Source organism: Pecten maximus, chromosome 3, assembly GCF_902652985.1.
Source record: "Pecten maximus chromosome 3, xPecMax1.1, whole genome shotgun sequence".
In the NCBI taxonomy this organism is placed as follows: Eukaryota; Metazoa; Mollusca; class Bivalvia; order Pectinida; family Pectinidae; genus Pecten; species Pecten maximus.
In genome coordinates this window covers 47,898,989-48,020,791 of record NC_047017.1, presented here as the reverse complement: position 1 = coordinate 48,020,791, position 121,803 = coordinate 47,898,989, and the positions used below count along the sequence as shown (strand labels likewise).

General features: G+C 36.3%; 1 protein-coding gene across 1 annotated transcript; it reads right to left on the bottom strand.

Annotated features, from left to right (window-relative positions):
• Positions 1-1,938: 1,938 nt before the first annotated feature.
• LOC117324395 (protein trachealess-like) lies at positions 1,939-121,230 on the bottom strand. Its single transcript, XM_033880240.1, has 13 exons — positions 120,933-121,230; positions 114,758-114,799; positions 61,025-61,260; positions 57,499-57,575; positions 48,698-48,787; positions 24,999-25,089; positions 16,261-16,359; positions 15,789-15,895; positions 13,650-13,843; positions 13,246-13,352; positions 12,025-12,172; positions 10,846-10,958; positions 1,939-4,414 (listed from the first exon to the last, which is right to left on the bottom strand). The coding sequence occupies exons 1-13, from the start codon at positions 120,968-120,970 to the stop codon at positions 3,003-3,005; spliced, it is 2,754 nt and encodes a 917-aa protein (XP_033736131.1). The 5' UTR covers positions 120,971-121,230; the 3' UTR covers positions 1,939-3,002.
• Positions 121,231-121,803: the final 573 nt, after the last annotated feature.

The following is a 121,803-nucleotide window of genomic DNA, read 5'->3' as shown; positions in this document are numbered from 1 at the left end:
CATGGCAGTCATATCAAAACAACAACAAACAGAAACTTGTCAATAACAATAATATTTTTGGCAGTTTGAAGTAGATTTTTTTTTCTTTTTTACTCAAAAAGCACTATAAAGCAATGATAATTGTTTTGCATTGTTTGTTTGAAACATAAACACTGGTATGTCAGTATGGTGGAAGAGCTGAAGATGAAATGAACTTACATATGGCACGTTGCTCTACATTGTGTATTTCTGGTCCTAATAATGTAAAATGTAGAAGTGGTACGAGAACCAGACCAGTAATGACAGACAAAATGAAGTCTATACAGCATCTTATGAATTTGTGTAAGGAGACGGTGCCAAAACATTCAAAGGCACCAGAATATTTTTGGGTTCGTTTTCAAAGTTCGGAGTCATTATGATTCTGTCATCACCAATTAAGGAAATACATAATGAATTGATAAATTATAAAGTATGAGTAAGTGTACAACTGTATTAGTATTTATGTGTAGTGGAAACACAACAACAGTAAGTCAGTACAAAACATCAACAACTGATCTTGTTACCATTGTAAGATAACGATACTATCTTGTTACCATTGTAAGATAGCGATACTATCTTGTTACCATTGTAAGATAACGATACTATCTTGTTACCAATGTAAGATAGCGATACTATCTTGTTACCATTGTAAGATAACGATACTATCTTGTAACCATTGTAAGATAACGATACTATCTTGTTACCATTGTAAGATAACGATAATATCTTGTTACCATTGTAAGATAACGATACTATCTTGTTACCATTGTAAGATAACGATACTATCTTGTTACCATTGTAAGATAACGATACTATCTTGTTACCATTGTAAGATAACGATACTATCTTGTTACCATTGTAAGATAACGATACTATCTTGTTACCATTGTAAGATAACGATAATATCTTGTTACCATTGTAAGATAGCGATACTATCTTGTTACCATTGTAAGATAGCGATACTATCTTGTTACCATTGTAAGATAACGATACTATCTTGTTACCAATGTAAGATAACGATACTATCTTGTTACCATTGTAAATGTTTGTATTGTAACAATCAAAGATGTAGATCATCAAGAGTTAATATCGTTGACTGTCAGCCAGGTAAATAGCCTTATTGGAATTCAAATCCCCATAAAGGTAAAACATGATTAGAGTCCAATAACCAAGTATCTTTTGGCACACATGTTCACAAGAACATTTTTAAAGTAAAAATTAAAACCTGAACACTTTCTTTGGCAATGTAATTTTGTATGATCAATAAATGATTTTTCAGCAGTAAACCAAGCGAATTCCCTCCGTTTTATTATGTCACAGTAAAATCAACTCGTGAACTGTAGTATCATTAATGGCAGTGTTTGTGTAAAGAAAATTTAGAAAATCAACAAAGACGATCTCTAGTCAAGTAATGACACTGAAGGTTTTTTTCTGTATATCTGGAAACTTTTGCCATTTTCACCAACTAATGACACACAAATTTATTTAAAAGGTCATTCAATATGTACGTCATATATCAATCAATTAGGATGCATTCTTGGAATTTATACAATAAAACTTAGTACAGCTGTATTGTCAATTCTAGGACTTGTAGTTATTGTAATTCATCATGAGCTACCAGAAAATATTTGGTAAGTAATTTGCAGTAAATAAACCAGTTGTTGAAATCCTGTTAAAACATTGTCTGAATAAGTTGTTTTTTTCGTAACAGTACAGGAAGTACAACATTTACTATCATCAAGTGAACATAATCTTTATGTCAGAGCTATTCCTGTACAATATCTACCCAATGGGATGACTCCCGGGTACAATATCTACCCAATGGGATGACTCCAGGGTACAATATCTACCCAATGGGAGGACTCCAGGGTACAATATCTACCCAATGGGAGGACTCCAGTGTACAATATCTACCAATGGGAGGAGTCCCGGGTACAATATCTACCCAATGGGATGACTCCCGGGTACAATATCTACCCAATGGGAGGACTCCAGTGTACAATATCTACCCAATGGGAGGACTCCGGGGTACAATATCTACCCAATGGGAGGATTCCAGGGTACAATGTCTACCCAATGGGAGGACTCCAGGGTACAATATCTACCCAATGGGAGGACTCCCGGGTACAATATCTACCCAATGGGATGACTCCGGGGTACAATATCTACCCAATGGGAGGATTCCAGGATACAATATCTACCCAATGGGAGGACTCCAGGGTACAATATCTACCCAATGGGAGGACTCCAGTGTACAATATCTACCCAATGGGAGGACTCCAGTGTACAATATCTACCCAATGGGATGACTCTGGGGTACAATATCTACCCAATGGGAGGATTCCAGGGTACAATATCTACCCAATGGGAGGACTCCAGTGTACAATATCTACCCAATGGGATGACTCTGGGGTACAATATCTACCCAATGGGAGGATTCCAGGGTACAATATCTACCTAATGGGAGGACTCCGGGGTACAATATCTACCCAATGGGAGGACTCCAGGGTACAATATCTACCCAATGGGAGGACTCCCGGGTACAATATCTACCCAATGGGAGGACTCCAGTGTACAATATCTACCCAATGGGAGGACTCCAGGGTACAATATCTACCCAATGGGAGGACTCCCGGGTACAATATCTACCCAATGGGAGGACTCCGGGGTACAATATCTACCCAATGGGAGGACTCGAGGATACAAAATCTACCCAATGAGATGACTTCCAGGGTACAATATCTACCCAATGGGAGGACTCCAGGTTCGTCAGACAGGGACCATGCAATTCAAACAGTACTATAATAAAAAGCCTCATTTGCTCCAGTACTCACCATGTGTAGAATTCCTTTATTACTGGAGTCCTCTCATAGCATATTTATTTTACTGGAATAGCCCTCATTAATAATCATCACAAAATTTTAATATTCTTAAAATTATAATAGTCGGTAAAACATATTGATTAGGATGGCCTGGACATTCGGTTAGGATGTGTAGGAGACAGGGTACCAGCCCTCTGGTCGTGTGTCATACAGAGAGTTTGGGGCTCCGTTGTGTAGGTACTGTTGGTACTCTGCGATCTGATACGGACTCATATTGCCATACCCACCAACCTTACTACAAGTATTGTAGTCCGTATGTGCTGGCATCACCTGTGACTGGGGGGACAGGGCCATGGACTTCACCGGGTTTGTTGCCGTAGGACCCGTCACCATGTGACACGACACTGGACTGGGGTCAAAGTTTGTCTCCATGAAAGAGGTTGTGACCTTGTCCTCGGGTGACACAGAGGATGGCGGTGTCATTGAGAAGCTGTCTGGGAGGGTGCTGTGAACCGTGACAGACAACGGATTTGTGTAACCCCCCTGGACACATTTACTACTGCTCACAGTGATCTGAGGGATATTTAGGGTTAATTGCTCCTTGAGATTCCCCTCATTACTGGGAGGGGTGAGCATATCAACCGAGTCAACCGCCTGTGTACTATCGCCACTAAAACACTGGGGGCGGGCACTGCTGCGGATAACAGACTCCCTATTAGCATACAGTGTTCGTAACAATGTGGAAGCTGGCAGGGTATCCGTTTCAGTGTTAGCCCGCCACTGGATGGTTGAGTGCTGTTTCTGTAGGGAGTTGGACATATGTCTACTTGATGTGAGATCATTAGGAGAAGTCCTTACTACTGCTTCAATGTGATTGGTCAGATTTGGCAAATGTTTATTCATGACATCCTCCAGGTCCTGAACAGAACTGGATGGATTCTCTTGCATGTCTCGTTCTTTTTTGCGTTCTTTGGTGCCTTTCTGCCAGCAATTGACAGAAATGTTATTTTGAGATTCGCAGCCTGGAGTACTGACCACAGCAGCTTGCCTCATGGTGAAGTTGTGGAGAGAAAGATCTTCAGGTACACTACAGCTTGACCGCTCCGTGCTGTCCACAGAGCCCATGATAGCATGGTTAGTACAGACCGAGGTCACTTCACAACACCTGTCCTGCTCCATTGGACTGTGTTTGGACACAGATGACTGGAAATCCTCCACTTCTGAACTCAGACAATCATAGTCTCGTCTCCGACGCTTTGGTCGGTCAGCTTTTCTACGTGAATTTTTGTAGTCATTTTTTAACAGATGTACTTTTTCCTGTACGGCATTGCCCACTGTGGATTCACAATTCTTGGAATGGAAAGTGTTATTGGTCTGAGAGCTATTCACAATACCATTAAATGTTTTGTTATCGTGACTGCTGCTGTCAATCTCTTGAGAGTCGGACCTATTTGACCGCTGTAGAGACGTGGAACTGGACACTGGCGATGTGACCCTGAGGCACGGAGGGTCCTTACTGTCATTTCCAGGACTCTCCCTGGGGCGATGAAGGGCGTCATGGTTACTTCTCCCTCCTGTTATAAATATAACATCAATTAGAATAGGGCAAGTAAACCTTTTAAAGTGTTGAGAATTATTCTACCTTTTGTAAAACTACTTCTTTATCTTGCTTGACTAACTTTTTTTTTTGACTGTAACAATAGTTTTTTTATTTTTGACTCTAACAATAATTTGATATGATTTTTAAATCTTTCAAATTTCAGTGAAATGGTTTTTATTTTCAATTTATTCCAATTGATTAGTTTAATGTAACTAATTTCACAAATAACGGGAAACCTGTAAAAACCTCATTGTTTTCAGACTATACATCAATATCAATAAACATCAGAGAATTGAAAGGACATCCTTACACCATTTGTATCAAGCTCTATTCAAAGTTAAATTTCTGCATTCTTTTAAAAAGAAAAGGCTCAAGGGCCTTAACAGCCAAGAGAGGGAATCTCACAATACAGACTGAAGTAACAAGATAAAGAACACTTATAGGTTAACCCCTTGGAGGTGAGCCCGAAGTAAATATTCTGTCTCTCACCATTACAGATTAACCCCTTGGAGGCGAGTCTGAAGTAAATATCCTGTCCCTCACCATTATATGTTAACCTCTTGGAGGCGAGCCCGAAGTAAATATTCTGTCCCTCACCATTATAGGTTAACCCCTTGGAGGTGAGCCCGAAGTAAATATTCTGTCCCTCACCATTATAGGTTAACCCCTTGGAGGCGAGCCCGAAGTAAATATTCTGTCCCTCACCATTATAGGTTAACCCCTTGGAGGCGAGTCTGAAGTAAATATTCTGTCCCTCACCATTATAGGTTAACCCCTTGGAGGCGAGCCCGAAGTAAATATTCTGTCCCTCACCAATTTAGGTTAACCCCTTGGAGGCGAGTCTGAAGTAAATATCCTGTCCCTCACCATTATATGTTAACCTCTTGGAGGCGAGCCCGAAGTAAATATTCTGTCCCTCACCATTATAGGTTAACCCCTTGGAGGTGAGCCCGAAGTAAATATTCTGTCCCTCACCATTTTAGGTTAACCCCTTGGAGGCGAGCCTGAAGTAAATATTCTGTCCCTCACCATTATAGGTTAACCCCTTGGAGGCGAGCCGAAGTAAATATTCTGTCCCTCACCATTATAGGTTAACCTATTGGAGGCGAGTCTGAAGTAAATATTCTGTCCCTCACCATTATAGGTTAACCCCTTGGAGGCGAGCCCGAAGTAAATATTCTGTCCCTCACCATTATAGGTTAACCTATTGGAGGCGAGTCTGAAGTAAATATTCTGTCCCTCACCATTATAGGTTAACCTATTGGAGGCGAGTCTGAAGTAAATATTCTGTCCCTCACCATTATAGGTTAACCCCTTGGAGGTGAGCCTGAAGTAAATATTCTGTCCCTTACTATTATTGGTTAACCCCTTGGAGGCGAGCCCGAAGTAAATATTCTGTCCCTCACCATTATAGGTTAACCCCTTGGAGGCGAGTCTGAAGTAAATATTCTGTCCCTCACCATTATAGGTTAACCCCTTGGAGGTGAGCCCGAAGTAAATATTCTGTCCCTCACCATTATAGGTTAACCCCTTGGAGGTGAGCCCGAAGTAAATTTTCTGTCCCTCACCATTATAGGTTAACCCCTTGGAGGTGAGCCCGAAGTAAATATTCTGTCCCTCACCATTATAGGTTAACCCCTTGGAGGTGAGCCCGAAGTAAATATTCTGTCCCTCACCATTATAGGTTAACCCCTTGGAGGCGAGCCCGAAGTAAATATTCTGTCCCCCACCATTATAGGTTAACCCCTTGGAGGCGAGCCTGAAGTAAATATTCTGTCCCTCACCATTATAGGTTAACCCCTTGGAGGCGAGCCCAAAGTAAATATTCTGTCCCTCACCATTATAGGTTAACCCCTTGGAGGCGAGTCCTAAGTAAATATTCTGTCCCTCACCATTATAGGTTAACCCCTTGGAGGTGAGCCCGAAGTAAATATTCTGTCCCTCACCATTATAGGTTAACCCCTTGGAGGCGAGCCTGAAGTAAATATTCTGTCCCTTACTATTATTGGTTAACCCCTTGGAGGCGAGTCTGAAGTAAATATTCTGTCCCTTACTATTATTGGTTAACCCCTTGGAGGTGAGCCCGAAGTAAATATTCTGTCCCTCACCATTATAGGTTAACCCCTTGGAGGTGAGCCCGAAGTAAATATTCTGTCCCTCACCATTATAGGTTAACCCCTTGGAGGTGAGCCCGAAGTAAATATTCTGTCCCTCACCATTATAGGTTAACCCCTTGGAGGTGAGCCCGAAGTAAATCTTCTGTCCCTCACCATTATAGGTTAACCCCTTGGAGGTGAGCCCGAAGTAAATATTCTGTCCCTCACCATTATAGGTTAACCCCTTGGAGGTGAGCCCGAAGTAAATATTCTGTCCCTCACCATTATAGGTTAACCCCTTGGAGGTGAGCCCGAAGTAAATATTCTGTCCCTCACCATTATAGGTTAACCCCTTGGAGGTGAGCCCGAAGTAAATCTTCTGTCCCTCACCATTATAGGTTAACCCCTTGGAGGTGAGCCCGAAGTAAATATTCTGTCCCTTACTATTATTGGTTAACCCCTTGGAGGCGAGTCTGAAGTAAATATTCTGTCCCTTACTATTATTGGTTAACCCCTTGGAGGTGAGCCCGAAGTAAATATTCTGTCCCTCACCATTATAGGTTAACCCCTTGGAGGTGAGCCCGAAGTAAATATTCTGTCCCTCACCATTATAGGTTAACCCCTTGGAGGTGAGCCCGAAGTAAATATTCTGTCCCTCACCATTATAGGTTAACCCCTTGGAGGTGAGCCCGAAGTAAATCTTCTGTCCCTCACCATTATAGGTTAACCTCTTGGAGGTGAGCCCGAAGTAAATATTCTGTCCCTCACCATTATAGGTTAACCCCTTGGAGGCGAGCCTGAAGTAAATATTCTGTCCCTCACCATTATAGGTTAACCCCTTGGAGGCGAGCCTGAAGTAAATATTCTGTCCCTCACCATTATAGGTTAACCCCTTGGAGGCGAGCCCGAAGTAAATATTCTGTCCCTCACCATTATAGGTTAACCTCTTGGAGGCGAGTCCTAAGTAAATATTCTGTCCCTCACCATTATAGGTTAACCCCTTGGAGGTGAGCCCGAAGTAAATATTCTGTCCCTCACCATTATAGGTTAACCTATTGGAGGCGAGTCTGAAGTAAATATTCTGTCCCTCACCATTATAGGTTAACCCCTTGGAGGCGAGCCTGAAGTAAATATTCTGTCCCTTACTATTATTGGTTAACCCCTTGGAGGCGAGCCTGAAGTAAATATTCTGTCCCTCACCATTATAGGTTAACCTCTTGGAGGCGAGTCCTAAGTAAATATTCTGTCCCTCACCATTATAGGTTAACCCCTTGGAGGTGAGCCCGAAGTAAATATTCTGTCCCTCACCATTATAGGTTAACCCCTTGGAGGCGAGCCTGAAGTAAATATTCTGTCCCTTACTATTATTGGTTAACCCCTTGGAGGCGAGTCTGAAGTAAATATTCTGTCCCTCACCATTATAGGTTAACCCCTTGGAGGCGAGCCTGAAGTAAATATTCTGTCCCTTACTATTATTGGTTAACCCCTTGGAGGCGAGTCTGAAGTAAATATTCTGTCCCTCACCATTATAGGTTAACCCCTTGGAGGCGAGCCTGAAGTAAATATTCTGTCCCTTACTATTATTGGTTAACCCCTTGGAGGCGAGCCTGAAGTAAATATTCTGTCCCTCACCATTATAGGTTAACCTCTTGGAGGCGAGTCCTAAGTAAATATTCTGTCCCTCACCATTATAGGTTAACCCCTTGGAGGTGAGCCCGAAGTAAATATTCTGTCCCTCACCATTATAGGTTAACCCCTTGGAGGCGAGCCTGAAGTAAATATTCTGTCCCTTACTATTATTGGTTAACCCCTTGGAGGCGAGCCCAAAGTAAATATTCTGTCCCTCACCATTATAGGTTAACCCCTTGGAGGTGAGCCCGAAGTAAATATTCTGTCCCTCACCATTATAGGTTAACCCCTTGGAGGTGAGCCCGAAGTAAATATTCTGTCCCTCACCATTATAGGTTAACCCCTTGGAGGTGAGCCCGAAGTAAATCTTCTGTCCCTCACCATTATAGGTTAACCTCTTGGAGGTGAGCCCGAAGTAAATATTCTGTCCCTCACCATTATAGGTTAACCCCTTGGAGGTGAGCCCGAAGTAAATCTTCTGTCCCTCACCATTATAGGTTAACCCCTTGGAGGTGAGCCCGAAGTAAATCTTCTGTCCCTCACCATTATAGGTTAACCTCTTGGAGGTGAGCCCGAAGTAAATATTCTGTCCCTCACCATTATAGGTTAACCCCTTGGAGGCGAGCCTGAAGTAAATATTCTGTCCCTCACCATTATAGGTTAACCCCTTGGAGGCGAGCCTGAAGTAAATATTCTGTCCCTCACCATTATAGGTTAACCCCTTGGAGGCGAGCCCGAAGTAAATATTCTGTCCCTCACCATTATAGGTTAACCTCTTGGAGGCGAGTCCTAAGTAAATATTCTGTCCCTCACCATTATAGGTTAACCCCTTGGAGGTGAGCCCGAAGTAAATATTCTGTCCCTCACCATTATAGGTTAACCTATTGGAGGCGAGTCTGAAGTAAATATTCTGTCCCTCACCATTATAGGTTAACCCCTTGGAGGCGAGCCTGAAGTAAATATTCTGTCCCTTACTATTATTGGTTAACCCCTTGGAGGCGAGCCTGAAGTAAATATTCTGTCCCTCACCATTATAGGTTAACCTCTTGGAGGCGAGTCCTAAGTAAATATTCTGTCCCTCACCATTATAGGTTAACCCCTTGGAGGCGAGCCTGAAGTAAATATTCTGTCCCTTACTATTATTGGTTAACCCCTTGGAGGCGAGTCTGAAGTAAATATTCTGTCCCTTACTATTATTGGTTAACCCCTTGGAGGTGAGCCTGAAGTAAATATTCTGTCCCTTACTATTATTGGTTAACCCCTTGGAGGCGAGTCCTAAGTAAATATTCTGTCCCTCACCATTATATGTTAACCCCTTGGAGGTGAGCCCGAAGTAAATATTCTGTCCCTCACCATTATAGGTTAACCCCTTGGAGGTGAGCCCGAAGTAAATATTCTGTCCCTCACCATTATAGGTTAACCCCTTGGAGGTGAGCCCGAAGTAAATATTCTGTCCCTCACCATTATAGGTTAACCCCTTGGAGGTGAGCCCGAAGTAAATCTTCTGTCCCTCACCATTATAGGTTAACCTCTTGGAGGTGAGCCCGAAGTAAATATTCTGTCCCTCACCATTATAGGTTAACCCCTTGGAGGCGAGCCTGAAGTAAATATTCTGTCCCTCACCATTATAGGTTAACCCCTTGGAGGCGAGCCTGAAGTAAATATTCTGTCCCTCACCATTATAGGTTAACCCCTTGGAGGCGAGCCCGAAGTAAATATTCTGTCCCTCACCATTATAGGTTAACCTCTTGGAGGCGAGTCCTAAGTAAATATTCTGTCCCTCACCATTATAGGTTAACCCCTTGGAGGTGAGCCCGAAGTAAATATTCTGTCCCTCACCATTATAGGTTAACCTATTGGAGGCGAGTCTGAAGTAAATATTCTGTCCCTCACCATTATAGGTTAACCCCTTGGAGGCGAGCCTGAAGTAAATATTCTGTCCCTCACCATTATAGGTTAACCCCTTGGAGGCGAGTCTGAAGTAAATATTCTGTCCCTTACTATTATTGGTTAACCCCTTGGAGGTGAGCCCGAAGTAAATATTCTGTCCCTCACCATTATAGGTTAACCTCTTGGAGGTGAGCCCGAAGTAAATATTCTGTCCCTCACCATTATAGGTTAACCCCTTGGAGGTGAGCCCGAAGTAAATATTCTGTCCCTCACCATTATAGGTTAACCCCTTGGAGGCGAGCCTGAAGTAAATATTCTGTCCCTTACTATTATTGGTTAACCCCTTGGAGGCGAGTCTGAAGTAAATATTCTGTCCCTTACTATTATTGGTTAACCCCTTGGAGGTGAGCCCGAAGTAAATATTCTGTCCCTCACCATTATAGGTTAACCTATAGGAAATCATATTGATAGTTGCAGTATACTTACAAATAACTATTTCGAAATAGCAACTTTAACCTAAGCTTCAGACACTTGACATCTCTCATTGCACAACTATAACTGAGATATTTTAGGCCCCTGCATGAGCTCTGAACTGGACAGACAGATGGACAGATAGAGAGATGGACAAATACCATTAGGATTCGGTCATCATAAATATATATATTCATGTATATTAATTACAAAAAAGTATATATATTATGTTTGTGTTTTAAATTATAATAATGAATTTCAATAATTATCAAAATGAGAAAACGAAATACAATTAAACAGTGACTTGTTACTTCATTACCATGGTCTGAGCCCTGCTCACTATGGTCAGTATTGTCTGAATGGTCAGTCTCTGTTGGTCCTGTGGTCAGTAGCTGACTTGTGTCCATCACACAGCCCCCATACTCCACACCACTGTCACATAAACATGTAAAATATAGTTAAAATCTTGCAGAAAAATGATCTGATTCAGATGAATTAAGATGCATAATTTGCCAACTTGAAATGTGATGTTTTAATATATCATTGTCAAAAGGGGATCTACAAATAAACCTTCCCTGTAGCTTCATCATAAAACTTCAAGTTGTCTGCATGACTAAACCATCACCATATTTCATAGGACAATAAAAACTAACCTATATTCATCAATCTGCTTAGCAGACATCAGATCTATGATTACAATTTATAAGATAGGTGATGTCATGAACAATGAGTTATCAGGTTGGGATGATATCAATTTACCATAATTAAATGTCCTCTTTTCTGTGATAAGCACAAATTTGACACCATGATACTGAACAACAGTATACAGTATACACTAACATATATTATACAACATACACTAGGATATTATACAAAGTCAGTCTACAAGACTGTACATGACGAGTATCGTGTGGTCATCTGAAGTCTTGGAGCTGTACAGAGTTGTACCACACACCTGTATAACCTTACCTGAGTACATAGATGATGACGAGTATCGTGTGGTCATCTGAAGTCTTAAGAGCTGTACAGGGTCATACCACACACCTGTATAACCTTACCCGAGTACATAGATGATGACGAGTATCGTGTGGTCATCTGAAGTCTTGGAGCTGTACAGAGTCGTACCACACACCTGTATAACCTTACCCGAGTACATAGATGATGACGAGTATCGTGTGGTCATCTGAAGTCTTGGAGCTGTACAGAGTCATACCACACACCTGTATAACCTTACCCGAGTACATAGATGATGACGAGTATCATGTGGTCATCTGAAGTCTTGGAGCTGTACAGAGTTGTACCACACACCTGTATAACCTTACCTGAGTACATAGATGATGACGAGTATCATGTGGTCATCTGAAGTCTTGGAGCTGTACAGAGTTGTACCACACACCTGTATAACCTTACCTGAGTACATAGATGATAACGAGTATCGTGTGGTCATCTGAAGTCTTGGAGCTGTACAGAGTTGTACCACACACCTGTATAACCTTACCTGAGTACATAGATGATGACGAGTATCGTGTGGTCATCTGAAGTCTTGGAGCTGTACAGAGTTGTACCACACACCTGGATCCACACATACCCTCCACACTTGTTCATCATTCGCATGTAATCTGATAACACCTGACCCTTTGTGTTAACTAGAATGAAAAAAAAAAGTTTACTGCATATTGCTGAAGCAATCCTGGTGTCTCCTACCAACAACTTCATTAATATTTCACCACTGGCGTCTACTACCAACAACTTCATTAATATTTCACCACTGGTGTCTACTACCAACAACTTCATTAATATTTCACCACTGGTGTCTACTACCAACAACTTCATTAATATTTCACCACTGGTGTCTACTACCAACAACTTCATTAATATTTCACCACTGGTGTCTACTACCAACAACTTCATTAATATTTCACCATTGGTGTCTACTACCAACAGCTTCATTAATATCTCACCATTGGTGTCTACTACCAACAACTTCATTAATATTTCACCACTGGTGTCTACTACCAACAGCTTCATTAATATTTCACCATTAGTGTCTACTACCATCAACTTCATTAATATTTCACCACTGGTGTCTACTACCAACAACTTCATTAATATTTCACCACCGGTGTCTCCTACCAACAACTTCATTAATATTTCACCACTGGTGTCTCCTACCAACAACTTCATTAATATTTCACCACTGGTGTCTACTACCAACAACTTCATTAATATTTCATCACTGGCGTCTCCTACCAACAACTTCATTAATATTTCACCACTGGTGTCTACTACCAACAACTTCATTAATATTTCACCACTGGTGTCTACTACCAACAACTTCATTAATATTTCATCATTTATGCTTTACAGGAGTTCTTAAGCTTTGTCTGATCTTATTTGTATATTTGTCAATACTTCATGTCCAAAGGGCCGTAACTTTTTCAAAATTACAGTAAATTATAATCTGAAACTTGAACCAAACATATGCCAATTTAAGTCAATTTCCCAAAAAACCTGTCCATCACATTCAAAGTTGTTTCAATAAATGATCTTTAACATGTTGCTAGCCACAAACCAAATTTCAGCTCAATATATTAATATACAACATTGAGGTGGGACCAATGGGTGAACAGAAAGTTTTACCAGAAGTAGACTAAAATTAGCTGGCTCTAGATGTTATAAAGGTGTTTCTGGAGAAAATATTTACACTGTACATACTTACTGTCTAAATGAGATCTGCGTAGTTTATTAAGGTCGCCTGGGTGACAGAAGTCGTACAATACTTTATTATTGATATCTTCACTTGACCAATCTGTCAGCTCAGAAATCCTACAGTGAAAATCAAGAATGTTATTATTGTCCAATATCATTTACACCCTCTAGTGCTTAATTCAAAAAACTAGTTGGATTCACTCTTCATGAAATAAAATAGAATAAAAGTCATTATTTTTTTCAACAAATCTGACACCAGTTCTATAGTAGTGAAGGGAGAAATCTGTACTAGTGGTCATACTGTGGGAGACCTGGCAAAAACACGATTACAGTAGTGAAGGGAGAAATCTGTACTAGTGGTCATACTGTGGGAGACCTGGCAACAACACAGTAATGAAGGGAGTCTGTACTCACGCTGTATCACAGTAAATAACACTGAAGTCAGGATTAAGCCTCATGATAAAGGTATCACTCTCTATACGGAGCTCCGTGATGGTCGGGGGAGGCAGGGCAATGGCCAAGCCAACCATGCCCATGATCTGTGGAGGATGTTTCCTGTTCAGGGAAAAACAGATCTGGGGGCGCTGTTTAAGGACAATATACACAACCTGTAAACAACAAACGAATATAAGTCAGACAAATGTACTGAATACGAATTATAATAATAATATAACAATATACACAACCTGTAAACAACAAACGAATATAAGTCAGACAAATGTACTGAATTCGAACTATATACCTGTAATGTTGTCATCTAAAGTACAATATACCTGTAATGTTGTCATCTAAAGTACAATATACCTGTAATATTGTCATTTAAAGTACAATATACCTGTAATGTTGTCATTTAAAGTACAATATACCTGTAATGTTGTCATTTTAAAGTACAATATACCTGTAATGTTGTCATTTAAAATACAATATACCTGTAATGTTGTCATTTAAAGTACAATATACCTGTAATGTTGTCATTTAAAATACAATATACCTGTAATGTTGTCATTTAAAGTACAATATACCTGTAATGTTGTCATTTAAAGTACTAACTACATATCTTTTCATCCTGTAAAAAGCCAAAGATATAAACATAAACTCCGATCAACTTCAGGTTGTACTTATATAATTATGGATAAAGAAATCAAAATAGCGTTGGTTTTGATTATCAATTGCATGAACTCTAACAATATCTATAACAATGAATACTACACAACTGTTATCTATTATACAATATTTACAATATCACAACTGTTATCTATTATACAATATTTATAATATCACAACTGTTATCTATTATACAATATTTACAATATCACAACTGTTATCTATTATACAATATTTACAATATCACAACTGTTATCTATTATACAATATTTACAATATCACAACTGTTATCTATTATACAATATTTACAATATCACAACTGTTATCTATTATACAATATTTACAATATCACAACTGTTATCTATTATACAATATTTACAATATTACAACTGTTATCTATTATACAATATTTACAATATTACAACTGTTATCTATTATACATATTACATATCACACTATTATTATTACAATATCACAACTAGTTATCTATTATACAATATTTACAATATCACAACTGTTATCTATTATACAATATTTACAATATCACAACTGTTATCTATTATACAATATTTACAATATTACAACTGTTATCTATTATACAATATTTACAATATTACAACTGTTATCTATTATACAATATTTACAATATCACAACTGTTTATTTATAAACCAATTGATGTGTTACTGATATAATTGTAATTTGAACTTTTCATTCATAGTGTTCATTCAAATGTTCTATAACAAATTACAACTCACCAAAGGACAGTATATCAATGTTTAATATAAACTTGACTAATACAAGTTAATGATCACAAGTTATTAACTATAAATCGACCAACAGTAAAGATACAGTAACATATACAACGTTCGTAACAATACAAGTATGATCAGTAACTATAACTCGACCAAGGCAGTATGATCACAGTAACTATAACTCGACCAAAGGCAGTATGATCACAGTAACTATAACTCGACCAAAGGCAGTATGATCACAGTAACTATAACTCGACCAAAGGCAGTATGATCACAGTAACTATAACTCGACCAAAGGCAGTATGATCACAGTAACTATGACTCGACCAAAGGCAGTATGATCACAGTAACTGTGTATAACTCGACCAAAGACAGTATGATCACAGTAACTATAACTCGACCAAAGGCAGTATGATCACAGTAACTATAACTCGACCAAAGGCAGTATGATCACAGTAACTATAACTCGACCAAAGGCAGTATGATCACAGTAACTATAACTCGACCAAAGGCAGTATGATCACAGTAACTGGTGTATAACTCGACCAAAGGCAGTATGATCACAGTAACTATAACTTGACCAAAGGCAGTATGATCACAGTAACTATAACTTGACCAAAGGCAGTATGATCACAGTAAATAGTTTACACATATTTTAATAAGATGACTGCTGACCAGTTCCACTGTAGGACTTACTCTGTACCCAGATGTCCTGACATGTACTCCTCGCTTTGTTAGTGTAGATTTCATCCTCAGACATAATGACCGCTCGATCCCCTTCTCAGTCGGTGACATCAGGCAGGCTGTTGGTGAAATGTTCAAAGCATGTAGGAGTTATTTCCCTTTACGTACAACAAAATTCAAGAAATTATAATACGTATTTCATTTCAAGAAAGAAAATAGTGTATAAGTTATTTTTTCTTAAATTGCTTTTCAGAAGAAACTAGAAAAGGTCTGTAAGACATAAATACCCCAGCTGCCATTTGACAGCCAGAACACAGTTTGGTGAGGATCACATCAACATTTCCTGAGATGAGCTAGTTACATCACATTAGGAGAGGACAGGACAGACATAGGTAATACTACATGTATATGATAAAATAACTTTAGCTGTTCAGGGGGGCAATATACACCCAGAAAACAAACAAACTTAGACAGACACACTCACCTCTCTCTGGGGGTGGGGAGGACAGGACACTGGGTGTTGTAGGGGCTGACCCCTCGTCAGACTGAGATCCGGGGGACGGAGTACCACTACTGCTGGAGGCTACAAGAATACAGAAAGTATACATAAATATACAATATGTCACCTGATGAACATTTAAAACCAGTTCTGTACAGTTTTATCACTTCTGTAAAACCAGTTCTGTACAGTTTTATTACATCCAATAATGTTTTTCAAACAAAGTTATTTAAACAATGCTTTTCTCAATGGTTCAACTTTTTGTGATTTCACCAAAAGTTTTAAGCAAAATGGAAGTAATATTGAATGGAGATGTCAATTGACTATAATTCTCTCCATGATTTTTACTATCAAGTTAGCTATTTTTTGTAATTTTATTCCATCCCAAAAAATTCTGAAAATGAAGTATTAAAAAAGATAGAAACCAACCCTTACAGCATACCAAGGACATCTGATGGTTCCTTACTTATATTGTATGACAGATGTTATTTAATATTTTGTATATAAGTACCATTCTATAGGATTATAGGTACGTCACAGGTAATCTTCTGGGCTAGTGATGGAGTACAGTAAATGATATCTTAATTAAATGTTCTGTCTAGAACTTCAAACTGAAGTAAAGCAACCATATAACAAACAGTGTAAGTACTTGAGAACATAAAAATCCCACTACAATCACTACATTTCAGGGCACAGCCTGTAAAACTTCTAAAACTATAACATCACAACTTCGGAACATCACTAAACAACGCGTATAACATCACAGAACAACGCGTAACACACTAAAAACTTCTGGAAAACTATAAAAACGTCGAACATCCTAGAAACTTCAAATAACACAAAAAAACGTGTCGAGAACAAAGCACAACACACAGGCAACACAAAGCACGAAAACACGAAAAAACCACAACGAGCAAAAAAACTTCTATAACATCACTATAACAACTTCTATAACATCACTATAACAACTTCTATAACATCACTATAACAACTTCTATAACATCACTATAACAACTTCTATAACATCACTATAACAACTTCTATAACATCACTATAAAAACTTCTATAACATCACTATAAAAACTTCTATAACATCACTATAACAACTTCTATAACATCACTATAAAAACTTCTATAACATCACTATAACAACTTCTATAACATCACTATAACAACTTCTATAACATCACTATAACAACTTCTGTAACATCACTATAACAACTTCTGTAACATCACTATAAAAACTTCTATAACATCACTATAAAAACTTCTATAACATCACTATAACAACTTCTATAACATCACTATAACAACTTCTATAACATCACTATAACAACTTCTATAACATCACTATAACAACTTCTATAACATCACTATAAAAACTTCTATAACATCACTATAACAACTTCTATAACATCACTATAACAACTTCTATAACATCACTATAACAACTTCTATAACATCACTATAAAAACTTCTATAACATCACTATAAAAACTTCTATAACATCACTATAACAACTTCTATAACATCACTATAACAACTTCTATAACATCACTATAACAACTTCTATAACATCACTATAACAACTTCTATAACATCACTATAAAAACTTCTATAACATCACTATAAAAACTTCTAGTAACATCACTATAAAAACTTCTATAACATCACTATAACAACTTCTATAACATCACTCAAAGACAATGCCAAAACATCCATTTCATCTTTCTGATTGGATGGTGATTAACGGAATTCTTATTTTGTCTTTTCAATGGTGAAACTCTTGGGGGGAAAAAAAACAAAAACAAAAATGAGAAATACTTCTGTTATGTATTTCCCTTTAGTGGAAATGGGAATGTTTCTCAAATACTTTTTCCAAAATTACACATTCATATCCATAACCTTAAATAAAAAAACAACAAAAAAATAAGAAGACATTGTTAATTTTTCTGATAAGCCACCAGTAAGGTATACTTTAAACTTTGAATTTTTAAAATTTACTAATTCATGACTGGTATTATACATTACAACCAATTTTACTGAACTAAAAATAAGAATATTCTTTTGCCAAATCAAGACTAACAAATATGTTCCACTGTGACACAGTGCCAAAAACAATTCTTCCAGTAAAATCTAATTATACAAATAGCTACCATTCTCACAGTGGAGACAGCCATCCTTCCTTCAAGGGAGAAATTCCTACACAGGTCAAGTTAAAACTGAAACATCCACTATTTCAAAATGATTACCACTGAACATTCTCACAACTAAACATATGAGCAAAATTTAACTTTTGAATATTTTTATGTAAATACTAAAATAGATATTCCCCCCTCCCCATAAAAAAAACAACACACACTTAAAATACAATGGTCCATTGTTTTTGTACTAAGGCGTCTTTTTGTTTTAAAATATTTATATTTGATTCACTGTGTCATTAGCTAATGGATCTTTAATTGATACAAATTGATCATGGCAGACCTATATCTGATACATTTGTCTGAAGGAATTCCAACATGGTGTAAGTACTGGTTGTCCCTGTTACAGAACAGTATAACAGACACACTTGAATTCTAGTTTAAACTATCTCCTGTTTGATATTCCATGGAGGCACTGACCTCCCCAATGTACCGTCACTTTACCAAGATCTCCAGACATCTCTATTGGGCACAAGTACCTGTTCACATCTTTATACCAATCAAGGATATATTCTCAATGGCCGAGTCAAACTCTCCTCAAAATACCAGCAAATTTCCTTTATACTGCTATGGTATAAATAAACCTTTTTTTATTGTTTTTTGTTAAGATGTCTCTTTTAACAAAAATCAAATTTTTAAAATCCTCTATAACTGACCTTGACCTTTTGACAAATTACACCAATATTTGAACTTGTGCAAGGTAAATCTTGTACCAGTGTAACAAAACATATATATAATATAAGGCAGTGGCAAATGATTTCAAAGAAAATAAATAAATGACTGAACGGATTCAAAAGCTAGCTGCACATTGTGATTTCTAGAATTTGATAAAATGGCAGTCTCCATTCCTCATTGTGACATGTAAATGAGTGTTGATTAGAACATTAATAGCCCGTCCAATGGTCTCAGACGGAAGTCTCAGATCCATGGTGCCAATACTGTCTTAATACAGAATGATTCATCATGGTCAAACACCTCATCCTGCCTAATAAAGGCAAGACATCGTAACTCGGGCCAAATAAAAACAACCAACATATCCTAACCAGGCGAAATAAAAACAACACATCCTAACACAACCAAATAAAAACAACACATCCTAACCCCGCAAAATAAAAACACATCCTAACACAGTCAAAGAAAAACTACATTCTTACACCGCAAAATAAAAACTACACATTCTAACCCCACATAATAAACAACACATCCTAACCCCGCAAAATAAAAACAACACATCCTAACCGTACAAAATAAAAACACATCCTAACACAGCCGAATAAAAACTACATCCTTACCCTGCAAAATAAACAACATATTCTAACCCCGCAAAATAAAAACACATCCTAACTCAGCCGAATAAAAACTACATCCTTACCCTGCAAAATAAACAACATATTCTAACCCCGCAAAATAAAAACACATCCTAACACAGTCAAATAAAAAACAATCAGCATAACCAAATCACAGTTTACCACAAGAACCAGTTGTGAACACAAACAGACATCTAACACAGAAAGCATGGCTTAAATTTTTTCATTGATTCACAGTTAATTATCAGATTAAGAGGCCTAACAGACCTGTATCATACAGTGTTCATTATCAGAACAAGAGACCCAGCAGACTTGTATCCTACAGTGTTCATTATCAGAACAAGAGGCCTAATAGACCTGTATCATACAGTGTTCATTATCAGAACAAGAGGCCTAATAGACCTGTACCATAAAGTGTTCATTATCAGAACAAGAGGCCTAACAGACCTGTACCATACAGTGTTCATTATCAGAACAAGAGACCTAATAGACCTGTACCATAAAGTGTTCATTATCAGAACAAGAGGCCTAAAAGACCTGTACCATAGTGTTCATTATCAGAACAAGAGACCCAGCAGACCTGTATCATACAGTGTTCATTATCAGAACAAGAGGCCTAACAGACCTGTATCATACAGTGTTCATTATCAGAAAAAGAGGCCTAAAAGACCTGTACCATACAGTGTTCATTATCAGAACAAGAGGCCTATCAGACCTGTATCATACAGTGTTCATTATCAGAACAAGAGGCCTAACAGACCTGTATCATAGTGTTCATTATCAGAATAAGAGGCCTAATAGACCTGTATCATACAGTGTTCATTATTTTCTTTATCAAACAAGAAGCCCAGCAGATCTGTATTTACCTATTATTGTCAAAACAAGAGGTCCAGCAGACCTGTATCATTTTATTATCATCAAAAGATCATTGAGGTCCAGTTTAACATTCCATGCTAACCTGAGATTATGGCAAATGAATCTCAAGTCTCTTATAGCCAATGTACCAGAATTTTTCTGAGAATTGCCCGTAAGCTATACAATTTAAAACATGAAAAAATGCCCTCTGTGGGCTAACTGGAAAAATGTTTTCCAAGTTAAGTGACTGTGTTACCAACATTGCTGTTCACATTCGAAATATGAATGATGAATTTACCTTAGTATGGACAGATCAAATAAAAATAATTCACAAGTATATCTAGAAATACATTTATGTACACTGTTCACTTTTAAAGGCAATACAGGTCAAACATGAGAGTAAAACAAACTTAATACAGCAGGTTTCATAGTGAACTTGTACTCCATTACAAAGCAGACAACCCACGGGCAAAGATGTACCAGAGACGACTAACCTCAAGACTTTATGTTATAAACCATCATTTCAGTTTGTGTGGCTAATCTAAGGGGGAAATTAAGGTATCGAAATGACAGAAACATTTATATTTTTAACATACTGATCTGGTGTATTTGAGGATCAGTAAAACATTATCAAATGATCAAAAGCCAACTTGATTATACTAATAGCCATTTTTGATCCAACTCCAGAGAATAACAGTAATCCCCTCTCTGGATATGTTCGACACCCTTCAGTTGCATACTGTTTTAATTTCTTGGCTGAAATATTGTGACTGCATTCTCATAAATTATTCAGGAGTTACAAGGTTTCTCTTAGAATCGTGGACAAATGGATTGTCTGATGAACCAGGTGAGTTACTTCAGGTTAAGTGTACTTTTAACCTAAGTCCTGTGATGTATTGCTTATCATGTCCACTATAAGTTATGAATGGAAATGATATTTACATATTCTGTCCCACCCACTTACAGGATCAGTGTACGTAGGTCAATGAGTATGACACAGATAGGTTTGAAGCCATGATACATCAAGTATAAAGTAAAAATGTTTAACGGAAATATGGCTAGGACAAAAATGATGAAGCCAAGACAGGGCCACCGCAGTTTTCCCCATAGCTAACCCCAGGTAGGCCATGACAGGACCACCAGTCTCCCCCATAGCTAACCCCAGGTAGGCCATGACAGGACCACCAGTCTCCCCCATAGCTAATCCCAGGTAGGCCATGACAGGACCACCAGTCTCCCCCATAGCTAACCCCAGGTAGGCCATGACAGGACCATCAGTCTCCCCAATAGCTAACCCCAGGTAGGCCATGACAGGACCACCAGTCTCCCCCATAGCTAACCCCAGGTACACCATGACAGGACCACCAGTCTCCCCCATAGCTAACCCCAGGCAGGCCATGACAGGACCACCAGTATCCCCCATAGCTAACCCCAGGTACGCCATGACAGGACCACCAGTCTCCCCCATAGCTAACCCCAGGTAGGCCAAGACATGACCACCAGTCTCCCCCATAGCCAACCCCAGGTAGGCCATGACAGGACCACCAGTCTCCCCCATAGCTAACCCCAGGTAGGCCATGACATGACCACCAGTCTCCCCCATAGCTAACCCCAGGTAGGCCATGACAGGACCACCAGTCTCTCCCATAGCTAGCCTCAGGTACGCCATGACATGACCACCAGTCTCTCCCATAGCTAACCCCAGGTACGCCATGACAGGACCACCAGTCTCCCCCATAGCTAACCCCAGGTAGGCCATGACAGGACCACCAGTCTCCCCCATAGCTAACCCCAGGTAGGCCATGACAGGACCACCAGTCTCCCCCATAGCTAACCCCAGGTAGGCCATGACAGGACCACCAGTCTCCCCCATAGCTAACCCCAGGTAGGCCATGACATGACCACCAGTCTCCTCCAAAGCTAGCCCCAGGTAGGCCAAGAGAAGACCATCATTCTCCCCCACAGCGAGCGCCTGAGGTAGGCTAAGACAGGGACACCTTAGTCTCCCCAGAGTTAACTCCAGGTAAGCCAAGAGAACATTAGTCTCCTCCAAAGCTTGCCCCAGGTAAGCCAAGAGAAGACCATCAGTTCACCTTTGATGTGGAAACAAACCCCACCAACCATGACTACCAACATCACCTAGTGTCACCCTGCCAAAGGAAGTCCTGGCATTCATGTATTTCCACATTAACGACCTCGTTCAATGCCTAATTAATGGCAACCTGAGGTCACGCTCAAACATACATTACCTAGCTAGATACCTCCCTATAAAACAGGCCAGTCAGATTTATAGCTTCAACACAAGTAATGATTTAATGAAGATTAGGGTTAAACATTTTGGTATTTGTTACTTAGTCTGGCTATGGACCTGTCTACAACAATTAACTGATGTTTTCTTGTATCCTATGGCTTGTTGGAAGTGGGAGCTGGTGGGTGTATCAAAACAATTGGTGACGCAACAAGTTGTTGCTACCTGTATTTCACACGCTACAAGGAAGTGGCGAAGGAGACAACATGAGAGGCCCCCCGGCTACAACTGATGCTGATGTTCAGCCTGTGATTTCACAAGCCACTTCAAACAACATCCTCTGTTAAACATATTGATTTATAATCACCTGTTCTATTTGGTCATTGGAGAGTTTCTAAGGACCTAATCAGTGGTAGTCTTACCTAATGTAAAAGGCATCACACGCCCAGTACATAAAGCAGATAACGATACACAAGTCTTTAACAAACAAAAATAAAAATTGGCATATATCTCACAATAATTTGACTTTGAAAGGATTGCAATGAAAACTAATGTTTTGAAATTGCGTCAACAATAATTCTCTCCAATCTAAGTAAGCTTCTCCGGGCACCTCATGCATACTAATATACAGATTACGATAAGCAAATGAAAATTTACAGAAATATTTTAGAATTCAAATTCTATCTTATAAATTCAAAATACAATGTAAACATGTCAAAAATTCCAATTGATTGTGACATCTAATTTTCATTCCAGAACATAATCCAGAGTCACTATTGCATAATACACTTTGACAAAATTTATCTAATATATTCTAGAACACACAGAACACAATAGCATCGGGAAATTGGTTCTCTAGATGTTATGCCTTATGTTAATAGTGATTACCATGGTATATACAATGTTGTAGCTGCATCTAACTCACTGCATTCGGATTTGTTCGATATTTGTGCATGATGGAATTAAGTTAGGGAATTAAGTTCGGAATAATCCCCTTCTAATTTACATAAGTTTAAATCTATGACGTCTATTGACGAAAACGCAAGGCATATCTGTGAGAGTATTGAATTATTTTGATATGATGTACACTGTTGTGTAAATATGCGATGTGATTATGTCACAAATAAATACCCCTGTCCTCATCTTTGTTGACTTTTGAATGCATTTTAATATCATCATGCTTATTTATACCGAGCTTGCTTAACATCTATGCAGATTTTAACCCAATTTTCCTTTCAGCTTGTATAAGTAAATATTTGCTTCTATCCAGGCAATCCAATAAGTACTATTTTATGTACTTTTGAAAACATAAGCAAATCAGCATTGATTCCCTAAATTCAATTAAGTAAAAACTAGATTTGTGGGGCTCACCACTCAACCTCCTCGCCAAGAATGGAGCATTGCTTCAATACCTAGCTTTACGAGGCTTATCAGTGTCTCGCATTGCCAATACAGAGCGCTGTCACTTGTACTAGACAGAATGCTCTAAAGCTATTGGGGATTCACTACAGAATGACACCGTCACTCATACTAGACAGTACACTCTAAAGTCGTCGGGGATTTACTACAGAATAACACCATCACTCATACTAGACAGTACACCCTATGACCTTGAATGAAAGTCAAGGTCATTTATTTGAACAAGCTTGGTAGCGCTCCTTCACCCCAGCATGCTACAGGCCCAATATCAAGTCCCTGGGCCTCTTGGTTATTGAGAAGAAGTTGTTTAAATGTAAAAGTTGATGCCGAACAACCCGACGACGGACGCCATACCATTGCCTAAGCTCACTTGCCCTTCTGGCAGGTGAGCTAAAAATGAACCCCTCCCTCATTGTATGACAGCATATTTTCTTTTCTGAGATAATCATGCCATATCTATTCACAACAATGTCAGTACATGTTTGTATAATACCATATTGATGACATGGCAATCAAAACATGGAAACATCAAACATGCCAATGAATTAAGGTATCATTATTAACATATTCTGTTACCTCAGTCAATAAAAAGACTAATGTTAATTGTTACTTCATTGAATTTCTGAAATACACCTATATGTAATGATTTTCTAAGATCTATACCATTTTTATTTGTTTTGGATTTGTACATACCATGTGGAAATCCCAGTCCCAAGTGTTCAGCTAGTTCTTGATGATCTTGGACATGGACGTAATCAAATATACTGCTGCCAGTGACCTCTACCTGTCAACAGAATCACACATCTTCAAGTATGGAATTAGGTCAAGGACCAAGTAACAACAGAATCACACGTCTTCAAGTATGGAATTAGGTCAAGGACCAAGTAACAACAGAATCACACAGCTTCAAGTATGGAATTAGGTCAAGGACCAAGTAACAACAGAATCACACGTCTTCAAGTATGGAATTAGGTCAAGGACCAAGTAACACCAGTGTTGTAATAGATCAACATTGAAACAAGTAACACAAGTGTTAATATAGATCAACATTTAAACAAGTAACACAGGTGTTAATATAGATCAACATTTAAACAAGTAACACAGGTGTTGTTATTGATCAACATTTAAACAAGTAACACAAGTGTTGATGTAGATCAACATGTAAACAAGTAACACAAGTGTTGTTATAGATCAACATTTAAACAAGTAACACAGGTGTTAATATAGATCAACATTTAAACAAGTAACACAGGTGTTGTTATTGATCAACATTTAAACAAGTAACACAAGTGTTGTTATAGATCAACATTTAAACAAGTAACACAAGTGTTGATGTAGATCAACATTTAAACAAGTAACACAAGTGTTGTTATAGATCAACATTTAAACAAGTAACACAAGTGTTGTTATAGATCAACATTTAAACAAGTAACACAAGTGTTGATGTAGATCAACATTTAAACAAGTAACACAAGTGTTGATGTAGATCAACATTTAAACAAGTAACACAAGTGTTGTTATAGATCAACATTTAAACAAGTAACACAAGTGTTGTTATAGATCAACATTTAAACAAGTAACACAAGTGTTGTTATAGATCAACATTTAAACAAGTAACACAAGTGTTGTTATAGATCAACATTTAAACAAGTAACACAAGTGTTGATATAGATCAACATTTAAACAAGTAACACAAGTGTTGATGTAGATCAACATTTAAACAAGTAACACAAGTGTTGTTATAGATCAACATTTAAACAAGTAACACAAGTGTTGTTATAGATCAACATTTAAACAAGTAACACAAGTGTTGTTATAGATCAACATTTAAACAAGTAACACAAGTGTTGATGTAGATCAACATTTAAACAAGTAACACAAGTGTTGTTATAGATCAACATTTAAACAAGTAACACAAGTGTTGTTATAGATCAACATTTAAACAAGTAACACAAGTGTTGTTATAGATCAACATTTAAACAAGTAACACAAGTGTTGATGTAGATCAACATTTAAACAAGTAACACAAGTGTTGTTATAGATCAACATTTAAACAAGTAACACAAGTGTTGTTATAGATCAACATTCAAACAAGTAACACAAGTGTTGATGTAGATCAACATTTAAACAAGTAACACAAGTGTTAATGTAGATCAACATGTAAACAAGTAACACAAGTGTTGATATAGATCAACATTTAAACAAGTAACACAAGTGTTGATGTAGATCAAGATTTAAACAAGTAACACAAGTGTTGTTATAGATCAACATTTAAACAAGTAACACAAGTGTTGTTATAGATCAACATTCAAACAAGTAACACAAGTGTTGTTATAGATCAACATTCAAACAAGTAACACAAGTGTTGTTATAGATCAACATTCAAACAAGTAACACAAGTGTTGTTATAGATCAACATTCAAACAAGTAACACAAGTGTTGTTATAGATCAACATTTAAACAAGTAACACAAGTGTTGATGTAGATCAAGATTTAAACAAGTAACACAAGTGTTAATGTAGATCAACATTTAAACAAGTAACACAAGTGTTGTTATAGATCAACATTTAAACAGGTAACACAAGTGTTGATGTAGATCAACATTTAAACAAGTAACACAAGTGTTAATGTAGATCAACATTTAAACAAGTAACACAAGTGTTGTTATAGATCAACATTTAAACAAGTAACACAAGTGTTGATGTAGATCAACATTCAAACAAGTAACACAAGTGTTAATGTAGATCAACATTTAAACAAGTAACACAAGTGTTGATGTAGATCAACATGTAAACAAGTAACACAAGTGTTAATGTAGATCAACATTTAAACAAGTAACACAAGTGTTGATGTAGATCAACATTTAAACAAGTAACACAAGTGTTGTTATAGATCAACATTTAAACAAGTAACACAAGTGTTGTTATAGATCAACATTTAAACAAGTAACACAAGTGTTAATGTAGATCAAGATTTAAACAAGTAACACAAGTGTTGTTATAGATCAACATTTAAACAAGTAACACAAGTGTTGTTATAGATCAACATTTAAACAAGTAACACAAGTGTTAATGTAGATCAACATTTAAACAAGTAACACAAGTGTTAATGTAGATCAACATTTAAACAAGTAACACAAGTGTTGTTATAGATCAACATCTAAACAAGTAAAACAAGTGTTAATATAGATCAACATTTAAACAAGTAACACAAGTGTTGTTATAGATCAACATCTAAACAAGTAAAACAAGTGTTAATGTAGATCAACATTTAAACAAGTAACACAAGTGTTGATGTAGATCAAGATTTAAACAAGTAACACAAGTGTTGATGTAGATCAACATTTAAACAAGTAACACAAGTGTTGTTATAGATCAACATTTAAACAAGTAACACAGGTGTTAATATAGATCAACATTTAAACAAGTAACACAAGTGTTGATGTAGATCAACATTTAAACAAGTAACACAAGTGTTAATGTAGATCAACATTTAAACAAGTAACACAAGTGTTGTTATAGATCAACATTCAAACAAGTAACACAAGTGTTGTTATAGATCAACATCTAAACAAGTAAAACAAGTGTTAATGTAGATCAACATTTAAACAAGTAACACAAGTGTTAATGTAAATCAACATTTAAACAAGTAACACAAGTGTTGTTATAGATCAACATTTAAACAAGTAACACAAGTGTTGATGTAGATCAACATTTAAACAAGTAACACAAGTGTTAATGTAGATCAACATTTAAACAAGTAACACAAGTGTTGTTATAGATCAACATTTAAACAAGTAACACAAGTGTTAATGTAGATCAACATTTAAACAAGTAACACAAGTGTTGTTATAGATCAACATTTAAACAAGTAACACAAGTGTTGTTATAGATCAACATTTAAACAAGTAACACAAGTGTTAATGTAGATCAACATTTAAACAAGTAACACAAGTGTTGTTATAGATCAACATTTAAACAAGTAACACAAGTGTTAATGTAGATCAACATGTAAACAAGTAACACAAGTGTTGTTATAGATCAACATTTAAACAAGTAACACAAGTGTTAATGTAGATCAACATTTAAACAAGTAACACAAGTGTTGTTATAGATCAACATTTAAACAAGTAACACAGGTGTTAATATAGATCAACATTTAAACAAGTAACACAAGTGTTGATGTAGATCAACATGTAAACAAGTAACACAAGTGTTGTTATAGATCAACATTTAAACAAGTAACACAAGTGTTGTTATAGATCAACATTTAAACAAGTAACACAAGTGTTGATGTAGATCAAGATTTAAACAAGTAACACAAGTGTTGTTATAGATCAACATTTAAACAAGTAACACAAGTGTTGTTATAGATCAACATTTAAACAAGTAACACAAGTGTTGATGTAGATCAAGATTTAAACAAGTAACACAAGTGTTAATGTAGATCAACATTTAAACAAGTAACACAAGTGTTGTTATAGATCAACATTTAAACAAGTAACACAAGTGTTGTTATAGATCAACATTCAAACAAGTAACACAAGTGTTGTTATAGATCAACATTTAAACAAGTAACACAAGTGTTGATGTAGATCAAGATTTAAACAAGTAACACAAGTGTTAATGTAGATCAACATTTAAACAAGTAACACAAGTGTTGTTATAGATCAACATTTAAACAAGTAACACAAGTGTTGTTATAGATCAACATTTAAACAAGTAACACAAGTGTTGATATAGATCAACATTTAAACAAGTAACACAAGTTAATGTAGATCAACATTCAAACAAGTAACACAAGTGTTATGTAGATCAACATTTAAACAACTAACACAGGTGTTGTTATTGATCAACATTTAAACAAGTAACACAAGTGTTGTTATAGATCAACATTTAAACAAGTAACACAAGTGTTAATATAGATCAACATTTAAACAAGTTACACAAGTGTAAATGTAAATCAACATTTAAACAAGTAACACAAGTGTTATGTAGATCAACATTTAAACAAGTAACACAAGTGTTAATATAGATCAACATTCAAACAAGTAACACAACTGTTATGTAGATCAAGATTTAAACAAGTAACACAACTGTTATGTAGATCAAGATTTAAACAACTAACACTGTGTTAATGTAATTGAAAAGTGTTAATGTAGATCAACATTTTATTGGTATGCAACAAGAATATGTATGTTCTATTGTATGGTGTCTAATCATTATGTATATATTGGTGCTTGTGTGCAATGATCTCTTTGCATGCCTGGCGTATTGCTATGCTGTATATATGGGTGATAATCACTACATAATTGGAGTGTGTGTAACATTATCACTACACAGAATTGTTTATGTATGTGTGTGTGTAGATGTGTGATGTTGTGAAGATGATACAAAGTGCTCTGTTTTTAATGTATCATGCTCATTGTATTGAATAAAAAAGATAAGTTAAAAAAAAAAAAATTTAAACTAGTAACAAAATTGTTAATGTAGATTACCATTTAAATGAGTACCGCAGGTGTTAATTTTCTCAAAACTGCGGTTTCAATATGAATATCTTAAAATACCATATTTATCCTACAGACCTCCAGGGGCTGAATCACCATGACTCCCATGAGTACTGCATGATTGCTATACATGTACAACATGTTTATCATTGGGATATTACTACTAGCATGTATCATTATCCTCAAAGTCTATACCAACAGAAACATGGAATATCTAAATACCCTCAAAGTCTATACCAACAGAAACATGGAATATCTAAATACCCTCAAAGTCTATACCAACAGAGACATGGAATATCTAAATACCCTCAAAGTCTATACCAACAGAAACATGGAATATCTAAATACCCTCAAAGTCTATACCAACAGAAACATGGAATATCTAAATACCCTCAAAGTCTATACCAACAGAAACATGGAACCAACAGAAACATGGAATATCTAAATACCAAACTCATCTACAGAAATAAAACACTGATTACTACATTATGTATTTGAATGTTTAAATTAATTCTATACACATGTATTTTCAAACTTCAGAAATTTCTACAAAAAATTCTTGACAGAAATTTGTAGATTAGAATTTACCATAAATTTGAGACATCTGTAGTCATTAAATACGACATGTTACTGTCAAGATTCCATGTAAAACTGTCATATATGCAAAGTGCTTTGTTCTTAAGCATGATGGCCACAGCATTTTTTGTCACAATGAACAGGTGTTTCTTAATTCTTTCAAAATAATTTAGGACATTGTCTTGCAAAATATATGCCGAATGTAAAATTTAGGGGCGTAGTTGATCCCCCCTTTTATAATTCAATATTCATTTGTGCTCATTTGATTTTTCTATGGAACATTACTATAGAACTTTCACATTTTCAAAATCTAGCATTATACTCAGATGAAGGATGAAACTGCTGTGCGATGCAGTTTTATAGTAATTATTGTGCATTTACTGTTTCTATAGCTAAATCTAAACAAATTTTAATCTTATCACTTGTGTGACCATCAAGTCAATTAACATGTACATTGTATACATATTTATAGAATTACTGGTTACTAATTAATTTTTCAATTTATATTCATACAGAATATGTTAGAGGTATATTTAGGGGGACCTTTTAACTTACAAGAGACTACATAGGGTATAACTTGTGGAGGGACCAAACAGAGGGTGTGTGAGGTTTATAGGGTATAACTTGTGGAGGGACCAAACAGAGGATATGTGAGGTTGATAGGGTATAACTTGTGGAGGGACCAAACAGAGGATATGTGAGGTTGATAGGGTATAACTTGTGGAGGGACCAAACAGAGGATATGTGAGGTTGATAGGGTATAACTTGTGGAGGGACCAAACAGAGGATATGTGAGGTTGATAGGGTATAACTTGTGGAGGGACCAAACAGAGGATATGTGAGGTTGATAGGGTATAACTTGTGGAGGGACCAAACAGAGGATATGTGAGGTTGATAGGGTATAACTTGTGGAGGGACCAAACAGAGGATATGTGAGGTTGATAGGGTATAACTTGTGGAGGGACTAAACAGAGGGTGTGTGAGGTAGATAGGGTATAACTTGTGGAGGGACCAAACAGAGGATGTGTGAGGTTGATAGGGTATAACTTGTGGAGGGACCAAACAGAGGATATGTGAGGTTGATAGGGTATAACTTGTGGAGGGACCAAACAGAGGGTGTGTGAGGTTGATAGGGTATAACTTGTGGAGGGACCAAACAGAGGGTGTGGGAGGTTGATAGAGTATAACTTGTGGAGGGACCAAACAGAGGGTGTGGGAGGTTGATAGGGTATAACTTGAGGAGGGACCAAACAGAGGATATGTGAGGTTGATAGGGTATAACTTGTGTAGGGACCAAACAGAGGATATGTGAGGTTGATAGGGTATAACTCGTGGAGGGACCAAACAGAGGATATGTGAGGTTGATAGAGTATAACTTGTGGAGGGACCAAACAGAGGATATGTGAGGTTGATAGGGTATAACTTGTGTAGGGACCAAACAGAGGATATGTGAGGTTGATAGGGTATAACTTGTGGAGGGACCAAACAGAGGATATGTGAGGTTGATAGAGTATAACTTGTGTAGGGACCAAACAGAGGATATGTGAGGTTGATAGGGTATAACTTGTGGAGGGACCAAACAGAGGATATGTGAGGTTGATAAGGTATAACTTGTGGAGGGACCAAACAGAGGGTGTGTGAGGTTGATAGGGTATAACTTGTGGAGGGACCAAACAGAGGGTGTGTGAGGTTGATAGGGTATAACTTGTGGAGGGACCAAACAGAGGGTGTGGGAGGTTGATAGGGTATAACTTGAGGAGGGACCAAACAGAGGATATGTGAGGTTGATAGGGTATAACTTGTGGAGGGACCAAACAGAGGATATGTGAGGTTGATAGGGTATAACTTGTGGAGGGACCAAACAGAGGGTGTGTGAGGTTGATAGGGTATAACTTGTGGAGGGACCAAACAGAGGGTGTGGGAGGTTGATAGGGTATAACTTGAGGAGGGACCAAACAGAGGATATGTGAGGTTGATAGGGTATAACTTGTGGAGGGACCAAACAGAGGATATGTGAGGTTGATAGGGTATAACTTGTGGAGGGACCAAACAGAGGATATGTGAGGTTGATAGAGTATAACTTGTGTAGGGACCAAACAGAGGATATGTGAGGTTGATAGGGTATAACTTGTGGAGGGACCAAACAGAGGATATGTGAGGTTGATAGGGTATAACTTGTGGAGGGACCAAACAGAGGGTGTGTGAGGTTGATAGGGTATAACTTGTGGAGGGACCAAACAGAGGGTGTGGGAGGTTGATAGGGTATAACTTGTGGAGGGACCAAACAGAGGATATGTGAGGTTGATAGGGTATAACTTGTGGAGGGACCAAACAGAGGATATGTGAGGTTGATAGGGTATAACTTGTGGAGGGACCAAACAGAGGATATGTGAGGTTGATAGGGTATAACTTGTGGAGGGACCAAACAGAGGGTGTGTGAGGTTGATAGGGTATAACTTGTGGAGGGACCAAACAGAGGATATATATGTGAGGTTGATAGAGTATAACTTGCGTAGGGACCAAACAGAGGATATGTGAGGTTGATAGGGTATAACTTGTGGAGGGACCAAACAGAGGATATGTGAGGTTGATAGGGTATAACTTGTGGAGGGACCAAACAGAGGGTGTGTGAGGTTGATAGGGTATAACTTGTGGAGGGACCAAACAGAGGATATATATGTGAGGTTGATAGAGTATAACTTGCGTAGGGACCAAACAGAGGATATGTGAGGTTGATAGGGTATAACTTGTAGAGGGACCAAACAGAGGATATGTGAGGTTGATAGGGTATAACTTTTGGAGGGACCAAACAGAGGATATGTGAGGTTGATAGAGTATAACTTGTGGAGGGACCAAACAGAGGATATGTGAGGTTGATAGGGTATAACTTGTGGAGGGACCAAACAGAGGATATGTGAGGTTGATAGGGTATAACTTGTGGAGGGACCAAACAGAGGATGTGTGAGGTTGATAGGGTATAACTTGTGGAGGGACCAAACAGAGGATATGTGAGGTTGATAGATAATAACAAACACACACCACCCAGGTGATAACCTCACCCATCACCCCAAAGATTCCTCCCCAAGATACTCATTTAATGAGCTGCTATTTCATTCAGATTAAGATTATACTACAATGGAATGCAAGCTGTAGCTCTCTACTGCTATGTGTTAATCTGATGAGGAAAATCTAAATTGATTTCACTAAACGACATAATTCATTAAAACAGCAATGAGTATGGTGAACATTTTGTGGTTGGTTGGTACTCAATACAAAAGTTTTAACAGATATTTAACTTTTTTATTTTAACACATATGAATAAGAATACAATAACATTTTTATAACAAAGAAAAGGAAGTTGATTTCAATTTGTGCTTGTTGATGTATAAAAAAGATACAATCTTAAAGGAGATGATCATCCACTGATAGAAGGAATTGTAATATTTTATTAAATGTTAGATAGCAGCTTGATCATTAAGGCGAGATGGTGAGTAAAAATTCATTATACAACTTTGAAACGACTAAACATCATAAAACATACATTTTCATACATTATAGCTTTAAAATCTACCCAATATTTTCATTGTTTTTGTCTGGGTTTTTGGTCTTTTAAAAAAATGATTTTGATGTGTAGATAATGCTTTATTTTCAATTCTATTATAGATATTATTTCATAAAACATTAAATAAAAATCTGTGGAAACCTGATGTCTTACGTACCTTTAATCTAGGAATGTTTTTAATCACAGTGAAGACCAATACAATTTTGGCTTTGTAATGTAAACAGAGATGAGATCAGTATCAGCATCGCCTGACAAATTACAACTAACACTAATGGCAGGTGAAAGGAAAGATGGTATTTAAATTATTCTGATGGCAAAGATACACATCTTATCAATCCTACAAATGCTTAAACTGTTAAAATATGTGTGAAATAACATGAATTTGCATCATAAACTTCTCTTTCAAAATCTAGTTTATGTCATTTTAATGCCGAATTATGCAAAAAATATTCATTTATTCAAATCAAAGTGTGTAATGTGTTTACTCTAGTGTGGTAATTCTAGAAAGCAATCATATGTTTGACGTATTATTTCACTTAATGACAACAAGAAGACCTGGATCTAAAATAACATACATATTTGAAATGCATTATATCCTGGAAGTTGTTAGGTATATTTTTTCATACATCAAGCTGGCTTATAATATCCTGATTGACCAGGTATTTCTATTAATATCTAACTCTCAGAAATGATGTAACAATTTCAAAGATAATTATGATAACCTTTATCTTAAATATGTATTGTTATCATTTACAATGTAAACAAATTAATGAAATATGTCATCAATATTTCACTTTATCCCATCGTAAATTTCATTCAAATTTCTGTACAGTATATATTGCTAAGGTTGGTAATTCTGTATATGATTAAAACGACATGCATTAAACAGCTGTGATGTTGCATCTCAACAGCTCATACACAGTTTCAAATTTCTTTATGCATTATTATCTAGATATATTCATTAAGATGACTAATTTGATGTTTTATATCCTAAATATTTCAAATGTTTTATAAGATACACATTCAGAATTTAATGCCAGATATTTTCTTCATAAATTCAAACAAAATACAAAGAAAAAGAAAAAAACATTTTAAATGGGGATGGAAGGGGGAGGTGGGGTTGCATGGTTCATAAAGATTTGTTTTCGTACCAAAATTTCAGCACTTTAATGCCAGGTACATTTGTTTTAATCCAAAATTGTAGGGAATTGGTGTAATTTTTTTGTGTTATCTTAACAAGACTAAATTGACAAAAGGACATTACATTTAACATCTTATATCTCAATGTCATTTCAAACTGTTAACTTGTGTCCTAGAATCGGACATGTTGAAGTTCATTTGTTTAGCTTTCATCGAAAGATATGTGACTACATTTCTTTTTTATAATTTTATTGGGATAGATATTTTATTTTGAAGGGATCTGAAAAGAATTTCATTTTAACAACAAGTATGAACTGCAATTCTTTGTACTTTCCAAGTACTTGTAAGTAAAGTCCAGTGCTATTTCAGCTTTGACCCTAAATTCCAGCACTTTTTCAATCATTGGTCCCAAATTCCAGCATTTTTCATCATCTGTAAAGCATGGGTTTGGTTGATACAATGTCTGGAAATAACCTAATTATGATATCATCAAAAATGTATGGATATGTAAAACAAGTGTATGTAAATTTAAAATAAATATCAATGCCATAATCAATTAACATTATGACTATGTCAACTTAGTATCAATGCTGATTCCTAAATCAAGCTAACATACTGACTCGACAGATTGAGGTCAGCATCTGAATATTGACTTTTTATCATTAAAACTATTTCAGATGACATCCTAACCTAAATTATAAAAATCAGCTCCCATCACCAAGTATTAAGTGTATTGCTTCCATCACATTTTCATAGCCTACACTTCCAAACCCAGTTTGAATTCTTTCCAATTGAAATGCATTAGACATGGGTGGGCTTATAATTACCCGCTAAATGCTATATTTAGAAACTGCAAGCATACAAGTATTAAATATGAATGACAAAGAAATCTGATTTCAGACATTTATCTGTGTTCTCAAACAAGTCCCAAAAGACATTTTTCAAATGGTTTTAAGCTAAAAAGAGTTATTAAAATCAAGTGTGATTGCTTTGGCAATATATAGCAATGAAAGTCATACGAGTTGTCTATGTAGGAAAAATGATTTATAACATTGATACATATTCATTGCATGAACAAGTAATTTGTACATTATAAATATTCACAAATTATATAACCATATTCTACTTTATGTAAATCCTGACAGATACCTTTATTAAAATCTATCATCATAAGGTAAGTGAGTTTGGTTGTAGACTTGTTAAAGTCAAAAGAAGTTTTATGTTACTCTAATAACCTACATACCCTACCTGTAATAAATTAAGAGTACATAATACACACATGTACAGCCTTATCTATACAAATATTTCATTAATTCATGCATCTTTAACTTAAACCAATATCTTTTTAATCCTGCTACTTTAGTAAATTTGATCTGTAAATTTTTGATTGCCCAAGTGTATAATTTTACATACAAGATATTTTAGGTTTTATCTTGTTTTGAAATCAAATTTTGTTTCTATTCATCATCTTACTTTTTTGTCTATGATCTCCAATGCTGAAATATCAGAAGAAATTAACCTGTATATAAATCACACATCGGATATAGACATTGATAAAGTAAAAGTTCAACATTAAAATACAATACTATGAAGGAAACAGTTGGATTTTTTCCTATTTTTAAATGCACTTTAAAAGTGTTTTTACTCCATTAATTTTTAAACTGTTTTGTATTTCACTAACTTTTAACCTTGATCCATTTAAATTTGAATTTGGTGGCACGTAGGCAGGCTCTAAGGATTGGCACTGTACAAGAGACTTTACTCTGTAGTGTTCCATTGTAAACTAGAACTGTCGTCCAGAGGGCCAACTCATATCCCCTGCCCCTCCGCCGCCCCTCTGGTGAAGATTTTCTAACAAAAACCTGTTTTTAGTGAACAGGTTACCACGGAAACCTAAATTTGTGGTGAAAAAACCCTCATTGCATATGTACACATTACGAGTCCATAACATTCCTGTGTATTTCAAATGAAATCGGTTGATAGCTATATAAGGGTTGTCAGAGTTGTCTTGACAAAGTTTTGCACAAGAATATGGGTATTGAAACCTAGTAACCATGGAAACCAAAACTTCTGTAGAGAAATATCATGCATGCACATTTACACATAGTCTCTATCACTCTTGTGTAGTTTGACTTGAAGCAGGTTTATGAGGAGTTGACTGGACAACATTCCCGCTCACCCAAAAAACGAAGTATAATGACCTGGTTACCATGGTGACCACAAAATTACAACATGATATAGATTACGCACATCTACAATGTATAAGGGTTATTTCAACAAGAGGCCCATGGGGCCTGTATCGCTCACCTGGTTGGATTTGACCAAATGTCAAAATAATGTTCATGTTCAATTCCTTTTGTTTGTTAACCTCAAACAATGCTATTTATGGTTATAGCGTGGGGATCCCAACTGCTTTAAAGAAATAATGAAGTCCAGACTCTCTGAGTTTACAACATGCATTTATAACTTTATGACTAGTAGCGATTTGAAGGAATTACCTCTATTTCCCCATTAGGCCCCGCCCCTTTGGCCCCTTGGGGGTCAGAGTCGCCATTTATGCAAAATCTATTCCCCATCCCCAAAGGATGTTTCTGACCAAATTGGGTTCAAATCCATTCATAACTTTATGACAAGTAGCGATTTAAAGGAATTACCTCAATTTCCCCTATTGGGCCCCGCCCCTCAGGCCCCTTGGGGGTCAGAGTCACCATTTATGCAAAATCTGTTCCCCTTCCCCAAAGGATGTTTCTGACCAAATTGGGTTCAAATCCATTCATAACTTTATGACAAGTAGCGATTTGAAGGAATTACCTCTATTTCCCCCATTAGGCCCCGCCCCTTTGGCCCCTTGGGGGTCAGAGTCACCATTTATGCAAAATCTGTTCCCCTTCCCCAAAGGATGCTTCTGACCAAATTGGGTTCAAATCCATTCATAACTTTAGGACAAGTAGCGATTTGAAGGAATTACCTCTATTTCCCCTAATGGGCCCCGCCCTTTTGGCCCCTTGGGGGTCAGAGTAACCATTTATGCAAAATCTGTTCCCCTTCCCCAAAGGATGTTTCTGACCAAATTGGGTTCAAATCCATTCATAACTTTATGACAAGTAGCGATTTGAAGGAATTACCTCTATTTCCCCATTAGGCCCCGCCCCTTTGGCCCCTTGGGGGTCAGAGTCACCATTTATGCAAAATCTGTTCCCCTTCCCCAAAGGATGTTTCTGACCAAATTGGGTTCAAATCCATTCATAACTTTATGACTAGTAGCGATTTGAAGGAATTACCTCTATTTCCCCATTAGGCCCCGCCCCTTTGGCCCCTTGGGGGTCAGAGTCACCATTTATGCAAAATCTGTTCCCCTTCCCCAAAGGATGTTTCTGACCAAATTGGGTTCAAATCCATTCATAACTTTATGACTAGTAGCGATTTGAAGGAATTACCTCTATTTCCCCATTAGGCCCCGCCCCTTTGGCCCCTTGGGGGTCAGAGTCACCATTTATGCAAAATCTGTTCCCCTTCCCCAAAGGATGTTTCTGACCAAATTGGGTTCAAATCCATTCATAACTTTATGACTAGTAGCGATTTAAAGGAATTGCCTTAATTTCCCCTATTGGGCCCTGCCCCTCAGGCCCCTTGGGGGTCAGAGTCACCATTTATGCAAAATCTGTTCCCCTTCCCCAAAGGATGTTTCTGACCAAATTGGGTTCAAATCCATTCATAACTTTATGACAAGTAGCGATTTAAAGGAATTGCCTCAATTTCTCCTATTGGGCCCTGCCCCTCAGGCCCCTTGGGGGTCAGAGTCACCATTTATGCAAAAGCTGATCCCCTTCCCTAAAGGATGTTTCTGACCAAATTGGGTTCAAATCCATTCATAACTTTATGACTAGTAGCGATTTGAAGGAATTACCTCTATTTCCCCATTAGGCCCCGCCCCTTTGGCCCCTTGGGGGTCAGAGTCACCATTTATGCAAAATCTGTTCCCCTTCCCCAAAGGATGTTTCTGACCAAATTGGGTTCAAATCCATTCATAACTTTATGACTAGTAGCGATTTGAAGGAATTACCTCTATTTCCCCATTAGGCCCCGCCCCTTTGGCCCCTTGGGGGTCAGAGTAACCATTTATGCAAAATCTGTTCCCCTTCCCCAAAGAATGTTTCTGACCAAATCGGGTTCAAATCCATTCATAACTTTATGACTAGTAGCGATTTGAAGGAATTACCTCTATTTCCCCATTAGGCCCCGCCCCTTTGGCTCTTTGGGGGTCAGAGTCACCATTTATGCAAAATCTGTTCCCCTTCCCCAAAGGATGTTTCTGACCAAATTGGGTTCAAATCCATTCGTAACTTTATGACTAGTAGCGATTTAAAGGAATTGCCTCAATTTCCCCTATTGGGCCCCGCCCCTCAGGCCCCTTGGGGGTCAGAGTCACCATTTATGCAAAATCTGATCCCCTTCTGCCAAGGATGTTTCTGACCAAATTTGGTCAAAATCCAATAAGAACTTGATGACTAGTAGCGATTTGAAGCAAATGTTGACGGACGGACGACGGACGACGGACACCGGACGATGGACGACGGACGACGGACGACGGACGCTGCACCATGGCATAAGCTCACCGGACCTTCGGTCCAGGTGAGCTAATAAAGTTTCGTTAAAATTCCCTCAGTAGTTTAGGAAGAGTAGCCGGTACATCGTTGTGTCTACAGACTCATCCAAAAAACAAAGTATAGTGACCTGGTTACGATGGTAACCACAAAATTACAACATGATATAGATTACGCACATCTACAATGTATAAAGGTTATTGCCATAAAGTTTTGTTGAAATTCCTTCAGTAGTTTAGGAGGAGTAGCCAGTACATTGTTGTGTCTACAGACGGACAGACAACCTGATTCCAGTATAGCCCCCAACTACGTTGCAGGGGGTATAATGAGTATATGTTATCTGTACAAGATACTTCACTCTGTAGTGTTCCAGTGTAAATGAGTACATGATACAGTGTAGGACACTGTACAAGGGACTTTACTCTGTAGTGTTCCAGTGTAAATGAGTATATGATAGAACACTGTACAAGATACTTCACTCTGTAGTGTTCCAGTGTAAATGAGTATATGATAGAACACTGTACAAGATACTTCACTCTGTAGTGTTCCAGTGTAAATGAGTATATGATAGAACACTGTACAAGATACTTCACTCTGAAGTGTTCCAGTGTAAATGAGTATATGATAGAACACTGTACAAGGGACTTTACTCTGTAGTGTTCCAGTGTAAATGAGTATATGATAGAACACTGTACAAGATACTTCACTCTGTAGTGTTCCAGTGTAAATGAGTATATGATAGGACACTGTACAAGATACTTCACTCTGAAGTGTTCCAGTGTAAATGAGTATATGATAGAACACTGTACAAGGTACACTTTACTCTGTAGTGTTCCAGTGTAAATGAGTATATGATAGGACACTGTACAAGGTACACTTCACTCTGTAGTGTTCCAGTGTAAATGAGTATATGATAGAACACTGTACAAGATACTTCACTCTGTAGTGTTCCAGTGTAAATGAGTATATGATAGAACACTACAAGATACACTTTACTCTGAAGTGTTCCAGTGTAAATGAGTTATAGAACACTGTACAAGATAATTCACTCTGTAGTGTTCCAGTGTAAATGAGTATATGATAGGACACTGTACAAGGGACTTTACTCTGTAGTGTTCCAGTGTAAATGAGTATATGATAGGACACTGTACAAGATACTTTACTCTGTAGTGTTCCAGTGTAAATGAGTATATGATAGAACACTGTACAAGATACTTCACTCTGTAGTGTTCCAGTGTAAATGAGTATATGATAGGACACTGTACAAGGGACTTCACTCTGTAGTGTTCCAGTGTAAATGAGTATATGATAGGACACTGTACAAGATACACTTTACTCTGAAGTGTTCCAGTGTAAATGAGTATATGATAGAACACTGTACAAGGGACTTTACTCTGTAGTGTTCCAGTGTAAATGAGTATATGATAGGACACTGTACAAGATACACTTTACTCTGAAGTGTTCCAGTGTAAATGAGTATATGATAGAACACTGTACAAGATACTTCACTCTGAAGTGTTCCAGTGTAAATGAGTATATGATAGGACACTGTACAAGATACACTTTACTCTGAAGTGTTCCAGTGTAAATGAGTTATAGGACACTGTACAAGATACTTCACTCTGTAGTGTTCCAGTGTTAATGAGTATATGATAGAACACTGTACAAGGGACTTTACTCTGTAGTGTTCCAGTGTAAATGAGTATATGATAGGACACTGTACAAGATACACTTTACTCTGAAGTGTTCCAGTGTAAATGAGTATATGATAGGACACTGTACAAGTGACTTTACTCTGTAGTGTTCCAGTGTAAATGAGTATATGATAGAACACTGTACAAGATACACTTTACTCTGTAGTGTTCCAGTGTAAATGAGTATATGATAGAACACTGTACAAGATACACTTTACTCTGTAGTGTTCCAGTGTAAATGAGTATATGATAGAACACTGTACAAGATACACTTTACTCTGAAGTGTTCCAGTGTAAATGAGTATATGATAGGACACTGTACAAGATACTTCACTCTGTAGTGTTCCAGTGTAAATGAGTATATGATAGAACACTGTACAAGATACACTTTACTCTGTAGTGTTCCAGTGTAAATGAGTATATGATAGGACACTGTACAAGATACTTCACTCTGTAGTGTTCCAGTGTAAATGAGTATATGATAGAACACTGTACAAGATACTTCACTCTGTAGTGTTCCAGTGTAAATGAGTATATGATAGGACACTGTACAAGATACTTCACTCTGAAGTGTTCCAGTGTAAATGAGTATATGATAGGACACTGTACAAGATACTTCACTCTGTAGTGTTCCAGTGTAAATGAGTATATGATAGAACACTGTACAAGGTACACTTTACCCTGTAGTGTTCCAGTGTAAATGAGTATATGATAGAACACTGTACAAGATACTTCACTCTGAAGTGTTCCAGTGTAAATGAGTATATGATAGAACACTGTACAAGGTACACTTTACTCTGTAGTGTTCCAGTGTAAATGAGTATATGATAGGACACTGTACAAGATACACTTTACTCTGTAGTGTTCCAGTGTAAATGAGTATATGATAGAACACTGTACAAGGGACTTTACTCTGTAGTGTTCCAGTGTAAATGAGTATATGATAGGACACTGTACAAGGTACACTTTACTCTGTAGTGTTCCAGTGTAAATGAGTATATGATAGAACACTGTACAAGATACACTTTACTCTGTAGTGTTCCAGTGTAAATGAGTTATAGGACACTGTACAAGATACTTCACTCTGTAGTGTTCCAGTGTAAATGAGTATATGATAGAACACTGTACAAGATACTTCACTCTGAAGTGTTCCAGTGTAAATGAGTATATGATAGAACACTGTACAAGGTACACTTTACTCTGTAGTGTTCCAGTGTAAATGAGTATATGATAGGACACTGTACAAGATACACTTTACTCTGTAGTGTTCCAGTGTAAATGAGTATATGATAGAACACTGTACAAGATACACTTTACTCTGAAGTGTTCCAGTGTAAATGAGTATATGATAGAACACTGTACAAGATACTTCACTCTAAAGTGTTCCAGTGTAAATGAGTATATGATAGAACACTGTACAAGGTACACTTTACTCTGTAGTGTTCCAGTGTAAATGAGTATATGATAGAACACTGTACAAGATACACTTTACTCTGTAGTGTTCCAGTGTAAATGAGTATATGATAGAACACTGTACAAGATACTTCACTCTGTCGTGTTCCAGTGTAAATGAGTATATGATAGGACACTGTACAAGATACACTTTACTCTGTAGTGTTCCAGTGTAAATGAGTATATGACAAGATGCTTTACTCTCAATGAACTCTTTTACTCAGAGTCCATATTAAACCATTAACATTTTCCCATAATCTGTTAGCTTATTGAATTTTCATTTCACCCAGTTTAATGCAAGGAAAGTTGGGGTGTTTTGGTATAATATTTTTTTAAACTTTCAAAATCACTGAATTCTTCACTTCAGAGCAATTCACTCGACAATTCATGTTTCTACCAGAAACAAAATGCTTATCCATGCATTCACCATATTTATTATCTGTGATAATAAAATGGCTTAGGTACAGGTGATGAGACATAAACTTTAATGACATACAAAAAATATATATACTGTACTTCAATGAAAATTGGATATTTGTTATTCTATTCAAATTTATTTTTCAAATCCATTAAAATCTATAAAATTGTATAAATTAGTAGATATTAAGATAATATAACAATAAGGGCATACCCTATTTTAGTTTATTCCTATACAGTATAGAGGATTAAAAGAAGTTCCCTGATGGTACACAATTGATCAACAGTGTCACATTGTTCAGGATGGATTGACCTAGAGGCCGTTCTGTCATTACCCAATTAAGATTCCACACCAGTGGCTTATGATGCCAACTACTATGTACCAACACCAAGAAATCATACAGTTTTATATAGAGTACTGCAGCTTTCGAGGACATTCCGTTATGAAATCTTTCAAAATAATTCATCCCTCAGGGATACTAGTTGTAAAAGTGATGACTTCTCTTGAAATATGCCATGAAATGTGTTGTTAGGTGTATTGTTTAGATATGAAATGGTTTGATTCGGGGTCTGGAGCAGCCCTTCCCACACAATATATCAATCAACCACATCCCCTTTTGCCCAGAGACACTGCTAGCTTTGATAGCCACACAAGAGAAATATGGAAATTTCTTCTGTTCATTTGGATGGCTGGTCTGTGGAAGGTAGGCCTGGTGATGACAGAGTGTTATTGATGGCCCCCTAGGGGGTGTGGTGGGACATCAATCGAGAAAGTGACCCCGTGTCGGTGACAGGTGAACTGTTTGTCTCCCCTATAACAACATTAAACCCTTAATTGAATCTCACTGTAGCAAATATGCAAAACAAAATACGAATTGCAATACACTGCTCAATACTATACCATACCAAGGAAGGGGCAAAAAAATCAAACAATTTAGTTTTTCGTCAGATCAGTGGGGAATTGAGCTGAGAGTCTATCAATTGAAGACAATCATTAGACTTGGATAAACCGGGGACTACAGGGTTCTGGGGTAGAATGGCGGGCCTGTATTGCCTTAGATTTGCAGTATTTAGTTAATGGCGATTACCACCCTATTTGTATGCATACAGAGGTCTGGTGTCCGTAGAGCGTTGACAGACGAAAATTCTGTGTAACGACATTCACCTAATCTCCCACATCATGGACTGATGGATGGACATTTTCTACTCAACAAATCCCTTACATCGAGATTTATCATGTTTTTCTTCCATTTGAGCCTTGTTTTACTTCCGACAAGCTCTCCATTGAGAATGTGACTTTTAATGAAGTACAATATGAACAAGATCAATTATCTCATTCCGCCTCATTCCTTCGTTAAAGTTCGTATTCTCAATACAGCCTTGTAGCATTGTTTTACCCATAAAACTACATACCACTTACAATAACTTTTCAGGATTTTTAAACTTTTTTTTTCTTAAGTATGATTCAGGCTAGTAAAACTTTCTTTAATATTCAATAAAAAAAATTCTTGCAATTACATTTTACTTTTGATATGAAGTCATTATTCCCTTTGCTTTAGATTAAGTAATCCACAAGGATTCAGATATAAGACAGAGAAGATATCTATAATAATCCACAAGGATTCAGATATAAGACAGAGAAGATATCTATAATAATCCACAAGGATTCAGATATAAGACAGAGAAGATATCTATAATAATCCACAAGGATTCAGATATAAGACAGAGAAGATATCTATAATAATCCACAAGGATTCAGATATAAGACAGAGAAAATATCTATAATAATCCACAAGGATTCAGATATAACACAGAGAAGATATCTATAATAATCCACAAGGATTCAGATATAAGACAGAGAAGATATCTATGATAATCCACAAGGATTCAGATATAAGACAGAGAAGATATCTATAATAATCCACAAGGATTCAGATATAAGACAGAGTATTATCTATAATAATCCACAAGGATTCAGATATAAGACAGAGAAGATATCTATAATAATCCACAAGGATTCAGATATAAGACAGAGAAAATGTCTATAATAATCCACAAGGATTCAGATATAAGACAGAGAAAATATCTATAATAATCCACAAGGATTTAGATATAAGACAGAGAAGATATCTATGTGACATGGTCTCTCCTCAATATCACAACAGTAAATTTACTGACTAATCTGTGACAGGCTATCAAAAACTACCATTTCATGACAAATATGTCTTAAGGAGTGTCTATAATTACATGAATTTTACCACTAACTCAGATCTATAAACCATGTACTAGTAACTTCACTCACACATATTACAGTAGGGTAATTGGACAAAGTTATAATTACATGTATTTTACCACTAACTTCACTCACACATATTACAGTAGGGTAATCCGACAAAGTTATAATTACATGTATTTTACTGCTAACTTCACTCACACATATTACAGTAGGGTAATCCGACAAAGTTATAATTACATGTATTTTACCGCTAACTTCACTCACACATATTACAGTAGGGTAATCCGACAAAGTTATAATTACATGTATTTTACCGCTAACTTCACTCACACATAATACAGTAGGGTAATCCGACAAAGTTATAATTACATGTATTTTACCGCTAACTTCACTCACACATATTACAGTAGGGTAATCCGACAAAGTTATAATTACAGTCAAACCTGTCATATGTGACCTTCCAAGGGAGTCAATAAAAAAGGTCACATATGACAGGTGGTCTCTTAATCCAGGTTCAAAGAAAATTACCCGAAAAGGAAAGTTCATGATTATTCTGCCACATATGTAAAATTTATCAGCTACAAGTATTAGTACATATATGAAAAGGAATTACCTCGGTCATCATTAAAGATTGTGAATATAATCAAATCTGTAAGAGACCTCTTGAGGAAAACGAAAGAAAAAAAAGAAGAAAAAAAAAGAAAAAGAAAAAATCACTATTCACTTAATGAAATAAAATGCTTATAATAATGGACAATATATAAAAAATATCCCCATTTCTACATATGCAGTACAATATTTTTTTTTTTAGATTTATTCAGTTTCTTTTATTTTCATTAATATATATATTTAAATTCTTTTAGCATGTTACAATATTTTTTTTTTAATTTTAAAATACAAAAAATAATCAAAGAGTTTGAATGGCTTATTTGATTATTTCCAGTGCCGGATACATTTACAAAAACAAACAAAAAAACTTTTTTTTTTTTTTTTTTTTTTGCATTCCTGAATTCCTGGTCCGGACTTCCGTCCGGATTATTAGTTACGTAACTGCATTTCCTTCATAACGATGGAGACGTTTTTAACTGGCAAATATCTGTCCTAATGTCTCAAAAAGAACATAAATTTCAGTTAAACAGTAAGTTGACTGTTTATTCACTCTTTTTCATACTTCCCAAGCAAATGTTTGTATTTTTATTTATCAAAATTTCGTGAAAATCGTCTGAATGGCGAGGACATTTTTTCGCCATATCCCATCTCCTTCTTTCATTCTTTAGAAGTAAAAGTACAGTTTCGTTCGTATTTGGGTGTTATCAGGGCAAAGATAATAAATTCAATACATTTTTTGAGACACAATAAGACATTTCATGCATTTCTGAAGTATTTTTTAATCTTTAAAAGCAGACAAGTTCGTCCGGTTTCTTCTTGATTATGACTTCTGCTTCCATTTTAAAAATCGGAAAGTCGCTGAAAAAAGTCGCTTTTCAGCATTTGGGACAAGGAAATGATGGTCGTTAGTCGCGTCTGACAGGTGGTCGCTTAATTCAGGTCACTAGTATAGTAAATAACGTTGGGAGGGAAAAGTACGGTCGCATATGAAAGGAAGTCGTTTAATTCAGGTGGTCGCTAAGGCAGGTTTGACTGTACATGTATTTTACCGCTAACTTCACTCACACATATTACAGTAGGGTAATCCGACAAAGTTATCCATTCATTGGTGACTTTCAGTGCTTTGTTAATACCAGGAAAACACATTTGCTATCATACTTTGAATATATTGTAATAAACTTAATATATTCTGTATGAAATGAAACATGTTTTATGCATACAATTCAAATTTATGATATATCAAATTCACATTACTCTCAACATCAAAGTCGCATCTATTCTTAACTAACCACTTTTTGTAACATAGAATCAATTTTAATATTATAAATCTTAGAATATTATACATATATCTGTATTTCATTATAATTTTAAAACTATTGTGAAGAAATTTGTTTATTAATATTTTTAAATTCAAAAGAAATCCATCTTCTTTTTATATTTGAAAACAAACTATCAAGTGTACATGTAACGGGCAATACCTGGAGGCTACCTTTAGTGCTATAGTACAGCCAGATTCATGTTTGTAAACTCCTACCTTTAGTGCTATAGTACAGCCAGATTCATGTTTGTAAACTCCTACCTTTAGTGCTATAGTACAGCCAGATTCATGTTTGTAAACTCCTACCTTTAGTGCTATAGTACAGCCAGATTCATGTTTGTAAAAATCTTTCTGTTGACCTCCCAGAATAATGGATCAAATACTTTAACAACATGCTGGTGTTAACTTTTTATAATGAAAGCATCAGTGAGTCAATATGTATAATTCATTTTAAACTTAATTGATAAACAATAACTGACAATACATTAGGTTGATACACTAAAGGATTGATGAACCTTAGAAAACTTTTATATTCTTATTTTCATATATACTCTGAAGCCAGACGTGTGTTTATCTATTTTGTAACTGCTCACACATTTGTAAGGACCATGAGGCCTATTTCCTTTATCTTGAAAACCTCTCTATAGTATTATGACAACTCATATTGCATGAGCCGAGTAAAACAACAGAAAATCCCACTTTTGTAATCATCAATGGGATCAAAATAAAGGTATGATTAAATCCTGTATAGTAGAACCTCTGTATTACGACTATATATGAGAATCTAGACATACAAGCTCAAACCTCTGTATTGTGACCATTAACCAAAGCTAATTTTCCTTCTAAATTCTCCATTGATTAAACACCATCTAAGGAATTCCATCAAGAGTTTGATGTATTAAATACCATCACCACCACTAGAACTACCCAGGAGGAATCTGTCTCAAAACTCAAGTCTGGATGGAAAACCAGGTACATACATACATTACTTAAAACTGTTCAGTGTTAAAATTTCAAGTTTCATTTAAAAAGATACATTCATATAAATTAATAAGCAAAATTCCCTAGAATTCACATTGAAGAGATTTGAATATGCGTCTATTGTATTTTACAGTAGTATCATATTTATTTCCTAGAGCTTAACAGTTTCAGATACTATCCTGGAAAAATACTTTCAAATCAAAAAAGACAATTTTCAATATAAATCGTTGACATAATCTTGTTCATCATACTAAAACAGCTAAATCAGGCACAGGTAGACAGTCATTAATTACTTACCTGAGAAAGACCTAGATATATGGAAACTGTCTCCGATATGTACAGGAATCGCCCGTCACTTGCCAAAGCAAATGCAAACCCATCCAGAGACTGGAAAATATAACACAGCAAGTTAATCAATATGGCATATAGATAACTTATATATAAATTTCTACCATCTTTTTAATTGGGTGTCTGCCCTTGCACACAAAATCATTGTATTTAAACTGTCTGTATATGATCAAGCACCTTTCATACAATTTATGTTACATTAAATATTATATTGAACATATCTGGAATATGTTTAATGCTTGTTTTCTTTGAAAGACAAAAATATTACTGTTAAGCAAATGGTGTGTTGGATCTTTTCAATTATGGTTGAAATACATAAATCATAAACTGATCATTAAATGTAGCTGCCAACCACAACGGCACTATAAATAAACCACCAATTAGTTTATTTGATTCACATAATTTAATTGAAAGACATATCTAAAATCATAAATTGATGTTTTTCATATTGTATTACAGATAGTGGCAGATAAGATCAACAAGAAAACCTGTCTTAAACATCTGAAATTGTATGCTGAAAGAAGTTCCAAAATCAAAAGATGGAAACACAATCTTCATGAAAGCATGGAGTGAATCCCATGATGCCATACAGATAAAAAAAAACTTATGACACAAAACAAAATCCCATTGTATACAGGGCATAGCAACTGGGACATCAGGACAGATGACAAGGACTTCACAAACTAAGAAAAACTCCTAAATTCTGTTGGTTTTGTCCTGTTTAACATCCTATTAAAAGCTATGATCATTAAAGGACCACATCTCTAGTGTGTGATTTAGGAGGATGTGGCATGTTCATGTTTGTCTCCTTGGGATGGCGTGTAGTGCTATCTCAATGAAGCATAGTGCCAAGACACTCCAACCGGTCACAGGACACTCCTTCCGGTCACATTGTAGTGACAACAGAACACCCCACCCGGTCACATACTGACAACAGGACACCCCACCCGGTCACATACTGACAACAGGACACACCACCCGGTCACATTATACTGAAAACGGGACATCTCACCTTGCCACATTATACTGACAACAGGACACCCCACCCGGTCACATACTGACAACAGGACACCCCACCCAGTCACATACTGACAACAGGACATACCACCCAGTCACATACTGACAACAGGACACACCAACTGGTCACATTATACTGACAACAGAACATATACCACCCAATCACATTATACTGACAACAGAACATATACCACCCAATCACATTATACTGACAACAGAACATATACCACCCAATCACATTATACTGACAACAGAACATATACCACCCAATCACATTATACTGACAACAGAACATATACCACCCAATCACATTATACTGACAACAGAACATATACCACCCAATCACATTATACTGACAACAGAACATATACCACCCAATCACATTATACTGACAACAGAACATATACCACCCAATCACATTATACTGACAACAGAACACCCCACCCGGTCACATTATACTGACAACAGGACACTACCCGGTCACATTATACTGACAACAGAACACTACCCGGTCACATTATACTGACAACAGGACACTACCCGGTCACATTATACTGACAACAGGCCATACCACCCAATCACATCATTCTGACAACCGGACACCCCATCCTATCTGAACAAGATGGCTGAAAAACCAATCTTTTAGTAACATATTGGTGTACTAAGAATCAGGACAACATCACCTTATAAGGGCATACATTCCATTCTAGACCAGATCAGATCTCAACAGACGTATGGGTCACCATTTCTCATCAGAGGACAGTGCTATCATGTGTATGGGTCACCATTTCTCATCAGAGGACAGTGGGTCACCATTTCTCATCAGAGGACAGAGCTATCATGTGTATGGGTCACCATTTCTCATCAGAGGACAGTGCTATCATGTTTTATATGTCCATTTTAATTGCACAGAATTTTGCTTGTAGGGAAAGGTCAACTGATTTAGAACAAAAATAACATAACTCCCAGTTAACAGGTCCCACAAAGTTAAACCCATATTGCTTACTCTACATTATCTCATCAATTTACAATATCAATCCATTCCAAGTTAAATTACATATGTTAAGATTTTTTCTCCCTCCCAGTCCTATTCATTTCCTCATTAAAATCAAACTTAAGCAATGAACATAAATTGTTTAAGAAGAATGGTCTTTAAAAAAAACAGCAGGCACCCAGAAAACTGGAAGCAGATCTGCCTGAAATGAACAACAGGTGTATGGCAATCAACAACAGGTATGTGTTTCATCAATGCTTCATTGAAATTTCACCTGATTGGATATAGCCATACCTTCACAGGGAGGAAACAGATGGATTTTTTTAAATTTATTTTTCTAAAAAAAAAAATACACATCTTAAAGTGGCCCCTAAATAAACTACACCTTTTTCTGCACCATATAGAATTTATTAAAATTCAAAATCAGAAAGATATCATAATTCTTATTTAATGCAATTGCAAAATAGAAAAAAAAGGGAAATTTCAGTCCGTGTCTTGTCTTAAGAATTTATTCCTTCTAATACAGATACTGTACGGCTCTGTGACCCCCATGGTGACCATGCTTTCTCATCAAATCAAAGCAATTATCAAATAATCTCAATGTTAAACCTTTCATTTCTAGCATCTGCTAGTAGACTAAAATGTTCTTTTATGTTTTATCAAGAACATTTAATATCAATCAAACATTGTACGTCTGTTCAATTTTAAAGTACCTTATAACATTTTTTTATGTTCCCAAATTTTCTTGCTATTATATATTTCATCACATCACACTTTGAATTTTTCTTTAAAAAGTCATACGCATGAAATTAACATTAAAGTCAAGATATTTTTGGAAACGGAGGAGAAAAATATATAACAGAATATGATAAGTATTGTCAAATGAAACTGTGACCGTGTTCTGTCTAATCATCCAGATTAAACTCTATACAAAACTTTCAATGGCCAGATGGAGGCAAGGCCAGGCTACCTAGGAGAGAAATCACAATTTAACTATGTATGGGAGGGTTGAATTCACATCTTGCCTCTGACTTTGTTAATGATGATGTGTGCAAGTAGGAGTGGGGATCTTTCTCCAGTTCATTCTGGTGCATCCGACAAAAGCACCAGATTCATATAATACATATGCTATACATCAAATACAGATACTCTCGTTTCATTACAAATTACACTATTTTAAGAGTTTCTTTTGTAGCTTTTGGTAATTCTAATTAAGATAAAATTCTTTAAACATCTTTTACATAATGACTGCAAACAAATACAAAAGTACAAGAAGAAAGTAGAAGAAAGTTAAGAATAAGTGTGGAACTTAAAATGCACTGGATGTTAGATGTACACATTAAGAATCGTACATGTAGGTTAGACGATGAGAGGTAGGGGAGAAAGAGGTGTTGACCTCATGTCCCAGGTATTAACCTTCCATTACAGGGTCCACTAACAAGTCATTAACTGTGTGAGACAATACTGTTAGACAGAGTCTAAAGGAACAATTCCCTGTGCTGTTACACAGGATCAAAGAGGCATTACAAAGGGATAAAACAGATCAACAACTTGATACCCTCCCAGGAAATGAGAAGCACCAACCACCACCAACAAACAGGCCATTCAGGAGGATGTATCCATGACGATGTCTGGTAACAGGAGTATCAATACAGGCCACTCAGAGTGATGTATCCATGACAATGTCTGGTTACAGGAGTATCAATACAGGCCACTCAGAAGGGTGTATCCATGACAATGTCTGGTTACAGGAGTATCAATACAGGCCACTCAGAAGGGTGTATCCATGACAATGTCTGGTTACAGGAGTACCAATACAGGCCACTGGAGTGATGTATCCATGACGATGTCTGGTTACAGGAGTATCAATACAGGCCACTCAGAGGGATGTATCCATGACAATGTCTGGTTACAGGAGTATCAATACAGGCCACTCAGAAGGGTGTATCCATGACAATGTCTGGTTACAGGAGTATCAATACAGGCCACTCAGAGGGATGTATCCATGACGATGTCTGGTAACAGGAGTATCAATACAGGCCACTCAGAGGGATGTATCCATGACAATGTCTGGTTACAGGAGTATCAATACAGGCCACTCAGAAGGGTGTATCCATGACAATGTCTGGTTACAGGAGTATCAATACAGGCCACTGGAGTGATGTATCCATGACGATGTCTGGTTACAGGAGTACCAATACAGGCCACTCAGAAGGGTGTATCCATGACAATGTCTGGTTACAGGAGTATCAATACAGGCCACTGGAGTGATGTATCCATGACGATGTCTGGTTACAGGAGTATCAATACAGGCCACTGAGAGAGATGTATCCATGACGATGTCTGGTTACAGGAGTGTCAATACAGGCCACTCAGAGGGATGTATCGATGACGATGTCTGGTAACAGGAATACCAATACAGGCCACTGAAGTGATGTATCCATGACGATGACTGGTTACAGGAGTATCAATACAGGCCACTCAGAGGGATGTATCCATGACAATGTCTGGTTACAGGAGTATCAATACAGGCCACTCAGAAGGGTGTATCCATGACAATGTAAGGTAACAGGAGTATCAATACAGGCCACTCAGAGTGATGTATCCATGACAATGTCTGGTAACAGGAGTATCAATACAGGCCACTCAGAAGGGTGTATCCATGACAATGTAAGGTAACAGGAGTATCAATACAGGCCACTCAGAGTGATGTATCCATGACAATGACTGGTTACAGGAGTATCAATACAGGCCACTCAGAGGGATGTATCCATGACAATGTCTGGTTACAGGAGTATCAATACAGGCCACTCAGAGAGATGTATCCATGACAATGTAAGGTAACAGGAGTATCAATACAGGCCACTCAGAGAGATGTATCCATGACAATGTCTGGTTACAGGAGTATCAATACAGGCCACTCAGAGGGATGTATCCATGACAATGTAAGGTAACAGGAGTATCAATACAGGCCACATAGAGGGATGTATCCATGACGATGTCTGGTTACAGGAGTATCAATACAGGCCACTCAGAAGGGTGTATCCATGACAATGTCTGGTTACAGGAGTATCAATAAAGGCCACTCAGGGGGATGTATCCATGACAATGTAAGGTAACAGGAGTATCAATACAGGCCACTCAGAGGGATGTATCCATGACAATGTAAGGTAACAGGAGTATCAATACAGGCCACTCAGAGGGATGTATCCATGACAATGTCTGGTAACAGGAGTATCAATAAAGGCCACTCAGGGGGATGTATCCATGACAATGTAAGGTAACAGGAGTATCAATACAGGCCACTCAGAGGGATGTATCCATGACAATGTCTGGTAACAGGAGTATCAATACAGGCCACTCAGGGGGATGTATCCATGACAATGTAAGGTAACAGGAGTATCAATACAGGCCACTCAGAGGGATGTATCCATGACAATGTCTGGTTACAGGAGTATCAATACAGGCCACTCAGAGGGATGTATCCATGACAATGTCTGGTAACAGGAGTATCAATACAGGCCACTCAGAATGTATCCATGACAATGTCTGGTTACAGGAGTATCAATACAGGCCACTCAGAGAGATGTATCCATGACAATGTCTGGTTACAGGAGTATCAATACAGGCCACTCAGAGGGATGTATCCATGACAATGTCTGGTTACAGGAGTATCAATACAGGCCACTCAGAGGGATGTATCCATGACAATGTCTGGTTACAGGAGTATCAATACAGGCCACTCAGAGGGATGTATCCATGACAATGTCTGGTAACAGGAGTATCAATACAGGCCACTCAGAGGGATGTATCCATGACAATGTCTGGTTACAGGAGTACCAATACAGGCCACTCAGAGAGGATGTATCCATGACAATGTCTGGTTACAGGAGTATCAATACAGGCCACTCAGAGGGATGTATCCATGACAATGTCTGGTAACAGGAGTATCAATACAGGCCACTCAGAATGTATCCATGACAATGTCTGGTTACAGGAGTATCAATACAGGCCTCTCAGGAGGATGTATCCATGACAATGTCTGGTTACAGGAGTATCAATACAGGCCACTCAGAGGGATGTATCCATGACAATGTCTGGTTACAGGAGTACCAATACAGGCCACTCAGGAGGATGTATCCATGACAATGTCTGGTTACAGGAGTATCAATACAGGCCAGTCAGAGGGATTTATCCATGACAATGTCTGGTTACAGGAGTACCAATACAGGCCACTGGAGTGATGTATCCATGACGATGACTGGTTACAGGAGTATCAATACAGGCCACTCAGAGGGATGTATCCATGACAATGTAAGGTAACAGGAGTATCAATACAGGCCACTCAGAGGGATGTATCCATGACAATGTCTGGTTACAGGAGTATCAATACAGGCCACTCAGAGGGATGTATCCATGACAATGTCTGGTTACAGGAGTATCAATACAGGCCACTCAGAGGGATGTATCCATGACAATGTAAGGTTACAGGAGTATCAATACAGGCCACTCAGAGGGATGTATCCATGACAATGTCTGGTTACAGGAGTATCAATACAGGCCACTCAGAGGGATGTATCCATGACATGTACTGGTTACAGGAGTATCAATACAGGCCACTCAGAGGGATGTATCCATGACAATGTAAGGTAACAGGAGTATCAATACAGGCCACTCAGAGGGATGTATCCATGACAATGTCTGGTTACAGGAGTATCAATACAGGCCACTCAGAGAGATGTATCCATGACAATGTCTGGTTACAGGAGTATCAATACAGGCCACTCAGAGGGATGTATCCATGACAATGTAAGGTAACAGGAGTATCAATACAGGACACTCAGAGGGATGTATCCATGACAATGTCTGGTTACAGGAGTATCAATACAGGCCACTCAGAGGGATGTATCCATGACAATGTCTGGTTACAGGAGTATCAATACAGGCCACTCAGAGGGATGTATCCATGACAATGTCTGGTTACAGGAGTATCAATACAGGCCACTCAGAGGGATGTATCCATGACAATGTAAGGTAACAGGAGTATCAATACAGGCCACTCAGAGAGATGTATCCATGACAATGTAAGGTAACAGGAGTATCAATACAGGCCACTCAGAGGGATGTATCCATGACAATGTCTGGTTACAAGAGTATCAATACAGGCCACTCAGAGGGATGTATCCATGACGATGACTGGTTACAGGAGTATCAATACAGGCCACTCAGAGAGATGTATCCATGACAATGTAAGGTAACAGGAGTATCAATACAGGCCACTCAGAGGGATGTATCCATGACAATGTCTGGTTACAAGAGTATCAATACAGGCCACTCAGAGGGATGTATCCATGACGATGACTGGTTACAGGAGTATCAATACAAGCCACTCAGAGGGATGTATCCATGACAATGTAAGGTAACAGGAGTATCAATACAGGCCACTCAGAGGGATGTATCCATGACAATGTCTGGTTACAGGAGTACCAATACAGGCCACTCAGAGAGATGTATCCATGACAATGTCTGGTTACAGGAGTACCAATACAGGCCACTCAGAAGGATGTATCCATGACGATGTCTGGTTACAGGAGTATCAATACAGGCCACTCAGAGGGATGTATCCATGACGATGTCTGGTTACAGGAGTACCAATACAGGCCACTCAGAGAGATGTATCCATGACAATGTCTGGTTACAGGAGTACCAATACAGGCCACTCAGAAGGATGTATCCATGACGATGTCTGGTTACAGGAGTACCAATGCAGGCCTGGACTTAGAGGAATGTATCTATGATTATGTCTGGTTACAGGAATATCAATTTAGAGATATACAGTATTTACATGTATATAGTTTTCTTGTGAATATATCTGGTTACTACATCATAGCTTTTCAATAAACAGTCGAAGACAAAATTGGATATAAGACTTGTAATAAAATTAAATCGAATAAAAGATATGGCACCTTCAACATCATATTAGTAGTATTACGATTGACTTAATCAATCAACTGGTGTGTCGGAATCAGAAATGATAAGTGAAGCCAGGAAGTCTACACCGACATTGTCTGGGCCTCCCTAATCCCCAGTTGAGTACAGGCCTGTGTATTCCTATATACCCCTATAACCTATCAGGATCCATCATAAATCAGGATCAAATTAGTACCACACAAATATAACGCCATTGGGTCAATTCTAGTTGTTTTTTCCACAGAAGTTTCAAAAGCATCACCTTGACATCTTGACCTTAACTGACTAGCCATTGCTTGACCTTGAATATATAACCTTAGGTTTGACCTCTGATGGACCTCATGAAAATTGTCCCTGACATATTACCAGGGGGGAAATATTCTGAAATAACTTGATTATTTGAATGTGATATCGAGTGTAAAACATTGTAATTTGATTTTAGAATGATTTCCTCACCATAAAATGTATAACAAAATCAAATTTTGAGTAGACAATGGAACAATTAGTGTGTTTAGAGTCTAGAGTTACATAATTTTAAACTAACCTGTATATCTGTATACATGAATGTGTATATATACACATATAAATACTGTCCTCCTATAAATAAGAAATGTCCCCAACCATGGAATTGCATTGTTTACATACCAGTTTTAAAAATGTTTAATTTCCATGCTATTATGTACAGTTAATGCATTTTTTAAAGGAATGTAGTTAATAATTTTTCAGAACATCAAGGTCACTAGACAAATGTTTATCTACCTGCACTTACCTGTAAAATATGGGTCCCTTGATGAGATTCAAATACATCCAAGGCTATATTGGCAATATTACGACGGCGGCTATGACCTGGAACATAATACTCAACAGTAACAAACTTGTCTTTTAAAACTTGGGCAAAACAGAAAAATTCATAAAATGCAACATTATAAAAGTTGATATAAGGTGTTTAAGTGCAAAAAAATTTTTTTTTCAGAAGAAATTAAGTTTTTACTAGTGTGTCCACTTGCAGAGATTTAGCTATCTTCTCTCATAAATAGTAATCCGTATTTCTAAAACATAGCAGGCTTTTGTCACAAAATTTCAAATATCTGCATGCATTCAGTTTTTTTTGTGTAACAGGGATGTATCCATGACGATGTCTGGTTACAGGAGTACCAATACAGGCCACTCAGAGGGATTGTGTAACACAATAAATATAATTTATCATTATAAAGATGACAAACTTGTTTCCAATTTTAATGACTAGGGTCAATCCTGTATTCAAATGTGTTTTAATAGGTAAAACAGCAAAGAATTCTGTGAAAAAATTAAGAATGAATAAAATTGCCCAAAACTTTCCTTCTTAATGAAGGTTGTTAGATACAGCCGATATATTTAATGATTCAGAACCAGCTGACAATCAAAACAAGATAATAAACAACCCACTGACTTCATTTTCATAAAAATAAAAAAATATTTTTAATTTTCAAGCATAATGTTAAATTGTACAAAATCATATTGCCAGATGTTCCCAGATATTCGAATAGAAAGTTAGAGGACAAGATACAAAAGCGAGATTAAAATGATTATAAGTCTTGACCTGATAGAGAGCTCTGTAAAATGGTCCCGTTATCATGGGGAGGTGGTTTCAGAGGCTGAGGAGATCCCCATACAGTAGCAGTGAGGGAGGTCCTTCAGCTCCTCCCCAGTACTTATATTACACTTTCCCATTTTATCCATTACCTTTAATCACAGGGAGATACAAGCATCAGATCGACTGCTGTCTGTCAAAACTGGTCAGGGAAAGCAACAGTTGAAAGAATGCCAAATGAAGGCGATATAGAAACGGGGTCAGATACAAAAAGAAAGGGTCAGAAGAGATGAAGGAGTTGAAGAGATCTCCTTGCGGTACCCCCTCACCCAAATGTCATGCTTCATTTAAGTCTGCAGTGTATCGGATAGCACTGGGCAAATAAATCAGCACTGAGCTGCCAGGCAAACACAGAGAAAAAAGGCCAACATCTCTTGAATAATCAGCCAAAAAATTCAAAAATTCCCCGTCAAGGACTTCACTGGTGATGTTTTGTTTAATGGTGGAACCACTTTGACCAAGAGGTTTTGCATTAAAGTGGGTGGGAAATTTGATAGTGAGGGCCCTACACCTGCAGCTTGTGTGAGCTATCATTTGCCATGGTTGGAGTAATCAGAGACCGATACACAGAACTGTTTAAGGGATAGTTGCAGTAAATATGATTAAGACTATCTCTCAGGCATTGTCAACATTCTTGTTACAGTCACTGCAGCTGTAAAATGCAGGACTGGGAACCTTTAGTGTTGCTCCAGAGATTGGCCTAGAATCTTACCAAGGTCCAGAGACCCACCACACAGCTGTAAATAATTTTCCAGAAATCAAACAAACATTTTTTCTCTTCTATTTAACAAAGGAAAATGTTTTGGAGCAATGACAATTTATATAACAATGTGGTCAAAAATTAGTATTAATGACTGGATGTCACTGGAGAATGTTTCCAACATAGCTTCCAATCTAAACATATTGGACTCATTACAACTTTTCTATTTTAACACTGACAATAATGCTGATGATGACCTGAAGCATCAACCAGCTTAATCTGGTGTGGACAAAAATATGGGGAGAGCCTCGTGAGGTAGCCACTTTACCATCCAGGGTCCAATGTCTAAATTTATACATTGGGGCAAATAACTCACAGGAAAAAATCAAAATGATAAATAAATCACAAGTTAACCGCTACCACTGATCCTGTGCACCAAGTTTCATTAATAATTGGTTGAGAGATCTAGCGTTAAGGGTATTACTTCTCATCAACTGTAATATCACAGAGCCAAAACTCCAATGACCATCATCAACATGAAAAATAAATCGCAAATGCACAGCTTTCTTAGATTCTGATCTTGTGTACCTTAATTTCATAAACGTTGACTCAGTAGGGAGTCTTAATAAAGACTTTTTTTCTACAGATGGACAGAGAGAGATATGCTACGTTTTTACAGTCAGTCCTGTCTTTACTGTGGGTAAGGAGGGTATAGTTACAAATATAACACTGGGTTTATTCTACCTTGACCCTTGACCCCAATAGTCCAGACTTGAGTGTCAATTGGAATTCATGGCCAAGACCAGCCTCCCACAACACATGGGGCTAGTTATAAGACACTTGATATAGATATAGATTGATGAAGATAGATACTTCTTCAATTGACCAATACACTTTCAGCAGCAGATACAGATCTGGCCAGACACAATTGGTCTACACTAGAAATATTTTTGTGCATCATGTTCCTGTGAACCAAAAACAAGAGGCCCAGGTGGCCTATATTGCTCACCTGGATATTTCAGTGATTATGGCAAAACACTCCGATTTCAGTTATATTACAAATACTTTTCTAATCTGGAATCTGCCATTATATGTAGGTAACACTTTCCTTTGACTTACATTTACCTTTCTGGTTCCAAATATTTAACATTTGGACTTCAAAAACAATAGCAATGAAGATATATACAATGCATATTATGGTGCTACTGTTTCAAACCCTTACTCCATATTGGGTGGTCTAATGGAAATGCTAATACCAGTATATTAATACTCGATGTGTTAGCCATGGTCATTGTCAAATATCCTCATTGTCCTTGACCTTTGGACCTAAATGATTTCGACCTTTAACTCAGTGAGCTTGATCTTAAGTCAGTTGACTAAATATCCAATACATATTTTTATGAAATGGACACCTTAATTAATTCTATGTAAAACATTCAATAAATATTAAGATTAATAGCCGATAATTAGATTTCAGATGGACAAACGGACAAAAGGAAAGACAGATATAGTGATTACTTATGGGCACCAATACAGACAAAATATCTCATTTCTAAAAATGAAAGATTTCAGAAAATTAGCCAAATTTCCCCTATTGGGGCCCCACCAAACTAGCCTCAGGCGTCCCAGACTCACTTTTCATATGAAATTTATTTCCCTTAAACTAAGGATAGTTCATAACGAATTTGGACAGAATCCTGCCATTGAATCGAAATAAAAAGGTTTTAAAGAATTTGCATTTCCCCTATGGGACCCTATCCTCTAACCCTTGAAGGTAGAGCCCCACTACATGTTTTTACAAAATGGGTCCCCCTTCAACAAAGCATGCTTTAGAGCAAAAACAGAAAAAATCCTTTCATTTTTTGACAAGTTCAAGGATTCCAATCGGCATAGGATGCTAGACTAGTTTTATGTGATGTAATAGACAGAATGAAGTAAATATCAAATATAATACAGTGTACATACTTTTGAGAGTTTTGGTGTGAGAAGCATCTCTGGCCCAGGGTGGGTCACCATGTGAAGAGAAGTCCTGTATTTTTAGATAGCTTATTGAAAGTCGGATGATTGAGGCTTTGTCCAGCTGGCTCGTAATAGCTGGTGGGAGAGGTAAAAGCTTGGCTAGTTCGTAGAATTCATAATTCTCTTTCCCTCGCCTCGATCGAGCAGCATCACGCGACTTTTCCTTCCTGAGTTCCAGGATACTGAAAAACATGAAGACACAACTTTTCTTGGAAGATATACCATACGGCCACCTGTTACGCATGTGCCTTTCATCTTCATAAATCGAAATTCATTTAAACAAAAGTTATAAGCAGTGGCGTTAATTAATGACCTGCTGAAATGTGAAAAATACTGGAATCACACAGTACTCTAAATTCATAATTACATTCAATCAGAAATGAAATTTCAAGATAACATTTTAAGATGTTCAAATAATTAAACATGTTTAAATATGGCATAGAACACCATCTAAATACATACAAATGAGTAAGCATACAATTATTTAAGGAGATAAGCCACAAACTGTATTATATGTGTGAGAGGGTGCTGGCCCTAACGGCCCCGCACTGTTCTGTCTCACATTTACAGTACAGTTGGAGGCTCATCTCCAACATAAAATAGTGTCTTTTGTATTAATATAAACTGGCGATTTTGGACAGCCAGAAAAACCTAAGTCCACTTCTGTGAGCTATGACACATGTTGTTAAACATTTCACTACATTTTAACAAGGTGCAGGTAAATCACCTCCACTCGCACCTGCATGTGTACCTTTGTATTTGCATGTGCAATATTGCCTTTTATATTTATGCCATTTGCAAAATGTCCTCTGTCGATGAAGGTCTGTTTAATACAGAGTCAACATTAACACGAAAGGCCGTTGATACTGAGGATATATTAGTGATGTGTCAGGTTACAATCTTCAGTACAGACTGTATGAAGTTAACAATACATGAACTTAACGAACATTAAGTTATTTTGTTGTAGAGGTCAGGAACAGCACTGAGTTTACAGGCCATCTAAATACCCATACAATACAATCAATTATCAGTCTATTTTTCATGTTGACCGTTTCATTCTTGATGACACGGACTAGATATTTCCTGGCTACAAGTTGGCAGTACTAGACTGATTTGTATCATGTATACAAGCTATGCATCTTTCAAAACTTACTCAGCTGATATTTGAAAATAGTTATTACAAAACACTTTTGTTAACTTCTTGCTGGCTCTGATGAATATGTCTCCAATGGTAGATGGTTTAGTGGGAGAGGAAACCAGAGTCCCCGGAGAAAACTCATACAAATGGGTAGGTGACCCCCATACGTTTCCATGTCCAATCAGGGAATCAAACAAAGAATTTTACATTATGTTAACAATCTATTCTGACATTGTATCAGGATACCGACAGTTTGTCCTTTGTGACTTCCATATTGCTGTGAGGCTGTACAAATGCATAGATTCATTTCAATACATGCAAACACAGTAATGTGTAAATAATGACAAATGTAGTTCCATGGATTATCAGCTATTTTAATATAGTCTTGTCATTTTCAACTTATACACAGAAGCTATATACATGATCTTTTCTAGTGTACAGTATATGTTTTTTTTTATAAAAAGTGGTTCAGTTTTAAACAAGAGGCCCATGGGGCCTGTATCGTCCACCCAGATATTTCATTAATTATGAAAAAGCATTCTTAAGTTACATAAATATACTGTTCCCACATTGGGATTTGCCTCTCAGTTTCATTTCTACATGCTCTTATCCTGTTCTCCTACTTAACTTTGGGGCCAAACCTGAGGCCTTTGCATTCTTCTCTAATATAACATTTGGCACCCACATCGAAAATCAGGATTATCAACAATTCAGAAATGAACAAAGGGCCCCAACTCTGTATAAAATGTTGATATTGTATAGTAAATACTGTATGGCCACACTTCGCCATCTCAAGTGGGAGGTATTTAATAATGCATTAAATCTGGTAATTACAGACCTGTATTGCCATACTGTAAGATATATATCTGCCATACCCACAGACTAAGTGACACATCGTGAACTATCGGCCATGGCTTTATGCAAACAAAAAGACAGCCAGAGTGGCTTGTAGTATTAAATAAGTTGTCTCCCTTAACTGATGGAGAATGCTTCTTCAGCTCAGTTGATAGTGCCCTGGATTAATTACTACATCAGTGACCTAACAGTAGTGTTGTTCAGATAAATTGATTTAATTGACGATTAGTCATTTTACCTCTGATTATGACTAATTAATCATGTTTTTTTGTGATGATCATGGTTTGACTATAACAAGATTTCTATACTATTTTACATTTCAATTTCAATCAAAATTAATGCAAAACACGATCTTAAAATGGGCTATTAATTGGATCATTTAAAAAGTAAAGTGTACATTTTTGTGCTGCAACGGTAATCTGTGGTACAATATATTGCGGTATAAATGGCACGGTTCAGTTCACAGTATTTTTTTCTCACATCACACAATGCTCAGGGTTCAGGCCATTTCTGGTTTTCTGTGCGGTAATTAGTATCGCTCATTTGAATCATATATATAGAAACTTTTCTGGTTCCATGTAACTGAAACAGATGGTTTTCAATTTATTTAAAATCATTTAAGAATCAAAATTGTCTGAAGAAAATACTATTTTATGACAAGGCGAAATCTTCCCAATCATTCCATGAGCTGGTTGCTACTGTCAGGAATCCAACATTTTGATTGGCTGATGACGACTCACAGATCTAGGTTATTTCTTAACCTGAATAATGTTTCGCGCTACTTCATTAAAGGTGCAATTTAACTACAGATGTTACAGCGTACACCAGTCATGTTTATCCCGGGTAAAACCCGTAGATGGTACAGTGTACACCAGTCATCCTGGGTAAAACCCGTAGATGGTACAGCGTACACCAGTCATGTTTATCCCGGGTAAAACCCGTAGATGGTACAGCGTACACCAGTCATGTTTATCCTGGGTAAAACCCGTAGATGGTACAGCGTACACCAGTCATGTTTATCCGGGTAAAACCCGTAGATGGTACAGCGTACACCAGTCATGTTTATCCTGGGTAAAACTCGTAGATGGTACAGCGTACACCAGTCATGTTTATCGGGTAAAACCCGTAGATGGTACAGCGTACACCAGTCATGTTTATCCGGGTAAAACCCGTAGATGGTACAGCGTACACCAGTCATGTTTATCCGGGTAAAACCCGTAGATGGTACAGCGTACACCAGTCATGTTTATCCCGGGTAAAACCCGTAGATGGTACAGCGTACACCAGTCATGTTTATCCTGGGTAAAACCCGTAGATGGTACAGCGTACACCAGTCATGTTTATCCCGGGTAAAACTCGTAGATGGTACAGCGTACACCAGTCATGTTTATCCCGGGTAAAACCCGTAGATGGTACAGCGTACACCAGTCATGTTTATCCCGGGTAAAACCCGTAGATGGTACAGCGTACACCAGTCATGTTTATCCCGGGTAAAACCCGTAGCCGTCCACGAAAGAAAGATGTTCACTCATCAAATTATATCAGATCAATTGGAAATTGAGTAGAATTCTAAAATTGAAAAAAATAAATGAATGAATGTAATAATTCAAATTAAATCATTTAAGAGAAAAACAATTCATCTTTGTAAAACAGGGCTCAAAGTGGATATTTTTACCAGGTTTCCTATTTGGCTACCAAGTCATAAAATCTAGGTGCCAATTTGAAAAGTTAGTCACCAGCCAAGTTTTCTCAATTTAAAAAAAAATCTTTTAATTCTTTAGTACAGTATAAAATCTTCCTGTAATTTTTTCAATTGTGAACGTCATTTTAGCATTGACTACAACCTTTGATAGGTTATCAAAATTGCAAATTTACACAATTTTTTAGAGGGCCATGCAGGGCCTAAATAGGTCAATAACTGGTCACCAATGGTGAATTTAAGACGCCATGGCCACTAAAATAGGCGCCTCTTTGAGCCCTGTAAAACTATAAACTGTAAAGCCCAATGTGTCAATAATTGCTAATAAGAAGCATGTAATAAGAAGCATGTCAATATTTTTTTCAATTAAATTTTATTAGCATTTTTATAATTACAGCTGTTATATATGATGGCTAAATTTGCACAAATAAATCACCTTGATAAGTGAATTTATGCTAGTACTCCCTGGATTTATGTTTGTATCCCTCCAATTTTCAGAGGAGAGGTACACTTTATCCGAATGGACTAACTAATGGGGCACGCTGTAAATGTACCATGATACTATCATATTGTGGGACAAGTATCGAGATACGTATCGTATCGTGAGGGAAGCGTATCATTGCAGCACTAGTACATTTTTAGCTTTTAAAAGTGGGCTATTAATTGGATCATTTAAAAAGTTATAGGTAATTGTATTACATTAATTCACGGATGCTTCACTGAATTCTCTTATGTCAGTGACTTTTATGAGGGAACCTATTTTTTTTTAAACTACTGTATATATGCTATATAATCCCCCCGTGCAGTTTCAAAAAGTTCAATAAACTTGTCTGACCTAAAATTTGAACACATTTCAATATTTTAAGATTCACTCTTTCTTCAAGTTGATAAAAGCATTAAGTTATTTTGTTGTTGAGGTTAGGAATACACAGCACTGAGTACTGTGAGGCCATCTTAATGCATACAAATGTATAAGCATACAATAAAATAAATTATCAGTCTATTTTTCATGTGGACTGTTTCATTCTTGATGACACTGACTAGATATTTCCTGGCTACAAGTTGGCAGTACTAGACTGATTTGTATCATGTATACAAACTATGCATCTTTCAAAACTTGCTCAGCTGATACTTGAAAATAGTTATTACAAAACAGATTTTGTTAACTAACATTGATCACTCTCTTTGGCTCTGATGAATATGTCTCCAATGAGAGGAAGCCGTAGTACCCAGAGAAAACTCATAGAAACGGGCAGTCGACCCTGTATCTTTTGATGTTCGATGAGGGAATCAAACTCTTTAGTGAAAGGTTAGTATATGTTAACTATCATCTATTCTGAGATCGTGTAGTGATACTGACAATTTAAAAAGTAATCAGTACATCTTTATGTTTCAAAATGATAATATAGAAATATATTTTTGGATGTACAGAAGAGCCCAACAATATTTTTGGTATATCTTCAGCCAATCTGAAATATTACATTTCAATTTCAATCAAAATTAATGCAAAACACGACCATCAGTTTTAAAAGTGGGCTATTAATTGGACGATTTGTAAAGTTATAGATAATTGTATTATATTAATTCACTGATCCTTCACTTAAATCTCTTGAGTCAGTGACTTTTATGAGGAAACCTTCTTTTTTTTAAACTACCGTGTATATGCTAGAAAATCCCCCATGCAGTTTTCAAAAAGTTCAAAAAACTTGTCTTGCCCATAATTTAGAAATATATTTTTGTCTAATAACAATCATCCCAAATTTGTCACAAAAACACAGGTACGTTCTCCTGTAGGTTAATTCTTCTGTATTTGAGTTAGAGAAGAACCTAATAGTGTAGTGTATCTTTAGCCAATCTGAAATATCACATTTCGATTTCAATCAAAATTAATGCAAAGCACGACCATAAGTTTCAAAATTGGGCTATTAATTGGATAATTTAAAAAGTAATGTGTACATTTTTAAGTTTTAAAAGTGGGCTATTAATTGGACGATTTGTAAAGTTATAGGTAATTGTATTATATTAATTCACTGATCCTTCACTTAAATCTCTTGAGTCAGTGACTTTTATGAGGGAACCTATTTTTTTTTAAACTACCGTGTATATGCTAAATAACCCCCCTGTGCAGTCTTCAAAAAGTTCAATAAACTTGTCTGACCTCAAATTTGAAATCATTAGAATTTTTTAAGATTCAGTCTTTCCTCAAAGTGATAAAATTATTTTGTTGTTGAGGTCTGGAATAAACAGCATGTAGAACAGGCCATGTAAATGCATACGAATGTATAAGCATACAATCAATTATCAGTCTATTTTTCCTGCTGACCATTTCATTCTTGATGATATGGACCAGATATTTCCTGACTACAAGTTGGCAGTACTAGACTGATTGTAAGAAATAAGTTAATGATTAGGTGTAAAAATGCGATAAAAATATTTAAACTTAATTTTGTTAGCTAAAATCATGACAAAAGTAACAAATATGTCATCTTAGTTAAGAATCCATAAAGTGTGCCCTAATTTGGGTATATTTGGTGGTCATGTTAATTTGCACCTGTACAGGTGTTTTAAGAATTCATTAAAACTATTGTGTTCAAATTGCATGATTTGTGTGTTGTTTTTAGTCTTACCCTTTAGGTTTTCCACATTATAGAGATCACTCAGATCCTGATACCTGGCCATCCTCGTTAGCACCTTGCCCACCTGCACTGTCAACCAAAGTTGGACAACATATATCTTAGTAACGGTCCCCACACATATTCCCCCCCCCCCCCCCCCCCCCCCCCCCCCCCCCCAAAACTGGTGAAAAATAATATCATTGCAGGACCAGTAGGTATCACTGTCTTGTTCACCATACCCATTGATACAGCTAGAGAAAAAATTCTTTAGTTTCTTCTGCACTCATCTGACGCCATACCTCATAAGTGAAGTGAATTTGCACCGGCTATACGGCATCAATCTTTTGTTGGACATACACATTCGTTTTTTTCTCTTCCATATCAATATTATGTTTAGATTCTGCTGTGAAATGCTGATTCACGGGTGGTGGTGTATTTTTAAACCAACCTGTGTCCACATCAACCTAGACTTCCATGTCAATTTCTGGACTAAAAGTACTCCTTTTGACTTATGGATTAAATATGTCAAAATCATTCTTATCATTATCATCACTTTCTTGAAATATGCACAAAATCTCATGGAAGAACTGTCAGTATCCGAAACGTCTTCCATATTTCTACATGTGTAATTTTGAAATTACTCGTGTATGTGATTTGACCTTTACCGCCTCGTTTTTGCCAAAATCAAATGTAAAACTAAATACGACTGGCTACATATAATACCAGACAACCAATAGAAATCGAGTTTACTAATCAATACAAAATGTATGTCCAATTAGTTATGGCAAAACCCAAAACACAAGGTGAATGAAATCACCATAGACTAATTGAGGGCCACTACATACCGACTCAACTTCGGTAAGGTAATGCGCTCAAAGAGTTAACTATATATTATGAGATTGGAATACCAACAGTGTCCTTTGTGACACTCAGACTGCTGTAAGGCTGCACACATGCATATATTCATTACGATACAAACATATTAATGGCTAGAGCTACCACGATACACTCACGATGCGATACATATCACAATACTTGTCTCACGATGCGATACATATCACAATACTTGTCTCACAATATGATACGTATCACGATACATTTATTTTGAAAATAATCAATAAAATAAATTTAACACCATCTTTTTCAGTTACATGAATCCCAAAATATTTCTTAATATCTGATTTTAATAAATCAGGCAGTTCTTTCAATTCCAAACAGTCACTAGACGATACTAATTACCACCCAGAAAACCGGAACGGCGTGATCTGGTTCTCCTGTAGGTTCTTCTGTAGTTGAAAGTACAGAAGAACTTAATAGTGTTTTTGGTGTATCTTAAGCCATTCTCATATATTAAATTTCAATGTCAAAAACAAAATTAATGCAAAACACGACCTTAAATTTCCAAAATGGGCTATTAATTGGATCATTTAATAAGTAATGTGTACAATTTTAAGTTTTAAAAGTGAGCTTTTATTTAGATCATTTAAAAAGTTATAGGTAATTGTATTATATCAATTCACTGATGCTTCACTGAAATCTCTTATATCAGTGACTTTTACGAGGGAACCTATTTTTTTTTTTCTTAACTACTGAAAATAATGCTTAATGTTCTCCCTTTGCAGTCTTCCAAAAGTTCCATAACCTTGTCTGACCTATAATTTGAACACATTTCTTCAATTTCTAATATTAACACATACATACATATATACAAGTTATACATCTTTCAAAACTTGCTCAGCTGATATTTGAAATTAGTAATTGTAAAATAGATTTTGTTAACTAAGATTGATCACTCTTGCTGGCGCTGATGAATATGTCTCCAATGATAGACGGTTTAGTGAGAGAAGAAGACAGTTTAGTGAGAGAAGAAGACGGTTTAGTGAGAGAAGAAGACGGTTTTGTGAGAGAAGAAGACGGTTTAGTGAGAGAAGAAGACGGTTTAGTGAGAGAAGACGGTTTAGTGAGAGAAGAAGACGGTTTAGTGAGAGAAGAAGACGGTTTAGTGAGAGAAGAAGACGGTTTAGTCAGAGAAGAAGACGGTTTAGTGAGAGAAATAGACGGTTTAGTGAGAGAAGAAGATGGTTTAGTGAGAGAAGAAGACGGTTTAGTGAGAGAAATAGACGGTTTAGTGAGAGAAGAAGACGGTTTAGTGAGAGAAGAAGACGGTTTAGTGAGAGAAATAGACGATTTAGTGAGAGAAGAAGACGGTTTAGTGAGAGAAGACGGTTTAGTGAGAGAAGAAGACGGTTTAGTGAGAGAAGAAGACGGTTTAGTGAGAGAAGAAGACGGTTTAGTGAGAGAAGAAGACAGTTTAGTGAGAGAAGAAGACGGAGTACCCATAGAAAACCATATATAGAAGCGGGCGGGTGACCCCTATACATTTCGATGTCCCATCAGGGAATCAAAGTCAGACCCTTTAGTAATAGACTATTCTATTATGTTAACAATCTATTCTGAGATTGTATCAGGATACCGACAGTTTGTCCTTTGTGACTTCCATATTGCTGTGAGGCTGTACATATACATACATTACATTCATTTAATGATAAATGTAGTTCAATGGATATATCAGTTATTTTAATATAGTCTTCTCATTTTCAACTTATACACAGAGCCTATATACATGATCTTTTCTAGTGTATATGTTTTTTTCAATGAAAAGAGGTTCAGTTTTTAACAAGAGGCCCATGGGGCCTGTATCCCTCACCTTGATATTTCATTAATTATGGAAAAGTGCACTTAAGTTATACAAGAATTCCATGGAAGTGGATGTGTCACCTGCACAGAAAGTTGGGTGATTACGAGTTATTGCATGCATGGAAACAGATTTTCTATTCATAGTATCAGTTCCCTTGACCTTTGACCTATGGAACAGTAAAAAAAAGTATCCCATGCAAACACTTGTGTTAAGGAGAAACTGCATGAAGCTTGAGTTTGTGGCATGGAAACGAATCATCAACTTTCAGTAACTGACCTTGACATCAGACCAGCTGACCTGAAAAGCAATCCCAAGCAAGAACTTGTGGTAAGGAATATCTGTGGTAAGGGCAGACCAAATGCTGCTATCATTTCAAAGAATTTGTTACATGCCCCTCAGGACCCTTGGGGGGGGGGGGGGGGGGGGGGGGGGGGTAGTGGCAGACCAACTTTTTTTTATATAAAGTGATGACATTCACCCAAGACCTTGACATCAGACCAGCTGACCTGAAAAGCAATCCCAAGCAAGAACTTGTGGTAAGGAATATCTGTGGAAAGGGCAGACCTACCAATACACAATTTTGATCCCCCCCCCCCCCCCTCCCCCTCACCCATGGATGCTTTAAAACAAATGTGGACCAAATGCTATCATTTCAAAGAATTTGTTACATGCCCCTCAGGACCCTTGGGGGGTTGGGGTTGGGGGGGGGGGGGGGGGGTAGTGGCAGACCAACTGTTTTTTTTTTATAAAAGTGATGACATTCACCCAAGCACTCGTTTATGACAAAGAGTAATTTTTAGGAAAAGCCGACAGATGAAAGCCGCTCTGTGCCATAAGCTCACTGGTCCATCAGTGAGCTAACAAAAATCAGATGAAATGAGACGAAATGTGGAATTCTTTTCAACATACAATTTATGTTACTTTAAAAATAACAAATATTGTTGCAAAAATATCAAGGAAAAAAGTTGGATGCTAACATTTTTGTACTTTTACAGTGAATTCTTGATATTTCCATTATTTTCCTAAAGCATCACAATTAGGGTGTTGTATTACACATTGCTTACATGATGGTCATGTTACCCTGAATCATCACCAAAACAAATCGTAAAATATCACTCTTATACAGGAAAAATATATACCACAGACTTAATGTTGATTAAACAGGATCTGTAAAAAAAAATCTTTTCTGTAAACAACAATATTTTCATGTGACTGTTACTGTCATGCTGCCAATCATATGATAGCCTTGATATAACAATGTTAAATGGAAACCAACAAATGTTGTATACAACTGCAATGAAACTGGACTGAGCTTATAGGCAAGTGATATTGGGTAGCTTGACTGGGGCATGCCAGGTTCATCTCTCAATCTGGTAGTTACACTCGTGCTCTGTCCCGAGTCCTACATAATTTTGGGGGGTACTACGTGAGGCCTTTACATTCATATCTTAATTTTCACAAAAAACAGGTAGATTCTTCTGTTGTTACAAGTACAGAAGAATCTACCTGTTTTTTTTTTATATTTTTTTCTTGTGTATCTCTAGCTGTTCTATACTATTACATTTCAATTTCAGCAAAAATGTAATGCAAAACACGAACTAAAGTCGTAAAAAAAGCACTGTGTTCCTTTTAAGTTTGAAAAATGGCTATTAATTGGATCATTTAAAAAGTAATGTGTAAATTTTTAAGTTTAAAAGTGGGCTATTTATAGGATCATTTAAAAAGTTATTGATAATTGTATTATATTGATTCACTGATCCTTCACTTAAATCTCTTGAGTCAGTGACTTTCATGAGGGAACCTATTTTTTTTGAACTACCGTACATATGCTATATAGTTCCCCCAGTCTTCGAAAAGTTCCATAACCTTGTCTGACTGTAAATTTGAACACATTTCAAATTTTTAAGATTCATTCTTTCCTTAAGTCAATTGTTATTAGTTAGCATACTTGGGTTACACTTGCTTTCTCTGCATGCCCATTGGACTGTCTAAAGCAATTCCTGTGGTTCAATGTGAACACAATGGCAGGGGAAGATTAACATCGGGCACATTATGATGCTAATATTGGAGGAAATACTCCTTTATGACACCCAGGCGGTGTGGGTACCGAGGGATTCTGGTCATCAACAGATCTGCCAAAGTAGCAAGTGCTGAGTCCAATCAGCGGGAAATAACATAATGAAATTTGATGTTCTTCAAAACTCACTGCAATTTCTATTTCTCCTTTTAATCAAGGCGAACGGAGATCTCCGGAAATAAAACGATTATATTTTCCACTGTATCCTAATGTTATTTCACTCCGTGAAGACTTTTAGAGAAAAAAGTGGCGTATGAGCACGGCACATCAATTTCTCTGACTGATTGCATTAGCTGGGAACCAAACAACGCAGTAATTTATTTCCACTCTATTTCAATAATTGAGTAATTGAATTATTGTGACAGTTTGTATGTTGATAAAGCGTTTAGAAGACAATGCTTATGATTGGTAGAAGGTACAATTTGAACTCTGGGGGATTGTCTCAACCAGTGTCCTGTAACACCCCTTGTCGCCACACTTATTATTAGATCAACACATATCACCAAGTATTATTTGGTCGGAGAAACAATTAGCGCACTCACTGTAAGTCAACCTGAAGGTTAATGTGAGTAGAGGGCGGAGAGAGTATGGACACTGTCACATCAGACTCTCCCTCCCCAATCCATCAGTCCCCCGTTCCGTCGGCAGTCTGTCTCTTTCAATCGGGCTCAGAGGGCAGTATCATGCCTCCTCGTCCTTCTGTCTCTAAGATAAGCTCATGAGGCCCCTCTCCCCAAACCTTTGTGTACTAATAGGATCACGGGGGTGGGAGAGTTTTTAAGGGCACTAGCATTAAATCTACGTATTTTCCTTAATAATAATTAGCTACTCATAAAGGACATACCTGTCTGTCTAATTTTCGAATTGGTTGTTATAACTAGCTTATTTGAAAGATGAAACATATCTCTTCACCTTACCATATAATGAAGTCGGATTAGCTACTCATAATAAAAATCAATTTTAAAAGCACTTGTTTGGCTTTTGGAGTTTAAAACCCTTGATACATGTAATGGGCCTTGGGTTGGGAATGTGCACCAAGGTCCTGTGATATGATATGACGATACATATAAGAGATAATTTGGAGAAAGGTTCTTATTGCTATGTTATAACCCCAACCTGCGTTCCATACACCTAACACAACCACTGGTTGTGTAATGTCCCTAAGGTTTAGCGTGGAAGTGAACACATACAAGAACGAGAAGAAATGACCCCTTGTTTTACTGGTCTCGGTGCTCTAGTACTCAGCTCAGTTGATCTCCACACTCCTTGCTAGGTCTATCTCAAATTGTGAAATGTCTAACAGGAGCTCAGGGGGTAGGGAAATCGGACATAGTCACAATGACCTTGTCACAGCAGACACCCCCACCCCTACTTCTCATCCCTCAAAACTCTGAGTAATGATATTAGCTCCAAGGGTGGGGAAACAGGACAAAGTATATACAATGTCACATCTGCCCCCCCCCACATATCCAAAGTGTGCATATACAAATTCATTAAAAAATGTCCATGTATCTCCCAAGTCATCCGGAAAAATCTCACAAAAGTACATGTGTACAAAGTCGACACTAAAGGAAATCTTGAAGGATCACGTAGCTATTAATTATGTCATGCCTTACAATGTTTACTGGGTAAACAGGTAACTCAAAGGGAAAACAATGTGTCACGAAGTCATTCTCACTTGAAACAGTATATTTCACAGCATCAGTTACGGTAGAAAAAATGGTCTTCATCTTTTTTATGCTATGCATCTAATTAAGAAATTCACTGCAAAATATAAAATTATAGTATAATATTACTTCATTTGTGTCGTTAAAGCTTGCACTCACCAAATACAGTGGGTGTGTATGTTGATAGGTGAAGAAGTATAAGAATGCAGCCCTGAAACCGTAGAACTAACTATCGTAAATTCCGTGTACACATCAATGCCCGCATAAAACAACATTATGGTCATCACTCAATAAAGCCTTGCATAGTCAACCAGGTACAGAACTCGGGTGATATACTCAAAAGGGACTTCTGATTATATAATTGACTGGGCACAATGGTATCCAGACTGTGGAAAACTTACTGTTATTCAGTTTGGATGAAATATGTTCATTGGTAAAGAAATATAATTTTTCAAAGAACAATAAAATTTATCAAAACAAATTAAGATAACAAAGCTTGAGATGACACTTAATTGACAAATGGGTATAAACACCTGTTATACATGATTTAAGTGGAAACCATGAAATCAGAATACACAATACAAATAAGTATTATATCACTGCTAAAGTTTAGAGGGAAGGAGAAGGTAAAAGGAGACGGCAGAGAAGGTGAGAGGAGATGGTAGGGAAGATGAGAGGAGACAGCGGGGAAGGTGAGAGGAGATGGTAGGGAAGATGAGAGGAGACAGCGGGGAAGGTGAGAGGAGACTGGGGAAGGTGAGAGGAGACAGTAGGGAAGGTGAGAGGAGACAGTGGGGAAGGTGAGAGGAGATGGTAGGGAAGGTGAGAGGAGACAGTAGGGAAGGTGAGAGGAGACGGTGGGGAAGATGAGAGGAGATGGTGGGGAAGATGAGAGGAGACAGTGTGGAAGGTGAGAGGAGACAGTAGGGAAGGTGAGAGGAGACAGTACGGAAGGTGAGAGGAGATGGTGGGGAAGGTGAGAGGAGACAGTAGGGAAGGTGAGAGGAGACTGTGAGGAAGGTGAGAGGAGACGGTGGGGAAGATGAGAGGAGACAGTAGGGAAGGTGAGAGGAGACTGTGAGGAAGGTGAGAGGAGATGGTAGGGAAGATGAGAAGAGACAGCGGGGAAGGTGAGAGGAGACGGTGGGGAAGGTGAGAGGAGACAGTAGGGAAGGTGAGAGGAGACTGTGAGGAAGGTGAGAGGAGACGGTGGGGAAGGTGACAGGAGACGGTGGGGAAGGTGAGAGGAGACAGTAGGGAAGGTGAGAGGAGACTGTGAGGAAGGTGAGAGGAGACAGTGGGGAAGGTGAGAGGAGACAGTAGGGAAGGTGAGAGGAGACAGTAGGGAAGGTGAGAGGAGACAGTGGGGAAGGTGAGAGGAGACGGTGGGGAAGGTGAGAGGAGACAGTAGGGAAGGTGAGAGGAGACAGTAGGGAAGGTGAGAGGAGACTGTGAGGAAGGTGAGAGGAGACAGTAGGGAAGGTGAGAGGAGACAGTGGGGAAGGTGAGAGGAGACAGCGGGGAAGGTGAGAGGAGACAGTGGGGAAGGTGAGAGGAGACAGCGGGGAAGGTGAGAGGAGACTGTGAGGAAGGTGAGAGGAGACAGTGGGGAAGGTGAGAAGAGACAGTGGGGAAGGTGAGAGACAGTGGGGAAGGTGAGAGGAAACGGTGGGGAAGGTGAGAGGAGGCAGTAGGGAAGGTGAGAGGAGGCAGTAGGGAAGGTGAGAGGAGACGGTGGGGAAGGTGAGAGAGACAGTGGGGAAGGTGAGAGACAGTGGGGAAGGTGAGAGGAAACGGTGGGGAAGGTGAGAGGAGATGGCAGGGAAGGTGAGAGGAGACTGGGGAAGGTGAGAGGAGATGGTGGGGAAGGTGAGAGACAGTGGGGAAGGTGAGAGGAGACAGTGGGGAAGGTGACAGAAGACAGTGGGGAAGGTGAGAGACAGTGGGGAAGGTGAGAGGAGACAGTGGGGAAGGTGAGAGGAGATGGTGGGGAAGGTGAGAGGAGACAGTAGGGAAGGTGAGAGGAGACAGTGGGGAAGGTGAGAGACAATGGGGAAGGTGAGAGGAGACAGTGGGGAAGGTGAGAGACAGTGGGGAAGGTGAGAGGAGACAGCGGGGAAGGTGAGAGACAGTGGGGAAGGTGAGAGGAAACGGTGGGGTAGGTGAGAGACAGTGGGAAGGTGAGAGGAGGCAGTAGGGAAAGTGAGAGGAGACAGTAGGGAAGGTGAGAGGAGACGGTGGAGAAGGTGAGAGGAGACAGTGGGGAAGGTGAGAGGAGACGGTGGGGAAGGTGAGAGGAGACGGTGGGGAAGGTGAGAGGAGACAGTAGGGAAAGTGACAGAAGACAGTGGGGAAGGTGAGAGGAGACAGTAGGGAAAGTGACAGAAGACAGTGGGGAAGGTGAGAGGAGACAGTGGGGAAGGTGAGAGGAGACAGTAGGGAAAGTGACAGAAGACAGTGGGGAAGTTGAGAGGAGATGGTGGGGAAGGTGAGAGAAGACAGTGGGGAAGGTGAGAGGACACAGTGGGGAAGGTGAGAGGAGACAGTAGAGAAGGTGAGAGGAGACAGTAGGGAAGGTGAGAGGAGATGGTGGGGAAGGTGAGAGGAGACAGTAGGGAAGGTGAGAGGAGATGGCAGGGAAGGTGAGAGGAAACGGTGGGGAAGGTGAGAGGAGACAGTGGGGAAGGTGAGAGGAGACAGTGGGGAAGGTGAGAGGAGACAGTAGGGAAGGTGAGAGGAGACAGCGAGGAAGGTGAGAGGAGACAGTAGGGAAGGTGAGAGGAGACGGTGGGGAAGGTGACAGGAAACGGTGGGGAAGGTGAGAGGAGACAGTGGGGAAGGTGAGAGGAGACAGTAGAGAAGGTGAGAGGAGACGGTGGGGAAGGTGAGAGGAGATGGCAGGGAAGGTGAGAGGAGACGGTGGGGAAAGGTGACAGGAGATGGTGGGGAAGGTGAGAGGAGACAGTAGGGAAGGTGAGAGGAGATTGTTGGGAAGGTGAGTGGAGACAGTGGGGAAGGTGAGATGAGACGGTAGAGAAGGTGAGAGGAGACAGTAGGGAAGGTGAGAGGAGACGCTGGGGAAGGTGACAGGAGATGCTGGGGAAGGTGACAGGAGACGGAGACGATAAGCATGCTGGGTATATTGCTTAAGGAATACATGTCCCTTACTGGCCCCCACTGAAAATATCAACAGTGACCTTGACATTGACCCCAAAACCCTGAAACTAAAACTTGTTCTATAGCTACTCAAACTGAAGTTATAATTACCAACTTTCACCAACATACCATGAAGCATGGCTGAGAAAAATGTGGAAAACTGAGTGGATGGACTGACAGAAGGACATACAGACGAACAGAGAACAATGAGAAATTCCTTCTATATATATATATGTATCTTTTGCTTAGCTAGCATGAACCATAGAAAATTCAAAATAATACTCGATATGTGTATTTTTCACTTCATTTTATGTTTCTGTAAAGACATCTTTCATCAATTGTGCTAATGCAAAATATCAAAATCGATACTAGAAGCCGGTAGAGGACACATGGATATATTATTTAAACAATATCACTTTAGTATATAGGACAACATTGTCATATGTCATGTATATTCTTCACTCTATAAAACAGCTTTTCAATTGATAATGCCATATATCATGTATATTCTTCTATAAAACAGCTTTTTAATTGATAAAGGTTACTTCACTCATTGTATCAATTATCAAACTCATATACATACAAAATTAAATAAAAACTTCATTGAGAAACATTAATTTGTTAATTGATTTACAACAAAACTTTAGCAAGTGTGACAGTGATGTGCCGACTATGGCATGTAAGGCATATGTATTTTATAAGCTGTGACAGAAAGGTAACAAAAGGCCCAGGGAGCTTGCAATTTGTTCCAATATTTTCAATACTGTTCACAAATCCTATTCATAACTAACCTTCAAAATTGGTCAATGTCATTTTAAACCAGTTTTATAACTAGCATGTCAATTACACTCAAGATCGTGTATCTACCAAGAAGTCATTGGAGCATTTCAACAAATTGACCTCTTTGGCCTTTAATGAAGGTCAAGGTCATTTGTCTTTGTAACTTAAGCAGTGATCAGCAAGCTTAAGTGAGCAATTTAAGGAATATGGTCCTTGTAACCCTGAATATGGTGAACACATTGATATAAAAATACCTTACATCGTTTTGTTTTCACTGTCATAATCGTAATTAAAGAGACTATTGACAGATTGTTTTCTGCTGACTCAGTTTTATTGTAACGATAATAATTACAAATTTCCGACATGCAAAGCACATTTCTTGCATAATAATCAAGGTTAAAGAAGTTCCTTTGTTTTCTTTACATTTCATTATAGTTATATTAATCAAAACAGACACTGTTCACGGAAGGAAATATTGTAGATTGAAGTCAACAGTAACCTATATCAAACTGTGACATCATAATCTATGATTTTGTTTTACCAGTTACCCATCAATATATTACAAAGGACAGTTTTATACATGGATTAGATCCTGGTTTAATTATAGGATTCCTAAATGAGAATAAGGCCTGATATTTTTACCTACCAATTAAGTTAAACAAATGCATATCTGCTATTTTATACTCTTGCAATCAGAATGCATATCACAATTAACAGATGCAAGTACATATTGAAATTTATAATGATAACACAAACATGTACCTGTATCTGTTTTTCAAAATTTGATAATCTGAACAATCAGCCCAGGAAGCTGTGCTATAGATATGCATGCAATGACACCAAATGCCAAGTGCTTTGTATCACTAGTGACGATGCGGTGTGCACCAAGGTGAAGTGCCTGAACGGTATGGTGGCTGTAATGATCCTGTACCAGTTCTATCATTTTTCATGTATTGTATCAGTACAAATACAACATGCACATGACCTTGGCACTTGGTTCCTTCACAGGTCATTTGTAATCCCTAAAGCTTGCCGCGTGGAGCGAGAGATTATACCTCCCCCATACAGGGCTACGCAGGCTTACAACATATGTACTCATTGCTATAGACTTTACATAAAACAAAACCTTATCTAAATGGTATATCTTTAATTAACAATGTTGTGAATGTTTTCTCTGCTTGAAAAAAATGGGTGGGGTAATATGTATCTGGGATTTAAGTCTGTACCAGTAAAACCATGATTTATACATACATCAGGATTTACTATCAATTCAATTATCGGATAAACAATAGTATCTAATATATTAACACAATACACAATATTCTCAAATCAATTATCAAAATAGACAGCCACCCATAATACTGTCAACAATGTACCACTCAGTCACACATAATACTGTCAACAATGTACCACTCAGTCACCCATAATACTGTCAACATTGTACTACTCAGTAACACATAATACTGTCAACAATGTACCACTCAGTCACCCATAATACTGTCAACATTGTACTACTCAGTAACACATAATACTGTCAACAATGTACCACTCAGTCACCCATAATACTGTCAACATTGTACTACTCAGTAACACATAATACTGTCAACAATGTACCACTCAGTCACCCATAATACTGTCAACAATGTACCACTCAGTCACACATAATACTGTCAACAATGTACCACTCAGTCACACATAATACTGTCAACAATGTACCACTCAGTCACACATAATACTGTCAACAATGTACCACTCAGTCACACATAATACTGTCAACAATGTACCACTCAGTCACACATAATACTGTCAACAATGTACCACTCAGTCACCCATAATACTGTCAACAATGTACCACTCAGTCACCCATAATACTGTCAACAATGTACCACTCAGTCACACATAATACTGTCAACAATGTACCACTCAGTCACCCATAATACTGTCAACAATGTACCACTCAGTCACACATAATACTGTCAACATTGTATCACTCAGTCACACATAATACTGTCAATAATGTACCACTCAGTCACCCATAATACTGTCAATAATGTACCACTCAGTCACCCATAATACTGTCAACAATGTACCACTCAGTCACACATAATACAGTCAACAATGTACCACTCAGTCACACATAATACTGTCAACAATTTACCACTCAGTCACACATAATACTGTCAACAATGTACCACTCAGTCACACATAATACTGTCAACAATGTACCACTCAGTCACACATAATACTGTCAATAATGTACCACTCAGTCACCCATAATACTGTCAACAATGTACCACTCAGTCACACATAATACAGTCAACAATGTACCACTCAGTCACACATAATACAGTCAACAATATACCACTCAGTCACACATAATACTGTCAACAATTTACCACTCAGTCACCCATAATACAGTCAACAATGTACCACTCAGTCACACATAATATTGTCAATAATGTACCACTTAGTCACCCATAATACAGTCAACAATGTACCACTTAGTCACCCATAATACAGTCAACAATGTACCACTCAGTCACACATAATACTGTCAACAATGTACCACTCAGTCACCCATAATACAGTCAACAATGTATCACTCAGTCACACATAATACTGTCAACAATGTACCACTCAGTCACCCATAATACTGTCAACATTGTACCACTCAGTCACACATAATACTGTCAACATTGTACCACTCAGTCACCCATAATACTGTCAATAATGTATCACTCAGTCACACATAATACTGTCAACAATGTATCACTCAGTCATACATAATACTGTCAACATTGTACCACTCAGTCACCCATAATACTGTCAATAATGTACCACTCAGTAACACATAATACTGTCAACAATGTACCACTCAGTCACCCATAATACAGTCAACAATGTACCACTCAGTCACACATAATACTGTCAACAATGTACCACTCAGTCACCCATAATACTGTCAACAATGTACCACTCAGTCATACATAATACTGTCAACAATGTATCACTCAGTCACACATAATACTGTCAACATTGTACCACTCTGTCACCCATAATACTGTCAACAATGTACCACTCAGTCACACATAATACTGTCAACAATGTATCACTCAGTCACACATAATACTGTCAACATTGTACCACTCAGTCACCCATAATACTGTCAACATTGTACCACTCAGTCACACATAATACTGTCAACAATTTACCACTCAGTCACACATAATACTGTCAACAATATACCACTCAGTAACACATAATACAGTCAACAATGTACCACTCAGTCACACATAATACTGTCAACAATGTACCACTCAGTCACCCATAATACTGTCAACAATGTACCACTCAGTCACACATAATACTGTCAACATTGTACCACTCAGTCACCCATAATACTGTCAACAATGTACCACTGAGTCACCCATAATACTGTCAACAATGTACCACTCAGTCACCCATAATACTGTCAATAATGTATCACTCAGTCACACATAATACTGTCAACAATGTACCACTCAGCCACCCATAATACTGTCAACAATGTACCACTCAGTCACCCATAATACTGTCAACAATGTACCACTCAGTCACCCATAATACAGTCAACAATGTACCACTCAGTCACCCATAATACTGTCAACAATATACCACTCAGTCACACATAATACAGTCAACAATGTACCACTCAGTCACACATAATACTGTCAACATTGTACCACTCAGTCACACATAATACTGTCAACATTGTACCACTCAGTCACACATAATACTGTCAACATTGTACCACTCAGTCACACATAATACTGTCAACAATTTACCACTCAGTCACACATAATACTGTCAACAATTTACCACTCAGTCACACATAATACTGTCAACAATATACCACTCAGTAACACATAATACAGTCAACAATGTACCACTCAGTCACACATAATACTGTCAACAATGTACCACTCAGTCACACATAATACTGTCAACAATGTACCACTCAGTCACACATAATACTGTCAACAATGTACCACTCAGTCACACATAATACTGTCAACAATGTACCACTCAGTCACTCATAATACTGTCAACAATGTACCACTCAGTCACACATAATACTGTCAATAATGTATCACTCAGTCACACATAATACTGTCAACAATGTACCACTCAGTCACCCATAATACAGTCAACAATATACCACTCAGTCACACATAATACAGTCAACAATGTACCACTCAGTCACACATAATACTGTCAACAATGTACCACTCAGCCACCCATAATACTGTCAATAATGCACCATGTAAATGATGCATGATGGCAGAAAAAGGTGAGATTTGTCTCAGGTGACCTAACAACAAAATTATATATCTGGCATTCCTATAATAGTTACCATATATTTCATTTTAATGAAGATTCTTCAATTTACCTTGACCTATGACCTCTTTTGAATTTCCTTGGCCAACACAGAGACAGTTGGAAGTAAATCATTCTGACAAGCCTTTATCAAAGAACTGGAGATAAGCACATTTCATGGCAACAAGTTCTTAACAACTGAAAGTTCAAAACATTTAAAGTATGCATGGTTAAAATCAGCTGGTAAAATGCCATCATATTCTCTGTTAGAATTAGCTATTTTTGTGTGGTTCCCAGAGGTCTATATTATGGACACAGGATTTAGGGTTATCCACAGGAGGTCTTAAATGGTAATTAATCTGTAAATGACAGCTAGGTAATTAAGTACAACAGCTTTATTCAATGGACTGATTAATTTCGTTACAAGAATGCTGTGTTTATTTTGCTTGGTGCTGTGAATGGGATAATTCAGTACTTTGGGAATCAGCAGATTCTCGATCATTCCAATGCTTACATTTCCTTTTTTCTAACTGGTTCATTTGATGCTAAACAGCATTTGTCTTTTCACTTAAAGTAATAATAAATGATTGATCATTCCTTTATTTAGGCAACATCACCATTTCTCCAAATTCACCTGAATATCACATTTTTCATGAAAACTTTATCACTTAACTCCCCGAGGATTTTAGAAGAACTGCCTAATTAACAGTGTAAATGTCTGTTTCAATGTCACTGATAAATACATTAGAGAAGCGATACATATCTTACAGTAATTTCTCAAAATTTAAGATTTTTAAAACTAAAACAATTAAATTGACATAATCTATAAAATCCCTAAAAGATGATATTCTGTGAACAATGAAGACAGATTTCTCAGCATCCCTAATTTCCCTGGACCATAAAAGATGATATTCTGTGAACAATGAAGACAGATTTCTCAGCATCCCTAATTTCCCTGGACCATAAAAGATGATATTCTGTGAACAATGAATGTGTTGGAATGAATTTCCACTTATATGACTGAATTACAGTCAAACCCAGTTATGTATCGAAATCCGTCGGGAATGGAAAAATACTTCAAATTAACTGGTTTTTGATATAACTGGGGTCCAACCTGTGGCTGACATATTTCAGTAACGTGTATATAAATATTTTACATTAGTTCGTCAGTACAATTTATTCAAGATGATCATACACAGTTTCTCAGAAATAAAGTTGAATTGGATGAAAGAAGTCTTCAACAGTTGTTTATTTTTGTTTATGTCTTTTAACAGACAATGATAACAACATTAACCAGGACAGTGATATTAATTGATGACCACCCTCAAATGATTTGTGAAAGGGCAACTATCGCCAACAAAGACAGACTACGCTTCTAGGAAAGTACCGTTGATGTACTGGAAAGTGTTTTCACATGTGTCCACTAACCTGATTGGTTCAGTAGAAAATGGCTACCGAAAACTTGTCCAATGAGGACATTGTTTTGTATGTTCTTAGATTTGTTTAACAAGATGTCAGATAACAATCTTTGCTGACCCATGGGCATATAGCCATCTTGGTGTATGATTTCAAGTCAAAGAAGAGCTTAATTAACAAAGAATCAATTTGATTGGTCAATATGTCAAAAGGTTTTCAAGCCAGTGCTCACTGGGGTCAAACAAATGAAATGTAAATCAAGACTCCAAGGGGGCCGATGATGATCCAAGACATGATACACAATAATTAAAAAAATAATGTAACTTTAAATAAAAGAAAATTGTAAATGTAGATATTTGATTTAAAGATAAAAAAAACTTTACTTAGTTGGGGCAAAAAATGACATAGAATGTAGTATTTTCTTTAATAGCCAGCATCTCAAATGATACAAATCCCCTTGCTATTCAACATTTACCTATAACATAAAAAAGAAGTTAAGCATTGCCGAATGACAATGCCACTCAATGCTAAATATGATAACAATTAGATGATAGATGTGAATGGAAAGAGTTAACAGGACTATCTGATAATTTACAAAGTGGATAGAGTGAGGACAACAAAACTTTACCTATAGTTAGAATGACCTCAATATGGATCTAAGGAGATCATAGTTGTATGAAGACAATCTTATAGAAAACATATCTATAGCAACAGTGACCTGAATTATGACCCGAGGAGGTAAGCCCAAATTTTCCTAAAACATGATGGTTGCAAGTGTCCAGAGTTAATTATATTTCAGCACTATAACAAAATTAATGAAGTTAGTTGATCAAGGACACAGGAAATCTATTTATAGTAACAGTGACCTCAATTTGGTCCCAAGTTAAATGAAACGTTAACAAGTACAGGAGATGATGGTTTTGAATAAGTTTATGAAGTTTGACAATTTTGACCCAAAGGTTGTTGAAATAAACACACATACAAGAGATGATGATTGTGAATAAATGCATGTATCATTAAAATCCATAGAGTGAGGATATCATTGGTTACATGATACCTAAGTATATATGTACTAGTCTGTATCCCTGTATTTTGTCGCCAACTTGTCGGGAAGGGGAAAGATACCATTTGTATCACGTAATGAGCCCAGGAACAAACATTAATTTTAACTCAAAGCTGGGGATGAGCGTATGAGCATTTGTAAATATTTTTTACTGAACTGTAATAAATATGGGTGGGCTTATTACAATGTATGATTTATTGGCAGTTATTGTCAGATAAATGCAATACATAGTGAAGTGTTCTAATTTATAGTATCAGTATTGAGCATATAACACCTCACATACACACCCCACACATCAAACATGTTATATATAGCTATAAAATACAACATAATACAAGGTGGTCTCTTTACAAATAATACTTCATACATACTGATCAACATTTACTAAAATGTTCAACACATATTTTAAACTATAAATTTTCTTACAACATCAATGCCTCACAAGAAGAATCAATTTTTTTTAAATATATAATGTTTACCTGAAATGCATTAGATTGTACATGCTGGTATCCTGCATACCCCATTTATGGAAATAGTATGTTCCCAATCAATGCTTGGATTGACCTATCTCCATGAAAACAGGAAGTAAGTTCCGTGAAAATCCAGTCATATGTTAGCATGGATTCCTGTATATATGTCTGACGTCACTTAGACACAGATTTTGTAACAGCATATTTTAGGCTTTTAAGTTTCTCCTCCGTACAAGAAACACGAATGAAATGAAATCAATTTTCATATGCTATCAAAGCTATTGAAGTGTTCCTCAATGGCAGGAACTTCATGCAAACTTTGTGGACAAGGAGTCATAAAATCAACATTAACTGTGATTTAAGGTCAAATGTGTATGCAAATGACCTATTTAATATGCATGAATTTCTATGCATCTGTTTATCTAGTGTTTCTTAAATTAAGACGAAGCATTGTTATTAGCTTAAGTACAAGCCAAACTGTCAAACAACGACCGCAATCCAGATGCCAAACAGGCCAATCTTTCTTCATTAATTAGCAGCGCATACCAACATATTAATATGCACAGAAACTAATTAGAGCTGCAGTTTATTTCATTTTTCGTCATATTTATACGGAACTGAGTAAAAACATCATGAAAATTCATCCAGGACTGGTAGACCAAATTATTAATATGTTACATTGTCATGTTAATCTTTGTACTTGAAACAATTATTTCCATTGAATTTGTAAAAATTGAAAAAGCGGCTTGTTTGAAGTAAAATTGTATTGAATTACTTTGTGGATCTGACAAGCATTTCCAGGATTTGAATAATTTGGGTGTTTAACATGAAGCATTTACACTACACAGACAATATCAGCAGCGATGAACGTGACAAAGTGGCACCAAGCCTACGGGACTCCATTGTTCCCTCCTATACTGTCAAGTAAATAAAATGAAAACTCAATATTATTCAACATTCTCATATAATGAGTAAATATTTTGCACAATTTCAATGACAAATGCTATAACAAATACAAAAGGCCTACAAGGCCTGTGTAGTATTCTTTCATCACATAGATATAAATACCTATGTTATTTCATTGTGATATTTAATTTTTACAGACAGTGAGTAACAGGCGCATGCACTCGTACCAATATAAAACTATTGTTCCCATTCAGCTGATTTGTCATCGGGTGATTCACACATTTAGAGCCTTAAATAAAATTTTACTGTTGAAATAAAAATCTTTTTTTTTTTCAAGTTTTAATAGAAAGTTGACAATAACAATTTTAATGCAGTAAATGAGAAAGTTTTACTCAATAAAACTTATTTTAAATGCTTTTTTTTTTAAGAAATCATTAGGATAGATTTCAATTTTCTACAGCAATGATTCACAGCAGTATTTCTATAACTTAGTTATCAGTAAACATTACATATTCTATGTTTCAATAAAACCATTGTCATGTTTGTATCTGCCATAAATAGGATGCTCTAACATTAGCATGACTAGACGTGATGTGTCAAACCACACTCCTCTGACAAGGTACTTAACATATTCTAGCCCTTCTAGTTATGTTAAAGCTCAACTACTCATCTTAGCAACAGATGAAATTTATGCAAAAGATTCCTTTGTAGGATAAAATTTGATTGGCAACTATCAAAATGACTATAACTATTTAGACTTATGAAACTAAAATCAACATTGGATGAATATTAATAAGATGTCCAATGGGCCTGTATTGTTAAACTATTACTCAGTGATATTTACAAATTTATTCAAGCAATTTAATACAATAGACTATATGCCATTACATTGTATCTTCATTATATTTACATAGTTCCTTCATTCATGTGATTTTGAAGTTGGCAAAGGTCATCAACTTGAAGAAATCCCATCAGATTATACGTTTGACGTTTTGCCATACTTTTGACCAGCAGAGATCTCTCTTGTTATGAGACCAGCACTTACAACTTAAAAATGTGTTAATTGGTATAAATGACAGACTTGACATAACTTCACAATGACATTAACAATATCGCCCCTTGACCCCACAAGTCTGACCGAGCTTCACCTTGACAACGTTAGTATTGAACCCCTGACTCCACAAAACCTTTAACCTTGACAATAGCAATAGTAACACTGACCCCACAAGTCTGACCTTCATCGTGACAATATCAGTACTGAATCCTTGACCCCACTAGTCTGACCTTCACCTTGACGATTACAGTACTGAACCATGACCCTACAAGTCTGACCTTCACCTTGACGATTACAGTACTGAATCCTTGACCCCACTAGTCTGACCTTCACCTTGACGATTACAGTACTGAACGATGACCCTACAAGTCTGACCTTCACCTTGACAATATCAGCACTGAATCCTTGACCCCACTAGTCTGACCTTCACCTTGACAATTACAGTACTGAATCCTTGACCCCACAAGACCTTCATCTTGATAATAAAAGTACAGAAAAAATAATCTTATTAGTCTGACTTTCCACATGGCAACACAAATCTGACCTTCACCTTGAAAATAACACTTCTAAGACTTCTACTAGGACTAGTTTGATTATGAACTTGACATTCATTCAAAGACTCTAAGCAACAATGATGTCCATCACACAGAAGCTCTACATGGTCATGATGTTGTCTATCACAGTAGAGTCTCCGAGTAACCATGTTATCTATCAGACAAGATGGCTATGTGAGCATGTAGTTATCAGGAGAGGTCTCTCTCAATGACAGGAGAACAAGTCGAGACCGATTCACAGGCTAGAGGATTCAAGGAGATTTGTTTTGGGTACCCTCACTTCATCCTGCCAATTTATCACACTCAATTGTCCACTAATTCAATCCCATGCCCACCACACATTTTTTGGCCTTTGTTTAATGGCATTTGATGAAAAATAGTGAACTAAACAGATTGTCTGTATTCAAATGTACAGTGAACCGCACAGTATTTCTCAGGGACTGGTAATAGTTTAATACAACTGCTTGGAACCTTCTCAAGCTTGTATACTGTCAAACTTTGCAACAGAAAATATTTTATAGTATTTCATTTGAGGAAACATACATTTGCAGGATATCACATATTTAACAATAATTGTACATCTCAGACTGCCACTTCATAAGCTAATCAGACTTTGTACTATTTTCATGAAAATTCAACACATTGAAAGATTTTACCCAATGTTAAAATAAATAAATTCCATTATTACAACTTGTTCTCCATAGCTTGCATTAATTTAAAGTACTGACCAGTAAAATCAAATAAAAATATCCACAAGAATCTGAATTAAGGTATGAATGAAGCATATTGGACTTTCAAACATTAGCATTTTCCTTTATAACCTAACTTCAAGTACACATTCCATCATGCTCTGGCAATGCTGTCTATTAAGGCTTGGGCCAATAAAGACACTCAGCCACATAACCCCGATTTAAGCAGAGAGGACGCAAATCTCTCTATTGGATCACATATGGTAATGTTCCACAAATGCTTTATTAGATAGAATATGATAATCTCAGTGTCACAGTTCCTTCATTTGTAACAGAAAATCATCTAGACACCAAAAGATAGAGAGAGATAAAACTTCAGTAACAAATCTAGACACTGCAGAAATCTAGACACCATTAGATAGAGACCTTTCAGCTAAAACTTCAGTTACAAATCTAGACATCATTAGATAGAGAGAGATAAAACTTCAGTAACAAATCTAAACACTGCAGAAATCTAGACATCATTAGAAAAAGACCTTTCAGCTAAAATGTCAGTAACACAAAATTTTTAGACATGATAGAGGAGATCTTTCAGCTAAAATTTGGTACTTTATTTTTAGGCATCAATCCAGTTTCTTTGATTAAATGTCCAATGTGCGGCCAGAGTCATTTTGAAACAATTAGATCTCTCTGTAGTAGCTGGTGCCAACTAACAAATCGGCGGCGGTCACAAGCTAACCATACCAGCTTCTTGAGAAAGAAAACCTGCCCTGGGTAGGGATTGAACCACACACCAATACAATCCTCACCTGAGCTTACATGGGTAGGGATTGTACCACACACCAATACAATCCTCACCTGAGCTTACATGGGTAGGGATTTTTAGTCTATTTTTTTAACCTCTGTGACTTTGAATGTACATCAAGGTCATTCATATATAAATAAACTTGGTAACCTTCAAACCTGTGTGAGCATCCTACAGGCCCAAACTATATCATTTCCCTGGGTCTCTTAGTTCTTAAGAAGAAGTTGTTTTATGTAAATCAGTCAATCATTTGAACAAACTTGGTAGCCCTTCACCTCAGCATGCTACAGGCCCAATCAGAACTCTGGGCCTCTTTGTTCTTGAGAAGTTGTTTGAATGAAATGTTGACGCTCTACAGCCGATGGACAGCGGACCACGAACCACACCAAAAGCATGTAATTTCTATAATGGAACATAATGACAAACATCTATGATGGGGGTCTCGCTAAAAAACTGTAATTGCCTCGTGTAGTGATTTTGCATAATCCATTTACATAATGTCTATAAACTCCTCATAAATAACATAAGATTTGTGGAAATTACTCCATGTTATAAAAGTATAAGAAAAGGATGCATAATAAGAGGCCTTGATGACGTGAATAGCTAACCATCTGGTCCTTACATTATGTTCAGGTATAAATGTATCAAAAGAGTGTGATAAGGTAAAAGTTTTAAAGAGGAAAACCGGTAATGTCAATACCCTGTTCCAGTACATTGTTCCAGTATTTTTAAACCATATGTTGGCCAATAATATCTTAACTATTTCATCATGCACCTAGCTATATCTTGTAATTAAAATAATTTTCTCTTGAATCTCCTTTACCCCTACAAAAACAATGCTATACATGTATACCAAATTAAATTGAAATTCCATTTATCGATATTTAAAAAAATCATCTTGTAAATGATTTTTAACACAAAGTCATCGGTAAAACACCTTAATATTAATATACTGGTGTGAACCTATAGGTCTCTCTGCCATCTGGAGGACACAAACTTTTTTATTCCTTAAATAGTACAGTAAACTTTTCACCAAGTTACATAAAATTTGTCGATACTTTAACAGCTGAACTACGTACTGTAGTCCTGATGGAAGATTTACGCTATATTTTGGGTCTTTATCTTGAGTGAGGATCAAGTCACATACTTTTTAATATCAATGATTCAAATTACTTCAGTTATGTTCCGTAACAACTTTGTTCATAATCTGTAGCAATGCTAGATTTGGATGTTTTATAATTAAATGTTGCCAGACAGATGACAGAAGATGGCCGACTCGAACTCTGATGCACCACAACATAAGTCGCCCCAGAGGTGATGCAAGCTGGTATTAAGTTATCCCCAGAAAACTTCTTGTGTGTCATAATAATTTTCCATATTTTTAACAATATTGCTTATGCATCGTATATTCATGCATATATATATTGTCTGTTGACTTGATTTACCTTGGTAATGCATTTGTTTATCTCAGTAATTTATCTGTTCCCTAAACTCAGAAATGGACACTGTACAGAAGACATCCTAAAGTACAGATGTACACCAGTGCCCTGAAGTCCCATTCCAGAACCTTTATACATATTTCCCACATAAAAATGTTAACAAGAAGAATACATGAATATAATAAGAATCCCCACTGCATGTTTTAAGCATACCAAAATTTAAAATTCCCAGAAAATGTTCCTCCTGTGATGTCTGATGATCCTGGGTGGTCCATCACACATTCTCTGCAGCAGATATGAACCCCATACTAGGATAAAGCCTGAGATTCTGTATATCATGCAGTGTAATAAAACTACAAACTCGACCATTTCTTTTGAAAAGAAAACTGAAGGGTTTTCTATGCAGTGTACTTCTTTTCTTATACTTTATGGATCATGAAAGACAAGAAGAAGCAAACAAGGCTCAGTTTGAATAGAAAAAAAAGTATTTTTAGTAACAATGACCTACCTGAAGCTGCTTGAACTCAGGATAAAAATAGCATTTGAAGCTTATGTTCTATTCAAAGTATAATAAACACAATTCTATAAACGATGATAAACTATTATAAGCATTCAATTCATATTCAGAATTTCATTTTTGTAAAGGAATAATGATGAAAGGGTATATTTGTTTGATAATATGATATGACCAACTTGATCGCCATGCTTGGCTGGCTGTTTACAGTGAGAGCTAGCCTAGGTGTGGTCACATACCTGTACAAGCTCCCACATCACAGCGGATGGTGTACACAACCTCACACTCTACAAACAATACCAATTAGAGAGATAACACAGGGGTTAGTGTTGTCGAGGACGTCCTGGATGATCTAGTGTGGTATTATCTTAAACACATCCTCACACTCACCTTCACTAAAAACTTAAACTGTTGAATCCTTCTGACAATCCAAGACTTCAAATATATACACAAAATTTAATGACTTCAATAGATAAAAACAAAAACAGGGTTAGTGCTAAGTTGTCTCTTGTCTACCTGGGGATGTAATACTGTATATATGTGAACACTAATAGTCTACCTTTCACAAACTATTGCCAATTCCTTTTAATTGAATATAGTAATTTCCAAACATGTGTATTTTATCATAAAAATATTTTGTTGTCGACCAATAATGGCACGGATGACTGCAGCATTTTTTTACAAGAGGCCCAGAGGGCCTGTATCACTCACCTGGATTTCAGGAGATATGAAACAAGAATGATGATTAAATATATTTGTCACTGGCATTGCTATGTCAATATATCATACGCATTTTATATGGGTACGTGAGGTTTTTATGCCAAAAAATACATTAATCCATGAAATGAAATTGACTTTTGGCGCAATCTCATAGGGAATCTGCTACCACACAAATGTGAGTGATATCCATTGCTTAGTTTCAGAAAAGAAGTTGTTTAAACCAATTGACCCCTTTTGGATCCTTACCCAAAAAGATGCTACCAGTCAAATTTGAGCTGTTTCAGAGAAGAAATTGTTCATATCAATTTAGCCAAATTGACCCCTTTTAGCTCCACCCCTCAGCCCCCTGGTGGGGTCAACCCTAAGATTTGTACAATTTTGAATCCCCACCCCATGACCATGCTACCATACAAATGTGAGTGATATCCATTGCTTAGTTTCAGAGAAGAAGTTGTTTATATCAATTTAACCAAATTGATCCCTTTTGGTCCTGCCCCTCAGCCCCCAGGGGCTTGGCCCTGTCATTTGTTCAATTTTGAATTTGTAACCCAAGGGAATGCTACCAGTTAAATATTAGAGATATCCATTGCTTTGTTTCAGAGAAAACGTTGTTTATATCAATTCTGCCAAAATGACCTCTTTTGGCCCCGCCTCTCAGCCCCGAGGGAGGTCGGTTCAACTATTTGTACAATTTTGAATCCCCACCCAATAGTGATGCTACCGGGCAAATATGAGCAATATCCATTGCTCGGTTTCAGAGAAGAAGTCGTTTATATCAATATAGCCCAATTGACCACATTTGGCCCCGCCCCTCAGGCCCCTGGGGGTCAGCCCCATCATTTGTACAATTTTGAATCCCCACCCAATAGTGATGCTACCAGACAAATATGAGCGATATCCATTGCTTGGTTTCAGAGAAGAAGTTGTTAATATCAATATAGCTATATTGACCCATTTTGGCCCCGCCCCTCAGGCCCCCAGGGGGTCAGCTCCACTATTTGTACAATTTTGAATCCTCACTCCATAGTGATGCTACCAGGCAAATAGGAGCAATATCCTTTGCTTGGTTTCAGAGAAGAAGTCATTTATATTAACAGAGCCAAATTGACCCCTTTTGACCCCGTTCCTCAGACCCCTAGGGGGTCAGCCCCACCATTTGTACAATTTTGAGTCCCCTCCCCGAAGGGCTGCTTCTGACCAAATTTGGTCAAATTCTGATCTGTAGTTATGAAGAAGAAGTCAATTGTTGACGGACGGACGGACGGACGAGCGACGGACGATGGACGCTACGGTATGGGATAAGCTCACCATGGTCCTTCGGACCAGGTGAGCTAAAAACATCCAGTGACCTCAAGGTTGACCTCAAACACTTAAAACCAGCAAATGGACCAGAAAAGCAATCCCAACAAAAACAGAGAAATAGCATATGAAGTTTGAGGTTGATTATCATAATTGTAGAACAAATTATTGTATAGAAACCAATTTTAAATTTGAAACATTTAAATTCCAAACAAGCACTTTCAGTATATAGGAACAACAAGTCTTGTAAGAATTGGTTGAAGTAGTAAGCAGCACTGATATAAATTGAGAAAAAAAAACTTCAAATACATTACATGTGCATTATAAAGGGTCATTAAACTCCAAAGAAAATCAACGAAATGAAAATACCTCTAAGATGGACACTTTATTTTTTTTTATATGTCAAAATTGATTGGTTTGCATTTTAACTCCACTTTCAATTCAATTAAACATTTAAAATAATTCATGCAAATTTAAACAAAAGATATGCATCTATTAATATTAATTTTGCAAAAAGAGCTTACAAATGCTAGTAATGATATACATGTAAAGCCATCCCTTAGATGTTATGGCAACTCTGAGAAATACTCCGACCTATAACAAATGATACTTCAGAGACAATGATGGATAGGTACAGATTTTTACCTGTCATTTTAGGAAATCATGTCTTCTATTATTTCAGCTAATAAAAGACCAATGAATCACTATTTCAGTCCAAAAGTATGACCATTAGACTATCATCTACAAACCAAGCCGGCTAATAAACAGTGGTGATGCAACATAACCACAAATTATCTCATAAACATTTGTTTCTTTTGATTTTTTTTTTCAAATCTGTTTCTCTTTGGAAAAAAAACCCAGTTACTTTTAAAAGTTTTGATACATTATAAACATAGAAGTATAAAAAAATAGCTAGTGATAAAGTGTCAGTACACCTTAACCACTCGGCCACCGCGGCCCCCGTTTAGGAAAGACTTATATGCTTTCAGCTAATTATTCTAAGATTGATGACTTTTTTATTTATGGACAGGGATTATTTGTGGTAATCAACATAAATCTATAGACCATGAAGTCCTTAACAATTCAGCCCTGATCAACTGATTGATATTGATGTTTGTTTTGAAAAATACTATATATTGACATCACAGCATTTTCACTACTTTTAAAGATAATCAAACCGACACCATTGTATGACAATCATACCAAATCTCACTTGTTCCTTTCTATATAATTCCATCTTTTTGATCATCTTTTTTTTTATCACTGATTGACCAATCCGAGACCAATCCGCAGCATTATACACAAAGACAGAAATAATTAGATTTATCACCAACCAAGTTTTTTTTAATTATCTTTTCAATCAAGCTGCCCTTGACTAATCCCATCTGTATCACATGCTGAGCTTCAGAGCCTCGGCCTTGTCTGACCAGAGACTTGTGTATAATTCACAGAGATTAGCATTTAACTAGAAGGGCTGACTGTTAGTGAAGTAGTGTGCTAAGAGCACTGATCCCCCTCCTTATAGAGTTGATATCACTACAATACAAGGTCAATGCTCCTGTCATCAGGCCAACATCCCCCTCATCTGCCTTTAACCCTAAACCAACTCTACACAGTACAGAAGGACAACAAATTGTGTCAAATTTGAAAAAAATCAAGTCTCCCCTTCTTCTTCTTCTTCTCCCCCTTCCAATAACTCAAGAATATCCTAGCTAACATGAATTTTACTTAAGATTTTTACCAAAACAGGATTCCAAATGCATGTGAAATGGTCTCTGTTAGGTTGAAGAGCTTTATAATTAATATATTATCATTTCAAATGATTAACCAGCAGCCCCTGGGCCTTATTGATCACCTGAGTTCTGATATATATACTGATAAACGTTTTTTGTTTTCAAACTTTCATATTTCACTCCTGCAACTTTGAAAGACGGCCAAGGTAATTCATTTATATAAACTTAGTCTTTCATCCCAAAATACTACTGGCCCAATATTATGACCCCTAGCCCTAAATTGCAAACAACCATAATTATGGTCAATCTGGTCCCTAGTGAATGAGGAAATTGTTTAAGATCTTACTGATAAAAGCTCTTATCAAATTTCATCAAAATCCATCCATATTTACCGAAGTTATGCTCAAAAGGTCCTATGGTGATAAAACTGCAAAGGGCCAAATCTCTCTAAGTTATATCACATCAGTCCCATAGTTGAACTCATCTGAGATCTTAATGATATTAAGAACAGCATACCAAGTTACATAGAAATCTGTTCATATTTACTCAAGTTATGCACGATGTACTATGGCAATAAAATTACAAAGGGCCATAACTCTGTAAGTTACAGTTGAATCATCCCAATAATAACACTCAATCAAGATCTTATTGATATAAGGTTGTATACCTAGTGTCATTAAAATCAGTTCATATCTACCCAATGTATCATGTTCACAAGGTCGAATGGCAATAAAAGTACAAAGGGCCATAACTCTGTAAGTTACAGCTGAATTGTCCTGATTGTTAAACTAATCTGAGATCTCATTGATGGAAGACTGTATATCAAATTTCATGATAATCTTTTCATATTTACTCAAGTTATCTGTGCACAATATCCAATGGCAATAAAATTACAAAGGGCCATAACTCTGTAAGTTACAATTGTCCCAATATTGTCACATATTCTTCTCCCAACTTTATATGAAGAAATGGCTCTGACATACAAAATGTACTTGCCAGCTTCCATTGGATGATTTCAGATGTTAAAGTACTTTCACGACTCCTTTTTACAATGGTTTACAGTACATACATATTTTAAGATGATACTTCTTCTGGTTTATCTGGAAAGTTTAAATTCTGAGCAATGATTTCATTAATATACATAAAATTATGGTCCAAAATTGAGAGACTTCCTTGGATTTTCAAAGTGCAATACTAAAGATATCAAATTTACCAAAACTGGTGTAGAGCTTGCAGGATGCAAAATAAGGCATTTTTAAACATTTTGTAAAATGTAAAATACCTGCCTCAGCAGACTGCCCGAGGGTTATACAACAATGTATACATTAATTTTATGTACGTGAACCATATCCGGTGTTATATTTTCTTTTTCTATCAAATTTTTTATGGCCACAAGTAGTGAAAAAAACATGTCTTTATTATGGCTTTTTTATTTGTATCTGGTATTAATGTGTAAACCAGAAAACAAATAACAATGTATTTAAAGAAATTCACAGATAGCCCAATCTGGCAGATATCCTACAAAAGACAATATACCTCCAGATATAAAGAAAGTTGTATCGTCCACAGGCTATCACAGGGAATTATGGTAAATATTGTATATCGTCCACAGGCTATCACAGGGAATTATGGTAAATATGTCGGTCCGAAGATATAAAGAAAGTTGTATCGTCCACAGGCTATCACAGGGAATTATGGTAAATATGCCGGTCCGAAGCTTAAGTGACATACAAATATTAATTTCTAGTTTTTTGTCAAACGAAAATTTACATGTGTTCATTAATTATTTATAAATGAGTGTAATTCAGCTTCTAAAGTGTTTGCCTTGTACATCAAACAATAATGTCTGAAAAGACAATGTAATCTGTCCTTTGTTTTAATGTCTTCTTCAAGGACAATTAACACTTGTAAACACCCTATAATAGGACATATGTATACAGAAAAGCTTGACATTTTATGTCTATACAAAGCTATACATTTACTTTTCCGTTGAACGAAATAGCCCAAACAAAAGAAAAAAATATCTCCCAAGTTTTGCTATCTATTCAGGTCGAACAAAACAAAGACGCCTTTCAACAGCATCTGTAGGCGATAAATATTGACAGGAAGTCTTCATTCATCAGGACAATGCTTGAATATCTGCCAAGTCTATAGACACAAAATGATGCTGATGAAATAAAGATAAAGGCTTTTTATTAAATATGATTTGATAATGTTATCAAAACTTCAATGAATGCCAAAATTAATTGTAAATCTATCAATATTTGTGAATGACAGGATTTTTGGCTTAAAAAACACATGAATTCCGACATGTGACACTTCAATTACTAAAATAAAAAAAAACCACTTCATCTGTCATACACAGAACTGCTATGAAATGAACACATAAATACCGGGGTATGTTGACACGTACAAAAAAGTTATTGTATGTAAAATCTTTTTTAAAGATTGAATATAATGTCAATTAGTCATATGCATTTGTATCATTGCTAGATGACAAGTTGTATAATGTGGAGTTATGTGTCAGTGACTGGTGACTAAATCCAATATGTCTGTACGCCACAGTGACGAGGCCACACACATCTTGTCACCAAGCAATCTTTGATGAAAGTGACAATGTCACAACAAACAATACTTTTATAGGTTTGTGTCATTAGTTGGCCTGTCTCATGACCAAAAGGACAAGGTCATACCAACATCTTTACCCCAACCCACCCCAATTAAATACAATACCATGTTAGGTCATTTTGAGATGGTATCTCCTTGGAAAAGCTGGTGGTTATCTCACTGAACAACATACAAGAAGCCTGTTACAATTCGGACCTATAACACAAACTCATCCTGAGTAGAAATCAAACCTTACACACCTTGGAGACAACCTGAGGTTGTATCAGTTTGATGGGATATTGACTGAGCAATCATGGACCTTTAATTATCTCATTAAGAATCTGTTGATGAGCAGCTGGTGTGTGGATTCTGTCTGAAGGCCACAGTGAAATGGCCACACACAAACATGACATGTCTCCTTACCATATTACGGATATTTATCTTAAATGCTTGTCATCAAGTTTGTCTGATGATGAATGTGGAGCATTCCTTGGTATTATTACATGAAATTAGGTTTTATTTCTGTTCTTTATTATTGTTTTCTTTGTTTCAAAAGGTTTATTACTTTATTAAAGATGAGACTGCATTCACACAATAATCCTCTTAAATCTGAACTTCTGTCATAAATGATGCCAAAACCCAAGCTGTCCTATGCCATCAGTTTTGTCCATGGAAAAGAAAGATAAGTTTGCCCTGGAAAGCAGGCAATGTGAGACTCCCATATAATGATCAGTGAGGTAGCCACCAACTACTACAAGAAGAACATGCTTCAAAGTGACCCTGGCTACTATCATTATACCTACCATATCTGACGTGTTTATATCATTATAACTACCAAATCTATCATTATACCTACCAAATCTATCATTATACCTAACAAATCTGAGATGTTTATATCATTATACCTACCAAATCTGAGGTTTATATCAGTAGACCTACCAAATCTGAGGTTTATATCATTATACCTACCAAATCTGAGGTTTTATATCATTATAACTACCAAATCTGAGGTTTATATCATTTTACCTACCAAATCTGAGGTTTATATCAGTAGACCTACCAAATCTGAGGTTTATATCATTATACCTACCAAATCTGAGGTTTATATCATTATAACTACCAAATCTGAGGTGTTTATATCATTATAACTACCAAATCTGAGGTGTTTATATCATTATACCTACCAAATCTATCATTATACCTACCAAATCTGAGGTTTATATCATTATAACTACCAAATCTGAGGTTTATATCATTATAACTACAAAATCTGAGGTCTTTATATCATCATACCTACCAAATCTGAGGTGTTTATATCATTATACCTACCAAATCTATCATTATACCTACCAAATCTGACGTGTTTATATCATTATACCTACCAAATCTATCATTATACCTACCATATCTGACGTGTTTATATCATTATAACTACCAAATCTATCATTATACCTACCAAATCTATCATTATACCTAACAAATCTGAGATGTTTATATCATTATACCTACCAAATCTGAGGTTTATATCAGTAGACCTACCAAATCTGAGGTTTATATCATTATACCTACCAAATCTGAGGTTTATATCATTATAACTACCAAATCTGAGGTGTTTATATCATTATAACTACCAAATCTGAGGTTTATATCATTATAACTACCAAATCTGAGATGTTTATATCATTATACCTACCAAATCTATCATTATACCTACCAAATCTGAGGTTTATATCATTTTACCTAACAAATCTGAGGTTTATATCATTATACCTACCATATCTGACATGTTTATATCATTATAACTACCAAATCTATCATTATACCTACCAAATCTATCATTATACCTAACAAATCTGAGATGTTTATATCATTATACCTACCAAATCTGAGGTTTATATCATTATACCTACCAAATCTATCATTATACCTACCAAATCTGAGGTTTATATCATTATAACTACCAAATCTGAGGTTTATATCATTATACCTACCAAATCTGAGGTGTTTATATCATTATACCTACCAAATCTGAGGTTTATATCATTATACCTACCAAATCTGAGATGTTTATATCATTATAACTACCAAATCTGAGATGTTTATATCATTATAACTACCAAATCTGAGGTTTATATCAGTAGACCTACCAAATCTGAGGTTTATATCATTATACCTACCAAATCTGAGGTTTATATCATTATAACTACCAAATCTGAGATGTTTATATCATTATAACTACCAAATCTGAGGTTTATATCATTATAACTACCAAATCTGGGGTGTTTATATCATTATACCTACCAAATCTATCATTATACCTACCAAATCTGAGGTTTATATCATTTTACCTACCAAATCTGAGGTGTTTATATCATTATACCTACCAAATCTATCATTATACCTACCAAATCTGAGGTGTTTATATCATCATACCTACCAAATCTGAGGTGTTTATATCATTATACCTACCATATCTGACGTGTTTATATCATTATACCTACCAAATCTATCATTATACCTACCAAATCTGATGGAAATCAGACAACAATGCTTCATTATCTCCTTTGTTTCAGGACAGAATAACCAGTGTGAGAAAATCATTGTTTCTCCCTATAAAGTTTTCATTTTTACATACTGAATCATTAATGTCAAAATGTTTTTATTTCTTTTGATAATATATCATTTAACATATCAAAAATCTATATAGATTATGATTTACTAAAACAACATAGCTTGAATCCTCTTGATAGATAACAAATGTCACAGTTTGCCGTCAGTGTGAAAGAGTCAATGACTATTTAAGGAATTAACAGTAACATATTTAGAAACACTTAAACTTAATTTTTATTTCAATCAATTCCAGTATAATATTTACTTCCCTCATGAAATATAAATCAATCAAAAGAATTTAAATAGCATTTTTCATCACTCAGATGTTTTTGTATTGACTTCGAGCTATAATTTCCTTATAGACCTCTATTTGGTGCTTTCTCTAATATAAAAACATTGTAGACTTATTATCCTATAAAAACATTGTAGACTTATTATCCTATAAAACACAGACTTATTATCCTATAAAACACAGTAGACTTATTATCCTATAAAACACAGTAGTTTTATTATCATATAAAAACATTGTAGACTTATTATCCTATAAAACATTGTAGACTTATTATCCTATAAAACACAGTAGACTTATTATCTTATTAAAACACAGTAGACTTATTATCTTATTAAAACACAGTAGACTTATTATCCTATAAAAACACAATAGACTTATTATCATATAAAAACACAATAGACTTATTATCCTATAAAAACATTGTAGACTTATTATCCTATAAACAAATGCTCAACATTAAGGAAATAAAGTATGGAGTTAACAACACAAATATAATGAGTGAAAGTTATCTGCAGATATAGATATAGCTGTCCAACAATGCTTTCACTTACGAGCTCCGATTTGAATAAATAAAATTATTTGGAATATGAGGATTTTCTATTTTATTTTTGTGTTAATAATCTCAAAATTGATTACTTATCTTTCAGGATAATTTAAGACATTCCTCATATCACTCAAGTCAAAAGCTGACCTGATATTTCTGTACCTATACTTATACTTATAGTGTTTACATCAGTTCCTGTTCTCTTGTAAATGGTGATGACATATGTAGCAGGTGATTTAAAATGAAGAGTAAAACAATTTGTAACATTTCTTCAGCAAAACACTGGGAATTATCAGTGTAATGAAATTAATTTAGGGACAAAAGTATTATATCTTCATTTCAATAAACAATGATATTATTGAAAGCTCATTTTTTTCCCCTTATGTGTTTTTTTTTTTTTTTTTTTTTGTTAAGTTTAGTGCTCTATTTCATTGGTATCTCACATTTTCAAAAACATACATAATTCCCTACAAAATTAGACATTTTAATTTTTTTTTCATAGAAGCATGATGACATTCTTCAAAAAACTACTTTTCACAAGTTTATCAAATATTGCTATGTGAGTTGTCTCCCCTGACATAAATCCAACTGATCTTGACATTGTATTGCTATTTTTGTTTTATGTTTCAATCATTTTTTTTTTCTCTATTTTTTAAACAAACTCTTAAATTTGACAAATTTAATACATTTTGTCTTTAATATCAGGTCAGTCTCTACACTTCTTTCCCATTTTTCAAATCTAGATTAATTATAAGACACAAAGCCATCAAAAATCATAGACCTATGTGACTCAACAGTGGATTGGACACATGAAGTTAAAGTGCTCCATCAGTTGTTGTAGATTCCCAAGTCAATGACATAATGACCTAGTAATTGGCACAACACTCATAACTGTAAATCACAATATCCAAAGCTTAATTCTTTTCATATATAATCAGATTTAAACCCCATAAAGGGCTCTTCGTAACAGCTTTTAGAAATTGCAGCAATGCAGGTAGCAATGAATCACATAATCTTAATACAGCAACATCTAATATTCTAATGGTAATGCAGTTTTTAAACAACCTTATCCATATTTCTGTCATTGCAAACATCTGTATCCGAAAGGATGGAAAAAAGGTGACACACAGAAAAAAACACATTAATTCAATAGAACTGAAGTAAAAAATGTTGTCTAAATGTAAATCAGACGATCACAAAGTATGGATCACAAAGTGTGATATTTGATATTATATAGATTATCAATTCTAACAGATGGCTGTAATAATCCATGTCAGTACCCTTCTGTATACACAGGTCCTACCCTGTTCACAATACTGCACCTGAATGATAATCTAGCTATGATTGTAAGGGCTACTCTTCTTGAATAGAATTTGGTTTCAGGTTATGGTTAAGCACTGGAATAACCACTAAACAGAATTTCTACATGTTTTACAGCAGACTTTGTTCTCCTGTATCGACAGTATGTCTTACAGCAGACTTTGTTCTCCTGTATCGACAGTATGTCTTACAGCAGGATTTGTTCTCCTGTATCAACAGTATGTCTTACAGCAGGCTTTGTTCTCCTGTATCAACAGTATGTCTTACAGCAGACTTTGTTCTCCTGTATCAACAGTATGTCTTACAGCAGACTTTGTTCTCCTGTATCAACAGTATGTCTTACAGCAGACTTTGTTCTCCTGTATCGACAGTATGTCTTACAGTAGGCTTTGTTCTCCTGTATCAACAGCATGTCTTACAGCAGACTTTGTTCTCCTGTATCAACAGTATGTCTTACAGCAGACTTTGTTCTCCTGTATCAACAGTATGTCTTACAGCAGGCTTTGTTCTCCTGTATCAACAGTATGTCTTACAGCAGACTTTGTTTTTCTACATCAACCATTATTGCTACATCATCAATAACTTGTGTCAGATCCGCAGGCCTGGGGTTCTTTTCTGCTACTTGAACTCTTATAATATTAATTTATTTTTCATTGCTGTGACATAGCTATGGTGGGTATGATTAGTGGATGCCATCTAATGTGCGATATATGTTTAGTGGTGGATGTCACTTAATGGTGAGTATATATATGTTTAGAGGTGATGTCACTTAATGGTGAGTATATATATGTTTAGTGGTGGATGTCACTTAATGGTGAGTGTATATATATGTTTAGAGGTGATGTCACTTAATGGTGAGTATATGTTTATTGGTGGATGTCACTTAATGGTGAGTATATATATGTTTAGTGGTGGATGTCACTTAATGGTGAGTATATATATGTTTAGTGGTGATGTCACTTAATGGTGAGTATATATATGTTTAGTGGTGGATGTCACTTAATGGTGAGTATATATATGTTTAGTGGTGATGTCACTTAATGGTGAGTATATATGTTTAGAGGTGATGTCACTTAATGGTGAGTATATATATGTTTAGTGGTGGATGTCACTTAATGGTGAGTATATACATGTTTAGTGGTGGATGTCACTTAATGGTGAGTATATATATGTTTAGTGGTGATGTCACTTAATGGTGAGTATATATATGTTTAGAGGTGATGTCACTTAATGGTGAGTATATATATGTTTAGAGGTGGATGTCACTTAATGGTGAGTATATATATGTTTAGAGGTGATGTCACTTAATGTTGAGTATATATATGTTTAGTGGTGGATGTCACTTAATGGTGAGTATATATATGTTTAGTGGTGGATGTCACTTAATGGTGAGTATATATATGTTTAGTGGTGGATGTCACTTAATGGTGAGTACATGTTTAGTGGTGGATGTCACTTAATGGTGAGTATATATATGTTTAGAGGTGATGTCACTTAATGGTGAGTATATATATGTTTAGTGGTGGATGTCACTTAATGGTGAGTATATATATGTTTAGAGGTGGATGTCACTTAATGGTGAGTATATATATGTTTAGTGGTGGATGTCACTTAATGATGAGTATATATGTTTAGAGGTGATGTCACTTAATGGTGAGTATATACATGTTTAGTGGTGGATGTCACTTAATGGTGAGTATATATATGTTTAGTGGTGGATGTCACTTAATGGTGAGTATATATATGTTTAGTGGTGGATGTCACTTAATGGTGAGTATATATATGTTTAGTGGTGGATGTCACTTAATGGTGAGTATATATATGTTTAGTGGTGGATGTCACTTAATGGTGAGTATATATATGTTTAGTGGTGGATGTCACTTAATGGTGAGTATATACATGTTTAGTGGTGGATGTCACTTAATGGTGAGTATATATATGTTTAGAGGTGAATGTCACTTAATGGTGAGTATATATATGTTTAGTGGTGGATGTCACTTAATGGTGAGTATATATATGTTTAGAGGTGGATGTCACTTAATGGTGAGTATATATATGTTTAGAGGTGGATGTCACTTAATGGTGAGTATATATATGTTTAGTGGTGGATGTCACTTAATGGTGAGTATATATATGTTTAGTGGTGGATATCACTTAATGGTGAGTATATATATGTTTAGTGGTGGATGTCACTTAATGGTGAGTATATATATGTTTAGTGGTGGATGTCACTTAATGGTGAGTATATATATGTTTAGTGGTGGATGTCACTTAATGGTGAGTATATATATGTTTAGTGGTGGATGTCACTTAATGGTGAGTATATATATGTTTAGTGGTGGATGTCACTTAATGGTGAGTATATATATGTTTAGTGGTGGATGTCACTTAATGGTGAGTATATATATGTTTAGTGGTGGATGTCACTTAATGGTGAGTATATATATGTTTAGAGGTGGATGTCACTTAATGGTGAGTATATATATGTTTAGTGGTGGATGTCACTTAATGGTGAGTATATATATGTTTAGTGGTGGATGTCACTTAATGGTAAGTATATATATGTTTAGTGGTGGATGTCACTTAATGGTGAGTATATATATGTTTAGTGGTGATGTCACTTAATGGTGAGTATATATATGTTTAGAGGTGGATGTCACTTAATGGTGAGTATATATATGTTTAGTGGTGGATGTCACTTAATGGTGAGTATATATATGTTTAGTGGTGGATGTCACTTAATGGTGAGTATATATATGTTTAGAGGTGATGTCACTTAATGGTGAGTATATATATGTTTAGTGGTGATGTCACTTAATGGTGAGTATATATATGTTTAGAGGTGATGTCACTTAATGGTGAGTATATATATGTTTAGAGGTGGATGTCACTTAATGGTGAGTATATATATGTTTAGAGGTGATGTCACTTAATGGTGAGTATATATATGTTTAGTGGTGGATGTCACTTAATGGTGAGTATATATATGTTTAGAGGTGGACGTCACTTAATGGTGAGTATATATATGTTTAGTGGTGGATGTCACTTAATGGTGAGTATATATATGTTTAGTGGTGGATGTCACTTAATGGTGAGTATATATATGTTTAGTGGTGGATGTCACTTAATAGTGAGTATATATATGTTTAGTGGTGGATGTCACTTAATGGTGGGTATATATATGTTTAGAGGTGGATGTCACTTAATGGTGAGTATATATATATGTTTAGAGGTGGACATCACTTAATGGTGAGTATATATATGTTTAGTGGTGGATGTCACTTAATGGTGAGTATATATATGTTTAGTGGTGGATGTCACTTAATGGTGAGTATATATATGTTTAGTGGTGGATGTCACTTAATGGTGAGTATATATATGTTTAGTGGTGGATGTCACTTAATGTTGAGTATATATATGTTTAATGGTGGATGTCACTTAATGGTGAGTATATATATGTTTAGTGGTGGATGTCACTTAATGGTGAGTATATATATGTTTAGAGGTGGATGTCACTTAATGGTGAGTATATATATGTTTAGTGGTGGATGTCACTTAATGGTGAGTATATATATGTTTAGTGGTGGATGTCACTTAATGGTGAGTATATATATGTTTAGTTGTGGATGTCACTTAATGGTGAGTATATATATGTTTAGTGGTCGATGTCACTTAATGGTGAGTATATACATGTTTAGAGGTGATGTCACTTAATGGTGAGTATATATATGTTTAGTGGTGGATGTCACTTAATGGTGAGTATATATATGTTTAGTGGTGGATGTCACTTAATGGTGAGTATATATATGTTTAGTGGTGAATGTCACTTAATGGTGAGTATATACATGTTTAGTGGTGATGTCACATAATGGTGAGTATATATATGTTTAGAGGTGATATCACTTAATGGTGAGTATATACATGTTTAGTGGTGGATATCACTTAATGGTGAGTATATATATGTTTAGTGGTGGATGTCACTTAATGGTGAGTATATATATGTTTAGAGGTGGATGTCACTTAATGGTGAGTATATATATGTTTAGAGGTGGATATCACTTAATGGTGAGTATATACATGTTTAGTGGTGGATGTCACTTAATGGTGAGTATATATATGTTTAGTGGTGGATGTCACTTAATGGTGAGTATATATATGTTTAGTGGTGGATGTCACTTAATGGTGAGTATATATATGTTTAGAGGTGATGTCACATAATGGTGAGTATATATATGTTTAGTGGTGGATTTCACTTAATGGTGAGTATATATATGTTTAGTGGTGATGTCACATAATGGTGAGTATATGTTTAGTGGTGGATGTCACTTAATGGTGAGTATATATATGTTTAGTGGTGGATGTCACTTAATGGTGAGTATATATATGTTTAGTGGTGGATGTCACTTAATGGTGAGTATATATATGTTTAGTGGTGGATGCCACTTAATGGTGAGTATATATATGTTTAGAGGTGATGTCACTTAATGGTGAGTATATATATGTTCTAAGTAGACTTCTATGGTAAACACTTACAACATATTACTATACGATGAATTATACATAAATAATGCTCAACATCAAAATTATTCTTTTTTTGTATTGTAAGTTTTATCAAAATTAAATATCTAATTAGGTACATCTTGAAGACACTAAAGTACAGTAACTTTGTTTGCTGGGTTTATCGCCCGGTGAACAACCAGGAGTCTCCTTGTAGTAGCTGATGACTATCTCACTGAATAACATATGGGAGGCCAGTCACATGACATCCAGAGCAATAAGGGTAAGTGTCATGGCCAAGGACATAACCACAACAGCACAGACTGACCTGTTTCTCAGCTTCCCCAGAAACACAAACAGACAGAGAACATCGAACCAAGCATCTCCTGATATTCACCTCAGAATATGTTGGCCGATACTTTCATTGACAGAGGTATCATGGCCCCCAAAAGACTTGTAACAAATAGCAGATCAAATACCATAATACACATGCAAATCTTGTCAAAATTTGAATGGTTATAATTATAAAACATAAATCAAAAATAGAGCATACATTTCAGCAATCTGTTTAAATTTAGTCTGAAATTGTCTGGTTAATTTCTGGTAAAAACAAACAGCAATGTGTCTTTCTTTATAAAAATTAATTAGAAAACCATCTGATCTATTAACAAAATTAATGGACCATTAATGTCAAGAAAATTGAAATCAACAGATTTATAGCATGCATATATGCATTGTTTAACATCATGCTTCCATATCAATCTACATAGGCATTAGAGAAGAGCAAATTGAGGACGTCTGTAACAAGAGCAATACTGTATATCTAAGTTGTACATTTTAACCATCATATAACTCACTAACCTAGTTCTCATCTTGAGAATGATTTGACCTAGATTTGTATCGTTGCTGTTGCCGTGACCTAGATTTGTATCGTGGGCATCGCCGTGACCTAGATTTGTATCGTGGATGTCACCGTGACCTAGATTTGTATCGTGGGCATCGCCGTGACCTAGATTTGTATCGTGGATGTCACCGTGACCTAGATTTGTATCGTGGGTGTCGTCGTGACCTAGATTTGTATCATGGGTGTCGCCGTGACCTAGATTTTTATTGTGGGTGGCGTGGATGAAGACGCTTACCCTTCAAGAACCCCTGGTCTCCTTGTATTTCTTTAAGGGTCTCCATGCAAATAAAAGTTTGTGGTTATATTTTTCCCTTATTCATCAATAATTTGTTAGCTGAATTATGGTTTTGCTATAATGTGACGTGATGGAATTGTCGACGTGACATCATTGTATTGTCGCTGTGACTGCATGGTATTGTTGACGCAATTGTTGAGAACAAGAAACAGCATGTGTAGCTTGTCTTTTCCCTAGGGTGAGATCAGAAAATCTCACCCCAGTAAAACTGCAGATATCCCTCTTCAGGGTAAGAGAATAGGCCTTTCTCCCTGCTTGATTTTGGGACTAAAATTGTTGAATTAGGAAGGGAATTTCCAGGAGTAAACTACAAGGGAATTTAGTTTTCATACATGAAATAATTTCAATTTGGAACTGGGTCTATTTAAACACCCCAATAAGCCCTCAGAAAAAACTTTGCACTATTGCATATTTTCATAATTATTCTCAAAGCCTTTGAGCTTTAACATTACCATAATTCTACAACCAATATATTCTAAGACTCCATTACCAGTATATTTACCAATTATTTTATTGATAAATTTGGTAAACTAAAAATGTTCTAGTACTGCCTTTTCCTAAATTCTACTGTTTCAATGTACGTGTTGAGGGATTCGTCTTTTTGCTAACGTACCACTGAAGTTCTAATGTCTGCAATGTGTAATTTATCAGTTTTTATTTTTGTTTCTTCAACAAAAATTGAAATACATATTGTTTCTTTTATTACTATACAAGAAATGATAGATTTTTATAGTGGTGTGAAATGTTCATTTTTGTGACAAGAATTTTGTCGTAAATGACAAAGTTGGTTGATGAATGACATGCAGTATAATGGGATTTGTCCTATTATGCTAATTCTCAACTACAGAGTAGGCTGTTAAACTATTTTAAGATCTAGCCATAGGTATCTGATAAACGAAAAATACCCTTGAATATTATACAAGTACGAAAAAAAAAGAGCTATCTTTTCATAAAACTACAGTTGTGTGGAATAGCTTACCAGAATATGCAATGATTACATCACAGCCTAAAACCTTTTCAAGAACAAATTAACACTGGGAAAACAAGGACTAATCTTTAATTTCAAAGCAGATACTTTATCTGGAATGTATAGCTGCATATCCATCAATTTTTGAAATACATCATATTATGTTTCATATTACCAGAAAAATAAAGGAAATCAGCACATGGTATTGAGTCTGGCCACCAGCTATTAAGTTTTTGTACAGACATGCTCAGCTAATTAGGGTTACGGTTAGTTTTGATACAAGATTATCTCCCCCTAGTTTGAAACCAATGGACATACCTGATGTAGCGACCAAAAACTATAAAGCTCAATTTTATAAATAATAATATTATTCTAGACACAGGGCCAGTCTACAGTATCCAGGACCCATCCAATGTATATATCTAGGCAATATAAGCTATAATGTATAATGTACAAGAATTAAAACAAGAGATCTCAAAGGGATCTTGGCGCCCACCATTGAAGGAACTTATTGGTTCTATATCACACTGATCTTCTCTCTACTTTTATTTTTTTTCTCCATTTTTTTCAGGAAATAACATGGACAAACTTTAATTCTCAAAATCTAATGTGACCGCTTGTTGGCCATTTTGTTTTTCTGATCAAAAATCTAAATGAATTGGCACAACTAGTTAGGTATGGGAAACTTAAACATTAAGTATGAGGAGTATCCCTATGTTACTTTTCAGAAAAAAGCTATAACAAATTTCAATTCTCAAAAACCGAAGATGACTGCCTGTCTGCCATTTTCTTTTTCTGATCAAAAATCTACATAGAACCTACACATGAAGTTTGAAGGATATCCCTGTTTTACTTTTAAAGAAACAGAGATAACAAGGACTGTTTTACAGACAGAGAAGGACCACGGACCACGGACCACGGACCAAAGACACAGGGCGAGTTTAATAGCCTACCATCAGCTAAAAATATATCAAAACAATCCGTATGAAATTATTTACCAAATATTTAAACTTTTTAATATTTTACAATCTATAATACACTCACAATGAACGGAAGTCATTTAGTTCTCTGGACAGAATTAATATGCTGTTCAGCTCTCACCAGGAGAAGCTTATAAGTTTACTTTTTACGGCTAAAGGTTAGCACATTTTTAACATTGGAAATAATTTAACTTTTACATTTGAAACAGTTGATAACATCTAGAATAATTGGACAAGTAGCTGTTACTACTTAAACAATACAATTATTACAAATATCATTCATCATCCAAGAAAAAATTTGCATTGGTATATTTATCATGTTGAAAAATGACAAATATATTAATGAATGCAATGATTATACGAATTAAATGTTATAATCATACTTTGTTGATGTTTATATTCACTTTTTTCTGTCATATCTTGTCAAAGTGGAGCTGAATCTCAAAGAAATAAGGATAATTTATCAACATACGAAGCAGAGGACATGGATGAGGGAACACAAAAGTATATATAGAAAAATATATGTTACTAGAGAAAAAGATATGTAACTAGAGAAAATTATATATAACTAGAGAAAAATATATGTAACTAGAGAAAAAACAAATGATATAATGGCTATATCATGGAAGTCCGTAAGCGACAGCGTCCTGCCTACTGCATGCTATATTCTTTAGCATACTGCCAGCTATACTGCTAACTGCCAGCTATACTGCATACTGCCAGCTATACTGCTAACTGCCAGCTATACTGCATACTGCCAGTTAATAATACTACATACTGCCAGCTATACTGCATACTGCCAGCTATATAACATACTGCCAGCTATACTGCATACTACCAGCTATACTACATACTGCCAGCTATATAACATACTGCCAGCTATACTGCATACTGCCAGCTATATAACATACTGCCAGCTATATAACATACTGCCAGCTATACTGCATACTGTCAGCTATATAACATACTGCCAGCTATATAACATAATGCCAGCTATATAACATACTGCCAGCTATACTGCATACTGCCAGCTATACTACATACCGTCAGCTATACTGCATAATGCCAGCTATACTATATACTGCCAGCTATACTGCATACTGCCAGCTATACTACATACTGCAAGCTATATAACATACTGCCAGCTATATAACATACTGCAAGCTATATAACACACTGCCAGCTATACTGCATACTGCCAGCTATATAACATACTGCCAGCTATACTGCATACTGCCAGCTATACTACATACTGCCAGCTATACTCCATACTGTCAGCTATATAACATACTGCCAGCTATACTACATACTGCCAGCTATATAACATACTGCCAGCTATACTACATACTTTCAGCTATACTACATACTGCCAGCTATACTGCATACTTTCAGCTATATAACATACTGCCAGCTATACTACATACTGCCAGCTATATAACATACTGCCAGCTATACTACATACTGTCAGCTATACTACATACTGCCAGCTATACTGCATACTGTCAGCTATATAACATACTGCCAGCTATACTACATACTGCCAGCTATACTGCATACTGCCAGCTATACTACATACTGCCAGCTATACTGCATACTGTCAGCTATATAACATACTGCCAGCTATACTACATACTGCCAGCTATATAACATACTGCCAGCTATACTACATACTGTCAGCTATACTGCATACTGCCAGCTATATAACATACTGCCAGCTACACTGCTCACTGCTACAAGCTATACTGCTAACTATACTGTGTTCTGTTTACTGCTTGTTACCTACTGCATAAGACTTAAGTACTGCTTAATGGCATCTACCTACTGCCGTCTATCTACTGCTTATCACCTGTATACAGCTTACTGTTTACTGTCAACTACTTACTGGTGTCTACCTACTCATAGGCAATAAGCAGTAAGTAGTACAGTGTAGGCAATAAGCAGTAAGTAGTACAGTGTAGGCAATAAGCAGTAAGTACTGGATCTATAGCTCTAGGCAGCTTGTACTCAGTATATCTGGCAGTATGCAGATAGCGACCAGTAAGCAGTAACCAGTGAAAGTAGTTAAAACATTAGCAAGCAGTAAGGCAGAATGCAGTTGAAGCAGGACGCTGTCGCTTATAGAATTCCTATATATATGACTTCAGTTTCTATTTTTTAATGTACTGTTTCAGGAAATTCTGCTCAGAAACAAAATGTCAGTAGCAAAAAAAGATTTTTTTTTTTCAAATCTTAAAAAAAATATATTCTCATTTATTTTTGTTTTTGCTTCTCAGTTCCAAGGGGAGACAACAACCTTCTTCTTCACAAAATTTCATTTTTTACTTCCAAGGAATAATCAATATTCATGTTTTCCTGCTGCTAAGACATATGATTCATCACAAATTTGATTTCATATATAACTAGTTTACACCTGATTTGTGAAACAATTGAGTTTTAATTTTACCAAGCTTTTGCAAAATGTACTGGAAATGAGAAAATATGAAAAAAATAGTAATGATTAAGAATCATAAATTTCATGTGAAATGGAAACATTTTCAACAAATAGAAGATTCTGTTTATCACTTATAATTTTCAGCGAAGCTGTATAACATTGGTCTACAAATTCTATATCATACTGTATCAAAGTAAATGCAATAATTCTTATAATTGATCAGAACTTACTTGTTTCCAAATATAATTCCATAACTGATTGAATTAAACATACCATTGATCTTTCTTTCTCTTTTTTTTTTTTATTTTTTTTTTTTTTTTATACAGACTGACCAAATGTTGGTGGTTTACAATAAGATGGTATTCATATTAGCAGACATTCTGTGTTTTTATCTTAGAAACTTCATTTTAGACTGAACGAAATGACATGGCTTAATTCCTATTGATATCCCAGAGTCTGCAGTTAATAGTTCAATTCTATCAAAAATAATCATCAAGAAAAAAAACATTTTAAATGTACAATAATGTCAACTTTTGCAGTTATCTTTTTTAAAAGATATTTCTTGTTTACAAACATTTCTGAAAAGAAGTTGTATATGTAATATGATACCCTGGTACATGGTGCAGTTTGATTCTCATCAATTATCAAGTAATTTAGGAATTGTATCTGCTCTTTAATCTTACAAGGACACATACACTTAATATTCTAATGTCAAAGCATATCAATAAAAACACCTGCCATTTAAAATCTCAAAAATTAAAACCTCTGAACTATTAAATTGGAGTAAAAGGTCTGAAAATAACATAAAAATTTTGAACAGCTGTTGGGTTTTGTTAACAAAATATTTTCCATTAAATCAATTTTTATTAAAAGCCCATCTTCAGATTTTAATTCTGTCATGATTAAAAAAAACTTGAAGAATGCCTAGTTTTTATTTGTATCAATATAACAATATGAAAACGGAGGTTGAATTTCATTTTAATTTGTATTGGTAAGATATCAAATTGGATAAAATTCTATCTGATAGTCGTATCAAATCAACTAAGAATATTATAATGAAGCTTCATTGTAAAATTGGGCTAAGTTTTTTATAAACAATGTTTTGTGAGAAGAGATTAAATTAAAAGACACTGAATATGAAATTTCCACTAAATCATTGTAAAGTTTGAATCATTTGAATAAGAAAATGAAGAGGGACACAATGTATGTCATCACAGGCGTGATATGACAGCTAGAAAGGGCAGGTGATGATGACAGACATTTTCTCAGCAATGCTAACAGGGGCAAACTAACATGGGGTGGACCATTTGAGGGCTGATTGATAGGTCAATTTGTCTTACAAACAGAGAGAGATGAAATATATGGAAATATCCATTAGCATAGAAAGAATGACATAAAATATAATATAATACCAATGGTCTTCCTCCTGTTTTTAATTACAACAGTTAAAAAAAAAGATGTAAAAATCACACGCTCTGGTAACGATAATGTATTCCTAGTTTAAAAGTACATGTCACATGTACAAATCCATTTCCTAAATGATCATTTGTAGGTAGCGTTTGTTTGACTTTTGACAGGTTAGTGACAAGTAATGATAAAACGATAATTATGATGGTTTTAAATCAATATTCATCGGACAGTAGCATACAGATCAAAGAGATAAAGTAGAGGCTAGCTGGCAAAAAGCAATGTATTACTTATAGTGACATTAACACCAAGTATTCCGTCAGATAAACAGACGGGCTCTATCACAAAGTTTTGGACATTTGAGATTAAGCATAAGTTATTTATTGATGGATGGGTCAGCATCACAAAAATATCCCGAGTCATCAGGAAGTCCACTTTTATTAGTTATACTCGAGTTGAACGCCCTTCAAACCATGAAATTTCACATTTATGAAGGTATGACCTTCACAGCATTTCTGTGATTTTCTTTTCTCCAATAACTGGAGGTGTATGGTTCAGACACGCCATGGAACAATCACATTAGCTGTTGCATATTTATCAAAGAACAAAGAGCCAATCAGAGCCAATGTTGTAAAAATAGCCGAGCTGAATTGCACCAACCAATGCATGTTGCAAACAGCTGCACCTTTTCCTATATGAAACAGGCCAATAGAACCTATAAACAATGTCTTTAAAGATGGAGTTATATACCAATACAGTCATACTGTAGCAAAATACAGCAAGTCCATATGCTATCATATTATGTTAGGTCATATTAGAGTGAAAATGTCGTCGAAAAGGATTATCATTCATTTGATGGACACCATGTTCACCATTGTGTAAGATACCTTTCCAACCTTAATTTTTCATTATAAAATGAAAAAATCAAGCTATGAATTATCCAAGCCACCAATTAAGAAATCTCAAATACTAAATATTGTCCATTTCTATACCCTAATTTGTTTCAAACTGTTTTTTTTTTTTTTTTTACTCTGCTTCCAAAATAGAGGAAAACTGGATCTTATGAAACAGTTACTAGTAATGTACCCGGTGCATTCAAGTAGTAAATAAAGTACCACTTACCCAAATCTGGAGCCTTCTGGTGACTCCCAGGCAAAGGCATTGCTGCAAATATAAAAGAAAAGCAACAAATGTAAAATTCAAAATACAACAAGACAGCCAGAAAACTTTCAGGAAATTCCACTCAATGTTATTTATTGTGTTATTAAATGATTTTCAGGAACACATATGTTGATAAAGAGAGACAATCAAGTCCTTGGGGGAAAAAAACTTGATGTATGAAAACTCACACTAGAAATGTAGAGGGAGTGAGACAAGGCCACACAAAAACAGGTAGCACAGTGGTTGTGATTGAATAAAAAACCCATAAACTTAAAACAGTGACAGTGTGATTGATAACTGTTATACTGTATACACATACGACTATTTATTACCACAGGTGAAATTATAGTTTACATAAAACAAAAAAAAAGTTTTTAAATAGACTCAAAACATGGGTTAAATATTTTCCTATCAGAATCTAAAAAAAAAATTTTAAAAAAAAATGCTAGTATGGGCATTGTCTACTGATAACAGCACAGACGATTGAATAGATTGGTTCCTTCGTCCATAGTTTCTGACTTTAGTAAGTCTACCTCTAGTAAAACACATCACAATGTATTGCTAAGTTAACAAGGTACTTCTGTATGACCAGTCTTAGGAAGTTTTCAATGATATCAAAATACAATTTTAACTTCCATAACCTGTAAAATTCGGGCTAAACTATTTAGAGAAAAGTCACAGCTTTCCCAAAAACGTTTTGTACAATATTTCTGACCAGAACATCAGAAACTTGAATCAGAATCAAATGGTGAAAATAACAACTTACAAATGAGATATTCAATATTTTACTTGGACTAACTTTTCTCTGCATAAGTTGCATCATGAGGACATTGAAATTACTTGCATATGAACAAAAAATCCCCTTTGAACAGATAAATAGATATCGGAACAATTTTGGTGAAACGGTTTGCACAATTTCGGGCACAACGACCATCTCCCAATTTCTGTTGGGAGAAAACAAAATGAATGTTTCCATTTATCTGCTATCATCAACCCAATATAATCAAGTAGTATCTATCTGGCAAAAATTATTTTTTTCTATATAAAATCTTTTATGTAGATGGCAAGACAAATGTTGAGCAAATATAAAGGTTTAATTAGGTGTGCCAGTTATTGATATAGATAATTAGTACATTAATCTTACCTGCCCACCTGAATGTTATCTGATTTACCTTTAAACTCCAACATAATAGATTGGGGTAAGTGACAATCAGGTGATTTTTATAGTTTTTCTCATTAGCTTTTATTCCTTAATGTGATATATTTTTGCATTTGACCTTTTCTGTTATGATAGCAAGTGTCAAGGTTCAATTTTATAGATACTTTGACACACTATTTCCTGTATTATAAACCTTAACCAAGACAAAAAAAAACCAAAGGAATGTGCTTGCTTCTTAATTGAAAACACTAAAGGGCTGTTTGAAATTCCAGTTTTATAATCAATCAACTAGTGGTGTTATCTACTTACACTTTTGAAATCACTGAGAGAGAAGGAGGAAGGGGAAGTTTTTCTGAGATTTATTGAAGGGGGTGGGAGGACTTTTTACAACACCATAATTTGGCTTATTTCGTTTAACATCCTATCAAGAGCCAGGGGGCATTTAAGGACGTGCCTGGTTTTGGAGGTGGAGGAAACCCGGAGTACCCAGAGAACCCCCCCCCCCCCACCACCACCACCACTTACTGTCAAAATGTAACAACTCATTCATATAGATAGATATATATCCTGTATATAAAGGTGGGAATTAAACCTAAAAGCTGGAAAACAAAAGGACAATGAATTAAAATGTACATCAATGCCAAAAGGAGACATTTCTTGTTTAACACAAAATTTTCACAACTGGACAACTGAAAAAAAAAAGAATATATACCGACCTCTTCTGGCTAAATTTGTCAGTGCAACTGTAATTGTGCATGCACCCTGGCTGCATGAAAATGCACAGTAACCACGGGTATTGAAAAGTCAAAAAAATATCAAAGGGACGGAACGCAAATAATCTTATCACTTTCCTCCATCCCTCACTTTTTTCCTTATCAAATATCAACTAACCACCCACATTCAATCTTTGCCTATATCAACATCATAAAAGTACAGCTAGATTTTAAACAGATAACACAATGTACGTTTAAAATGCCAAGAAATAAAATTCCCATTTAACTTAATTTTTCGTCTACAAATTTAAATTTCATTTGAAGCCAATTGACATGAAAAAGAGGCTTTTCTTTAAGCCCATTATGCCTCCTGTCCGTAAGCACCCCTGTCTAGCAACTTATCCAAATGGGCGTTCGTTGATATATTGATTAGGGCTCAGTTGGAGAAAGTCTGGGCATTCTGTCAGTAAGGACAGATAGTATATTGCCAAGTTTCACACCTCACTTCATTCGAGTAGGTACCCTTTTACAGATGAAAACATTCAAATATGTTACAAAAGTCTCTTTCACTGATCAAGTTTACATGATTTACATCACAAATGTGCACCGCTATTAAACTACATTATGTGTATCCAAGCTCCCGGACAAAATGTTCGAGAACTTCCCTGTGTTTTCCTCATTCACAATTCAGACAGATATAACGCGCTGATGACACAACCCTAGACCGACAGAGCCTAGCTGCCACTTTTCTGCATGGTCATTCATTTTTAACATCCTATTAAAACTTTTTATTCATAAATTTATATACAACACTGAATAATAACACACTGCATATTTTTATAGATTTTATCACCGAGTTTTAACCACTACTTTTCTTTATAATATTTAAAACTTCAATGTTCTTAAAAGGGTCCATGAATTTAATATCAATGCCTTAACAAGTTTTCTGTCTAAATCTCTATTGGTGACGCTTTGAATGTCAGAACTTTTTAACACACTCAAGCTCCTACCAAATACAGACATTTATATCCCATCTAATTTGCATATGTTTTGTCCCTTGGATAGTTCTCAGCACCGTGCATTACTACTTTAATTTTTCTCTGTAATTCACTTCCCTGGTTTTGTCATACTGGACAAACATATCGCTTATTACCAAATATGATGTATTTATGTATTTACGGTATTAATCTGAGAAAATATTACTCCCATATGGCACAACATTTCATATGCTAGACAGGTGTCATTATAAATAGCAATGAAGACTTAAGTTTATTTTAGAATTCTACCACGTTGGAAATCGTAATATTTTCTGGTGGTTAATAGCAGCTGGATTCCTGGAGTGCTAACCTTGTAGATCACCAGTGTTTTTTTTATCATGCTTTAATTTACAGGAAAAAAAAAAGATTCCCTCTCCCAGAGCATAATTATCTCAAAATTACTTTGAAAATTTATGAAAATATTCGGCAAAACCAATTGTTTGTCTCCTGTTACATTAGAGGGTTACTGTGTGGGCAAGTATTTTTTTATTTTTATTTTTTTGATATACGTATATGAGATTGGTTTTAACTTTTAACAGTTCTTCCTTCAAAATCTTCATATTTTTTTTTTGAAAACTAGGAGCCTCAATAAAAAAAAAGAGGCCTGTATGTAGTAAAAATAGAAACATATTTGGGAGGTAGGGTGGTGTAGTAGAGCACTCACCTATCACCAAGCAACCCTCTGATCCACCCCGGCCAATAAGGGTGATAGAGGTTATATCACATTCTTCATAATGGCCGTAAAGAAATAAAGATTTAGAATTATCTACATTGTCTGTTGAATACTAAAAATATAACCATGTGATACTTCAGGTCAAATAAATCACAAAGAATTTCTGGAATGGTAAATTGATGCACTTTTTCATGATGGAAACTGTCACACTTCCTCTTGAACTAGACACTTTCAAATTACAAAACTGCTATTATTTAAGTATTCTAATAAATGGTGGTAAGAACTTGTTTTAAACTGGTTGGGAACTTCCTCAGTCCTAACAGTCCAAACTTTGTGAGATAATTTTGTATTTTATGATTGAGGGCACCCTATAAAAGCATAATTAACACACTTGGATTTCAGTATATTAACCATTTTTGTTATGGTTATTGTGATCACATTTTGTGTCAACTCTAACAGGTTTTGGCCCTGTCAATGACATGATTTTTTGTGCATCTAGAATGATTTGTGATCGCCAATTTATATATATTAATCTACGACTCGCATTGCTTCCAATAGACCAAATCTTATAAATTATGTCTGCTTCTGTTTCGGCACCTCAGTTGTTCATTCACCAATGGAGACCAAATCACTAAACTTCTAACATATGGTAATGAAATGCATCACAGACCTTACATCTGATTATATGCATTCTGCAACATCCTCTTTGGGCATTTATCCTTAGGATGTATAGAGGATGTATAGGGAAGTTTTCGATAGTCTTGTGGTGTCTCATGACTGTTGTGATGCCATTACCGTGATATATGTTTTAGATGGATTGAGATAATCCTTGGCCTTAACACACTGGGAATGACTACCTGCCCTTTCTTCCTATTCCCTTATTCACATATCTACAAAGCACAATGGATATGATTGATTCGGCTCTTAGCGTTTCACCTGTGACAATTAAAACACATCTATTCAGCAACCTATGTCCAACTTCTGATGTAAGGGTTGGTGAGACTCAAAGTTGAGGTTTAGGCTGCGAGTGTCTTTTCTTAATAAACCAATAAGTTGACATTGCTGTCATCTTTCTTAAAAAGATACCAACCAAGGACACAGTGCCATTTATTTCTTTTGACAAATTTTATGCTGCTGGAGATTTCAACAGTGTTGATATTTATATGGTAAAACCCTCCCATGATTGACAACTTCTAATATGTCACACATATTGTTTAAAAAAGCTATGTTTGTACTCTAAAAGGGGCAGTGGAAAATTAGCTTCTTCCTCCAAATATTCAATAAATAAGTTGGCCATAAAATGAGACTCTGCATGGTTTGCCCCTAGCTGACGTGCTAAAGCATTGCTGATAGAACAAGACTTGTAGAAGATCTGTTTCTTGGGTGTCGAGGTTTGTATTCCTATGACAGGATCTTGCGGATTGCCTTGTCAGTTGGTGTGTTGGTAAAGAGACATGCATCATGTGAAATGAATTCTTTTGATCCTTTTGGATCAGAACTGTCAATTTGCTTTCTGTTGGATCATTTAAAAAGATATATCAATCATGCAAAATTATAAAGGTATCGTCTATTTCATACAATGATTATTGAAGCATGATTCTGGAATATCATACAAACCCAGCAAACAGGCTCACATCTTCGAAATTCAAGGGTTACCTTCTTGCTTTTGACAAAGGCTGTTCATGAATGCAACGCCTCGAATTTCAAGAATGGCAAGTTCATAGAGGTATGAAAATTGTACATACACCCAGGTAATTAATAACCATTCCTGTATTCAAGGTCATAACTATATATATACAAATTATATACAAATCTAATACCTGATCCTTTATCTTGATCTTTGAAATACCTTGATAGTATCCAAACATTATGCCTCTACTAGTAATATTTATACTTTATTCCAAAGTCATACACTTTCACTTAATCTAAACTATGTCTGTACCCTGCGATACAAAGCAATAGAAGGTACAAATATCACAGGGAATCGGCACGAATTCCCAAAAGCTGTCAAAATATATATATTGTAGGATACCAAGTCCCTGTGGTATATATTGTGTATAATATTACCAGATCAACTGATAACAGTTGTAACCTTATTTCTAATAATTCCTGGTTCCCCTGGTTTTAGGTATAACATACAATTTTTCATCACTTTATCATTTTACCTTAACAAACAATAATAGTATTTACCTGTTAAGACAGGTGGAAATTAAAGGGGACAGGGTATGATGACCTAATCATTAAATGGGATGGGATGGTTAGAAGGAGGTTATCTGACGTACATATTGTATGTAGTTTTACATCATTCTTAACTGCTTATGCACATATGTGCCCCTCCCCCACATACACCTGTATAGATTCGTTAATTCTACCTGCACAATGTCCGTCTTTGATAGCGAGTTTTGGGATCCTATAATCAACGTTTTGGATTCTTATGAACGATCTGGTTGTCATTTCAATAAACAATTTAGTTGTTAATAACTGTTTAACGCCGTGAGAGTTTGTGTGACGATTTTGTCTTTCCAAAACTAGTGAAAAATACATGTGTGTTTACCTGTCTCCGACCGGAGGAGTCCTCGCATTGAGAGACATTTAACCGACTGCATGCGTCCCTCCACATCTAGCCACACCTTGGCCGGCCCTTCCCCGGGGTGGAGGGTACGGTGAGCCTGGGGGTGAGGACGAAGGGACGGTCACGTATGTCACACATCCGATGTACTGTAATACAAACTCAGACCGGGGTAGCGTGAACGGGCTTCGGGGTCAAAATAGCAGACGACTCTTTCGGGAGAAAATCTAGGTTATACGGCATATGACGTTATAGAGCTTGAATACTTTACTACTCGAGTCGAGAGAAAGTATATAAATGTTCATAGCGTTGACAGGAAAACCGGAAAATCATATTATCTTCGAACGTCAGTGACCCATGCACGTCCAAACAAAGCAGGACAGTTCACACGTGGGAATTACCCCGCACGGGCCTCAGGAAAAGGAGAGAGAGCGGAAGGCGGGAAGATGTACGTAACGCAGATAAACACACGTGTATATAACATGCCGCACTTCACTGTTCACTGTAAAAATTATACATTTCAAAACATAAGGCGAGCTCTAACGAGATTAAGGCTCACGTTTTGTCCGCTTTGATAAGACTATAAATAGTCGTGTCGCGAGTGTTTTACAGACCTTGACTTACATAGTTTTTGTGTGCAGTGTAGATAGCAACGGGATCACGTTTACAGATTGTGTAATCAGCGGCCGTAATACAATAATATGCCGCGACAAATATTAGATAGTATCTGGAGACGAAGGTAGACGTCCACGAACCGGGTTTTTTATTATCATTATTTTAAACCTACAGGTAGCAATGTAAACAGTGATATCCGTGTAGTTGTATGACGATATATGATGCCTAGTCTTCAATTAAA

Coding starts and splice junctions, on each gene's coding strand:
- LOC117324395 (XM_033880240.1), bottom strand. CDS start 120,970: ATGTCTCTCAATGCGAGGACTCCTCCGGTCGGAGACAG. Junction 114,800..120,932: donor ACTCCTCCGGTCGGAGACAG/GTAAACACACAT, acceptor TTATATTTGCAG/CAATGCCTTTGCCTGGGAGT. Junction 57,576..61,024: donor TCACACCAAAACTCTCAAAA/GTATGTACACTG, acceptor ATTATGTTCCAG/GTCATAGCCGCCGTCGTAAT.